This window comes from Acinonyx jubatus, chromosome B1 (genome assembly GCF_027475565.1).
Source record: "Acinonyx jubatus isolate Ajub_Pintada_27869175 chromosome B1, VMU_Ajub_asm_v1.0, whole genome shotgun sequence".
NCBI lineage: Eukaryota > Metazoa > Chordata > Mammalia > Carnivora > Felidae > Acinonyx > Acinonyx jubatus.
This window is the reverse complement of record NC_069382.1, coordinates 113,321,722-113,465,900: the sequence shown is the minus strand read 5'-3', so window position 1 is coordinate 113,465,900 and position 144,179 is coordinate 113,321,722. Positions and strand designations below refer to the sequence as shown.

General features: G+C 37.4%; 1 protein-coding gene and 1 non-coding gene across 2 annotated transcripts; one reads left to right on the top strand and one right to left on the bottom strand.

Annotated features, from left to right (window-relative positions):
• Positions 1–28,213: 28,213 nt before the first annotated feature.
• On the bottom strand, positions 28,214–129,967 carry DKK2 (dickkopf WNT signaling pathway inhibitor 2). The gene is made up of 4 exons (XM_015082530.3): positions 128,970–129,967; positions 34,521–34,671; positions 33,185–33,340; positions 28,214–30,592 (listed from the first exon to the last, which is right to left on the bottom strand). The coding sequence occupies exons 1-4, from the start codon at positions 129,189–129,191 to the stop codon at positions 30,342–30,344; spliced, it is 780 nt and encodes a 259-aa protein (XP_014938016.1). The 5' UTR covers positions 129,192–129,967; the 3' UTR covers positions 28,214–30,341.
• LOC113601018 (U5 spliceosomal RNA) lies at positions 80,560–80,674 on the top strand. Its single transcript, XR_003422149.1, has one exon. It is a non-coding gene; the product is annotated as a U5 spliceosomal RNA (small nuclear RNA).
• Positions 129,968–144,179: the final 14,212 nt, after the last annotated feature.

The following is a 144,179-nucleotide window of genomic DNA, read 5'->3' as shown; positions in this document are numbered from 1 at the left end:
AACCATTCACCATATGCAAAAGAATATGGTTCAATTCCTATTATAAACCATATATAAAAGTGGATTTCCTCTGGTTTGTAATCTAAATGGGAAAGGTAAAACCACAGGGTAAAAGGAGAAAATATTACATTATGTCTTTGTGACCCAAGGTGAGGGAAGTCTTCTTGAATAAGATCTCAAAAAAGAAACCTTAAGGTGAAAATTGGACTTTACCACATAGAATCCATTATTTTGGAATGGTACATGGAAAAGCCAAACAGCTAATAATTTTCTTTAGAGAAAGGACACAATTCATTAAAAGTGACCAAATGCAAATTGATAAACACTTAAAAGGTACATATTAAAATATTAATTAGTGAGAATACAGGAAGCCAAGAATTCCCTCTGTGACCAGATGTAGCCATTTTAGAAAACAAGTGGCCATTCTGATGAGATCCCTGTAGTTCATTTTTGCTTTTGTTTCCCTTGCCTCCAGAGACATTTTGAATAAGAAGTTGCTGTGGCCAAGATCAAAGAGGTTTTTGCCTGCTTTCTCCTCGAGGATTTTGATGGCCTCCTGTCTTACCTTTAGGTCATTCATCCATTTTGAGTTTATTTTTGTGTATGGTGTAAGAAAGTGGTCCAGGTTCATTCTTCTGCATGTGGCTGTCCAGTTCTCCCAGTACCACTTGCTGAAGAGACTGTCTTTATTCCATTGGGTATTCTTTCCTGCTTTGTCAAAGATTAGTTGGCCATACGTTTGTGGGTCCATTTCTGGGTTCTCTATTCTGTTCCATTGATCTGAGTGTCTGTTCTTGTGCCTGTATGATACTGTCTTGATGCTCACAGCTTTGTAGTATAGCTTGAAGTCTAGGATTGTGATGCCTCCTGCTTTGGTTTTCTTTTTCAAGATTGCTTTGGCTATTCAGGGTCTTTCCTGGTTCCGAAAAAATTTTAGGATTATTTGTCTAGCTCTGTGAAGAATGCTGGTGTTTTTCTGATAGGAATTGCATTGAATATGTAGATTGCTTTGGGTAGTATTGACATTTTAAAAATATTTCTTCTTCCTATCCAGGAGTATGGAATATTTTTCCATTTTTGTGTGTCTTTTTCAATTTCTTCCATAGGCTTTCTTTTTTTTAATATATGAAATTTATTGTCAAATTGGTTTCCATACAACACCCAGTCCTCATCCCAAAAGATGCCCTCTTCAATGCCCATCACCTACTCTCCCCTCCCTCCCACCCTCTTTCATAAGCTTTCTATAATTTTCAGTGTATAGATTTTTCACCTCTTTGGTTAGATTTATTCCTAGGTATTTTATGGTTTTTGGTGTAACTGTAAATGGGATTGATTCCTTGATTTCTTTTCTGTCACTTCATTATTGGTGTATAGGAATGCAACCGATTTCTGTGTGTTGATTTTATATCCTGCAACTTTGCTGAAATCATGAATCAATTCTAGCAGTTTTTTGGTGGAATCTTTTGGGTTTTCCATATAGAGTATCATTTTATGTGCGAAGAGTGAAAATCTGACCTCCTTCTGGACGATTTGAGTGCCTTTTATTTGTGTTGTCTGATTGCAGAGGCTAAGACTTCCAATACTATGTTGAATAACAGTGGCGAGAGTGGACATCCCTGTCTTGTTCCTGACCTTAGGGAGAAAGCTCTCAGTTTTTCCCCATTGAGGATTATATTAGCATTGGGTCATTCATATATGGCTTTTATGATCTCAAGGTATGCTCCTTCTATCCCTACTTTCTTGAGGGTTTTTATCAAGAAAAGACGCTATATTTTGTCAAATGCTTTCTCTGCATCTATTGAGAGGATCATATGGTTCTTGTCCTTTCTTTTATTGATGTGATGAATCACATTAATTGTTTTGCAGATATTGAACCAGTCCTGCATCCCAGTTATAAATCCCACTTGGTCGTGGTGAATAATTTTTTAATGTATTGTTGGGGCCGGTTGGCTAATATCTGGTTGAGGATTTTTGCATCCATGTTCATCAGGGAAATTATAGTTCTCCTTTTTAGTGGGGTCTCTGTCTGGTTTTGGAATCAAGGTAATGCTGGCTTCATAGAAAGAGTTTGGAAGTTTCCTTCCATTTCTATTTTTTGGAACACCTTCAAGAGAACAGGTGTTAACTCTTCCTTAAATGTTTGGTAGAATTCCCCTGGAAAGCCATCTGGCCCTGGACTCATTTTTTGGCAGATTTTGATTACTAATTCGATTTCCTTACTGGTTATGGGTCTGTTCAAATTTTCTATTTTTCCTGTTTCAGTTTCGGTAGTGTATATGTTTCTAGGAATTTGTCCATTTCTTCCAGACTACCCACTTCATTGGCATATAATTGATCATAATATTCTCATATTATTGTTTTTATTTCTGCTGTGTTGGTTGTGATCTCTCCTCTTTCATTCTTGATTTTATTTATTTGGGTCCTTTCCTTTTACTTTTTGATCAAACTGGCTAGTGGTTTGTCAATTTTGTTGATTCTTTCAAAGAACAGCTTCTGGTTTCATTGATCTCTACTGGTATTTTGGTTTCAATAGCATTAATTTCTGCTCTAATCTTTATTATTTCCTGTCTTCTACTAGTTTTGGGTTTTATTTGCTGTTCTTTTTCCAGCTCCTTAAGGCATAAGGTTAGGTTGTGTATCTGAGATCTTTCTTCCTTCTTTAGGAAGGCCTGGATTGCTATATAATTTCCTCTTATGACCGCCTTTGCTGTATCCCAGAGGTTTTGGGTGGTGGTGTTATCATTTTCATTGACTTCCATATACCTTTTAATTTCCTCTTTAACTTCTTGGTTAGCCCGTTCATTCTTTAGTAAGATGGTCTTTAGTCTCCAAGTATTTGTTACCTTTCCAAATTTTTTCTTGTGTTTGATTTCGAGTTTCATTGTGTTGTGGTCTGAAAATATGCACGGTATGATCTCGATCTTTTTGTACTTACTTAGGGCTGATTTGTGTCCCACTATATCGTCTATTCTGGAGAACATTCCATGTGCACTGGAGAAGAATGTACATTCTGCTGCTTTAGGATGAAATGTTCTGAATATATCTATTAAGCCCATCTGGTCCAGTGTGTCATTCAAAGCCATTGTTTCCTTGTTGATTTTTTGATTAGATGATCTATCCATTGTTGCGAGTGGGGTGTTGAAGTCTCCTACTATCAATGAGTTTCTTTGTGTTTGTGATTAATTGATTTATATATTTGGGTGCTCTCACATTTGGCACATAAATCTTTACAATTGTTAGGTCTTCTTGGTGGATATAATGCCCTTCTGCATCTCTTCATACAGTCTTTATTTTAAAGTCTAGATCGTCTGATATAAGTATGGCTACTCTGGCTTTCTTTTGTCGACCGTTAGAAAGATAGATGGTTCTCCATCCCCTTACTTTCAATCTGAAGGTGTCTTTAGGTCTAAAGTGGGTCTCTTGTAAACAGCATCTAGATGGATCTTGTTTTTTATCCATTCTGTTACCCTATGTCTTTTCATTAGAGCATTGAGTCCATTGACGTTTGGAGTGATTACTGAAAGGTATGAATTTATTGCCATTATGATGCTTGTCAAGTTCGAGTTTCTGGTTGTGTTCTCTGGTCCTTTTCTAATCTTTGTTGCTTTTGGTATTTATTTATTTATTTATTTATTTATCTTTTCTCCCCTCAGAGAGTGCCCATTAATATTTCTTGCAGGGCTGGTTTAGTGGTCACAAACTCCTTTAATTTTTGTTTGTCTGGGAAACTTTTTATCTCTCCTTGTATTTTGAATGACAGCCTTGCTGGATAAAGAATTCTTGGCTGCATATTTCCCCTATTCAGAACATTGAATATATCCTACCACTCCTTTCTGGCCTGCCAAGTTTCTGTGGATGGGTCTGCTGCAAACCTGATCTGTCTTCCCTTGTAGGTTAGGGACTTCTTTTCCCTTGCTGTTTTCATGATTCTCTCCTTGCCTGAGTATTTTGTGAATCTGACTATGATATGCCTTTTTCATGGTCGGTTTTTGTCGAATCTAATGGGGGTCCTCTGTGCTTCTAGATTTTGATGTCTGTGTCTTTCCGCTGTTAGGAAAGTTTTCCGCTATGATTTGCTCACATAACCCTTCTACCCCTATTTCTCTCTCTTCCTTTTCTGGGACCCCTATGATTCTGATGTTGTTTCTTTTTAATGAGTCACAGATTTATTGTTAAATCGTGCTCTTATGCCTTAATCTCCCTCTTTTTTTCTGCTTCATTATTCTCTACAAGTTTGTCCTCTATATCGCTGATTCTCTGTTCTGCCTCATCCATCCTTGCTGCAGCTGCATCCATCTGTGATTGCAGCTCAATTATAGAATTTTTTATTTCATTACGACTAGTTTTTACTTCTTTTATTTCTGCAGAAAGGGATTCTAATCTATTTTCAACTCCAGCTAGTATTCTTATTATTGTGGTTCTAAATTCTGGTTCAGACATATTGCTTGTATCTGTGTTGGTTAAATCCCTGGCTGTCGTTTCTTCGTGCTTTTTCTTTTGGGGTGAATTCCTTCGTTTTGTCATTTTGAAGGGAGAAAAGGAATTAATGAGGTAGAAAAATTAAAATCAAAAAAAGTCAAATTAAAAAAATATTAAAATTAAAAAATTAAAAACACACGTACACACACAAAAAAATCTAGTAAATGATGCTAGATCCTAGGTGTGTTTTGGTCTGGGTGTTGAAAGTGGTTTGACAGATTAGAGAAAAAAAAGGGGGGAAGGAAATCGTTTGAGAATTTGAAAAAATGAATACACTGAAGTCGACTGAAATGAGATGATGGGAGTAAAATAGATTTTGAAAAAAATTACACAAAATAAAGAATATAGTAGAAAAAAATTAAAGAAAAATATTTTTAATAAAAATTGAAAATAAAAATTATTGTTTTCTCTTTCTGTATTCAAGAAAAAGAAACAAAAAAGAGAAAAAGGAAAAAAAGGAAATTGTTTGAAAATTTGAAAAAGTGAATACACTATAGTAGACTAAAATAAAATGATGGCTGTAAAATAGAATTTGAAAAAAATTACACAAAAGTAAAAAATACATTAAAAAATTAAAAATATTTTTAACAAAAATCGAAAATAAAAATGAGTTTTTTCTCTTTCTGTATTCAAGAAAAAGAAGAGAAGTGAAGAAGAGAAAAAAAAAAGACAGAAAATTGAATAGATGGACCTGCTAACAGATTGAAATAGGACTGAAATTACTTCACTTTCCCCCAGAAGCCAGACCATGAAGTGCTTTATAGTCCATAAACTAAGCAGGCGGGAAGACTTGTGTTCTTGAAAAGTGAGGTTGGCCCACTTGGGCGGGGCTCTGTTTTCCACTAGATGGCGCCGCTAGCCTACTGGGATGGAATGCTGTGGTGCTCATATGTGCTATGCGCATACGCGGGAGTGCTGAAAATGGCGTCACCCAGCCACCCAGTCTCTAGTATCAGAACTCTGTTCTCTCCAATCAGTAATCGCGCACCCATTCTCTGTCTTCAGCTTTCATCTACTCCCTGCTTTTTCACTGTCCGTGACCAAGCCCCAGGCAGTACCTCTCTCCTGAGTTTTGTCTCAGATGCGGTTGTTATCCTTGGCCCCTTACTTCTGAAGGACTGCAGCTTCGACCTGTTCTGCCCCTCTGTGGGAGGGTCTCACTGAGCATGGGCCGAATGAGCAATGGCCAAATGTTGGCTGCACCCAGGAATGCTTGCTGGACCCTGCTGCTGCCAGTGCCCTGAGACTGCAGCCAGGTGCCAGCCCGCTCCAGAACAAGTTTGGGAGATTGTGTAGCAGCAGTTTTTCAGGGATTATGGAAAATCACAACACACATCTGGCACCAGGCTTCACCGCTAACAACCTTGTTCCAGCACCAGCAAATGTGGCCGTTCTCTGGGGTCTGCTGGGACCAGATGGCTTCAACAGTCTCTACCAAAAGTCCTTCCAGCAGTGGAACTGCTTTTCCCTTGTGGCCCAAGAACCTCCCAGACCCCACTCTATTCCAGGGGATTCACCCATCCCGCCAGAGCACCGCCAGGTATCAAGCTGCGGAGTTGCAGACTTTGCACTCCCCTTGTTTACAGTCTTAATGAAATTTAAAGCCTCTCCTTTCTCCTTTCTTCCTTTTTAGTTTAGTCCCTATGGCTGTTTCCAATTTTCCACTTTCTCTCCAGCTGCTTTTGGGAAGGGGTGCTTTTCCCGTATTCTCCCCCCACTGCCCCCATCTCCATCCTCTCTCTACCAGCAAAAGCACAGCCCTGCCCGCCGCGGCTTCTCGCTCCTCAAGTTCAACTCTCCACGCCACGTACCTGCTGAATTCTGTGGTTCAGGTTATGCAGATTGTTGTGTTAATCCCCCAATCAGTTTTTTAGGTGTACAGGATGGTTTACTGTTGGTATGGCTGTATTTCATGGACGCGAGACACACAAAAACTTCCATGCTGTTCTGCCATCTTGGCTCTTCCCAAAAGTTGCAATTCTTTTGTGAAGTTAAGTATTGATATATTGTAGACCAAGAAATCACACATGAGAATATATATTTCATAGTTCTGGACAGGAGGAAAATTTGAGTGGGTTCCCTGCAGTAGAGCTTGCCACAGTGGGGAGTTGGAGGCAATGTATAGCTCTGCAATGCAAAAATATATAAATAGAATGTGGTGGAGGAAACACTCTAAAATACAATCCACCAGTGGGGAGCAATAAACTAGATGTACAAAAACTACTTAACTTCAGTTCCTTCCCCTTTAAAAAGGAAATAAGAAAACATATAAAATAGAGTTACTGAGAAGATGAGTTAATCTAGTATTTTTTTCCATTTGGGCTGCTATAACATAGTACCATAGATTGGGTGGTTTATCAACAGCAGGGATGTATTTCTCAGTTTGGAGGCTGGGAGTCCAAGATCAGGTTGCCAGCAAGGTCAGGGTCTGGTGAAGACCTATTTTGGGGTTTCAGACTGCTAGTTCTCCTTGTCCCCTCTCACAGCAGAGAGCAGAGAGAGGAAACAAACTCTCTCATGACTCTTATAAGGGTTCATTGAGGGGGCTCCACCCTCATGACTTCATTTAATCCTGATCACCTCCTAAAAGCCTTACCTCCTAATTCCGTCACACCTCAACATATGAGTTTTACAGGAACACAAACATTCAGTCCATAGCATATAGTATATGTAAAGACTTTAAGACAGTACCTAACAAAATTACAAATACCCAATAAATATTAGTGATCCCTATTTTTAATGTTGCAGACAGCAATATGACAAGATGATTTTTTTAAAGTGTTAAGTGCAAAAAGTAAAAACAGAGTTCGAAAGGTCAGAAAAGAGAGAGCTGCATAATTCCCACTGCTGTTAATTCAGGCTGATTCTGTAATTTCAGAAGCTGATATGCCCCCCTTCTTGGCTCTTTCTAACAACATCTCAATAAACCTTGAAGATTTGAAATGCCTTATCTCCCATTAGTAACAAACCTTGAAGAATTTATAATGCAGTCTGACTGTACTGTGCTTTGCATGTTTACTGAGCCACTTTCCCTGTTATGCATTCTCCCCCTTTCCCTGTTGGGAGCTGAACTGTAAGCATGCACCATTGCCCTCTGCTGGATGAATGTTTAGTGTCCTATTAAAAGTAGGGTCTGAACTACTCTATGAACTCTATGAAGTTAAACTTCATGTGTAATGGTTAACTCATAAAATAGTATCAGTGTTACTTAGTATAGCCCCTAAATACAATTGGGCGCTGGATTAAAAATGACAATTTCCCCCTAATTTTAGTTCAGAAAGTGTTAAATTGTTTCAATGGAATATGTTCAAGGAGTTAGTCTAGTTTCTGTTTCAGTTGCCCATGCGCGCACGTGTGTGTGTGTGTGTGTGTGTGTGTGTGTGTGTAGTGAGTTTCACATTTTTGTTTGATGATTGCTTGTGATGTTGATTTTTTTCTTTGAGTAGAAAGGTTTGCGATTGTTCTTTCCCAAAATAACAAAGTCTGCATTAATTCTAACGTTGAAATCTGAATTTATGCCTCCCATCTCCTATACACTAATATGTTAAAGCATTATGCTCTTTATCCTCTTCTTAAATCAGTTTCTGATAGTAAGGCTCATCCAAAGGTGGCAATTGGTTTTCTGGGAAAAGATGAATCCTAGGGAATGATGTCTTCATTATTCTGCAGCTACTTCAATCTTAAATTTTCTTTTGGTTAGTGCCAATGACTCAGCTAAAGTAGCTAAATTGTCTCTTAAAATAATCACACTGATATAAAAAAAAACAACAAATAAACCATTTTAAAGATAAAGAATTATGATTCTTAAAAAGATGAAGTTATGAGTCTCATAAAGTTTAAATTTTCTTAGGTTTTTGACAATGGACATTCTTAATTTTTTTCCTGACTAACTCAAGAATTTGAAGGCCTGCAAATAGCTTTCAGAATTTAGCTTTCTAATGGTTTCCAAAATGCTTGAGTTAAGTATACAATTTTCCTTAAAAGTTGCTTGTTCACTTGCTAATTTATTTCGGAGTATCTTTAAGCCGAATTTTAGGAACTGTGTATCATGAGCTTTCTCAGTGTCTACGTTGTATTAAGGTCAAGCACCCCTCCTCCACACACTTGACTGAAATGTCATGTGCCAATGACATTTCTCAACACAGTTGTTTTAGTTCTATTAAAAACTAATTGTAATTAAAATAGTTCTAAGCCTCCAGCCTTGTGGATGAGTCAGAAGATGAGTAATGATCTGCAGTAGGGAAGGTTCTTTCTCCACGGAATCTTCTGCTCTGACTCCTATGCTCTTGTATGCCCACAAAGAAAATCTTAACTAAGACAAAGTTAGAAATGGCCAGGCAAGTCCTGAAAGGGAATTAAATGACAGTATTAAAGCACATTTATTTGAAAGAATAGAATATGGACAAGAGAAGGAGACTCTCCTGGGTTGAGATACCAGGAAACGGTTGTGGGAATGAACTGGATGAAACATTAAAAATATCCTGCACTGGGGCGCCTGGGTGGTGCAGTCGGTTAAGCGTCCGACTTCAGCCCGGTCACGATCTCGCGGTCCGTGAGTTCGAGCCCTGCGTCAGGCTCTGGGCTGATGGCTCGGAGCCTGGAGCCTGTTTCCGATTCTGTGTCTCTCTCTCTGCCCCTCCCCCGTTCATGCTCTGTCTCTCTCTGTCCCAAAAATAAATAAAAACGTTGAAAAAAAATTAAAAAAAAAATATCCTGCACTGACTTTGAAAACAAGTACAAAAGTGGATTTTGAATCTACTTGGTAGATATCTCTCTAAGGTAGTTTATATGAAGTTCTATCTAGCAAATGGGAAATGATTTTGGAAGATCTATATTTGATCCCATTATGGAATAACATTTAAAGTTTGCCATTTGCCTGTTAGAAGGTTCTGAGACTGTACCTCAATATATGTAAAGCTTTATTTACTGGCTGCCAGGGCATGATGGCTATGCTAAAATTGCTAGAAATTGACATTGTACAGCTTTAAAGAGGGGGAAGTAGAAGTTATATTTGATGTGATATTTTTGTTGTTGGTTTGGTGAGCCTCCTTGCCATCTTGTTTAATACTGCTTGTGTTTGGAAAGGCCAGGACACTGGAGACAGCATCTGGATACAAATGTTTAAGGCTGGCATGTTAGATATTGTGTTTAATAATTTGAAAGCCTGCATCACTGATGTAGGCATCATCTTTGCAGAGAGAACATTTTGAGGGCAAATATTTTCCCAGTATCCTCTGGCAAGAAACTCTGAGACTAAGGGAGGGAGTTTATGGGAGAAGAAATGGAGATCTTATTAGAAGTCAGACGTAGGGCTCAAAGATGAAGATGGCTACATAGAATTCAGTGTTACAGCACACATCCTCCCTCAACATTAGCAGCAGATATTTCATATTAAAATTTACTAACTCATGTGACACTCTCTATTGGATGTTTAATTTGCATCTCAAGTCCATAAGACAAATACAAGGTTTCTAACTCATTACATTTTCTAACTATAATTGAAACCCAGTCTAAACATTTTTGTACTTTATTTCTTGGCAGCAAGTTTTCTATTTTTAAAACCATTATAATTAAGACTAGATCTCATTCTTTTTCCATATGCCATGAATTTATTTGATCTTCAAGATTATTTGCCATTCTTGGTTAGGCTTTTTGGCATTTCTACCCATTCTTTTTCACTACAGCTGTTCAATGTGAAGTCTGAGTCAGGGTCACCCTGCTCTACAGGGCAGCTCAATGTCTAAATCTCTGCTCTTTGCCAGATTCAGATTGGGTGGGAAAGGAAATCTGCAAGTGTTGTTGGCATCTACACAAGGCCATTAGCATTCAGTAGTTGATGCTGGTCACATTTGTCAAGCTGGGGAATATAATTCCCAGAATGTCCTTCCCTGTATGGATCCAGATTAGAAATTTGAATAAAATCTAGAAATAAATCAGAGGTAAAGCAGATCTCTTTACACTCAGATGTTTTTAGGGGCAGATTTCGAGATGCTGCTCTACGTTCAGATCTTCCCCACTTCAGGTCCTGCTGAGCAACAGTGGCCTTGAGACCACCACCTGACACTTGGATGTGGTTCCACGAAGTGGTAGCTACACAGAAAGAAGAGGTTCCATAGGCCTCACCATAAATCCACACACACACTCCCGCCCATTTGACCCAGCTTTAGCAGCTGGGTATACTTGGCTTCTACAGTAACTGATCTATGTTCCAGACCTTCATTCTCCAACTCCTCTCACAACTGACTAAAGCATAATTACTGTAATGAATTTTCTATAACACCCATGGCTTCTCTGCTACCCCACTAACAGATAAAATGGGAACTTGCCCTTCTTAATTTTTTTTGAAAAATTGGCTCACACTGTCATAAGCCTTTTCTCATTCTCTCTTCTCTTTCTTCAGTGTTTCTGATTAGTCTTTGTGATGATTCCTATACAAAATTTTCTGACAGTGAATTCCAGAACACTAAAACAGCCAGCACAACTATAACCACTGATGCCACCACAACAAAGCTTTCGTGAGGTTTATTTCTATCATGTGATGATTAGATTTTTCTTTACACAAAGGTTTAATCAGAGTTCTTCTATTCATAGATGCATATGAAACCTTGTCCAATTAGTATGAGCCAGTTATTGAGGGAGCAAATAGTAACCAAGACAGATATCTCATTACTTACGAAATTTAAAATCTAATGATTGATTACTAACAAATAAATCATCAGTAAAATGCAGTGTACAAAGTGTTATGATAAGGAAGGTATAGAGGTAAAGTAGATAAGTGGAAGGAAGGTTTGAAAATATTTCCTAGACAAAATGAGATCTGTCTTGAAATATATATATTCCAGGGAAAAGAAACAGAATGTTCAATAGCTCAAGATAAGAGGGAAATGGTGAGTTCCTTAAGGAACTGAATGTGTTCAGTATGCTGAGAACATGGTCTGAGTGGCAAAAAGTAACAGAACAGGAAACAAGAGGTAAGCAGGAAACCTTCAAGTTGTATTATTCTAAGACTAATAGGGACTGATTATAGGATGTTAGTCAAGGAAGTCACGTAACTATTTTTTGTTATAGAAATATTGCTGTCTGTACATGAAAAAATGAATTAGAATAAAGGGTGGATTAACTAGGAATGAGAGGGGCACCTGGGCGGCTCAGTCACTTAAGTGTCCCACACTTGGTTTCAGCTCAGGTAATGACCTCATGGGTTCATGGGTTCAAGCCCCGCATCAGGTGCTGCACTGACAGGATTCTCTCTCTGCCCTTCCCCTGTTCATGCTGTCTCTTTCTCTCTCTCTCTCTCAAAATAAAAGAAATAAGCTAAAAAATTACTAGGAATGAGAATAAAGACAACACAGCGAGCAGCAGGAATAATCCTATGGATCATGGCCCCAATCTAACAGATTTTCTAACAGGTAACTAACAGGGAAATTATGGGATTTCATGACTCGTTTAATATACAGGGAAGAAGAAATGAATGATGACTCCCAAATTTCTTGCTTGGGCAAATAGAGGAATGATTGTGCCATTCGCTGTGGTAAGAAACATAGGGATCATCTGGTGTTTGCAAGGAAGGTAGAAAGATGAGTACAGTTTTCTATAAATCAGGCTGGAGGTCCCCATGGAATATCCAAGTGATATTATCTTCAAGATACAAGGCATAAGAAGAGATCTTGGTAGCAGATACAGGCTTTTGGTTTGTGATGGACACATTTGGCATCCATTTTCCCCAGTAATAGAATCCTCATTTCTTTGAGAAAGCACCACTATTCCACTCTCAATCCTTGTTATTCAAATAGACTGATAGCAGGCTCTGAGGGTGAACACGTGACTCGTGCCTGAGTAATTATAGTCCTAATGACTGGCTCTGGAATGGCCAAAGGACTTAACTAAGGCAATGAAAGTCAGTTCAGAACTTCTAATAAAACAATGGACAAAGTCTTTCATTTTCTAGTTAATTGCTAATCCAGAAAGAGACACATACCTGAAGCTGCTGCTGATGACTTTTTTCTCAGATATGGGGAAAGCCTACCTTATAGAGGAAATCAGAGCTTTAAAAAAGGATCTTGATGGAGGTACCTGGGTGGTTTAGTCGGTTGAGCTTCCATCTTTGGTTCAGGTCATGATCTCACACTTCGTGGGTTCGAGCCCTGCATCGGGCTCTGTGCTGACAGCTTAGAACCTGGAGCCTGCTTTGGATTCTGTGTCTCCCTCTCTCTCTGCCCCTCCACCCACTTGCACTCTGTCTCTCCCTCTGAAAAATAAACATTAAAAAAAATTTTTAATTAGGATCTTGATAGAAAGGACAAGTTACTTCTCCTCCTGCTACCTTCTCCTTCCAGGTTAGCATCAACTCCATCATTCTAATTGTTTGAGACAAAAAAGTTGTGTCAATCTCAGCTTTTTTGCTCATATGCTACCTTTAGTTCTCCAGAAAATTCTCCTGGATCTACCTTCAAAATATGGAGAATTCAATTACCTATTTTTAACAATACCTTCTTGTGGATCATTAGCCTCCCAGAATACCTTCTGTAACATGATTTACTGCTTTTTCCATAAATTGATAGAATTACTTTCCCACCCCTTGCATCTTAACTGGACTTTGACTTGCTTTTGCCAACAGAATGTAACAGAGGTGACTGACAGTTCTGTGGCCAGCTTACAGTGGCTTTGCATACTCCTCCTCTGTTTCTTGAAACCCTGCCAGCACCACATGAACAAGCCCAGGTCAGCCTGGTGGAAGATGAAACAACATGAAGAGAAGAGGTCAGACATCCCAGCTGAGACTGTCAGAGGCCAGCCTACAATCAGTCAATCTTCCAAAATGTGGGATGACCAAGATCAACTAAGCTACCCAGGAGCCAACCACAGATGTGTAGGTAGGCACTGCTGAGACCCCACAAAGAAAACGTCCAGACTACCTGAAGATGCACGAGTGATAGTTAATACATATGGTTTTGAGCCCTAAGTTTTGGAATGACACATTCATCAATTGGTCTTCCTGATTTCAACTTTGCTTCTTTTATTCTGTCCACTAGAATAATTTTGTCAAAACATAAGTTAGATCACAATTCTCTTCTCCTCAAAACATAGCAACAAGTCAGATTTCATTCAGAGTAAAGAGTTAAGGTCCTTACAAAGGCCCCAAAGGCCTTATGTATTCTGCCCACTGGGTACCTCTCTATTTCCGTCTATGACTGTCTTTTTCGTTCCATTTTTTTGCAGTTGTCCTGGACTCCCTGCAGGTCCCACACCCTCTAGACTTTCTCTGCCTTAAGGTGTTTGCACTTGTCATTCCCTCTGCCTAGAATGTTGTTTCTCCAGCTATCCCCATGGCTTACTCCTTCAGCGCCTTCATATCTTGACTCAGATATTACTTCCTCAGTGAGATTTTGCCCTTAATAACTATTTATCCCGGACCTCCCAATCTCCCTCCATGCCTTATTTTTCTATCACTTACCAGCATCTAACATACAATACATTTTGGGAGTGTTTCAAATTATTTTATTGTTAACTTCATGATGTTGGAGATTGTTTTCTATTTAGTTCACTTTTCTATCCCTAATCCTTAAATTGTGCTTGGCTTATAGTAGATCTTCAGTAAAGTTTGTTAAATGAGTAGATACATTGAACACCTTTATCATAACTATGTCTAGGTTTTTTGTTGTTGTTGTTTGGGCCAATAAGTACCCATGTTTGAAAAGTTTTTATTTATTTAATTTGAGAGAAACAGAGAGAGGGAGCAGGAGAGGGGCAGAGAGAGAGGGAGAGAATCCCAAGCAGGCTCCTCACTGTCAGTGCAGAGCCCATTGTGGGACTCAAACCCACAAACTGTGAGATCATGACCTGAACTGAAACGGATTCTTAACCAACTGAGCCACCCAGGTGCCCAATACCCATTTTTTAATAATTAATTTGGTTTCATTTGAATTTCTGTCACTAGCTTCTGAATGAGCCCTGACCAGTCAGGAGTTACTGTCAAGTGGATGGAATCTAAAGCCAAAGGATAGGACAGGATTCCCTGAGTCTGTAGACCACCAGGATGGGCATAGTGCCAAGACCACCAGACAGAAGGAAAGATCTTGATTCCCAAAAGACATCAGATTTTCCAGGCAGAAAGATAACAGAGTAGCAGCCTGTTTAGGAGATCAGTATAAAAAACAAAAAAGAGAAAATTTAAGACAAAGGGTATAAAAAAAAACCAGTGTCAGATTTTACCAGCAGGTTAAATAAAATGCAAGTTGGAGAAGATGACTGGATTTTCATCTCACACTTTCTTGCTTAGTGTGTGGTGTTTTCATGTGTGAATATTGTCTAGGGGCTCTATTTCCTTTCTGTTACAGAATTGCTTTTGCAATTTTTTTTCTGATTGCCCGCATTCTTCTCACATGGATTGAACCCCTCTGAGGAACTTCTGAGCTTTTCATCATTTTCTTGTAGATAATCCATTTGGATTGGAACACCAATGGAATGGTACAATTATAGAGACTAGAATCACTTCACCATAACTGACTTTGCATTTTTTCCATATATTTTTGGAGCTTGATCCAGGGACAAGAATCATTCACCCTAGCCACTTACAAGGACTTTGGGAAGAGTTTTTTCCTTTAGTAATTTTAGAAACCATAGGGACCACATAAGGACTCTATAAATGAATACCACAAATTAAAAGAAAGAGGAAAACCAGTGCAAAAGATTAAAAAAAAAAACACTTTATAATGGAAAGTGTTCGCTTTTAAAGATGAGCAGCTGGGATTTCCATATCAGGCAATCAGAGCTAAACCCCTGTGTATTAACGCACTAATGCATCCTAAAGATTTTTAAAAAGTGTTCTACAGTGGGATTGTGCATGTTCTCTCACTCTGTCTGGGAGCCTTCAGGTGCACAATTTCTAATAAAGATGACCGTGGCTCACTCTTTCCCATACCCAAGGGAATAGTTCTGCTGAATAAAATTTCTCAGCTTATTCATCACTTCTCCTTGAGGACTCTGATATGAAGGCTGCACATGAAATCATTCTATCTTTCCAAGTGATAAATTTTATGTTTCTTTGTGTTCCCCAAAGACAGCAATAGGTTTTGGGAAGTACTCCTTGGAAACCAGAGTCCAATACAATTACAGGTCAGACTGAGAATCAGGTCCTGGCCACTACTTCTCCAGGAGTGACCACCAGAGTTCCTTCTACTCAGTCAGAGATGAAGCCTGTCAGTAGGAAGGAAAAAATGTGTCCCAATGGCCCACTTCTACCCGGAGTCTTTTTTGACCTAACAAAGACTGCCAGTTAGACTGAAGTTGTCCTTCAGTTACGTACTGGGAACTCCAGTTCTCTGGGAATAGTTCCAAGACCTCCAGACTCATTGAACTCATAACTTTTTACCATCACATCATCAGAATGAATTCCTGTCCCTCTGGTCAATATTGGATTCTGACCAGTGTGAGTCAGGTGAAAGGTTACTCACTTAAAAATTACTTCAATTCTTTTTCTCTCCCTCTGACCCCTTCCCATCATTCTAGTAATTAACTTGTGTTTATCACTTATTAATACAAGTTTATATATCACTGTAGACTACAGGATTCCAGCAGGCTACTGGTTGACAAATGTCTGCTTATCTCTATATGGTTCTAATTATTTAAGTTGAAAATTTTTAAAACTTACTTAATAGGGGTTAGTTTATAGGAAAATATAATTTATAATTTTTTACAATTTTTTACAAATTTTTTACAAATTTTTTACAAATTTACAAATAATAATAAAAAGTAACTTTAAAATCTGACTCATGATGCATATACATAAGTAAAACTTTCTGACTCCTCCTTTGGGTGTTGCCTTACTGAAAAATTAAATCTTAAATGGAGACTGTGGCCTCATTGCATTGGTTAATTAAAGTAATGCCAAGTGAGGAATAATTTTGCAGGATAAGAAAGTAAAATCAAGTTCAAGGACACATTAAATTCAATACATGTCACTTATGCCTGTATGAGAATGATATACCTCAAAATATTTTGCAGCGCACATTATCAAATTATTCCTCAGTATCCCATAAACTACCCCCTTCTCCCTAAAAACATATCCCTCTTCCCCCATAAATCCAGCATGGGAAATGGGCATAGTCACAGGCAAGGGTTTTGATAGCAATTTTCATTATTATAGTCAATAAATGTTTATGGAGAACCTTTTTTGTGTTGGAAATACAGATAGAAAACAAATTATGTTTTCCTTTTAACTGAATATTTCCCCCCTAGTGATGCTGAGCTAAACCCTGCTGGTGGAAAGGTATAGAAAAGACAAAATGGGGGAGAGGGTGTACTGATGTTTTCAGATTTTAAGGTCTGAATAAATTCAGAATATTCCATTTTTAGCAGCACCACCTAAAGTAGCTGCCCCAAATGCCTAATTCAACCCACAGGAACAAAAAATTATGAATTCAAGGAAAGAAAACTGAATATATGTTTTTTGCCTGATGTTTATAGAGGTTCACAATGGGTTTTTTGTTTGCTTGTTTGCTTGTTTAGATTTGTCTTATAGGTCAAGGAGTGTGTTTAAGATTTTCCAGACAGAGTGACACTCCTCCTCCAGTTTTTTACTCTCTTTTTTCAAATAAGGAAATTGCCTCCATATTACTATCAAACATGGAGTGCAATTATCTCTGTGCTAATAGAAATTGTTGCTCAGCAAAGGTGACACCTGCCTAAGAAAAACTGTGATGGAATTTGGAAGGGTGTTCACTCGGGGCTGGGGAAGTCCTGACCCATCCTCCCCTTAACCAAATCTTTGGCCTGTTCTCAGAGTGTGTTTTCTTTCCTGAAGAAACAGGCCTAGTGTTTTCCAAGTGGGACGCTTCCCAGGGAACTGTGGCTTCTGGCTTCTATTCCTACCTACGCCATCAGATCATGGAGCAACCTCCTGTAAGTGAGCTTCTCTGTGATGATGTGTACGTGGTTACCCATGTTTGGGAAAGAGGTAGGATGCATGTTTAATGTTTGCTCCAAGCATCTGGCCTGAAAGGTGTTGCATGCTCTTTGAGAGGAAGGTTAGCACATGATGTCATTGCTCCCAACATATGCTCAGATGTTAAAAAATGAAGGGAGGATAACTAAAGCAATACTATTTTCTTGGAGGATGTTGTCAAGGACTGAAGGAGGGGTGCACAGATAAGTAGATGGCAGGTTGTTTTCCTACCATAAAACACAACTTTTGCATCATATCACTCTGACAAGTGGAATTTAAAGGATATTTCCAGCAAGGTATGATGCACACTGGAAATGTTTGATGAAAGAACACGGGGAAGTGATCGGGGCCCTAGAAATATGGACTTGATTTGAACCCTTGGATGAAAATCCTCTTTTCTGGGTTGTTTCCATGACTTGTAATATTACAGTGATGACATTTGCATTCTCCAGCCCAGGATTAGCTAGAGAGGAAGTAAGGGCTCAGTTCAATTGCTTTAGTGAGCACATAAACCATGACATCTCCTGAAGATAAATCTAATTAAGGGATAGTAAACCCTAAGTCCATTTGCCTCTCAACATGGCTAACAGAGTTATACACAATTGTGACATTTGCCTGAATATAGAGGAAATTTTTCTTCATCGTCATCTGCATCCCGGTTTTGAATTGAAAGAAGTCATAATTTTCAAATGGTGATGTCAGATCCATTCCCACAACAGAGATTAGACAATACCACAAACACAGATTTATGGTTTCATGGGAGAAATCTCCTGTTTTCAAACATTTATCTTTAACAACGGGCTACTGGCAGGAAGAGAGAGCCACCAGTCGCACGAGAAAGATACAGTATTTAGTCATCAATGACGAATGATACACAGACACAGATTCTAGTTGCTTCTGCTGTACCCACTCCCACTCAGGACCCCCATTTCTCTGCCATATTTAACATTAGCCATTATATGTTGAACACACCTGAGATATAGGGTATCACAGTTTGTGTAGGAGAATTACCAAATATTCATCACACTTAATAATAAAAATATGCTACTTTGTAATTCTGTCAAGGTAATTTCTATATTCAAGGATTAAAAACCTTTTTTTTTTAAATCAATATGTAAGTTACAGAAACTGAAGTGACAATATTACTTCATTTCCCTCCCTTGTTAAAGATGAGATTGGATTAAAACACCAAAACCCTTTCTAGCTTTAAAACTATTCCATTGCACACTTTTTTTAAATTGCTAAAAGTTATGAGTTTTCTGACAGTGTCATCACATGGAACTTAGTCATTTCAGAATAAATTCCTTAAAAAAACTATTGTCCCTACCTCAGTCTCTTATGGTGGTCTAGTGCTTTGTGTGTGTGTGTGTGTGTGTGTCTTTGTTTCTTTAAATACTATCTTTTTCCAAAAGAACTCGAGGGCGTTTGTGACTATGTACACGGTGTAGTAAGATGAAATAAATATAGGACAACAGTAAGACAAAGAGAAAATAGGGAGGATAGGGAGAGGATAGCATCAACACTCTCATGAAGCTCCCTTGTCTCCCGGAGATGAATCTCATACTTGGACCTCATCATTCCAGAATCCCAAAATGAAATGGGCAAGCAGTACCAATGACAAGATTTTAGCTTTTCTAAAGCAGTAGTTCTCCACATGTCACGTGAGTATAGATACTTCAGGATCCGTTAGTCCCTTCAGGGAGCTGCGAAGTGAAACTACTTTCGTAATAAGACAAACATCTTTTGTTTTTTCAATGTCCTCCTCTCCAGATCACGGGGTAGAGTTTTCCAGAGGCTGCACAACTGTGGCTCCGACGGTGCGATCACTCTGAGGGTTAATGGAATGTGTGCTTGCGTATGCTTAAAAAAATTTTTATTTTACTTCCTAACCTGGCAAGTATTAATAGATATAGTCTACATAAACAAAAGTGCTTTGAGGGTCCTTAATCATTTTTAAGAGTATGAAAGAACCCTAAGCACGCTGTCCTAAAATATGAACAGTTTTCTTTGTTTTCACTTGCCTTGTATTAAATCCTGAAAATTGTCTTTCATAGAGGTTTAATATTATTTATTCTTCCTGATTGTGGACGAATGAGCAACTTTCAGGTTATGTGTGATGTATTATAGTCATCGGGAGAGCAGTAGATCTTACCGTCCAAAGCTCCTGTGAGGAACTGATAAACATCACAAACCTTTTCAACCAGACATAACAACAGACACACAGCATTTTGCAAGACTTTTATAACATTTTTGAGCGCCCCAAAGTCTGTCTGTTGATACCATGGGGTTCCCAATTAAAGGTCAATTTAATAAAACCCAATTTTAAGATCAATTTGGGTAATATGATAAAGAGAAGTTTAATAAATAGTGGTTCCTTTTTCTCCTCTCTCTCTTGTCATCTCTGTTTCCCCCCACAGCATAAACTAAGATGAAGTGTTTCCAGTTATGCTCGAACTCAGTCTATAGCAGAAAGGAATATTGTTTCTGGTCATGTTGGTGTATGGCAGATTTTGCAGGCTCACCTTTTCTTCCTTGGATCCTAAAAATGATAACCTCAATTACATAGCATAAATCCATTTCCTTCAAATATTCTGATGATCTCAAAAATAGAAATGCTCAAATCTCCTAGATGTTAAACATTTGGCTATGTGCAGATAGGTGATCTGACGTAGGACTGTAGAAACTCTCACGAGGACTGCTTAGTTAACAAGTATATTTATTGCATACCTCCCATAATACAGGCCTGGGCGCTGCACAGGCTGTTTGAGTGCAGTATGACATTTGGCTGAGGTTCAACTAATTTATAGGACAGAATTCATAAATGAATAGACATTACATACATGAGAGATAGTTAACATGATCAAGCAGAATGGTTAAAAAGAATGTTCTAAATTCAGAAAACTTGGTGGGTATAGCATTTCCTGGCTGTATGGCTTGTTCAAATATCTTAATCTGGTCTATTGAATTGGCATAAAGATAGTACCTAATGACGCATAAGTTTATTATGAGAATTAAATTTAGCAATGCAAATAAAATACAGAGAAAGTGTGTGTCATATAACAAGTGCTCAGTAAATGTTATTACAGAAAGTGCTGGGGGATGTGATGCAATGAGAAATGCAATATGATTTTGGAGAAGGATAGCCTCACCAGGGGTCGGAAGGGTCTAAGGGAGAGTTCATGAAAGAGGTAAGACTTCAGCTGTGGGGCTACTAAGTGAAGTGGGGAGTTATAAAGTTCTTGGTGCACAATAAATTTAAAATCTAATGGAGGAGAGAGGATCAGCCCCAATACGTATAAGCACAAGTGTCAGAAACATGGAAAGAATGCTGGGGTCTCTGGAGATACACGTAGAAGTGCTAAAACACAGGCGAGTGAAAGGGATAAAGAGTGGGCGTGCGTTGCTAAAATGATTGGAATGGAGCTAAGTATATTGCACTACGTATGGGACCAGATTGTTCCATTCATCCCTCCCAAATTAAATTTCACTTTTCTCGTAGGAATCTTTTGTGGTTAATGGTTCCAGAGGGAGGATTTGTCTTTTATTTTATTTATTTTTCAGGAGAACACACCTTATGCACACAGAAACATACACACACATACACACCCACACCCCCAAATGAAGCATGTTTATACGCCCTTTAAGATATCTGTGGTTTTGTCTCTTCACTGATGGAGTAAAAAAATAAATAAAAGCTTGTGAAAGGAATTTTGGAAAAGGCTCACAAATACATGTTAATGGAAACAGAGATATTTGTACAGAAAAATTTCAGGGACATTCTAAAATAATGACTTTGCAATGCTTTGCCGATTTTTTTAAATGGACATGATGATATATCCTGGCTTTGTGTGTGCACTTTTCCTGATTAAGAACCCCCATTACTCTAATTAAAATAACACCATCTGGTTTTAATACTGTACAATAAGTCTTCTACCCCTTAATCCCAGGGACAAAGCAACATTCAGAGTCTGGACCATGGAGAGGTCATGTGGTATTAGTTCACTTGCAGCTACAATTTATGGATTTGCTGGTGGAGAAGCCTGAGAAGCAGTGGTGCTGGAGATAAAAAAAAATAGAGGATCTGGAAGAAAGAATAAGATACTAGAGTTGTGGGCATACATGGCAGATCCTCTCAAAATAGAGACCTTCACATTCTAGAGAGAAGACCTTTTTGAAGAGACAACATTTGATGGACCTCAATGAATTAAGGTCAGATAGAAACCATACTAGGCAAAAGGACTGAAGGAAAAGTGATTTTGATGGGGACAAACCTGGTGAGGACAGAAAGAAAATAAACTCATCTGAAGTGGAGAGGGAGAGAGGAGACGAGGTCAGGAAGGTATGCGGAGGCCACGTTGGATTTAGAGGCTATTCTGAGGTAATGGCAGACTGGATATTTGTAGCAGAGGAACATGTGACATTTTGCTTTTTTCTAAATGTACAAGAAAAAAAGCCCAACCGCAATTAAAAATATATATAAAAATAATAAAAGCAATGGATGCTCAAAATACCAGAAAGAGGTGGGAACCAAAAAGAATTAGAGAACTCCAGCTCCTCTTAGCTTTAGTCAATTACTGATGCCAGAAATGCAGGCCAGCATTTTCCTATAGTTCATGGTGTTTTGTTTTGTTTTGTTTTTCAGGAGACTAGAAATCCAGATTTTTAGGTAAGAACTTTCCATTTTCTAAATGTTAGCAAATAATACAAATTTTTCTAAAATTGGGATACAAGCCATCACATTAAACACTAGTCTTTAGTAGACAACACTAAACATGTATGGAAGCCAGATGAAGCCCTGGACTTGATAATTTACCATCTTGTAATGTTGCATCTTGACTTTCATAGACTGTGAAGGAGAACAGTGAAAAGAAAACACATATTAACATTTACACCTAGGTAAGGTGTCAGTCAGGGTCCTGGCAAGAAACAGGTGTCAGACAGAGACAGGTCATTAAGGAGAGATTGATGAAGGTGAATTTATAATGATGTAGGCAGTGTTCACAAAAAGCAACAAGGGATGTTGATGCACTCAGGGCTAGGATCAATAGGTGTTAATGTTGCTATGTCTGAAGTTGTCATTTCTGAAACCTGGAGAGGAGTCACAAAAAGGGCCTTCATCCCCATCTGTGGCCTTTGGTGGAAGAATACTGTCACTACCAGACTAGGCCATGTCAGAAGAAAAGCCAAGAACCCTCTGTTTTCACTGTCAGATCTTCTTCAAGTGCCTTTCTTCGTCAAATCCAGCAAAGAGCTAGAGATTTAGGGAATCTACTAATGCAATCGATGTCAGTCAGTCTCCTGGGACATAAGAGGGCAAAGAAAAGCCATCAATCGGGTACCTTTTAAAAAAATTGATTTCAAATATATTACAACTTAATATTTATACCAAACCAATAAGCAATAAAGATCTTTCCAACTTGGGACATTTTTATGGGAACGAATTACAAACTAAAAGTTGTGGCTTTTTTTGTAAACAGCAAATTACAGTCATTATACAAATGGTCTTTTCTTACCTCACTCTGTTATAAAATTTATTTGTAAACTTTATAAACTGGGATATACATATAAGATGTTCTTATTAACATTGTCCAAAATAGTAAATGGGCCAGTTTGTCCCCTGGAAAAAAAAAATCAATGGGGAGGAATATCTGCTGGGGAGAGAGTGATAAACTGTTAGCCCTAATTCCAGCACTAACTACTATGTTTTCAGGAAAAATAAGGTAACTGCTTTTGGAATTACTCTTAGAGCGAGAATCTTAGAGTGAATAAATGGTTATGGAAAGATAGACTTTAACCTCAGCTCTGACACTAATGAGTTCCGTGTCAGTAGGCAAGCCATAGAATCCCCCATAATCATAAAAGGGGTGGTTGTTTCCAATGGAGGCAGCATAAACTAATGGCTAAGAATGCAGACTCTTCTCAGAGAGTCAGGGTCTCAAATCCTGGCTCCAGCTCTCTTGGCTGTAGCATGGTTGCTTTGAAGAATGACAGGAGATGGTGTAGAAGCACTACTAAGCCAGCACCTTGTCCATAGTAAATATTCAAGCATATTGTAAGGGATAAAGTATCACACTTGATGGCATTCTGAGGCAAAGTAAACAGAGCTGATTATAATCATTACTATTGTCTATATCCTATGAGAGTTTCCCTAGGAACATTCTTTTTTGCCAGCTGATGAGGAGATAAGAGTTGGGTTGTTGGTAGATTACCTGAAGAATCTGAGAAGGATGTTGAACTAGCATAATATTCTGTTTGGATAGTCCCTAAGGCATTGTTTTTTCCGTGAAACTCCCACCCCTAATAGCCCATTTTCCCCCAGTTAATCCTTCTCTTTAAATGCTTCCTTTGATTTATTTCAAGGCTACCAAAACATAAGTTCCTTCAAAGAAAGTTCACATTCCCCTGCTCCCTGAACATTTTCTTGAACTTTCTCTGCCTGTTCTTCTTCCATATGGTCAATCTCTTCAACCTATCCTACTCTTAACACTGTTAGGTTTTTCTTGAGATTGTTTTTCCCTGTTAAGTAATATCTATTACTTCTCTTCCGAAGCCCTAAAACTGTTTTTGAGCAAACTTACACTCATTAAAGAAATAAATCCTAACTACTTTTGAGTTGTATTTACTGTTTTTAATTAACAAAAGTCTTGCATAGCATCCCTACATATCTGCACCACTAAGAATGATTTTTAATGCTCCCAAACTGAAGCTAATGGTGTATTGGAGAGTATACTCTTCATAGAGAATTAAAAGTCCCTTGAAACATGTAAAAACGAGTTTTGCTGTGTATTTCTCTCAGACATTATAAAAGGTAGCGTCACTATATTTGGATCTTGGAAAGTTATAAGACATGGGTATGCGTTGAATAGTTTGCATGTTACTGTGAAATTTCCATAGACATTGCTTGGTTTTCCTGTTCTGTAAACAAGCTTTAAGTGTGGCGTACAACTGGACAAAGAATGGGACATCTGAGTGGCTCAGTTGGTTAAGTGTCGGACTCTTGATTTCAGCTTAGGTTATGATCTCACAAGTTCGTGAGCTTGGGCCCTGGGTGGGGTTCTGTGCTGACAGTGCAGAGCCTGCTTGGGATTCTCTCTCTCTCCCTCTCTCTCTGCCCCTTCCTCCCTCCCCCGCAAAATAAATAAATAAACATTAAAAAAAATTAGACAAAGAATAAATGGGTATTGCAACAGACAAGAGCACAGTGGTAAGAAGTGATAGGCAAAGTAGGAAAAGAATGGAGGATAGAATGATCTCAAGCTCATAGTCTGCCTGAAAAGCTTAAGTGAGACTTAGAATATTTTATATGCATTAGCTGATCTGATGTTCTCCATCTGTTACTAGCCCCTGGAGACTGACTGGCCATTAAATATGGAATGATGACTGGTGTAGCAGGTGTAGTGAAGTGGGAAGGTGTGGAGCAAATAAAACAAATCCATGGCATCTATAAGAAATGTTGACCCCCAGGAAATTTTAAAAGGTTGTGCATTGTGGTATTCATGACGTATGTGTGAGCGGTATGATGGCAAGTGTATTTCTCCTGAAAGCACTTCAATTACTTGCATATTGTTATGTCTTTAGAATTCCCAGGTCCTACACTATATAATTACTTAAAACTCAAAGAGAACTATGACTCGCTTTGACAAATTGCCCTTTACTGCAACTCATTGGCCCGATGTCAATGGGAATGGTGCCTGGGCTACACCCTTTGCTTAAATAATTCTCTAAACCTACTGCTGTGAGTCAGCTATTCTCTTCCTGTAAGTTTTCCTTGACACCGTTTGACATCTGCATCAAATTGAAGTTTCTTATTAGCACTTTTTAAGATTTCTAGCATTCCACCTGATGCATCTCTTTCCTACATTAAAACTGTCTCTGCTCAGTCCCTGTTTATTCCCTCTTCTATACCCTCCATTTTTCTGCAACTGCTTTTCTTAGTGCATCCAACACGCTCTCTCTTTTTGTTGACTCCATCCCTCCTTTGCATAATTTTTTCTCAAGCTCTCAAGATGGCTGGCAAGAAATTTGCAAAGGGTAATTTTCTAAAGAATTGTCAGTATTCTATGAGGGCAATTCTTCCCTTAGATATTAAATACAAGGGCACTGTACAAGAAAGGGTTTTTTAACCCTTTTTTTTTTCTTATCAACAATTTCTCCATGACCTTGATCCTTGGGTTAGGCTAGAGAGATTCTTTCGCTCATGAAACCTGCATCCAGTCCAACAGCAAATCCAGTTGGCTCCACCCCCAACATACCCTAAATCCAGCTGTCTCTCATGACCTCCACCTTACCTCGAAAATCTAAGCCACCTGTGGTTCTTGCCTGGATGCCCTTGTCTCTTCTCTACACAACAGCCTGGGTGAAATTTTTAAAACATGTTAGCTCATGCTACTCCTCCGCTCAAAAGCTCTCACCAACTCCATCTCTCTTTGAAAATAAAAGTACTTATCAAGTCAGTAAGGTTCTACACGATATGACCCACCTTCTTCTCTGACCTCATGTTCCAGCTCTCTCCCGTTACCCATCCCATCTGAGTCTCCCCCTCAGCTTCTTCCCAATGTCAGAATTTTGCCCATGCTCTTCTTCCTGGGCTGCCATTTCTCCAGAAATTTCCATTCCCAGAGCCTCACTTCACTCAGGTTTCTATTCATAGTTGACTCCTCTAAGAGATCTCCCTGACCACAGAATCTAAAATAGCACTGTCTTCCTCCGTTTCTTTACCCTGCTTCAATTTTCCTCATGGGGCTCATCCTCTGTCTCCTATAGTATTTACATAATTTTTATTTAATTATTGTACTGCCATAAAAAATAACTGGAGTGTAAAAACAATGAAAGGAGGAACTTTACTGGTTTGGATTTCTGCTTCTACCGTTGTGCCTACTAACCTGCCTGCCATATAGAAGGCACTGTCAGTAAGTGTGTGTTGAGTGAAGGGGTATAATTTGGGAATATCTTCTGTGTCCCAGGGCATCCTTTGCTCAGGTAATTTTCAGAAGTATCAATAGCAATTTTATTTCAGGAATTTGTTGATGTGCTTCTACAGCTTGGATAAATGCAGGGATGAGGAAACAAGTAATGCATAAAGCAGTGGAGGCAGCACCATAGCACACCCCCAAAAAGGTCAAACTGCAAGATATATGGAGGCCACATCACCAAACCAAACCTATTCTCAAGCACTGGCAATGCTTTAAATATGCTAGGTGTGTAAAAAAGAAACCCCAGTTGAGGCTAAGACCAAATGGTGAATTTCTAAACTTTACCAGTTTTACATTAAGGCAGTAATGCTTCAAATACCACTCACCCTCTAAAAGTAGATGGAATACACAGGTGGATTCTTCTCATGGGGAATGATGTGGGGGAGGGCTTTCTTCTTTCCTAGTTTAATGTGGAGTGTATAATAATCTTTGTCCCACTCTATCCCTCACTCACTCCTTTCATGTGCTGTGAATTATCCAGTTTTGTAGAATTTCAAATGAGATTCTTGAGTTCTGTTCCTTCCCCACCCTTCTTCTTTGGCACAAATTGCCAGAAGAAAGTGTGTCATTTCATTCTGCCCATCCATGCTATAAGTCTTACAGGGGCAGCTCCCATAGATAGAAATGACGTTGTCTGGTGTTGTCTGAGAATGGGCAACTTTCTGGTATCTTGCTCTGGAATCTGTCTCTTTCTAGTATCCTCTTGCCCACAGTACACATCACACTCTCTGATAACTTTACCAGCTTTAGGGTAATCTGTCATCTGCCTTTCTCTCTCAACTTTTTTTCTCAAATGGCCTGAATTTGGGGGTGGAGAAAAGTGCAATTGATTGTTTCCTTCCTCAAATCCTAGTGCTATGATAGGGCATTGTGTTTCTTGGCTAAAAAGGAAGTCTAGACAATTTGTCAGTTCTCAGAGCATCTCCCTGAGCTCAGTGGAAAAGAAAAATATTACCCATATGACTGTTATAGTCTAAAAATACACTGTAACTAGGAAATACAAATGTTCTCAATTTGAGGAAATGGATAACTATTTAAGAATAACTATTTAAGTGACTAATTAGAATAATGTGGGAGTTATTTCAGCAATGCTTGAGGTATCTTCAACTCTGAACTCTAGCTATGGGACTGTTTTAGTTTCATTATGCTGCCATAGCTACACTTAATCCATTCCACTGTCACAGAATGTTTATTTTCCACATTTCCAGCCCATTAACATCTCTAATACAACATGGGTTTTTACAACCACTCCCAGTCTCAAAATTGGTGAGTACTGTTTATCAAACACTTTTGACATCTCTGTTTAGGAAGCAGAGGAAAGACCTTCCCAGGAAGTGGATTTGGGCCAGGTAATTCAGTCTGTATCCATAGAGGGACAAAGATATTTTGTAGCTTCTTTGCACCATGAGGGGGATGAACCAATATCCTAAGCATGTTGGCATCTCTATTTTGGGAAATTGTAATCTGGAGAGATGATTATAGAAAATATGCTAGGTGGCTTCAAGCATTTTGAAGAAGTCTGCAGAGAGCCCTTGTTCCAAAATATTCCGGAATGCTAAGTAAGAATAAATGGGTACAAAGCCCAAGCTGGCCTATTTTAGTTTGATGAAAAAATAACTTTCGAACAATTGCATCTGTCTTGCCATGAATAAGCTGCCTTTAGTAATAGTAAACTGCCTTGGATCATCTCATGGTGATGTCATCCAAAGGATTCCTAACCCAACTGTAAAATCAGATCAAGTAAGCCCATTTGAACTCTGAGAATCTGATTCTATGAAAGTTTTTATCATAAGCAAAGCACAAAGAAATTTGAATTCCATTTTTGAAGGAAAAAATTTAATATATTTTATCTTATTATACATTTTCCCTAAATTACAAAGTCAATAGCTGCAAATATATTCTGCTACAAAGCTTTCTGTAAGAAATATCTCTATAAGAAAATACATCTCATTAACATTTCCTGTAAATAAATTACTTCAAATAATAATTTTGGGATGTACATAAGGGAAATAATGCAAAAACCAGATTGTATATGTAATTGCTATATAGGAAATGCTTGACTGAAATGTTCCATTTTTCACATTGCCAAGCTTATAGAAACCTGTTTGTACAGACATTGGTTCTTGGATAGATCAACTTATAATTTTTGTTTTAGCAGACATGTGGGGAAAATGTAAATCTTAATCACCCTAGTAAGTGTGTATGGGAAGCTGAAATTTTTAATAGATATGCAGACTCAGATTCAATTTCTACTGAGAAAACTTGAATTTGAGACTGCAGAAGGGGTTGAAGTAAAAGAAAATTAAGGAGTGACTTTCAGTCTATAAAAGAAAAGGTCAAAAGTAACAACTATAAGATAACATTTTTGCTTTATGCTCTAGACATAATATTTAGAACTGAGTAAAGTAAAAAAGTGATAAAATGGTTTCAAAGAATTTCGAGACTGTGGTTCCTATAGGTTAGCAATATGTAGATTTTACAAGTTATTCCATTTATATTTTTAATTTCAACGGCTGCAGAAAACGGAAACACTATCTTTGGCAAAAAACAGCTATTGCAGACAGAAACTGGTACGGAAATTTCAGATGGTGCCATTGGCAAGTTAGAAGCTTATCAAGGGCAATGGAACCTCACTATACTAATCTGCATTGGGAATCCATTTCATGAAACCTCCTATTATTTTAGGACCTCAAAAATATAAAATAAATACTCTGAGGTCAATTAGCAACCTACACAGAATTCATCTGCATAGTAAATATTGTGATAGCAAACCCCATGGAAAACTTCCATTTAGGTTGTGTGGCTTTGGGCTTCAAATATGGATAGTCAGTTTTGTGCTTCAGATGTACGATCAACATGTTGCCAAAACCTCAGTATTTGCCATTTTTTTCCATTTCCTTTGTGTACTTCTGTCCAGGGCAAATATAGATCAAGTTTCTATTATCAGCTTTAGCCAACTATACTCCAGCATGTGTAAAGAATAAATGCATTTATCAATCTAATTCTATCAAACATAGGGAATGCCAAAGCTTCAAAAAATAACAATTAGCATTGATTCTGTATTTTGGACACCTTGAAAATTTTTGCAAACTATGAAATTCTGCTCGGTACTATTCACAATTTATCAGGATAGTTTGGAAAATGAAATATATTCAGGGTAGGAATTACATACAATCAAGAAAGATACAATGTCATTCTTTTAGAATGTGAATGCACTCTTTTTGTCTTCTACTGGTTCTTATTAATTACTGATGCAACTAAATATTTGAAAAACGTAAATAAACAGTTTGAAGAAAAACAAGTTTGGTTTTTCCTAAAGACTTTCATAAAGGGCTTGCAATTATTTTGAAATTATTTGGAAAATACTGACTTTTTTTTCTTATCTACCAAGGCCTTTCACTGAGCAGTAGAAGTAGTGTTCCAAACTAAAAGGTGATTCTGTGTTGCAAATTAACTATGTTCCAGGACTTCATTTCCTATTTAACAACTCTTTTTACAGAAGAGCCTATTGTATGCCAAGGTATACAGGGACTATTTTGTTAAACTATAACTTTGAACTAGAAATATGGCTTTTAGGTTATTTCTATAGGCAATCACCAATCTGAAGGAAACCAATCCTCCAGCACAACCTAAACTCTGGGAAAGTCACATGGTATCCGTAATTTTCACTGTGTGCTTTTTTCAGTAATAGCCTCTTCACAAATGTGTACATTATTTACATAAACAAGTTGCATAATGGAAACACATTGGTTGTACTACATTTGTCACCCTTTCTAATCTGCTTATCCTCTTTTCCTTCTCCTCTCTCTCTGTGAGCTCTATATTCTTAATCACATTCCTTATTTTTTAGCCATTCTTCTGAGATCCAAATCCTATTTTCCACCATGCCGTAATGCATTAAATACACAGATTCACAGTCTGCTAGCATTGATTCTCCTCAGAGGTGATCATATTTTCTGACACACGTGGAGTCTGGCTTTGGAGGAGTAAGTGGCATCTTTCCATACTTTACATGACAGGCCCTTTGCGCAGTCACACCGCTGGAAAATTTCCAGCCCGTGAGAACCCTTCTTGCGCTGTTTGGTACAGACTTCCCCCTGATGGAGCACTGGTTTGCATATTTTGGTCCAGAAGTGACGAGCACAGCAAAACCCTTCAATGCAGTCTGACGATCGTAGGCAGGGGTCTCCTTCATGCCCTACAGAGATGATGGCCAAAAGATATTATCATCACACTTGAGAAAAAAGTTCTACTTGTCACTCAGAAGCACATAAGATATTTGTGCTTGTACTTCCTTCCATGAAGTTATCATTACAATGGAAAGTCTTGGATTCATATCAATCGGGTGTCTCTCTAATCATGTCAATCCATTATCATTCATTTTGATTATTTGCTCTCTGCATATCAAGTTCTATGAATAGCTAGGACTTTACTTTGGCATGGTCTGCTTTTAGATATTTCCCTGATCATGTCTGTTGTTTTTTTTTTTTTTTTTTAACTAGGTAAGTGAAAAATAAGTAAATAAAAAAAAAGTGCTTTCAAAGTAATTAATTTGATACCTTCCTGGAAATATAAATAAACTGATTCAAGGAGAAAGCTGAAATTCTCAGGAACTCCTACAACCATGTATCAATGTCTAGCCAGCAAACAGAAACTTAAACTATAAGGTGTTTAACGCAGAGAACCAGACATACAGGTAGTGAGTGGCAAGGCTAAGAAGCACCAGAGGATGGTAAAGCAACAGAGCAGGAAACCACTTCCACATATAGGCTGGAGGGTCCGAAGGAGAAGGTCATGTCAGAATCTGGAATTTGCAATCACTAGCTATGACTAGCATCCCAAGAGGCCCACCTGGCAGGCGCTGAAGCCCCAGGGAAATACAGTTCTGCCAGAAACATCACCTGAAGCAGGCTTAGCATGTTGGCTTTTTTCTTTCCCTGCTTCTCTCCCACAGCCAAACCCGCATGGCCAGAAGCCACCTGACAGGGAGCCTAGAACATGCAGTCTATAAAGAGCTGTGATACAGAGTGGAGTAGTGAAAGGGCAGACAGCCCCAAGGTCAACCAAGAACGCTTCATTAAAAACATATGGAAGAACAAATCTGGATATTTAACTCAGAAAAATGACTAAGTCAGCAAAGAGCAAACACACATATCACAGTTGGGTTGCCAATAAACTTCTCTGTAATTTTGCCAGATTGTAAATATTTTAGGCTTTTTTAGGCTATGTGGTATGTTACTCCTCAATTCTGCTACATATCAGAAAAGCAAATATAAGTAATGCCTAAATGAATAGGCAAGGCTGTGTTCCAATAAAACATTATTTACAACAAAAGGCAGCAGGACAGATTTGGCTCACAGGCCATGATGTGCCAATCCTGGTCTAAAGGATTATCTGTCGGCCCAGATATAACCAATCCCCCTCTGTGATATGGACACAACTCACTAGCCATTGTCATAAGAGTTCTTCCTAGTTGCACCAGAAAATTACACATAAGGGGTGCTTGGGTTGCTCAGTCAGTTAAGTGTCTGACTCATGATTTCTGCTCAGGTCATGATCTCATGGTTTTTGGGGCTGAGCCCCGCATGAGGCTCTGCGCTGACAGTGCAGAGCCTGCTTGGGATTCTCTCTCTCTCTCTCTCTCTCTCTCTCTCTCTGCCCTTCCTCCATTTATGGGCACACATGCATGCATTCTTTCTCTCTCTCTCTCTCTCTCTCTCTCTCTCAAAATAAACTTTAAAAAAGAAAAAAATTACACATAAAACTATATAAAAATATTAGTAAATTTGAAACTGTACTGTGACATAGATATCTGTTGGAATAATGAAGAATATTCATGTAATAACAGATGTATGTTAATTTGATGGAATAGAAATAGGAGATTGGGTAAAGGACGTAGGTCTTCAGAGAATTGTAGATAGAGGATAATTGAAGAGGAGTTGTCCATCTCCTTATCACTATCCATGTCAACAATAATATTCCAGGTCTAATAGGTCAGATACTTTATAGAATACTAGCTCCTCTGGGCATGCAAATGTGGGGAAATCGTTTTGTAGTCAAGAAATATGGGGAAATAGGGGTGTTTAAAAATTTAATCAGTTTTCCTCATTGCTGGACTTCTGACAGCCTTCGATATACCAATATTTATTATATAAAATTCTCAAAATGGGAATATGCATTATTGCAAACCCCTTTATTCAAAGAAGGTCTTAACAGAGTAATGCTCCACACTTGTTAAATGCGTCCTTTAAAAATAGACATGTTTCATGCCTTTAAATTTTTACTATTAGTATTTAAGTTTAATAATTTCATGTTTTCAAATTTTACTGTTAGTGATTAGGCTTCCCAAATATTTTGATACAAGTAAGGGGAATTTTATGACCATACACAATTCCACTAGAAACCAATTATTTTTGATAAGTTGGTTTATGAATAGTATAATATGTGGTTGTGTATTGAAATAAAATTTCTGTAAAGGTGAGAAAAAGGTATAAAAGACTAGGGATTTAATCATATGTCAGCAAACATTTAAAGGCAGGACTGTTTAGAAAATGGCATGATTGATCAGGGTGCTGTAGTTATTTTACTATGCATTTTCTAACAATTTAAGATCTCTTAGAAACCTGCAGGATCCTCATAATTAAGAATAAATTAAGAATTCAGTTAAAATTTTGCCATTAAAGTATCTTCCTTGTATTTTTTCTAAAATCAAAGCAATGAATTACCTATATTTTAATTTTACTTCTTTTAAAAACAAGAAAAAGTAAATGTACAACTACAGATAGCCTACCTTTTATATGTGACATCTTAGTGTGTGGTCTTCCTAGATTCTGCCATCCCAAGTCGTGGTTTGAGTAATGACCATGGTTTCGATCTCTGTGTCGAGTGCCATCCAGAGCTGGGATGTGAGGGGTTAAGATGCTCTCAGTGACAGGGATGCAGATGCCTGGAGATGGTAGGTAAGCAGTTAGACTTCTACAATTCTATAAAGTATGGCTCCTATCTAAGTATGATGCTGATATGAGGTATGAAGCTATATTCTGTCTCTCTCTCTCTCCTCTATTGAACCATTCATTTATTTACATAAAGATTAAATTGTATTATTTAATATGAAATAATATTAAATCGTTTGGTTTGAGCTGGGCTCCCTTCATTTGAATCTTGTCTCTCTCAAGACCAAATGACTGTGGGCAAAAATAGGAATTAAAACATTGCATTAAGTTATTGTGAATATGTGTGATGTGCTTACAATAGTGACTTAGCAAATATTAAATTAATATTAGCTATTAGTACTTTAAAAATGTCTGACCAGACATACACCTTCAGTATCCAGTTTCCTTTGTTCAATCAACAATATAATCCTAGTTTACATTGTAAACACCCTGAATGGTATGAGGCCTTTCTTCCCTTCACCTGACCACAGTACTTCCAATAGGACTCTGTCCAGAGGTCAGGAGCAAGTATAGGAAAAGGAGTATGATCATATTGTTTCACATGATTAAGTTTATGTTTATGATGACTGGCTATAATTATTTAATGATTTTATCATGTATTGTCTGTGATTCTTTATTTCATCATTAATGCTGAATTGTCTGCCTATAAATTCATGGAGATTGGGGGAAGTCATGCTTATGGAAAGGCTAGGGAATAGACTCCTGTGTTTCCTTTTGGAGGAACAAATCACTCCCTCCCTATAAGTGTGGTGCAGGGTGGAGCCTTTAAAAGAAGACACCTTGAATAGAAGAATTAAGGTATGACATGAATATGCAACTGGAAGAGGGACTCACCACTGTGTTGCTAAATCACAGCAGGTTCTTTGGTCTTTTGCATGTATTCACTCGTGTTTAGTGGAATAGAATATCTAGCTATTTATATACAACACTTCAACATGGCAAATCCTAGATCACCATAAATTGTATGATATACAAAGTGATCAGAGTCCAGGAAAACTAGGATTTGGAAGGTAATCCAAGTAATTGTACACATATCTAAACCATGATCCAATCCCTGCCAGTTTTGAAAGACTCCTTACATTTCAGGGGCTGGCTAAGGAGAATTTGGTCTAATTTGCTAAGCAGCTCTCACATAAAAAGAAAGAGGCCTATCAACATTGAACTAGATCTTACCATTATTACAGCGGGTACCAGGACAACACATGCCATCTCTGTGGCAGCGCTTCTTTTTTCTTCGACACACCATGCAGGCCGATGATCCTTGGTGGGGACTATGGCAGTATCTCCCAATTTCACATTCCTTATCACTGCTACAAGGGTAGGCCTGTCATAAAGTAGAACAACAACACCAAATGCAAAGTAGATTAGATCTTGTAACACTTAAAAAAACTTACTGCAACAAATCATAATGGGAAATAAATCACAATACGTTTCTCATCAAAGGAAACATGCCGTTGTAGTAATGTTCTGAGCATATATCCTACATAGTGACACTTTTTTGAGAACCTTATAAATACTGATTGTTGATTGTAACAAAGATAATGTTGATGCTATTCATATACTTTTGTTGACACAACTTTGGAATTGGAATTTAGATTTTGTGTTGATCAATGGAGTTTTAAGGGTAACTTTGAGAGCTCAGAAATAGTTGCAATTGTTAAATTTTTAAAAACATTTATTTATGTTTTAGAAAGATAGACAGAGCGTGAGCAGGGAATGGGCAGAGAGAGGGAGACACAGAATCTGAAGCAGGATCCAGGCTCTGAGCTGTCAGCACAGAGACTGACTCTGGGTTGGAACTTAAAAAGGGTGAGATCACAACCTGAGCAGAAGTCGGATGCTCAACCGACTGAGCCACCCAGGCACCCCAGTTGTAATTGTTATACTGCCACTGATTTAAGGCATAAATAAAACAGTCAGCCTAGCTATGCTGTTTTTTTATCCACGAAATTGGATGAGGGGGAGGTTAAAAAAAAAACAAAGGGTTGTGCTAGAAGCTAAAACATATCTTCTGCCCAGTTATAGAACAAATATATTAAGAGGGACTCCCTACAATTCCTGCCTATGAGGACCATGGCAGAGAACCACTTCCAGAACTGTTTGAGGTTATGAGCTGCTTGGCACAAGGAAATCAAGGAGCAGGGTCCTCATTCCAAATGTGGTGATGAACAGCAAGGGAGTTCCAAATGGTCAGAGAAATAAATGCTCAACTCCAATTGCAGCATGTTCTCAGGAAACAAAAAGGCAGACTCTTTACATACAAAAATAACCCTATGGGCTACTGCACCTTCAGTGCAGAAAGGACTCTGTTCCTACATTTCTCACCAAGGGAGGTACTTAAGCAGTGCCCCATATTATCTCCCAAAGTAAAAATATAATCTCCAGTTATGTATTCCTGGCCTCTTGGAAGTTTTTGGAACACTTAAATGTCTCTGTTTGCAGAGACTGAGTTGAGAAACAGCATTGTCACACCACACATCAAACTCCCTCATATTTTGAAGCATATTGACAGGGAGACTTATTTGTAAGTTGTTTTTCTTTTCTTTTTTGTAGTTCTTTTCTGTTTTCAGGGTCAGGCATGGTTATTTTTTTATTGAAAAATATAAAAAGTAAAAAAGAAGCCATGTAGTTGTTTTTAAGCACACATAAATGGTACAAATGTAAAATTTTTATGACTCTCAAATAAGTAGTGTGATTTGAGTGCTTTGCTAATGAAATGAGGTTTGATGACCCATGTCCGTGTGAGTGGTCTATTTCTTTTCCCTTGTCTTTCTTTCTCCCTCTCTTATACTCTCTTTCTCCCCCTGCTCTTTTCCTGCTAAGTGTGGCTACAGTCAATCCCCACGTATTTTCTGTTTAGATCTGATTCTCTTCATTTTGGCAGAGAAAATAAATGTGAAGCTGACATGAGAGTCTGAAAACTAGATGTTCTATGGGAAAAATTATAACTTCAGCATTATTACAATTTACCGTTTACCCTCAAGAGAAAATAGAAAAATCATGAATTTCAAGTTGAAACTGCTTTTGAAGGATTGAACAGTGGCCATGCTTGATGCCTACATTATAATTGGAGCCAGATAAAGCTATAAAGTGAATTTGCATATTGTTGTCCCATTCTGGATCTCCCTCATCAGGCTTAAGAGAGAATATGAATTAGGGTAAATTCAGAGTATTAGGCCATTTTTCAAAAATCCAAGACTGATGAAAACAAAACAAATGTCACTTCCCGCCTTGCCACACTCTCTCCCCGAAGCACTTTACTTCCTTCATATTTAAACCCATTAATTTTGATTGAAATACAATTCACATGTTTCTGATTCATTTACATTTATTTCATCAAATTGTTTTGCAAGAAACATTTGATGTCTTCCAAGTTTTTTTTTCCCTTCCTCAAAAATAGGACATGTTCTTTCAATGGAAATAAACATGTGCCACCTAAAACATCACGTGAAATTTACAACACAAGCAACAAATCTTCAAGGGATTCTGAATATAGAATAATATTTGATTCAATTACTAAAAAAAAAGTCTATATGGTAAAAAACGAGTTGTTTGCTAAAAGTAGCAGTTCATTTATGCAGAAAATTGTGGAAGGCACATCATTAACTTCCCATTCTCAGATGGTGGGAAATGGAAAATATTTGAAATGGAAAATATTTGATGCAGATGATATTGCAAAAAGTTAAATGTACAGTAGTCCTTTATTTGAATGGGGTCACAATAAAATTCTCACAAGTTTTTCAGAGGGAAACTCAGTTGTTCTAAGAGGTAAAATATACTGGAGGATGTGTAGTTTTATTATGCATGTATATTACACCTATATATATTATATATAAGTTGGCTTTAAATAGAAATGACACAGGCAGAAAACCATGCGGAATTTTTTGTGATAAAAGATTATCATTAATGTGATGTTGCACTTGAAATGGAATCCCAGAACATAACATTAAGAGCAATTCTTTGACAATTAAAATAAAATTTTAGTAATTGAAATTCAAGGTTATACAGCTTCTAGTATGCTTATAAAACTGCTTGCTCCAATAAACAGCCTTCAAATATAAATGAAATTAAAAAAATGATAAGACACGTTGACTGAAGCAGGCTTTTGGGAAAGCAAATAATATGGGGGCATGCCTTACCTTCTGATATCAATGTCGCCCAGCCCAGATCTCCTCAGCCATATGGTTTCTTTTGGCATAACCATTAGCAATAAAACATAGAACATGAGAAAATATGGATCTGAACCATTAATAGCAATTCTTGTATTTTCAGCCTCATACATGATTTTTCAGTAAAGAGTTTGAAACAAGACTATTTTCATCTCAAGTATGAGGGCTCTGCAGCTTGCTATTGTTTTTTCTCCACATATCCCCCTTTAACATGTCTGGAAACGGTATCCTTGTAGGCAAGAGAGGAAGGGAGGTAGAATGAGGGAGGAAAAAAAGGGACGAAGGGAGAGAGGCGCACGGATAAAGTAGCTACAGAGGATCCTGAAGAAGTGAGGACTGTGGCAATTAATAGACCACTAAAGGGAATTACATACATTAGTGAAAGTGCCATTCAGATACTTTTCCATAGAAAAAAAATCTTTATTTTCCATTTACTTTGGACTCGGAAGGCTGCTCCTGTTTCCGTTTGTTGATGGTTTTATGACAAACAAAAAATGAATTTGAGTATCTTAGTCTAAGTTTCCATTTAACAAAAACAATAATATGCCTGCCTGTTACTTATTTTTATAAATTAACAAGAAGACTGATTTTTTTTACCTCTATGGAAATTATTAATAGTGAATTTGTATGGCTCTTCATTTACTTGTCAAGCGAACGGTCTGAGGAACAGTGAAATTTGGTTGCATGATCATCCAGGAATACTTGCCTTCATGAAAAATCATTCCTGACTTAGTGTCAGTCACAATGAGGAGATAGATTCGTTTGAAATTCCTAATAATAGCAGGTGATAGGCCATAAATTAAGAATGTTTGAGAGCTGTCCATGATCAGGTCGAAAAGCAAAGAAGTTTTGCCCAACCCCCTTTCCAGGCTAAAAATAGAGTGTTTTCTAGTTATTATTACAGCCAGGACCTGAACTAAAACAGAGTGAACATGTTGGGCACGGCTTGAAAATCAAGTCCATCAAAAATGAGCATTTCTTTTTAGTATGAAGGATTTTTTTTTTACATCCATTTACTCTGTGCGAATTTGGAATCATTATTTAAAATTTTAGCAATGAAGTAAAGAGAGCTTAAGTGATTTCTGCAAATAAGTCCTATGTGCTCAGTAGCAGAGAATTCGGGGATTCGGGGCCTACCCTGGCTTTCAGGCCTCCCTACAAGGTGTCATGACTGAGAGCATTTACCAGTGACGGTTTAATGCACACACAGAGAAGGGGTTTTCAGTGCTGACCTGTGTGCCGAATTTAGAGATTAGAAAAATAAACTTGGCCACTTCTCTCTCTAGAAGCCTCCAAATACCAACAGCATGTCCGGGTGCAGCTGTTGGAAAGACGGAATACTGGCGGACAACACAGACAATGCCGTAAACAACATTTTCTCATTTCATTCCTTGACAACGGTTTTATGTCCACTTAAATTCAACGTAATCAGAGTTACAAGTAAAAGCCCTTCATGTGATTAATGATAATTAAATAATATTCTAATGAACAAAATAAAACGAAATGTTAATGCATCTTATTTGAACTAATTGAGCCTGTTTTTTTTTTTTCTTTCAATTATTCTCAGAACTGCGAGGAAAAAATACCTGTTAATTTGAGAATAAGATTTAGGGTTGAATTTATTCTTAGTTTTCAACAGTTGTCCATCCCTTAAAACATGCAAATGCAACAAAGACATCATCAAATCCCTACGAATAATGAAATGAGAAAAATATCTAGGTATCTCAGCAGCACTGGTTATTGAACAGACCTTTGGCCACAACTGAAACCTTAGTTTAACTCCCAAGTTTTCAAAATAATGACATTGTTCCTGTTTAATGATGGGTAGGAAAAAAAAAGGAAGGGAGAAACATCACATAGTGTTCACGTGGGATGGCCACCCATCCGGATTCTTGCAAGACCGTCCCAGTTTTGTTGTTGTTTTAATCGGGACAATCCTTTGTCCCCGCAAGCACTGTTTGTAACAATCGGAAGTTTTCTGGAGCCAGAAAAACATCATCAGCTGGGCGGGAAGAAGAAAGCCTGCAGGGGGACGACCCAGCTGTGGGAATGAAAAACATTTGGGGCGAGTGCATAGAAGGAGGTAGCAGCAAAGGGCTGGGGACTAGAAGGTCTGGGGTCTCAAAGGGAACTTAGCAGAAGGTTGGCAATTAACATTTGGGAAACCAGATCGGACTGGCTCCCCACCCCCAACTCAGTTCTTAGAGAAAAGATAATTTCCCTTGCCTAACATTCCATATGATAGCTCTCTGTTTCAATGAATATACAAGCTTTGCTACCGTTTAAGGTGGTAATTTCAAAATCAAACCTTAAAATTGCAGCTTCGGGAGATGCAGGGACATAGAACTCAAGCTGGCTAATGTGCACTCGCATGGTGCATGCCAAAGGCAGTGCAATCGGATCTTTTCCTTTGTCCACAATTACCTCTAAGGGGATAAGGGTGCATCTTTGAGGATTCCTGAACATAAGGCCAGGAGGATTGAGCTATATTAAATTGGAGGGGAAAAGTTCAGAAATTTCATGATGTTCTGGATGTGTGCCATAGGTTCATTAAGGCAGCTGTTTGGGTATTCATTCAATATTCAATAGTTGTTTGTTTAGCATTTATTTATTGAACACCAGCTACAATCCAGACACAACTAGTTCTGTGATCTACAAATGTTCTGCCTGCACTATCCATAAAACAATTTTGAAAACTATGTATCCTCTCACGTGCGTAACGTAAAATTTTTCAGCACAAGTTTAGCTAGCTTTATTAATGTGACACATAATGCTAAATATTTTATAAGATGAAATTCACAGTAATGGTTAGTTTTAGAAAACATTCAGTTAAATTTTGAAATATACAAGTCATCACAACTATTTTGGATGTTCTGTATCCATAATTTTCCAACCACGGCGAAGCTTAACTTTTAAAGAATTAATGACAAGACAAGGAGAGATGTGTTTAGGATGCCTAATCAACCACTAAGAACATCGTTGTTAAGCCAATACTCCAAATTCTACTTTCATCTGTCATCCATAAAAGGTTTTATACTGCTGGTTAATGCAGTATATCAAGATTTGGAATGCATGACGATTTTGCCTTTCTTTCCACATAAAATGGCAAAAGGCTTATTGTAAACACAGGCACATTCCCAGACAATTGTAAGGAAAAAAAAAATCATGCAAGTTAAGGATATGGAAATCAATTCCCTTAAAACAATTCATTCTGTGCACACTGTGGAAAACCTTTGGGTACCTCTTCCACATATTCGTTTTAAGGCTGGGATTGTTAGATATTTGGTTTTGACATAGAAGTGCAGAGCTGAGAGACTTCTGCTAATGCCTCCTGGATTATAAATTAGGAATGATGGATTTCTGCCAGTGGTCCATTAACTTCCCCAATATGTTCAGAAAAATCTCACTTAAATCCTAAGAAACAATAATTCTATGAAATCAAGGCAAAGTCCTCTCTAAGTTGGGTTGCTCCACCCTGTTCTCTGTATATCATTAAGCAGAGGAGATAGCAGGGAGTTCTCTACTTGGAACACAGACCACATGTTCAACTGTAACATGTTCATTGCTACTATTGATCAGGAGACAGGTGGGGAAAGCTAACCCTTTCCATAAGGTCTCAGCACTTAGAGAAATCTAAACCTTGTAGTCTACCTGATTTTCCTTTTGCCTGTTTTTGACCCATTTTCCTCTCATTTGGAACAGAGAGGACGAAAACACTTGCATGCTCAGAAAGCAGCATCTCAGGAGTGCTTTTGCAGCAATGGTTGGAGCCCTTTATACTCCTTATATCATTATAAAGCCCTTTGTAGTTCTGTGATTGGTGGAGTATAATTGTTCTAGCCAAAACAGAGGAAGAAACTACACAATTTCAAGTTTTCTTCCAAATCCAGGATTGAAGGCCTACAATATAAAATTTTCCATGTAGCCTCACACATTTTTCTGACCTCATGACCTTCAGAAAGGTAACATGGTAGGAAGAATTTTGGGGCCCTACTACAGTTTGAATTATGCCCCCATGATTGATTGTTATAAGTTACTTAACTGAGAACAGTCTCAGTTCTATCCTTGATAAGGCAGATAGCATTTCTACCTTCAGCAACATTTCCCTACTTACCAAATCTTTAAAATCTCACAGGGTTTCTTTAAAAACAAATTGTTCACAGACTCCTCATAGAGATTCTAATTTTGTGAATTGGATACAGTCCAGGAGCCTGTATCATTAATAAATTCTGTCCTGGTAATCATAGATACAGTAAGATAGGGAAACATTTCTCTATAGACTTGTTACAAAGATTAAGGATGCTTCTTGCATATATATCATGGAGAAAATGCCTGGTCTCTATGAGATATGGACTGAATATTATCTCTGATAGACAGGGGTCTAAGCGGGGAATTGGTTCCCCGACATCACCATGAGTCTAAGTAAGAGATTCGCCGACAACAGCTACTTCCAGGCAGGTTCACCTTTACTCCTACTGCTGAGCCACTGTGCTTCGGGGTAGGCTTGAGAATTTCGGAGACTACATGAAAAAATAAAGTAACACATAACAAACATACCAGTGCACTTGGGGAGATACACAGTGTAGACTCAGAGCTATCAACACACCCGTTGTAGCTGGACTGTTTCATATCCTCATGTGGTGTGCACCTGTGTCTTGTTGGCAAGACACAGCTTTGCAGTTTTCTTTGGATCTCGTATCCCGTGGGTCTTTACAAAACAACTACTTTTTCTCCCCGTATCAAGTATGATAAATAGATGGATGTGTGTTCTCATTATTTCCTATTTCTGGTAGGGCATCAAATTTCCCTGTCCAGTGAAAAATCACATTCAAACTTCAAATATTGAAGTCCAGGTAGGTATGAAAACTTAACATACTTTCTTTAGGATTATAGAGTAAGTAAATGTTGGTAAATATTTCTGAGCCTGAATGTAAACGCTTGTGAATTTTAAATATTATATGGGGGCGCCTGGGTGGCTCAGTCGGTTGAGCGTCCGACTTCGGCTCAGGTCATGATCTCATGGCCGTGAGTTTGAGCCCTGCGTCCGGCTCTGTGCTGACAGCTCAGAGCCTGGAGCCTGCTTTGGATTCTGTGTCTCCCTCTCTCTCTGCCCCTAACCCACTTGCATTCTGTCTCTGTCTCTCTCAAAAATAAATAAATATTAAAAAATATTTAAATGTTACATTAGTTGGAGACATTTTTCATTTCTAAAATCATGGTTTATGAATGACGATAAAGAAATCCAGTGAAGATATATATTAATCTGTGTATACAGGTTTCTGTGTGTGCATAAGTTATTAATTGCATTTTTTCAGGAAGTACATCCAAGAAAAGTATAGCAGAATTTACCCATGGAAGGTTGGACAGAATTACTGAGAACTGAGAAGAGGAAAATTTTAGTTTCCATGTAAAGTCTTTTAAAAATTTTCTAATTTGCACGTGGTGTATTATCTATTAAAATTAATACAATTTTTAAAGGAACTAATTTTAAGAGCTTCAATGTGAAGTTTCTTTTTCCTTGCTAATTTATGCCTCCTAGCTCTTGTATTAGGAAGTCTTGGAAGAGCTTGGGTTTCCTAGAGTCAGGATTTCTTGCAAGAATATCAAGAATCCAAGCTGAAGTTTCTTGATTAAAATTTTTCTGTTTTTATTGATGTGACCTTGTTAGCAGAGTCAGATCATTAATACATTTAGATTATATACACATACAAATAATCCATCGTCCCAACAATTCCTTGAAGTTGTATTTATAGTATTGTTCATTTAGTATAGAACATGCAAACTTTACATTTCTCTGGTATCATTTCTCTTCCCCGCAGTCTATTCTGATTATGAGGAAACAGTTGATGAAAGCCAATAGAACTGAAAAGTTTGTTCTTTTACGGCTGGGAAGATGGGGAAAAAATCACAGCATATAATCCTCAAGATTTGTTTGCAGTGAAAAGACCCAATTTCTATGTAAGAGCCACTGTAGGCTCTGTATAAATATTGATTGAAAATACAAAATATTACCATTCAAATTTAGAGTCATGAGCAAGAAGGCAGGCCTGCGTTCTATCCCTCCAGGTGTGCTGGGAGGAGAAACAATGACTTGCGAAGAAACAGGGCCCCATGTGATTCCCCAAATGGTTGGAGCAAGGGGTTTACTTAATTGTTACAGACGCAAAGATTGAATTGACTAAAAACCTTTGGATTAAAAAAGTAGGATGCAGAGGTGGTTGACAATTCTAACAAGAATTCTGCCGAAATAACTCCTCTAGTTCTACCTCTGCCATTTGGAAGAAAATAAAAAGTAAGTGTATGAAGAATCCTGGACTAGAATCATTACGACATTACACACTACTGACATACGAAGGGACTAAAGTTCAAGTTACATGTGCAGCAGGGGGACGGACTTTAACTCCTGGGCTTTGGATAAGCCAACATGTCTGTTACTGAAGTGAAAGGAATAGAAGTCATTTAATCTATTATTTTGCCATCCTTATTCTTTCCTATTTCCCAGCTTGACTCCTTCCCTAGCCACCCAAGCCAATATTTATATAGCCTGTAAAACAGGTTAGGAATCTGTGCCCCACACCCCAGCTTCATTTTTATTTTTATGGAATGTTCAGTTGATGGGACAGTTCTCACACAGAAATTCATGCAAGGAGCACTCAAAATACACTCATACTGTCATTTCTGGGTTCCAAAGATCAGGACAAACTATATTGAAGACAGTTTGAACTCATTCTCAGAGTCTCTGATGTAACAAAAGGGTTAAAGCATCAGGGTAGAATAGTTGCCTGACTTCTTAATGGATGAAATTACAATAGCTAAGGCTACTCATTTATTTCAGACATTTGCAAGATGATTGGGTTCAAAAGCCCAGCTTGGAGAGTGTTTTTGTTTTTAGTGTCTGATAATAGCAATTATATGACCACATGTTGTTTATTAAAATAGAATAATTTTCCAAAAAACAATCGATATCTTGATACACACGTGGTCTTACTTACCAGCCTTTCTACTCCCCTGAACCAATTTAAATTCTTATTGTGTGGAAGAAAGAAGAGGACAGCAAGGACAGCTGGTCAACAAGGACAAAGCAAACTTATGTCGAGCAAACAGCATGGCATAAAGACATCACTCATTGACTTACAATCTATTTTTATCAAAAAATTCTATTTAAATGCTTTGTTAGAAGATTGGAAAAGGAGGAGATTATAAGCCAAAGGACAGATTCTTTGGTTTGTGTGACCCTCCTGTTCAAATCTCAGCCTCAGAAATTTGGTACATCTTGTGATGAAATACTCAATGTGTTAGTAATCCCAAAGAAAACACATTGAAGACGTTGGTCCCCCACGCCACCCACATCCCATTCATCTGCTTTGGTGTGGCAACCAGCACATTCTCAATAGTGCAAGGGAGGTCAGATGATTTGTTACTAGATGAAACAAATGAAATCATGTCTCTGGGCTTAAGTCACTTCCCCTCCATCCCTTGGTCCTTCCAGCCTGTGCAAAGAGTATGCTCCTCTGTATTTCTGCTGCTTCCTTTGTTGGCCTTTGTTCATTACTAGAATCACAGATGTACTGGCATTGGACTCTTTTTAACACCTCTGAGTCTGGCCTCACATTCCAGCAGACTTGTAGAAAATATGGGGCATTAAAGTGTGAGATGGGGAGGGAAGGTGGGAAAGAGAAGTGGAATGCAACTAGGAAAACAAGGACCCTCCACCCCACCTGCCCTGAGGTCTGGAGTAGAGCTGTCCTTCCTCAGACAACCCCACTGCTATGTTGGTTAATCAAAAGTCTAGGCAAACAAATCAAATGAAATTCATTAGCCAAATGGCTAATAGAGTTTTTGTATAACTTTGCTAGGAAATGCTATCTGAAATCTGTCCTGTTTGGTTTTGTTTGTTTTAACTTAAGACAGCTGTGTCATAGTAAAGATGACCAGAACACATTTTTGTTCTCAGCATTACACATGATCCCAATCTACCTCCCCAGCATTTGCATTACACATGCCAGTTCTTTGAGGCTACTTGCACATCCTTTAGCCACACTCCCTCATGACTATGCATTTGTACATATTCTTCTACCAAGAACACCATTCCTCCATTTACTTCCTCATCAGGATAAGTCCAATTCACCATTCAGAGATTATATCAAGTGACTTTATTTGGGGGAACCTTCTGGGTTGGCTCCTCACGTCCAGCTGATTCGGACGTCCCATGTCACCTGCACCCTGTTAATACTTCATGCTGATTTGTTCCATGATATAGAGTGTGCTGTCTTAAAGTCTTCCTCTGCCTTCTTTATACTTTTTGATTACAGAAACCATCTTTCATCTCTGTATCCCCAGTGGTCACATCATGCCTGGAATAACAGCATTCCACATTTTGTCCAGTAATGAATTAATGAACGAAGTTTTGTCATCACAGTGTCTGGAAATCTGTACAATGAATTGACAAAATTGCTCACATAAGTACCCATGAGAAGATGGTAAAACAAAAAAAAATGAAAGAAAGAAAAGAAAAGAAAAGAAAAAGAACTTAGAAATTAAACAGTGATTTTTTATATATTTTGAAATACATTTTTAAAACTTAGCTAAGTTCTACATAAATCAGTAAAACCTACAACTATATAGCTAAGGACATCTTATATGTTTAAGAAGAAAGGAGATTGGTTGGTGAGTAATTTTTCAACCAGCAACTTGGCTTCAAGAGTTTCATTTTGAGCCTCAGATTCACATTTTCAAGTACTCTCATCAATTCCTTTTGCATTACATTCCTATAGCTGATGATATTTTTCACATGTAAAATACCTAAAGTGAAAAGTAGCCTCTTTCATTTCTAAGTGGTATCAATGTCTCTACCAGAGCAATAATGCCATCCTAGAGGCCATTCACAGCAATGACTCTGGATTTCACCTCTTCCCTAACTGTCCTCAGGGAATTGTTTAAGCCTATTGGTGGATTAGAAACCATGACTCTAAGTACTTCTGAGGATCATACGAAGCTGGTGACACTCCACCCTACATACTTTATTCTAACTTTTCTTTGCCTTTATCTCTCAATATTTTTCTCATTGGTGGATCATACCTGATAGTGTTCCTAGTTAACCACCACCACTATGAGGTATTATTGCAAAGATGCAAGAAGGTGAGTGAGTAGTTCACGATGGCTCCCTTTAAACGTCTTGGAGGCACATAGATGGAATACTAAGGGGATTCAGTTTCCTGGTACACCTTAGTCACAGAAAAATAGCAACCAGTACCTAACAACTAAAGTGATTTTTTTCCAAATGTGTGTCTCATGGAATGCCACATCAATGCATTTAGGGGCTTCTGACTTGTTTATGATCCTAATGAAATTGAGCTAAACAAGGTTCTCACCAGCCATGTTAAATTAGTTAAATACCATTGGAATGTCCATTTTTATAAGAAAATGTGGACAGTGCTTCTAGATTTTGAACCAAATTTATTTCAAATCCTATCTATATTTCTGTATAAACCAATTCAACTCTTCTCATTATGCCCACACATCAGAATTTTGGAGACACCCATATGCTTTTCAGACCCAACTCCCAAGTTTAAAAACTTAAAGAAATTTACAAAGGACTTTATTCAGCCTAAGGTAGGTTCATATTTGTATTTGTAGAACAATGAGATGGGCCTATAGCCTGAGCAAAGAGGCAAGAAATAAGACCTCTACCTTCTAGGTCAAATTTTTTTAAGTTAGATGTTTGCTACATGTTTTGAGTCCAGGCAGTGATGTCACTGTGTGTTTGAAAAAGTTGGGTCTCTATAAGACTCCTGTACAGTTTAGCTTCACAGTCTAGAGACTAGAGTGATTGGATCCCCTTGTTCTGTATGAAGAGGACACAGCTACACCTGGGCACAGCAGGTATCAGACAGGATGGATTACGGTCTGACTCTAACATTTCCTGGGTTTAAATGAGATCACCAGAACTTCATTCACACATGCAAGTCAAGTTGTTTCCACATTAACATTGGATGAAGTGATTTTTATTACCAAACCCAGCACTAGCCTGGCTCTTTTTTGAGGATAGATCAAAAGCACAAGGATCTGGTCATGTGCTGCTTTTCATCTCCCTTCCTTGAGCACAGCACTGCCTAATACACACTGATCAAATTCTGCCTGGGATTTTAAACAGGATGGTCTGGAAAAGCCAAGAATAAGCTCTTGAAATAAGACTGCTCATCCCATAGTAATGAGAATTGGAGCTGTACTTGTGCAAATGGAACATTGAAAACTGTTTACAACTTGAAAATGATGATTCCAAGAAACATTAGAATACCTTTCTTATAGAGAGACATTAAATAACTAACAGCAAATCTGCTAAGAAGTCCAGTTCTGCTTTCTGGGAACGTTCCAAAAAGAAATCACAGAGCTTTAAAACACAGCTTCACAGAATGAATCAGTTAAAAGAGTAATCAGCCAGTTACTGATTATATAATAATAATTAATATTAATATTTAACACTAACTGTACTTATAGCTGTCTGTCTTCAAAGTAGGAAACTCCTTAAGTATTAACAAATTAACTCCCTCTGTCACAACTGCCAACATATGTTTACACAGCTCTAGGGAGACTTTTATTTAACATCCATGTGTTCTCATCTGGTAATATCTGCAGGGGGATCTTTCCACTGATAGATAAACATATATGGATGTACAGAGATGGGATAATAATACACACCCATGTCCTGCTGTCTGGCTGGTTTACTGCTGAGTCCTCAACCAATACCCAATCAAAAGCAAAAATGTGTTTCCAGTGATAGAGCAGTATGGTTTTCATTGAGGACAGACTTTGCCGAAAATAATACAAAAATTGTCTGGGAATTTGGGTGCATAACCTGGGTGTGGTGAGGATGAGCTTTTCACATTTCTCACTAGAGTTCAGTAACTCTCCACATAACCTCAGCCGAGCCGTGGATCCTTAAATTCACCATCTCACCAGCCAAAAGGACTCCTCCTGCTAACAGATGCCACAGTTGCTATAGCTTCTCTACAAAATGCACACATTTTCATGAGACCCTGAAAATAACAGGCTCATGGAAACTACAGATATTTTGCAGATGTGCCTTTTACAAAAATGATTTCACAATTTGCCTAGGTACTTTATCGATATGTCACTTTACAAACCAATGAAGACCAAAGGCTGGTCTTCATTACAGATTGCAAATTTTGATGGTAATCACTTCCGCTTGGTAATTTCCAAAATTGTAAGCATTCAAGAATTCTACATACTGGATAGTTAATGATTTTAAGGAAGTGTTGTTAACCCTTAGTTTTAATAACAGTATTGCACTTATTTTTAAAAAGTTCTTTTCTCTTAAAGAAAACTGAAATATTTGTGGATCAAATAATCTGGATGTATAGGATTTATTTTAAATTGCACTGCAGAAAGTGGGGGTGAGTAGGGCAGTGTGGATGAAGCAAGATTAGGTGTGAGTTAAAAACTATCAAAGCTACAGGATGGGCATGTGGGGGTTCACTCCTACTATTCTCTCTGCTTTTGTCTACGCTTGAAATTTCCAGCAGGAAGAAACTAAAGAACTCCGGAGACATAGGCAAACTCTAATATTTAAGGAGAGCCAACTCCAGATACGATCTGAAATTACTTGGTTCCATATGCAGAGCACAGGCAGCACACCGACAACGTGGAGTCAAAATTCTCTCCTTCTTCTGACTCCATCCTCACCTTGGAGAGGCTGCAAAAGCAACTTCTGATAAGGCTACATCAGGCTGACAAGACCTCTGGTAGTGTGATTAAACTGGACCTTCCCCAAGCTGGATTATTCACAGTTTACTAAGTGCAGGTGGTGGTGCATTCATTGTATTCATGAATTAGCGCTCCAGCCTCTGATGCTCCAATCTCTAGAATGAAAATTATCCCAGGAGTCCACAGGAAAACACCCACCCCAGGCCATTGCCATCCATTGACTGTTACTGATGGGCTGCTCGTGTAGACATCTTAAGGGTGGTAGAGATGCACAAGATATGGTCCCTGCCCTTAAGAGAATCACACAGGGCAGAAACGAGACATTCCTTGCATGGGTAGTCGCACGCACATGGTTAATGATATACTTACTCTCAGCCCATTTTTTTCAGGGGGCACATAGGCACCCCATTGTCTTCGAAAAGGCAAACAACAGGAAAGAACTGATATCAGACTGAGTGGAAATTTTCTAAGTACCTGGAGTTTCTTAGTTTTTTGTTTTTGGTTTTGATCTTGGAATAACTGGTGGTATATGTGTGACCCAGAGGTGAAGGATTTTATCTATTGATACCAACTACATCAGCTGCAGCTGGTGTTCCCCTCCGCCCATCCCCGTTTCATCCCAGGACAGCTGCTTGAGAGGGAAAGATAAAATGTTTTCTTTAAAATGCCACATTATTTGGCAACACTTGCGAAATGTCTGTCTAATTGAAATGACAGGCTCTCTGTTTTTCAGGAAAAATAAAAGTAGCTAAGAATAGTTACTCTCTGAATAGCCTTCCCACAAACTCACATCTGTAAAGCAACTTCTGACTGGCAAAGAGCCTTCAGACACATTCTCTCATCAGCAAGGGAGATGAGGTGGGTAGGCGGTTTTTAAAAATAAAATTGACCATCAAAAAATGAATAATTCAGTACCATTTACTACATTCATAGTGCTGAGCAAGCACTCCCCTCTTTCTAGTTCCAAAACATTTCCATCACTTCAGCCCTCCCATGCAATACCCCATTAAGCAGGTTGGGTAGGCATCACTACCTTTCAGTTCTACAAGGGAGGAAGCTTTCCTGGGGAGGAAGCTTGCTGCTCGGTGACCAGCAGATAGTAAGTGCCAGATCCAGAAATAGAACCGCTTAAAAATTACCACGTAGGTTAGACTCTTAATTCCTTGCTGAAAATCAGTCCTTTTTTAACTAGCTAAGCTTATTATCTCTCCCAGCAGGCCTGAGAAACTGAAAACTGTGTAAAGTTTGTACTTCCAGAATGCCAGAGGGAGAGGTATCTCCTATCATGAGTCTGACACGCAGAGTAGTCAATGTTGAATGAATTAGTGTACATATCAAAAGTAAGAGGGCTTCTTTTAGTATTACTTGAGACACTTCTAGATACAGGGCTGGGAAGCAAACCTCCATTATTGACATTATGGACAGAGCTTTACACATAGGTTAATTCTTACCCAAGTCAGGTTTCATGCCAATGTCATAGTCCAACTGCACGAAAAGGTCTTAAAAGCACTGATTAGGGCACCCCCTCCTCTCCTGGCTCTGCATGAGCTGATGCCAGTGTTTTAGCATCAACCCCAAACCACTTTCTTTGCCCTCCCCTCCCCCATGTGGGTACATGTGTACAGATGACAACTTGCAATATAGCCAACGTATATTCCAACATCTGCCTACCAGATCTGTTCACTCTCTCTCCTGGTCACTTAGCTTGAGGTTGGGTGAGGAGGGGCATTGCAGGAGAGTAAACGGTAGAGCTGACAAGGTCTTGTTTCTAAAGTGCTGGGATCCTTTAATCTTCTTTCTTCCTTTGATGTCTGAGATTTCCCTCTTTATGCAGTGACACTGGGACTAAATGAAACACCAGGAAACCATTTGCCAGTAAAGGGTGTGTGTTACAAACACCTGCAGAGCCTATGGTACCAGGTGACTTGAATTACCCACACATTTCTAGATCTCTGCTCTGTGGGTGGGTGGCTATTTTGACTCTTTTACTCTGGGGACAAAGATGACAGCTCTGGTCACACTGTTATGACTTCTATTTATTTTCTCCCATACATCAAATAATAGCACAAACAATTGGGAAACAGAGGGAGATAGCTGTGATGAATAAAAAAGCAGTTTCTTAAAAACACATAGAATCTTTGTAAAGATGGGGTTTTTTTTTATTCAAACAAGAGATAATAACATTTTGTGGTCAGGAGACTAAATTCTGGGTTCAAGTCCTGACTACCATCAGTTAGCAGGTAGACTTTGTACATATCATTGTGGTCTTCTGGTTTTTCATCTGTAGAATAAAGGAAATCACCTAAAAAAATGCTTGACTTTGTTTTTTGTTTTTAACAGGCTATCTGTTGCAACTATCAAAAAACTTCCCAATTTCCCAGGGGTGATTTGTCATTAATCTGCTTTTTTTGCATTACAGAAATAATACGACACTTCCTTTTATTGTTCATTTGCACCTAGTGAAACAAACTAGATATCTACACAGAACATTTGATAAATATGAAATGGCATCACTGTTAATACAGCCTGGCATTACAAAAAAATTCTAATAATGGCTAATACTTACTGAAAGTTTACTATGTACTACTCTCTGTGTTAAATGCTTTACAAGCAATAACGTGTGTGAGGCTCCTGCACAGTATACAACATGTCTTGAATTGCAAAACTTTAACAACGCAATTCCAAATTGGAATGTCAAAAAAAAAAAAAAAGTCCCAGCAGATACATATATTTTGTGAAAACTCACGTAGGTAGGTAGGAATGATTCTCCAGATCTTCAAAAAATGTTACAAATGGGACTCTGTTTCTTTTGCACAGCAATCTTTCCCATCTTGGTAAATGGCAAGTTTATGGTGGCAGTTGTCAGGCTGAAAACTTTGGAGCGCTCCTGGACTCCTGTCTCTCAGTCCTAACTTCAAATCCATCAACAAATCCAGTCAGCTCTATCTTCAAAGCGTTTTTAGAATCCAACCCCTTCTCACCATCTGCACTGCTGCTGCACTGTGCTCCAAGCCTCATCCTTGCCCTCCATCCCAGGATTCTCTTACACCATTGTATTCTCAATATGGCAGCCCAAGTGGGCCTATTGAAATGGAAGTCGGATCCCATCAGTTACTGGCTAAAACCGTCCATCTCATTGGGCACAAAAGTCAGAGCCCCTTCTGTTTGACGTGAGCTAGCCCTTCTTACTACTTTCTTACTACTTCTTTCTCCTTTCCTCCTTCATCTAACTACTCACTTACTTACTTCTTACTACTTTTTTTACTACTCACCCATTGGCTTACCCTGATACAGCTACACGGGTCTCCTTGAGATTATTCCTACACACCAGACATCCTCTAACTCCGGGCCCAGCACTGGCTCTTTTCTTTGCCTGGAAGGCTCTTCCCCAGAAGCCACATGGCTGACACCTTCTTGTCCTTCAATCTTTGCTCAATGTCACCTTATTATTGAGGCCTCCCTGACACCCCACGTCACCGGTCCCTTGCTGCCTTCACCACTTTATTTCTCCCTATTTATAGTATTTCTTACCATCTTACATGCTATATAGTTTTAATGTTTACTTATTTAGCATCTCTCTCCCCTCACTGAAATATAAGCATGATGAAGGCAGGGATATTTTTATTTTGTTTTGTTTATGACTGCATCTCCAACATCTAGAACTATGTCTGGCATAGGACAGATGCTTAATAAACGAATGAATGGATATATTTTATAAACATAGTGTTGCACACCTAGCATTAAAAAGGTCCTTTTCCTCCCTACCTGTCTTTATTTTAGGCTACAAAGACTCTCCCTCTTCCGGTTGTTTTTTCTTTCTCTTGTAAAACTTTGCCCCACTACCAGAAAAATTGTTTTCCTGAGTCTGACTGGTGAAAGTTTTGTTAAAAGGAGATAATGTTATTTGTATTTCTTCCCACCTACTAGTAACTTTTCTTTCCCTTGAGAAAAGTCTTTTATGAAAAACCAAATCTCTAACTGCTCTTTCTCCCTTTCATTGGTAGATTTCTTGAAAGAGTAGTTTGCACATACAGTCTCCTCTTTCTGGCCACTAATTCATTCTTTAATTCATCATTTAACCTGAAACCTGATGCTACCAATGTGCAGACACTCATCAGTCCTGGGTATACTCACCCTCTAAGAGCTTAATTCAAGGTATCACTTTCTACTCTTTCTGCAGGACAGGATTATCCATAAAGGACAATGGCTTCTATAACCCACATCATCCTGGTTCTTCACCTTGTCTTAAATGAGTCCTCTCCATTCTCTCATCCAACATGGTAATTCTAAACAGCTCTGGTCTCAGATTTTAAATTTTCTTATAGAATCTTTCACTCCAGAACCCTAGTCACATCTATGGCTTTGATTGTCTGGTGGAGATGGCATTCTAAACGATGATGACTAAAACTTGTCCTTGCAACTCCAGACATTTCCCTTCAGTGCCTAACATTTTCTAGATCTCTTTTGGCACCCTATGTGTGTCTTTACATATAAGCTCACTAAAATTCAATCAGTACAGTCTCTTAGTCATGACTTTCCTATTTCTCCTTAAACATCCTCCAAAAAGGTAAAAGGAGTGGCTCAAAAATTTAAAAGAAAACCAATGAAACCTGTGACTAAGGGAGTGTGAGATGAGACCATAGAGAGAAGGAAGGGAAGTAGTGTTCAGAGCATTCTTAATAATAAGGTTAAACATGTTAAACTCTAACATTTTATTTTTTAATCAAATTTGGAAAAACATTAAAAAGCTCTTAATTCTAGGTGGTGAAAGTCAGGTACTTAATTAGTATTTAAAATTTTTAGTGTTTTAAAATTTTCTCCACAAATATAGCTCTTAAAAATTATATGTTTACACTTTGGGAAAATATTTGCATTAAATGGAAAGCAACGTAATAAATTATTTGCTTATTTTTTTCTAAATACCACTAAAGACAAATGCAAGTTTGGAAATTACTACATTTGGTATGGCATCGAGTAAAGAAGAAAACTAAATATTGGATTTGGATGTGAGCTTAGCAATTATTTAACTCAACATGAAGCTTTTATTCAGCATCTTTGACAAGTGGCCATCCAGCCTTCACTTCAGTGAGGAAATTATGACCTAAAGGGGCTGTCCACTCCATTTAGGAAACAAATTCCTAAACTGTTTTCCCCTGTATCAAGTAAAACTCTAATTCCCTTTCTGTTTCTATTCAGTTTTTCTGGTTCTGCCTAGTAAATCTACTCACCGCAAGTTTTATACTCCTATTAGCTGTGTGGTTTTGGTCACCTTTCTGCGACTGTATCCTAAGCCACAAGAACACTTCCATTTGGCTTTGGTCAATTTCCTTATAGGCAAGGACCTGTTTTGATTTTGGATATTCTGATATCACCTAATATGAGAGTAGGTACAGCAGAAATTGTTTTTACCTATAGAAATTGGGAGTTTAATGAACTTTCCAATTCAAGAGGTGAAGGTGAAGAACAATCACTGACTTAACAACTTTTTGTAAGTAATCATATTCCGTGCCTTAAAAATGAAGAGTCCTTTTGATGTCAAAACTTTTATTTGTCTTGTTATGATTTAAAATGAGTACTCCTTCAATGTCAGTATGTATTCAGTGAGTCCCTCAAGTAAAAACAATCTTCTCAAAAATAAAAATAGCCTCAAATCCTTCAAATATAACAACACCATGTTTAATTCCATGAATAGAAATAAGTTAAAAGGTGTTGGTCAACCACTTCTAGGGTAACTCTCAAGAATTTTCTAATCTTTGGACACCTTACAATGAATTCTCAAGAGGTTTAACTGAACTGATAATCACAGGTACCACTTCTGCTAGGATTTGTAGAGACTCCGAACAAGTTGGCTACTATGAGTCCAAATTCTCCAAAATTTAATCAGGATTTGTCATCTTCCCAAGATGTTGGTTGATTTGCTTATCAAAACAATACAAAACTTAAACTTACAATCTTCATTGTATTTCATTTTGCAGGAGGGGCAACATTATCTTTTATTCATTTTTTAAATCTCTGATATATTTCTCTGTCTTTTGCAAGTTGCATCTAATTTCCTGCTTTAAGCTTACTTATTTCTTAGTATTCCTCCTAGGTAACTGCTTTTATTTTGTAGTATTCCCATTTGTGTTTCAACTCCTTATTCAAATTTTTCTGTAGACAACCAGCTGTTAAGCTTAAGAACACCAGATGTTAATGTAAGATTTGAGATGCTGTTACCAGGACAACCAGCAGAGTGCTGGCCATTGCCATCACTGTATTCACTACTCCAAAGGGGGGATTGAGCCTCACCTTTCTCTATGGAAATAAAACAGACAAAAACATATTTGTAGCACAAATTTAAAAGGGTGGCTAGAACACCATTCTGGGGTAAACTGTGTTTATACATTCCGGGTGATTCTGCTGTACATGAAAATAACAAAGTAACAAGAGTTTAATAAAGAAAAATGGAAGACAGAGAAGGCTTTAACCACAACCACTTGGAGGATCAATTACATTGTGATGCTTTTCAACATTATAGACGAGTTGCCTCACTCAGTAGATGAAAAGGGAAAGTTTTGAGGTTTCCCACCCCATCTTCCCTTCCCTTAGCTTAGATGCTCAGAGGCTGTTTCTTTTTCTCCCTGTGTCCATGTGAGACAATACCTCACATAAAAAGAGAAATCCCACATTTAAGTCACAATATAGCCCAACAAAGAGGTAAGTGAGAATTCAGTGTTCTCTGACATTCTAGAATCACAGAATCATAGGGCATTGAACTTACAATAATGCAGCACAACCCTATCACTTTCAGGTAACGAAAGCAAATATTTTAGACCTCAAATTTGTACTAATTTTATGATGCCAGTCCATTTATCCATAAGCTCTTGATATCTAGTTTTCTTATGGTATAAAAGTCCTGTTGTACAGTATGATGAGGAAAATCCAAGTCATGGATATCTTTTGCAAATTATCAGCCAAGCTGAGGTTTTAACAAATATGCAATGAGTATAATAGTAACTACTATTCCATTTACTACATCATTGAGTGGTCAAATGAGATAACTTGTTATTTAAAGTAACAAGTAAGCAAATTCGGGTGCTTAGGTGGTTCAGTTGGTTAAGTGTCTGACTTCGGCTCAGGTCAGGATCTCACGGTTTGTGGGTTCGAGCCCCACATCGGGCTCTGTACTGACAGCTCAGAGCCTGGGCCTGCTTCGGATTCTGTGTCTCCCTCTTTCTCTGCTCCTCCTCCACTCGTTCTCTGTCTCTCTGTCTCTGTCTCCCTCTCTCTCAAAAGTCAACATTAAAAAAATAAAGCACATTGCAAATGTTGTAAATGTGTTAGTAGTCTCAATAAGTTACATAAAAACCCTAAAATGGAAAAAAAAATCACCTCTGATGGAAAGCTGTCTCCTCTCCCATAGGAAGCCAGAGGCACCACTGTGCCAGCTAAAATTTCAACAGACAAAAGATTGAGGAAGGAAGCTATTATCTAAAAGTGCTGGAATGAGCAAATGAATTTTGAAATGTTGTATTATTGTTTTCTTGGTTGGTCCATTTTGCCTGACATAATATTATCATCACTTTCTTATATTTTTCCATTTGGACCACCTACAAGTTTATTTTTATCATAGGACATAAGAGAGAAAGAAGAGATGAATTGTGTAATTGCATTTAATTAAGACACAGTACATTCTCTAATATACCACTCCATTATTTCACATGACAGACTAAGTCAAATTTGAGAAATGCCCATTTTTATGTAACAGAGAAAAGCAGGTCTTTGGCAGTTCATGGTAGACAGAAACCACCATCAATGTTACATAGAAAGCCGGGTCTGTAGAGACTGGAATGGAGACGTTTCTGGACAATGTGGAGGGGTTTCTCCATTGTGGAATATGACCTCACAAGTTCATAATTAACAACACTGCTTTGCTTCAATTGGAGAGCCTTGGGAAATTGCACAGTGAGGCAACTTTGCATGTCTTCTCAATGGAAATTTTTTTATTCATCAATCAAGTAATAATGAACAAGACATAGTGTGCTAGATTTTAATGTTAATTATCTTTGAAAATAACAACTTACTGGAAATGTAACGGTTTTTATTTTTTCTTTTAATGTTATACTTATGCCCTCCCAAAGACTAGAGGCTGAGTGGCTGGCTTTTTTGCCTCTCTTCTTTACCCATATTTCTCTCCTATCCTTCCAAAGTCTGAAAGTAAAGTATTTGTGTGGCTAAAACTCTCTGAAGGTAAATGTAAGGTGCATATGTTTTTAAAAAATAGACTCATCTCCAAGTATTATTCCACTGTATATATAAACCACATCTTTATCCATTCATCAGTTGATGGACATTTGGGTTTTTTTCCATAATTTGGCTATTGTTGAAAGTGCTGCTATAAACATTGGGGCCCATGCATCAGCATTCCTGTATCCCTTGGCTAAATTCCTAGCAGTGCTATTGCTGGGTCATAGGGTAGGTCTATTTTTAATTTTTTGAGGAACCTCCACACTTTTTTCCAGAGTAGCTGCACCAGTTTGCATTCCCACCAACAGTGCAAGAGGGTTCCCATTTCTCCACATCCTCTTCAGCATCTATAGTCTCCTAATTTGTTCATTTTAGCCACTCTGACTGGAGTGAGGTGGTATCTCAGTGTGGCTTTGATTTGTCTTTCCCTGATGAGGAATAACAGAAGACCATGGGGGATGGGAAGGGGAAAAAAGAAAGTTACAGAGGGAGGGAGGCAATCCATAAGCGACTCTTACATACTGCGAACAAACTGAGGGTTGATGAGGGGTGTGGGAGAGGGGAAAGTGGTTGATGGGCATTGAGGAGGGCACCTGTTGGGATGAGCACTGGGTGTTGTATGGAAACCAATTTGACAATAAATTATATTTAATATAAAAAATAAATATTGAAAAAAAAAGACTCATCACTGGCTTCACTTATTAGGCTCGTGCATGAAATTTGGGGAGGTTTTACAGGGTAGGCAAAGGAACCACCACACCAGAGTGTGTCTATTGGACAATTGTTTTCCCTTGTGTAGAATCACACCCAGTACATAGAATACAGCACCCATGAATTCACCACAACTCATCTTTTCACACCTAACAATACCAAGGGAGACGTAAACTATTCCTTTTTTCCAGTAAAGATCAACAATTATCCGACATATCACGGAAACCTTGGTGAAATTGCAGCTAAATCTATATATGCCAAATGATCCTATTTTTGTCATAATCAGAAATACAAAGAGAGCAAATGAAAAAACATTTCTTGGTGGTAAACCACTGCTATTAACTACAGAATACTGATAAAGAGAGAAACCCTACATTTACGTTACCGCATAGCCCAGCGAAGAGGTAAGTGGGTATTACCCTTCTGTGCAGCCCTCCTGCACCCCAGTCCCAGAAATAGAGCTCCCTCCCTGTTCCCCGCAGCACTCAGTTCCCTTTATTGCCACGTTTATCACAATCTCTTGTGGTTGTCTAGAAGTTTCCCTAAGGGAAGGTAAGGTGTTTGGCTCATCTGTATATGCCAATTCATGATACAGTTTCTGGTGCATAGAAGAGAATCAGTGAATAATTATTGAATACAGGAATTCTGAAGATAATTTAATTTAGGGAGTAAGAGAATGTAGTCCAACTTTGTTAAGAGATACTCTACTAGCATTTTTAAAAGAAGCAAGAACTCTTCAAAAAAATGTAGCTGACCACTTCTGTCGAAATCAAAGAACTGAGAATTTATTCACAATTGTCTGCATTGCAAAACTTTTTTGTAATTTTTAGGATCTAGGATAGAAATTACTGACAACATGATAATGTACATTAAAAGGTTTATTAAATATATAAATTATATATAGATTATATCACAGGGTCTTTGGAATGGATTGGCTTACTTTTACCTTTGTTGGGAGCTTTATTAACAAAGTATAATTATCCCCAATTCAAGTATATATAGTAATCACAGTCCTTTTTTAAAGGATCAAAAAATAGATGCAAACTCAAGATCTATGAGAATATACCTGGATTACCCATTACCTATAATTTATAAGATTTGGAACTGTATTCAAGAAATAAGTGTGACATTGTGACTCTTAATCTCCCATTTATAACTCCCCCAAACCACACAAAAAAACTAAAAAAGCTAAACCCTACTATACTGAATATATATTATTGTGCCCTGTGAAGAAAGCCTGAATTCATGGATGCATGCCTAGCATCATTTTTAAAGGTTATAGTTTGGTAAAACTTTAATTAACCAAAGAGGGAAAAATTATGCACTTGAGCACAGCTGCTTCTAATTTTTGTCATCCAGTTTAACCAATTGCGCTCCTACCTAATAGATTCAGTTTTCCTCATGTTCCCGCCATTCCGCAAATAAAACAAAATGAACAGAAAGGTTATTATTAAGAATTTAAGAGATGAAAAAAATGGCATTAAATACAGACATATGTTTACATTTCCTTTCTTAATAGTTGATCATATCAGGCAGGCATTATTTTCGAAATCCAAAAATATATGCCCAATTACTGTATTTCACTTTCTACAATCACAAGACGTCTTAAAAAAAGATTTTATTTGCCTTTGTGGGAAAATATTCCAAACATATAAAAGGGCTTTCCTGGTGGATTAGGAATGAAATATCCCAAGTCTCCACATCACAAAAATTCATTACATTAAGCTGTTTTTATGAGTGTCTGATTGCCTCACATAAGTTTATGTTCTTGATTGATCTCATTCTTCTTTCTCTGGGACTCTAGAAAATTGGTCTTCATGCTATTAAGAAATGACTGGTTTGCAGTACTCAGTGCAAGGAAATTACTCCTCTCCTTTTCATGTAGATCTCTTCATTTATCTTGGAAGTCTACTTGATTCTTTATGCCTAATTTTTCAAATGTTTCTTAAGAGGATGCGGAGATTAAGTAGGACATAGACCACAATTTATAAAAAGTTCCCATAAGTAGCTTCATTACTAGAACAGAATGGTCACATTTTAATGGGAATATTTTAAAACTTAATATGGTATGTGCTTAACAAAAAATAAGGTAAAAATTAAAAATATGAGCAAATTTATGGCAGTAGCAGTTTGCAAAACTGAAGGATATTGTAAAAAGTTATGGTTGGCAGAAGTTCACTCTTCTTTGTCTTAAACTTATTCATTCATTCAACAATTTCTTTTGTCCCTTGTGAAATCAGTTTGCCCTTCTTACCCTTGAGTGTAGAGTAGGAAGGGCAAATGAAGCTCATACACAATGAGCTCAAGTAATTTTTAAAATGTGATTTCTGAGTTTGCTCAACATGTCATCAATTTATGAAACAATTGGCTCACTGGCATGAAAACTGAACTGAGGGCATACAAGCTGAGACAAAAGGATAAAACTAGTTCTGTTCAGGAAGAACTTGGATATCTAGATATCCATGATAAATTTATTTTATAAGTAAGGATTCAAGTCTCATTAAATAAATGGCCAACTGGCCTTAAAACACACTGCCTGAAATTTCCAAATGTTTTATATTGATGTTCATATTGTTATAAAATGTATAAACTTGCCTTCATATCAGTTATAATTAGGAAAAAATGCTTATAACTATTTAAATTATCTTTCCTGTGAGTTTTAATAATAATGACTAATTAAATTATAAAAAATGAAATGGCCAGGTTTATATTTTTCCTCTTTTCTTCTTCCCTACTGGTTTGTTCATTCTATTGTCATTGGTCTGCTCTATGTAAGGTAAATGATTTAATCTAAAGTCATTGTATGTTTATTTTTTATTAGAATTATGCATATTTATGGAATCCAAGTACTTCATTCTTTTTCTCTTTTTATATGAATTTTTCTCTTAAATTTTTTTTAAGTTTATTTATTTATTTTGAGAAAGAGAGAATGAGGGAAGGGCAGAGAGAGAGGGGGGGAGAGAGAGAACCAATTCTAAGCAGGTGCTGCAGTGTCAATGCCGAGTCTGATGCAGGGCTCGAGACCACGAACCACTAGATCATGACCTCAACTGAAATCAAAAGGTGGATGCTAAACTGACAGAGTTACCCGGGTGTCCCATGAATTTTTCTCTTTTGACCAATTACTATACGAAGAGATTAATTCCATTTAAATAATTCATGTATTTGTTAAAAGTGTAACTAATATTTTGATATTAATATAAACGTTTATATTAAGTGCTAATTTTAGCTCTGCACTACATGTGAGTCCTCATGCCATCTCACCTCCCCTTTCTCTGGAAAATTAAGAGTTGGCTAAATGTCTATGTGTTCTAAAGCAGTAAACCCAAACTCATTAAATCTTTCAGAAAAAAAAAAGGATTTTGAACTTGTTGAAAAGTTGGTACATGTTGTGGGTTGTCTCTTTCACTAAATTTTTAGGGTTGAAAAATATTTAATATTAAATTACAGTAGCTATGTTTTAACACCATGTTAGTTTTCCTTAATTTTTAACCTTATTAAAATTTGTAAGATCTTAACATTTTCATAACAAAGTGGTTCTAGAATTCTGAGTCAAACAACCATATAACAACAAATTTTAGCATGTTTTAACCTTGTAAGGAAATTTCAAACTCTTACATTTGCAACCACCAACAGCTTGTACTAAAAGAAAAGCAGAAAGTCTGTTAATAGTTAACAGTCACAGACTCTTTGTAAGCATTTCTTGTGCTTCTGACATGAACAATTTAATTATAACAATTTATAAAATAGATAAGAGTAAACCCCTTATGCAAATTTATAGATATTCAAAATAGTTTAAAACGTTTTCTATTGACAACAAGTTTCTCACATAATTCTGACATCCCATTATTTCCCATAAAATTCAGAGAAATACAAAGAAACAAGCTATGAATTATAGTAGTCCCCCTTTATCCACTGGGAATCTATTCCAAGACCCCCCGTGAATGTCTGAAACAATGGCTGTAGTACAGAACTCTATATATACTATGTTTTCCCTATACATACATATGTAAACATAAAGTTTAATACATAAATTAGGCACAGTAAGAGGTTAACAATAACTAACAGTAAAATAGAACAATTATAACCATACTGTAATCAAAGTTATGTGAATGTGCCTTCTCTCTCTGTCTCAAAATATCTTATTGTATTGTTCTCACACTTGTGATGATGTGATGAAGTGAGGTGAATGACATAAGCATTGTGATGTATTGGTAAGCTACTAATGACCTTCTGATGTATAGCCAGAAGGATCATCTATTGCTGGACTGGAGTTGAATGCTGGAAACTGAAAACAAAAAACAAACAAACAAAAAAAAAAACAATGGATAAAGGAAAACTACAATACATAGCACAATAGTTAAAAGACCATAATGGAGGGGCACCTGGGTGGCTCATTTGGTTAAGCGTCCAACTTCAGCTCAGGTCATGATCTCACGGTAGGTGAGTTTGAGCCCCGCGTCGGTCTCTGTGCTGACAGCTCAGAGCCTGGAGCCTGCTTCAGATCGTGTCTGTCTTCCTCTCTCTCTGCCTCTCCCCCACTCGTGCTCTATCTCTCTCTCTCTCTTAAAAATAAATAAACATTAAAAAAATATTTTAAAAGACCATAATGGAGCTGGCTCCACCACCTGTAACACTGTATGATTTTGGGCAAGTTACTTCACCTCTCTGTGCATCTGTAAAATCTTACCCATGAAATTTTTTCTAAGAATGATGTGATGTGACATATATAAAGCACCCAGGACAATGTCTGGCACTTGATAGGTGCTGTGTTAACTACAGCTATTATTATTCTTGTCATCTGGTGAAGCTTGAGAAATCAAATCTATAGATAATCTCCAAGTCTTAGTTACCAAACCATTATTTTTTTCCTCATCAAACAACTGGCTGGTTCTTAACCAGATGTCTCTGAATTGGTTGGGAAAATATGACATCTTTATTTTCCCTAAATTCTAACTACACGCCCTTCAGTTGTGAATGCATTGAATGGATCACAGTGGTATTAGTATCTGTGATTCTGTCGACAATAGAAATCACAGATATGTTCATATCACATTACAGTTATTTCTAGATCTCAGAATACTGTTTCTACTCATCACCATTTTAAAATCATGGTGGCTATTAAACCTAGATCTAGATCTTATTATTCAATATATAAACACATCACAATTTGGTTAATCATATTTCAATGCAATGATGTTTCTTTCAGTTCTACTATTTTATTTAAACACTATTCTGAGGGGCACCTGGGTGGCTCAGTTTGTTGAGCGACCGACTTCACCTCAGGTCATGATCTCGTGCCCGTGGGTTTGAGCCCGGCATTGGGCTCTGTGCTAACAGCTCAGAGCCTGGAGCCTGCTTTGAATTCTGTGTCTCTTTCTCTCTCTGTCCCTCCCCTGCTTGTGCTCTGTCTCTCAAAAAATATAAGTAAATAAGTAAATATTTAAAAAAACATTAATTATTCTGAGAAGGAGTCCTTAAGTTACAGCAACCTGCCAAGGGGGTCTTGTATACTCAACCTACTGATCACGTACTTGGATGGAGTGAGCTTTATTCTTTTTTCATTCTGATTCTTAGATGAATGTACAAATACACAACATAATGACTAAAAGGGTGAGCAAATAAAAGGAAAAAAAGATTATCACAAGTATCAGTTTTCAAAATTGCTTTATTTTGAAATTTAAATTAAGAATATAAATTGAGGGGCACCTGGGTGGCTCCATCTGTCGAGCCTCTGACTTTGGCTCAGGTTGTGATTTCACAGTTTGTGAGTTACAGCCCTAAGTTGAGCTCGCTGTCATCATTGCAGAGCCCACTTCGGATCTTCTGTCTCTCTCCCCTCCTCTGCCCCTTCCCCTCTTGTGCTCTCTCTCTCAAAAATAAGTAAATCTTTAAAAAACAAAAGAAGAGGAAGAAGAGGAAGAAGGAGAAGGTGAAGGAGAAGAATAAACATTGAATAGCCAGTGAGGAGCAAAAAGAAATTTGGAAACTAATAAGCAACCTGGTGTTGGTGAGTTGACTTTGGCAGACTAATGTAGTCAATTACTTAACCAAGCACTGATCTATCATGGTGTCCTGTGCAGGGGTTTTGTAGATGTGATTAACATCTATAATCAGCTGACTTTACAGAGATTATCCTGAGAAATGTGGGTGGGCCTCATCCAATCAGTTGAAAGGTCTTAAGAGCAAAACCCAAGGGTTTCCCAGAGAAGAAATTCTGCCCGAAGGCTGCAGTATCATTTCTGAGTTTCCAGCCTATGGATTTCAGACTTGTCAGGTCTACAAACATGTCAGCCAATTTCTTTCAAAATATACATAGATATAAATACATAGATCGATATGTTTCTGGTTAATATAGACTTATATGTTTATATCTAGATGGATAGATACAGAGATAGATACAGAAATATGGATATACCTCTATATCTATATTTTTCTGTATCCATAAACATATTGTATATCTCTCCTATTCTGTTTCTTTGGAAAATCCTAATTGATGTATGTTTATTACTACTCAACCAACTTGATTTAAAATAGAATAAAGGCAAAAAGAGAAAGCATTTTCTCTTCCATATTTTTCCTATATGCCTTTGTCCTTTTGACTTTATGTCATATAATTTTATTTCTAGACATTTAAATAACACCTAAAAAGCAGTTTTAAGGGCGCAAAATAGAAATATACCTTTATCATGTTCTGTTACTATCCAGATAATTAATATTTCTTGGGTGGCTTTTTTGGAATAGCTAATAACCATTGTGTTAAAACTATGGTAATATATCTTTTTGTGAGCCTAGTTATTTTTAAATTTGGCAGAAATAAGTTTCCTAAAAATGTCAAGGCCAAGAGTTATGCAGGTCTTCCTAATTAAAAAGCAATAAAAACTATTTGAAATGCCCCACCAAAAGTAAGATTTAATACATGTAACCTATTTCACTTGCTTTTGATCTTTTATATAATTCTTTCAATTTTCTTACAGAGAATATTAATACCACTGAGAAGTCCTTGATTGTATTTGAAGTCCAGTGATACATAAGTAATTTAAGATTTAAAAATAATTTGGGAAAGTCTAAAGGCTTTTAAGTACATAGTTTCAAATGAACTTACATTTAGATATTTGTAATAAGACATGGATAATTAACCTCAGGTTATGTAAGGTGATTGAAATTATGAAATAATGACCAAGTAGTAACTGAACACAATAATTTGCCAAAAAGCAGTAGCTAATATACTGACTCTAGTGTAAAGTTGCCTTTTATGACATAATATTCCTTCACTAAAGAAAAATAGCAAATGTTTCCAACCTTTGGAATCAGACTCTGAGTTTAAAGAAAAGCATGTAATTCATTCATTTTCTTCACACACAATGGAATTTACATGGGAATATGCATTACAAGCCAAAATGTATGCAGCCTTACTCTCAACTCCAGTCACAAGAGCAGCAACTGAATAGCGACCTCGTCAATTTCCTGGGGGTTTTCTCATTAGTAGCTAACTCTCCATCCCTTCTGAATTTTCAGCCATTCTAATTTTCCCAAGAATGTACGTGTGTTTTTTATTTAAATCTCATCTGGTAGGAAGTAAACTAAATGTCTTGACCATTGTTCACAAATAGTCATGTTTGAAAGCACATATTGTAAGCCTCTGGGTTCTTTCTTTCTTTAGACAATATGCATGTTAATGAACAGCCTGCAAGTCATAAGTCTCTGGAGGCTGTCTCAGAACTACCAGGCTTTTCAGTCATAGGTTTCTGGTTAATAATAGATTGCAAGTGGAAGAAAAGATCACAAAAAGGAACTGTCTTCAAAGAATTATCTTCATCGTTAGAGTCCATTTGTGTAGTACAGAAGTACACGAATTTTTTTCTTTTCATTTTAAAGGATTGTTGTTGTTGTTGTTGTTTTTAGCATTACCACCACTGACAGGGACAAAAATTGATGACAGGGAAGTATGTTGGTGGGCCCACTCATTCATTCATCCACTCACTCACACATTCAGCTAATAAAATTGAGCACGTAAGCTACACAGGCACCTTGGGAGGCACTGGCTTCACAAGGGTGGAAGAAGACAAGCAATGTTTTCCTTGTGGAGCTTGCTGTTTGGTGGAGTAGAGATTAATAAATATGATAAACAGAGTTAAGTGCTCTGAGTCAATGTGGAAGTGCTGTAGAAGCACATAGCAAAAGAACCTCATCCAGATGAAGGGTCAGAGAAAGTTTTTCCAAAGAAGTGATATTTGAGCTGGGATCTGAAGGATGCCTAGCAGTTAACTAGCTGAAGGGAGAGCCACGCTAAGGAAAAGTTCCAGAAAGTGGAAATGGTTTGTGTAAAGGCCCTGCAGCACAAGACAGCATGGCAGAAAAAGAACAGAGTGTCCCAAGGGATGAGAGCAAGGTGGTGACCGAAATGAGGCTTACTAAGACTTCATTGGTTTATGGTAGAAGAAACAGGAAGTCACGCACAGGATTTTGAAGAGGATGGTGATGCAATGCCTGGCACTTAATAGAGTTGACAAATACTTGTTAAAAGAAAGATAGAAGGGAAGGAGGGTGGGAGCAAGAGGGAAACATCAAAGAGGCAGAGTAAGCAGCATAAGATTTGGACTTATCTAGGTCAGCTAGAGCTCCCATCCACTGTGTGCCTCCTCAACTTTTCCCAGAGCTTGTCTCATTTTGGTTTCTACCATCATTTTTGTAGATAGGTATAAGACCTATCTACAGATAGTTAAATAGCTTGCTTAAGGTGATATAACCAGTTCTTATATCCATCCTGTCTCTAGCATATTAATATATGTGTTTGTATAAGTATCATTTTCTATCTCTACCCAGACGGGTCTTGATTGTGATTGCGATTTAAAGAGTCTAGGGGCGCCTGGGTGGCTCAGTCTGTTGAGCGTCCGACTTCAGTTCAGGTCATGATCTCGCAGTTTGTGAGTCTGAGCCCCGTGTCAGGCTCTGTGCTGACAGCTTGGAGCCTGGAGCCTGCTTTGGATTCTGTGTCTACCTCTGTCTCTCTGCTCCTCCCCTGCTCATGCTTTGTCTCTCTCTTTCAAAAATGAATAAACTTAAAAGAAACTAAAAAAAAAAAAAAAAAAAAAGAGTTAAGAGACTAAACACTGGGGCCATGCTTTATATTCTTAAGACTATTGTGAATATATTTACTTTTAATTCAAGTTGGTGTGAAACACAGTGTGCCCAACATGCATAAAATGGACTGCATAATGAGGTAATTGATTTTTCATTTTCCATATGGCTTTCTGGGCAGTTTGGCTTTGAATGTATTGGCAAGCTTCCTAAGCTGTTGTCACACATGGGATTTACAGAAAATTGAAAAGCTGGCTCTGGTTGTAGTTCCTTCAGGTTAAGAAAAAGGAGTTAATATTATTGACTCCCCCGTTGAAGAGAAGATAAAAAGACACTCCCTCAAGATATATGGTCATATTCTTCCTCCCTTTCCCACGTTGCCAATTTGGATTTCACAGAAGCGTAACTGGTCAACGTAGAGATACTCCTGGAGTAAAACAAAACTACTCAAGAAGAAATTCAAGCATTTGACCTAAAACAAATCCCAGTTCCTTTCTGGAATTAAGTTGAGTGCTAGGTTCCTGGAGAATAAGGCTATGCATTTTTTTTTTTTTTAGGAGTCAATTACCCCTAAAGAAGCAGTTTCATTATCTTTGCTTAGAGTTGAGTGCTGGCTTCCCTCACCCTGCCTCTGCTAAAAATTTTAGCCTCCAGTTTGGGACCCCTGTCTTCTCTCTTGTCCCACATAGCCCAGGTCATCCCAGGTACTCCCACTTCTTCAGGACTATTTTCCTGGGCTCCTCACTCTTAGGACCTATTCTGTCAGCAGTGCTGATGCCCTTTTTTCCTCACCTCTCCCTTCCCATGCTTTCCAACCCTCCCCGTCCCCCTGGAAATTCAGCCCCAAGCTGACTCCAGAATTTAAGAAGTTTTACTCTGAAAATCAATTATATAACTTGTATCAAGTATAGTAAGTGGGCCGCGGGGGAAGAAGGAATATGTTTCCCCTGTGATATATTTTCACCATCTCTGTTGCTTTCTGGTCTTTAGCTATACCACCTTTGAAAGCTTTTGACAGTTACTTTGAATGCTTGCTTCAGGTGAGAGAAATATTCCACCGCTTTCCAAACTAAAAAATCCTGGAGGAAAAAAACAACTTGGAATGACTCATAGAGGCAAAGGAAAGGAGCTGACAAAAGAAGGCACGGAATCCTTGAGAGCACAGAAACATCCCCAGGAGTTCAGCTTGGTTAGAAATATCCCCCACCCTCATAATTCCTACCTTCCTCTCAGCTCCACTGTGTGGGACTCGACCCCAGGGACAGAAGACCTGGAGAACTTCCTGTGTCTACTCTAGAGCTGGCTGCAGAACAGAGGAGGGAGATGCTTACCACACAGTTTCAGAGATATTATGAGTTGGATAGAATTTTATGAAAATCCAGCCACTGTGATTATTTTCCTCAGAACGTGTATTTTTGAGTTTGGGTCAAACTTTAATGTGCTCTAGCCAGCTGGCTTGAGTTTGGAAGCCCGGTTCTACCACTTTTCTGATGCATGACCTGTAACAGTTAATTTAGCCTCACTTTTCACATTTACAAAATAAGAACATTACTGCTATCTACTTTACATGGCTATTGTGAGGATTGAATGAATCAGTGGACGTAAAGAAATGAAAACATTTTCTGGCACTTTATAGGAGTGTTAAATTAAGAATGTAAATAAAAATTTTGGAAGCCCTCTATGTGTATATCTGCAAGTATCCAACCGCAGTCCATTTAGAAAAGAGTAATGGTTATCTATCTTTGCCATTATCTCTCTGAAGATTCAGGGAGATGATGTATATGAAAATCTCAGCGAAGTGCTTAGCAAAGAGCAGGTACTCAACAGTCACTATTATTATTACTATTCTCACCAACATCAATATGATCATCATGTATTTATTACATTATTACTAGTTTGTCAATTGCTATATCAGCACAGGGCCTGTCGGACCCATAGCATGTGTCAGGATTGTGGCAAAACTAGTACTGATTATCACTGGAAAAATCTTGAATCAAGACAGCGCAGTTCCAAAATTGCAAGTCAACGCCTCATACCCATATGGCTAGTTTGTACCTAAAGAGGGGGAAACATGGCCACAATTTACATCCAGGAGTGTTTCTTAGGAAATCTTACTGTTAACTGCAACTGACTACTTCTTTGAGAAGGACTGAAAAAATAAAGGTTTTCAAATAATGCAACTATTTAGAAACAGGAAGAGAAAGGAATCAAATAGCTGTTGTTATGTTTCAACCTTTTAAAATACCAAATTAAGTTTTGTTTTGCTTTACAGAAGTAAACATTTGTTTGGGTGGCCATCTTAGAACCTATTCTAGCACTGACTTTTGTCACAGTGCATAAACATTTTCTTGCTTTGTGTTTTCTCTGGGTAAACATATTGAGAATGTGATTTTCCGTATGCACCCTGTCATTTGCATGGCATTGAGGGATTGGATTTGTCTGAGATATGCAAGATCCCTGAGTCAGGATAAACTCAGCCACTAACTTTCTAAGCGATACTGAGCTATTCCCTCCAGATATCTTTTCTTTGTCTCACAGATTTCTTTCTCCTAAAAGAAAATCGTGTTATGTTAGTCCTCATGCTTTCTATATTATTAAAGCCATCATAACTGCAAGGTTCCATTTAATATATTTCAAAAATAATTATTAAAAAACTTACATCTATACTCTTTAATGCTAAAGGAGGAAAAGAACAAAAGATTAATGGCACACTGATGAGACAGAGCAGAGAAACTCTTGCTCCCAAGATCATCAAACCCAAGGACATGTTCACAACTACCTATAATGTAGGCCAGACCACATAAATGTTAAGTGATGCTTTAAAGTCTTCTGGAAAATAATGCCTTAACTATAGTCACTCTAAATGCAGAGTATGAATGATGCTGTTATTACTTATTTCTACCGTCTTCCATCTATTTTATAGTGTTCTTTGATCCATTCTTTGCATTATTCTTGTCTGAAAGTAATATTCTTGATATGCTTAATAAGGAGACCCCTCCTTTGTTCCTAGATGCTGTGGCCGCTGATCAACAAAAGCCATTGAAAGACTTAATCCTTGAAGCTTGGCACCACATCAGTCTGGAAGTAGTTTACATGCAGAGTCCCTTGGAGTAAATACTCATTAGAGGTTCTGTTGGCTCATTTGGTCACCCACATTTTGCAGTGGGTGGCTCGGTTGGTATCCTCATTATTTTATTTTCCACCCTTGAAAAAAATCCAGATGTAGCAACCTGAGACTACTTTCTTCAGTACTCTAAATCTATTGTGATGGAGTGTCCGTTCATTTGTGATGCTAGTTAATAGGTACAAAGAAGTAAGTGCCTCAGGCTGGTAATGCTATAATAATTTTTTTGCTAATATACCCTTTTCAGTGCAACCTCCTGAAATGCAATCTGATCACTTCAAGGATAACTCACTAGTAATTTCTCACACCTGAGAATTTAAAAAATTGTGTCACCTCCCTCCCTCCTTCCCTCCCTCCCTCTCTCTCTTTCTTCCCTCCCTCTCCTTTTCACCCCATCTTTACATCGATGAACAAACCAGTTCACAGAAGCAAAATTCATCAAAGTGATTCACAAATTCCAGAGGAAAACTCCTGCTTTTTCACTTACTACCTAGATAGATCTTTACTATGTAGCGCTTCTTGATTTGTACTTGGATCAGAGAAACAGTTTCTATAAAGCCATCCTTCTAGATTTAGCAATGAAGCTTTTCAAGAAGAAACAATCAATTCATGTTTCTTGACTGCCTATTAAGTGAAAAACAAAGTGCCTTAAAATATAAGTAGGGCAAACATGTCTTCTTCCAACAGAGCTTGCATTCTTGTTATAAAGCCAACATAAATAAGTTGGTACTTTTTCCTCATGATAATTTTGAGCATCTGCAAAATACTTATAATAATATCTACTGGATGAGGTATTTATTAATACATGTACTCAAATATAAACATACATAAAGTTCCTAGAACATTGCTGGCTTGTTTTATAGGTACTGATATAAGAGAAGCTATCGCATTCTTCTTGTATGAATTAGCATCAATTTTCCATAAGAAAACATGTAAAGGTTTTAATTTTAGAATCTATAAAACTCTAAGATTCTTTTCTTAATTTCCCCGTGGATGATAGGAAATGGAGAGGAGATAGGGTGTTGGACAATGAGGGAGTATGACCACGTAATAGACATTGGGCATTATATTGTATATTTGCATCCATTATCGCACTTAATACTCAAAGTGCCCATGAAAGGTACATACTGTTTTCTCTGTTGTGAAAAAAAAAAAAAAAAAAAAAAAACTAAAAAGTGGGCCAAGAAAAATTAAACAAAGGCCAGGATGTGAGGGCAAGTTCATCTGGCTCAAAAAGTCACATTTTTCTCATTCCTCAAGGTCTGGTCAGACTACTTAATATTGTTTTCTTCAAAGACAAGAAGACTGTAGGAAGCACGCTGTCATCTTGTGCAAAGTTGTACAGTATCATGGATTCTAACTGCTGGTAAGATTTAATGACTGTGGAAAAAAAAAAAAAAACAGCAAGGTATCCTCCTGTGCACCATAAATAGGCCACTCCATGGTAAATTACACACTCGTGACTTATCCTAGAAGGGGCCCCATGTCGTGGTTGGACAGTGTTGCTGACCGAAACCATAAGGGCTCGCACGTGTTCAGGATCTGTTCTGTTAAGTGTGTCACACACTCAGCTAATGCTGTGCTATCCCCAGCCTTACTACCAACTTACACTCACCGTACTTGTGCACAGATGCACTTCTGTCTTTCTCATCCGTCATAGTATCCAGATGTTTGTTTGTTTGTTAAACCTTGACATTTAACCATGTAAGACTTTGATAAATGATCAAATAGATTCATAAGGGGATAATTCATAAAAATAGTCACTTTAATTTATTATCATAAATCTTAAATCACTCATCCACAGACCTACACATAAAATTTCATTCTGCTGCATGTATTTTGGTTTCTGCTACACCAGTCTATATTAAAGAAAGCTTCTCTCATCTGGAATGCTATATGAACTCTGAAATAGTTCTAATTTTAACACGACAATTGCTGTACAGCTACACATGTTCATTTTGTTTCAATGTGATTTGAAACTCAGCACATTCTGAGGCACTAGGATTCATTTCAATTTAGACTATATGGTTGTGTATCTACAGTACCTATACATCTACACATTTACATATATAGATATATACCTCAAGATATAGTTATGTGCACATATATAAACATTATACCTGTCTATATGTTACCACAAAGTAAGTTTAAATGTTTAGGCTTGAACCTTCTAAGCTTAAACTTTTTAACTTTTCTGCATGTTATATCCTGACTATTAAATCATGCATGACATCTGCTTAAACACAAAGTGAAGCCAATGGAGGAAATGTAATTTGACTTTTACTCAGCATTACACGATATATCATATCAGAAGTATAACAAGTATAACAAGTCATAATTTTGGACACAAGGAATTTGACTTTTCTATTCTAGATGATTGACTGTGATTAAATAAGATAAATGTATGCTAAATTCTTCGTAAATAAGTTCATAGGACATTTATTTATCCTTCAACAAGCTTGTTAAAGAGATTCTATGCATAAAGGCAAATAAATGTGCTGTGGTACTGTTGCTATTTTCAATAATGCTACCAAAAATAACAAGGTGCTACATGCCAGGTAGTACACAGGGCACTTGGAAAATCCTAAGATATATGAGAGGTAGTCCAGACCATCATGAAGTTTATTACCTAATATTATTAAATTAACAGTCTACCAATTTTCTTTAAAAAAACACACACACATACATGGTTTCATTTTATCCTTATCACAACAATATGAGGAAAATGCTATTATTATCTCCCACTCAAAGATGACAAGTGACATGAACAAGAATTCAATCCAGGTCAGGACTCCAAGTCCTGTACATGTTGTTCAATTGAAATCACAATTGTGTGAAAAATATCTGCTCATAATTTTGCCAATGCAGCATATAATAATTTAAAAATTATTTAAATGAATAAAGAAATTGTGGTTTATATACACAATGGAATACTATGTGGCAATGAGAAATAATGAAATATGGCCTTTTGTAGCAACGTGGATGGAACTGGGGAGTGTTATGTTAAGTGAAATAAGTCATACAGAGAAAGACAGATACCATATGTTTTCACTCTTATGTGGATCCTGAGAAACTTAACAGAAGACCATGGGGGAGGGGAAGAAAAAAAAAGGTTAGAGAGGGAGAGAGCCAAAGCATAAGAGACTCTTAAATACTGAGAACATGGGGCGCCTGGGTGGCTTGGTCGGTTAAGCGTCCGACTTCGGCTCAGGTCATGATCTCACGGTCCGTGGGTTCGAGCCCCGCGTCGGGCTCTGTGCTGACAGCTCAGAGCCTGGAGCCTGTTTCCGATTCTGTGTCTCCCTCTCTCTCTGCCCCTCCCCCGTTCATGCTCTGTCTCTCTCTGTCTCAAAAATAAATAAACATTAAAAAAAAAATTAAAAAAAAAACTGAGAACAAACTGAGAGTTGATGGGGGGGGTGGGTGATGGGTATTGAGGAGGGCACCTTTTGGGATGAGCACTGGGTGTTGTATGGAAACCAATTTGACAATAAATTTCATATTAGAAAAATTATTTAAAGTGTTGATTGACTCTGCTGTTATCAGACAGTCAGCCTATATGGGGGAAATGGATAGAATCAGAGTATAGCAAAGGAGCTGTCAGCACAGAGCCTGGACTGGGGGTTCAAACTCACCAATCCAGAGATCGTGACCTGAGCCAAAGTTGGACACTTAGCCGATGGAGCCACCCAGGTGCCCCTGGCCTGAATTTTTTCAAAAGTGAACTGAATTAGCAACAAAATTATTGTGATTTCATGCTGACAAATTATGCAAACAAATATTTTTAGCTTTTATTGGGAAAATAAAGATTTTTCTTATCAACCACTACATTTTATCCATTATTCAGTCTAAAATCTTTAAAAGCAATTACACAAATGAAAACATTCTTCCATCCTATTTAAAGCCTAAATCTTTGAATGTTTTGGGGAGGTGTTGTGAGTATAGGGTCCAGGTACAAATAGGCATCTTTCCACTGCATTCAAATTGTGTTACCATGCATTTATTCCCTTTGTATTTGAAATTTTTTTTTCAACGTTTATTTATTTTTTATGGGACAGAGAGAGACACAGCATGAACGGGGGAGGGGCAGAGAGAGAGGGAGACACAGAATCGGAAACAGGCTCCAGGCTCTGAGCCATCAGCCCAGAGCCTGACGCGGGGCTCGAACTCACGGACCGCAAGATCGTGACCTGGCTGAAGTCGGACGCTTAACCGACTGCGCCACCCAGGCGCCCCATTCCCTTTGTATTTGAATCCCCTACTTTTTGAACCAAAATGTCAAAACTGGTCTATCATCCCCCAAACAGAGGAGCCCTGTTTTCTTGACACCAAATCTTTGTTAGGGTAATCATCTTCACTGTCCTTTGCATCCTTCGTGGTCTTTAACTATCTGAAATCCTGTCTCCACTTTGAAGTTTACTGCAAAACCCATCTTCATTGCTCAGTGATACTTTCCCACATCCATTCCCAACCAAAGAGACTTTTCCTCTTCACGGAACTATTTTTGTTTTTAACCATCACTTATCATTCATTCCCTTTATATGGCACATATTTAACATATTTATGTTTTAGGTATATTGTCATCTCTTCAGGTAAATTATAAATTCTTGGACACCAAAACTTACAATTTTTTTTTCTTTAGGGTTATAATAGCAATTAGGGCAATTTTGATATACTCAATAAATACGGGGCAAATCAATGAATTATTATCAACAATTTCAACACAAATATCACTCTAATGACACATTTTGTAATTCTTATATTACAACCTACACAATAAATATTCAAACCTTATTCAAAAGCGAAGATCTGTCTACTTTGTTCAGGGAGGGAGAGAGAGAAGGACAGTGGAAGGTACAGGATCTGTTTGTATACGTCACTGTTCTCATCACCACTTTTGTTGACTGGAAAGTCTCCTGTGCCTCATTCCCTAGTTTCTGGGCTTCCTAATATGGCAGAACAGGAATAAACCAAGACTAATTGGTGCTGTTGACACTGGGTACATTGTATAACAAAGGGAGGACTAAAATGTACTATTTGTTTCCTTCTCTCTTTTGCACATTAATAAACATGACAACTACGAAAGTACATAACTGGACCAGTAATATGCTGGTGTGGTTATTTTGTAAATATGGAAGAAAATGTAAATTTATGCCTTCCATGTACATGTTGAGCATCCAACTTCATAGCATAAAGGTGCCATAACCTTAGTCTACACAAAGAAAAGCCAGCCACAATGAGATTATGTAGAGTATGTTAAGCAGTAGCCAAAAAGAAAGGAGGATGGGAGGAAAGAGAATCATTTTTGGGCAATCAAAAAAATTCAGTGGAGAAAGGATAGTGTTTTCAATAAGTGGTACAAGAGCAATTGGATATCCATGGGGGGAAAAATAATAGCCTTGACCAAAATCTCACACCTTATACAAAATTAAAAAAAAATTAATATTTACTTACTTTTGAAAGAGAGAGTTTATAAGCAGGAAGGGGAAGAGAGAGAGAGACAGAGAATCCCAAGCAGGCTCCAGGCTCTGAGCTGTCAGCACAGCCCAACGTGGGGCTTGAACCCACAAGCCATGAGATCATGACCTGAGCTGAAATCGGACACTTAACAGACTGAGCCACCAGGAACCCCTCCACCTTATACAAAATTTAACTCAAAATGAATCACAGATTTCAATGTAATTATAAAACTATAAAACTTCTAAGAAAAACAAAAGCAGGAGAAATCTTTGAGATCTAGGACGAGGCAAAGAGTTCTTAAACTTGACCAAAACATAATTCCCAGAAAGAAAAAAAATGATAAATGGACATCATCAAAATTTTTAAAACTCTGTTCTATGAAATCCAAAGACAGGTGACAGAGTAGGAGAAAATGTGAAAATTACATCTGTGAAAAGGGTCTAGTACACAGAGTATATAAAAAACTCTCAAGGGGCACCTGAGTGGCTCAGTCGGTTAAGCATCCGACTTTGGCTCAGGTCATGATCTCAGGGTTCCTGGGTTCAAGTTCAGCGTCGGGCTCTGTGCTGACAGTTCAGAGTCTGGAACCCACTTAGAGTTCTGTGTTTCCCTCTTCTGCTCACTCTCTGTCTCTCTCTCTCAAAAATGAATAAACATTAAAAAAAAGATTTTTTTAAAAGAACTCTCAAAACTCAATAATAAACAGGCAAACAATTCGATTTGAGAGTAGGCAAAGACATGAAGAGGCATTTCACCTAGGAAAACATACAGATGACAGAATGCATCTGAAAAGATATTCAACATCTTTAGTTCTTAGGGAATTGTAAATTAAAACCACAATGAGCTGGGTGCCTGGGTGGCTCAGTCAGTTAAGTGTCCGACTTCGGCTTGGGTCATGATCTCACTGTTTGTGAGTCTGAGCCCCGCATCTGGCTCTGTGCTGACAGCTCAGAGCCTGGAGGCTGCTTTGGATTCTGTGTCTCCCTCTCGCTCTCTTCCCCTCCCCCACTCACGCTGTGTCTCTGTCTCTCAAAAACAAATAAACGTTAAAAAAATTAAAAAAAAATAACGAGATATCAGCACACACCTATCAGAATGGCTAAAATTTTTTTAAAAAATTAGTGACAGTACCAAATATTGGTGAAGATGCCGAGAAAATGGATCACTCACACATTGGTGATGGGAATTTAAATGGCACGGTACTCGGGACAATAGTTTAGCAATGTCTTTAAAAGATAAAAATGCAACTGTCATATGACCCAGCAATTATGCTCCCGGGCTTTTATTTCAGAGAAATGAAGACTTCTGCTTATACAAAAACCTGGGTACAAGTGCTTACACAGCAATTGTATAAAATTTTACCATTTGAATCATGTTTAAGTGTGCAGTTCAGTGACATAAAGTACATTCACAGTATTGTGCAACCATTGCCACTATCCATTTCCAGAATTTTTTCATCATCCCAAATAGTAACTCCATTCACATTAAACAAGAACTCCCCATTTTCCTCTCCCCTTCAATCCCTGGTAACCTCTACTCTCCTTTTTCTCTCTAGGAATTTGCCTATTTTAGGTAATCCTGTAAGTGGAATCATACACTACATGTCCTATTGTTTCTGGCTCATTTCATATAGCATAATGTTTTCAAGGTTCATCCATGATGTAGCATGTATCAGAATTTCACTCTTTTTTAAGGCTGAATAATATTTTATGCTATGCATGTACTACATTTTGTTTACCCATTTATATGTTGGTGCACATTTGAGTTGTTTGTAGCTCTTGGCTATTGGAAATAAAGTTGCTGTAAACATTGGTATGCAAGTATCTGTAGCAGCTTTATTCTTTTTTTCATATTTTAATTAAAATATTTTATTATAAAGATTATCTAATACAAAGAGATTATATAAAATTATAATGTTGTATATTATATAACACATAATAATTTTAAATAAAATTATGATATGTATATAAAAAGAATATAATTTAATGCCATATGCCTGTTAACCCAGACTCAATAATTATCAATTTAAGGACCATTTTGTTTCATCTATATCCATACTTATCTTTCTAGATTTCATTTTGAAGCAAATCCTGGTCCGCATATAATTTTATCCAGAAATAGTCACTACACATACCTAAAAGACAGAGTCTTAAAAACAATAATACCATTACCACACTAAAAAACTAAACTTCTTAATATTAGCAAACTCCACAGTTTATGTTCAAATATTGCCAGTTGTCTCAAGTTGTTCAAAAGACCAAAAGATTTCACATATTGTAATTGGTAGATATATTTTTTATGTCTCTCAATTTTAAATGATTATTTTTATTTCCTTTACAATTTATATGTTAAAGAAACAGTCATTTGTTTGAGTTCATGACATTTTGAATTTTGCTGTGGAATCATACAGCAAGAGTCTATCTGACTCTTGTATTTCCTGAAACCTGGAAGTTTAGATCTATGGACCTAATCATATTTAGATTATATTTCCTTGCAAAAATACTTCAGAGGTAGTTTTATGTATTTCCATGAGGAAGCATTGATGCCTCTCAAACATGTATTAATTATCTAAATCCATCAACTCATTAAGGACTGCAAAATGGTGGTATTCTAATTATATCTCTTTCACTTAACAAGTTAGAACATAATTATGAGGAGAAACTTCTCAAGACATATTTGGTTACCCTGGGATTCTGTTGGTACAAGAAAAGGTGGATAAATTCATTCTGTATTAACTAGCTTTCAAAATAATGAATCGGTGACCTTGCATCTTCCAAAGGTGAACAACGACTTTTCTTTCTTTTCCCCCTTTGTATTGTCTCTTGTTTTTTTTTTTAAAGAACCTTAATGACATACATATTTAATCATATTTTATGTATTTTAATTCATTAGTCAGTGGGAGATCTTTCTTTCTTTCTTTCATTTATTTATTTATTAACTTGTTTTATTTTTTGTTTTTTTTTAAATTTACATCCAAATTAGTTAGCATATAGTGCAACAATGATTTCAGGAGTAGATTCCTTAGTGCACCTTACCCATTTAGCCCATACCCCCTCCCACAACCCCTCCTGTAACCCTCAGTTTGTTCTACATATTTATGAGTCTCTTCTGTTTTGTCCCCCTCCCTGTTTTTATATTATTTTTGTTTCCCTTCCCTTATGTTCATCCGTTTTGTCTCTTAAAGCGCTCATATGAGTGAAGTCATATAATTTTTGTCTTTCTCTGACTAATTTCACTTAGCATAACACTCTCCAGTTCCATCCACATAGTTGCAAATGGCAAGATTTCATTCTTTTTGATTGCCAAGTAATTCTCCATTGTGTGTGTGTATATATATATATATATATATATACCACATCTTCTTTATCCATTCATCCATCGATGGACATTTGGGCTCTTTCCATACTTTGGCTATTGTCGATAGTGCTGCTATAAACATGGGGGTGCGTGTGCCCCTTCAAAACAGCACACCTGTATCCCTTGGATAAATGCCTAGTAGTGCAATTGCTGGATTGTAGGGTAGTTCTATTTTTAGTTTTTTGAGGAACCTCCATACTGTTTTCCAGAGTGGCTGCACCAGCTTGCATTCCCAAGCAGCTTTATTCTTAATTGACAAAAATGGGAAACAAACCCAGATGTCTTTCAACGGGTAAATTGTTAAACAAACTGGTATTCCATACCATGAACTATTATCCAGCAATGAAAATATAAACTATTAATACACACAACAGCCTCTTAATGAAGTTCCAGAGAATTATGTTGAGTCAGAAAAGCCAGTCCCCAAATATTATATAGTGCATGAATCCATTTAAGGAACATTCTTTTTTGTTTAAACGTTTTATTTATTTTTGAGAGAGAGAGAGAGAGAGAGAGAGAGAGAGAACTAGTGGGGGAGGAGCAGAGAGAGAGAAAGAGGGAGACATAGAATCCGAAGTAGGCTCCGTCAGCACAGAGCCCGATGCAGGGCCAAACTTGTGAACCCCGAGATCATGACCTGAGCTGAAGTTGGACACTTAACTGACTGAGCCACTCAGGTGCCCCTGTTTATGAAACATTCTTAAAGTGACAAAATTAGGGCAGGAGAGAAGTATCCGGGACTATAAAAGGCAACATGATAGATAATTGCAGAATGGAAATGTTTTGTATCTTGACTCACATCAATGTCAAACCCTGGTTGTATTGCACTATACTTCTGCAAGATGTTACCACTGTGGGATACTTGGCAAAAGGTCCACTGGATCTCTCTATGTCACTTGTTACAATTGCATGTGATTCTACAATATCACGTTTAACCAAAACAAAGAAAGAAAAGAGAGAGGGAGAGAGAGAGAGAAAGGGAGAGTGGGAAGGAGGATAGAAGGAAGGAAAGAAATCTCAGTCAGATATACAAATATACAAATTCAACCGGAGTCTCTGATAGGGACACAACCTGAGTCGTTAGCTAAGTGTCCTCCCCCTCACCGCCTGATGGAGGCACTGTGTGAATTTTAAGAACTTCCCATAATGGAAAGGGTGGTGACTCAGATTCAGTTTAATACCCACAGTGTATTGCACACAGTACAATTATAAAATGGTACTATTTTAAATTTCTTTCAACTCGTATTTATTTACAGAATTCCCTGAAAAGTTTTTGCAGGAGCTATATTGTGACACTAAATACCTACCGTCAGTGTAGAGGATTTTTTCTTAATGGGGATGTGTTATGGAAGCAGAAGGCATACTCTGTTCCTCTTCATATTGTATACATATTTTGCCTGTTACTGAAGATTTATGATGAGGGAAATAACTTTGAGTCTTATGTTAATTGTTTGAGGCCTTGCTTTGACAGCGCTAATTGTTTAGTTTTAATGGGAGACATTGTTGTGAAGTGAAAGCAGAAGTTTAAATTAAAAAAAATCAGAGTTTGTTCCTTTTAAGTTCCTGATGTCATGCAGTCCCAAGCAATTTGAGGCCAAATGTTACTAGATTCTCTCTTAAGGTTCTTTAAAAAGTTACAAATTTCAATGCACATTACCAATCTTAGTATGGCATAGCAATGTACCACAGAATATATTCCTCCATAAACTATTTCAGGAAAGCAAGTATTCTAGATTTTCTGTTTGCACATATCAGTGAGACTAATTCACACACACACACACACACACACACACAACAATGAACCCGTGTCAGAAGAGTCTACAGTCTCTCTAATTTGAAGCAGCTGGTATATTCTAAATATGGAGAGTTCAAGCTTCCAGAATCATCAGTACCATCATTAAGAATCAGAATCATTGATTCAAATGTTCTTTATTATTCTCCCTGTTGGGGAATTTATATCACATAGCTGTTAGCTCTTCCCCTATTGTTCTCAGACTGTCATGCATAAATGTCAACAAGAGTGTACTTCATTCATACTCTAAAATTAAATCCTTTATCCCACAATTAGCCATAATCATGACCACATACGACTATGATTTACCATAACTAAAATAGATGGCGTGGGATTTATTGTTGGCTTGTGTTTGAAATAGCAAAGGCAGATTTTTGAATTAAATAATTGCATGCTAACTATTTGGGATATAATTACTACTTATTTTGTTTTCCCTGTATCTCCATCTAGTTAGATAGCAAATTGCTACAATGTCCCATTAGTAAAATCTAAGGGACTGCTGTGTGTGTGTGTGCCTGTGTGTTTCTATATGTGTGTGTGTATAAAATACACTCTTTGAAAACATGATCATTCTTAGTAGAGTATACTGGATTATGAACTCTTTCTTAATAACAATTTTTAAATCATCTTAATTGACAACTTGTATGTACTGTCACTGTGTGTACCTAAGTCAATGATCTCATTTGAATGGCATAATGATTCTAGAAGTCAAGAGTCTGTAAGACACTTCATTTCTCTTGCTTGCTCAATACCACATTTCTTTCCATGGTAACAGCACCCTGATGTTTTATATAAGAACTCAGTCTCTCTTACTGCAGTTTGTTGGTCAGGACACCCTACTTTCTCCTGCCCTCCCTTGGCCAAAGGAAGGAACGCAGGACCCCAACCAGACCCTGCAGACTCTTTCAGGGAATTTGCATCTTGAGTAGAAAGGCCAAAGGATGAAATTAGGTAAGAGTTCTCCCATTCTGGTCGAGGTGCCCTAATAATGCCCACAAAGTGTTGCTTTCCAGCCCTCTGGCACTCCATCACTTCATATTCTTCTGAGGCCTAATTCATTCTTTCCTTGGATTATTTCAGCTACCTCGTATTATAACAATAAGTTCCCTTTTAAAAAATATTTTGTGTCAGTTACTTAAGAGTTGGTTTCTGTTGCTTGCACCTGAAGAACCCTGATATGACACTACCCTCTTTTTGCAGATAAGGAAGTTGGGGTGTCAAGAGGAGCTAGCCCACCATCCTGCAGCATTTAAGTAACATGGCTAAACTCACAACTGCCTCATTTTAGCTCAGCTTTTAATCCTAGGTAACATTGCCTCTATTTTCATCTTCAGAAGAGCTTAGATGAGAAGGTATCTAGGTGGTCACACAGTCATCCTAGATCAGGCTAAACAGTAAAATGGGTAGAAGAGGAAGCATCCCTTGCTTTGTTACATTTAATCAGATGGTCAGTATTTATTATGCACCCAAAGGATTTCTTGCACTAAACAAGAAGTCCAAAACCATAACCAATTTTGCAGTGATCCTGTAGGCTCCTATAATTTCCTTTTTAGAGTTTAATGTCACACAGCTGTGCACAATTCCGGAATTAACATGGGTTCAAGTACAGTCCCTACCTCCATTTAAAAAATATTTTTATTTCACACCCATTTAGCAAGGGAGGATACGTGAAGTCCAGGGCAACAAGTGCTAACATGTGTGTAAACATCACTTTAAAACTCCCAATAAGAATTACACTGTAAGTTGGAGTCAGTGCAGGAGGATCAAATTATGCATAGACTGAAAATATGAACAGGAGGCAGCACTGTGACATCTTCAACCCCAAATGGAAGACCTTTGTCTCTTTTGTGACTTGGGCACAGTTTCCATCTCTGAGCCTCTGTTACACCCTTTTCCATTGTCATTAAAGGGAAGCAAGACTAAGGGTCCACATAGAACTCTGATTAAGGATCAAGAGCAGGAGGGGATGAGATAGTGGCTGGGGATGGGGCTGGACTCAGCAGAATGCAAATTGGCCTGATTTATTTCACCAAACCTTTGGCTCTTCCTTCCTGCAAGTGACCTGACAAGCCACCCCTAGATGCAACTTTTCATGGAAGTATTGTGAGCTATGGTCTTTCCTAGGGCTGTTTGAAAATAGTTCCCCTTGGGGCAAAAGAAGTGCAATGTGGTCTGCGAGGTTGGGTAAGAGGGAAAAGGAGGCTAAAGACCATCTACATTGCAAGGAAAGCTTAAAGATCAAGACCTAGTATAATCAACAACTTGCCCTTCTAAATTTTAAGATGCCGTAGAGTAAGGAGTAACTCTTATTTGGTGTGCTAGAGTGATCCTGGGCTATAAAGATCAAGAAATCTGGGCTTGATTTTGGCCTCCATGTTTACGAACCGTGGGCAAGTAACTTCTCCATGCCTCAGTTTCCTGGTCTGTAAAATGAGGGTATCTCAAAACAGTCCTATCTCTCAGGATTGTTGAGAGAGTTGAATTAAAAATTTATCCAAAAATTGTCTAGCATATGATAGCTATTCAGCATTATTAATATTTCCTGACATTTGGGAAACATTTTTGAGGATTACTCCACTAGACCACACCATAAAAATTGTTTAGGAAACATCATGAGAAGCTAAGTGTCACCTAGCTAATAGTGCCCACTAAATATATCCCTCCAACAAACTTGTTTATTTTCTCTTTAAAAACAGAGTTCTGGGGCACCTGGGGGGCTCAGTTGGTTTAGCGACTCTTGATTTTGGCTCAGGTCATGATCCCAGGGTCATGGGATCGAGCCCTGCATCAGGCTCCACACTAAGCATGGAGCCTGTTTGAGAGGGAGCCTCTCTCTCCCTCTGGCCCCCTCTCCTACTTGTGTTTTCTCTCTCTCTCTCTCAAATAATTTAAAAAATAGAGTGATAATTTAGCTCATAAAGAATAAAATGAATCACAGATTTTTAAAATTTTCTTTCTTCTTTCCATCTTTCTTTTTTCTTTCTTTCTTTCTTTCTTTCTTTCTTTCTTTCTTATTTTTTTATTGTTTTGGTTGCAGGGTGGTATTAGTTGGGTCCAACAGTCAGAAACTGATGGTATATTTAAACTGTGTATTTGAAAAGAATAAAAAAGGGCTATATTCAGTAGAGTGGGCAAGGTTTAGAGAAGAAAAGGCCAATAGTAGGAGGCATTATTTGGAATTTTTTAGTAACCACATTAAAAAAGTGAACAGAAACAGGTAAAATTATTCTTAATAATAAATTTTGTTTAACCCAACATAGCCAAAATATTATTTTAATATGTAATAAATATAAAGAAGTTATTACATGTGTTTCTCTTTTTTCATGTGAAGTCTTTGAAATCTGGTGTGTATTATATATTTAAGCCTATCTCAGTTCAAATAATGTCTCAAGTAAAATGAAGTCCTACCAAAACAACAAGGTTGTATTTAATGAAAAAATGTTTTATACTGTTTGTTTCTAAAATTTTAATATTAGTTAATCGTAACCAAATAAAATAAAAACATAAATTCATCAGTTATCCTATTATGTTAGTCACACCATCAGGTGGCCAATAGCCCCATGTAGCTAGTGGCTACTATATTGGATGCTGCAGGTTTAGAGAAACAAAAAGTGGTATAGTAGTCTGAGGTGAGCAGAGCAGGAAACCATTATTTCTTGTAAGCCTGAAGAGGAAGCACTTGTTACAGAAGCTGGAATAGTGTTGCTATATGGAGAGAGTCCCCTCCACACACCTTTGGTTGAGGTACATAGTCAACTTAGATGGCTAGGAAACAGAAAGAATGAAAAGTATAAATACCTGGACCCACACTCTTCTAGTGGTGTGCTGGTAACCTGATTTTCCAACACTGACAACCCTGATTTGTAATATTTGCTCATTTCCATGGTATAAATTCTCCTATCACGGCTGATTGCACACTGACAACATGATGTCACTGAAAGCAGACTTGGCAACATTGGCTCTTTCCAACATACCACTGAAACTCCTCCCATCATTCAGTCTCCTGCTACTCCTTTCTGATGGTCAAACTCAACTGGGAACCACAGGCAAGGGTGCCCATGACACACTTCTTGCAGGTCTGCCTCCCAAGGCACTGAATAGGTTGATGAGGGATCAGAAAGAAGGGGAAAATATATCCAATGCTTAAATTAAAAAAGGTCTGTCTCCTTTTTTTTTTCCTTCTGCACATATAGGAAGAAAATGACCACAAGGAAGCTGAAATCTGTAGCACAGACTTTGAAGGTAGGATGCTAAATAGGAAAGGCATCAGATTCTTTTCTAGATTAAAAAATTTTGTCCTATGTGAGTATAGAATTTATACAGAGGAAAAATGCCCTTCCGATATAACCCATGGTGCATAAACAGTTGGGTAAAACAGTTAATGTGGCGTCACAAATTATCAGAGAACACATTTCTTTTTTTGCAATGGATTAGGAAACTTCCTTTGTGAAAAGAAATTCTACAATTATTGAGATGTTACTTTTTTGATATGAAACAATGACCTTATATATATAAATAGTATAATTATTCAGTATGTTGACAAAATTGATGTAACATATAAAGTGAGGTTCAGATTCAATTATTTCAGCCTCCATTTTAGGACTCATCCAGGTTTGTACACCTGCGATCTCTCATGGCTATCTTCACCCTTATACTCAGAAATCTTTCAAACCTTTTCTTTTAGTTCCATTCCTCTGCAATATGAATACATGTCTTCATCATGCTGCTCTGGTACCTGGGCCAGCTGCATGGCCCTCTGCCTTCTCTCTTTCTTTCCAGGTAACCCCACCTGGAACCACTAGGTGATTCTTCCTAAGACACTGTTTTTTATGTCATCACACTGCTCAAGAACATAAAGGGCTCTCTTTTGGCCTGGCCTTCAAAGAACCCCATAACTTGATTTTAACCTACTTGTCTGAAGCTTCATGCAAGCACTTCCATGAAGCCAGGTCAAGTGATTGCAATCCCTAGAACACAGGCTCAATTTGCTACAGTGCTTTTCTTCCATACTGATTTTTTTGTGGTTTTTTTGTTTTGTTTTGTTTTTTGGCCTGACCTGTCTCTCTCTCTTTCTCTCCCTCTCTCTCTGTCTCTCTCTCTGTCTCTCTCTCTCTCACACACACACACACACACATACACACATCAGAATACTACTTTTCCTAATCTGTACTTCTCCAAATTCCACCCATCATTGGGGCTTTAACTTTTCAAAGCCCTCATAACCATTTGACCAACATCCTCAGCTCCAAACCCTGAACTCCAGTGACAATTAATTCCCTCACTCCCTTTGCCACTTGGAGCCTCTCTCCTTTTGTTTCCATGAACCTTGCATCATTCCGTTTTGTTTCCATCCTAACACTAAACTCTAAACTGATCCCATGGAGCCAGCAAGGTGACCAGATTTTGAATCTAAGTCACTTGCCAAACTTTCCTCAGAGTTCCAAGATAAGCAGCAGGTTATGAAACACCAACAATTCTTACCGGTAAATGTAACAAGATTATTTCAGCTTGAACAAATTGATCCTGTTATCCGCAGTTACATGTACAATGCTGGTCTGCCCTAAATCCTGAAATCACCATATTATTAGATGAAAGATTTACATTAAGTAGTAGCAGAAATACTACTATTTCTGGGGTTAGTTAAGTGCCTTGGGTTAGTTAAGTGCCAAACTTTTCCTAATTTTTTTCAGCATCGACAAACAACTTTTTGATTGACATGTCAAATGCTACTTTGCTCATCTGAGCCCAGTGTCTCTACTGTGGACTCTAGAATTGCTGGAATAACATGTCTCCACACCTGCTGCCTCTTCCCCACCTCCTGGCCATTGAACATTTGCCCAAGGGTTTGCTTCTGCATTTGGGCTATTCCTGAAGATCTGGAACAGCAACCCTCAATCTGCACTCTATGAGATGTTAATAAGTGTTAGTGGAGATGGGAGTGTATATTAAAGTAAATTTGGGGGGGGGGGTGCCTGGGTGGTTCAGTCAGTTAAGCACCTGACTCTTGATTTCAGCTCAGGTCATGATGCCAGGGTCGTGGGATAGAGCCCCACATGGAGCCCCACATTGGGCTCTGAGCTGAGCATTCTGTCTGCTTCAGATTCTCCCTCTCCTTCCCTCTTCCCCTCTCCCAAACTTGTGTGCTCTCTCTCCTTCTAAAATAAAATAAAAATAAATAAATTTGAGATGCTGGCTAAAACAAAGATAAATTGCTTTATTGCAGAAATTCTCAGAGACTTTACTAGGCTGATGTGAAATGTGAATCATTAAAAAAAGAATATAGTAGGTAGCACTTCATGCATATATTTGAATAGGAAAGTCTCCCACTACTACATCCTGCCCCCAGAACATAAGAACTTACCTCATAGGGTTGTTGTGAAGACTGAATGAGTCATTGCATGGAGAGCACTTAGAACAGTGCCTGGCAGAAGACAAAAACCCTTTGGGTTTATTGCTATCATTGTTGTCACAAAGATGTCTGACTGAGACCTCACCAAGTGTTCCTGTCCCTCTGAGAAAGAAATGGAGTTGCCCATAAATTGAATGGGGAACTTTTCAGGAGCTTTGAAGATCGGAACCAGTGTGTACTCTTCTTGGGATCTTTTGAATCTGAAACCAGTTCAAGTACAAAGAAGTTTATCCTCCTCCATTCTTCCCAAAGGCTGGCTAACTGGGGTTCAATTAAATAGCATGGAGTAATGGTTCAGAGCACGGCCTTTGGCATCTTGTTTAAATCTTGGCTCTTTTATTGGTTACAATCTACCCATGGGTAGATTGTTTAAAGGAGATGTACCTATAAATCTGTAAAATTTGAAAAATAATATGCATGTCACTGGTTTGTTGTTGGTAACTCAAGAGATGATGTATGTGGAGTACTTGGCCTGTGCCTGATACCTGGTAAAATGCTCAATAAATGGAAGTTCCTAGGCATCGCAGTAATATATTCATTTCTGTACTTTATTTAAGCCACGAAATACTAGCTAACTTTACCCATGTAGTCACTGCCACAGTATCCACAAGGACCAATTTGCTTCACACCCAATAGAAATTTAGTGAATACATTGGCCACTTGGATTGTGGACGGATTGGATTGCTGGATTAGGCATATGGGGCCTACAGGGTAACTCCATGCTGTTAGGAGCTGAAGTGGGAAGCTATACAAGCTCTCAGTGACCACAGCTCTAGGCAACCAGAGCAGGCAAACGATTTCACAAGATCCAAAAGTAATCTCAGGAGCAACTCTGGTATTCTTTTATTTTTTAAAACCTATCAACAATTTCTAATATCAGGCACGGAGATTTAGTTCCTTGTTAAAATAAAAAGTATTCCCAAGTTCACTGCTTTCATTAGGAAGGTTGTGAATAATACCGAAGTTATTCACAATCCAGAGGTCGGAAGCTGTGGGAAAAATCATTTTAATTTTAGATGTTTCACGCAACACTGCTAATGTTATCTATCCTGTTTGGGCAGGGAGAAAACTGGCAAGCATCGTGAGATGGGGAATTTATGTGAGTTAATGGAAATGTTGTGGCTGACCAACAAAGGAACTTCCCCAGCCAAAATCAAAACAAAGATATTAACTTGGAAGGGGGAGAAAAGCCTGCGGCATAATAATATCATGCATTGAAACCTTATCTAGTGGTTGAGGTAATTTGGTTTGAAGAACTTAAAGAGCATTTTGTGGTTTATGGAAACTGCCAGCAGACACTGTATTTAGCAGCCTCTCCACTATTAAGTTCACATGCCTTCCTCTCTTCTCACCAAGTGGGACCACTTAGTTTTCTTTATCTCTGAGTTGTTACCAACCCATCTAAGATCTCTTAAGGACAAAAGTCAAGTTTTCAGAGCTTGCGGTGCGATGCCCATGCATTGCTGGCTACGTTCAAAGACCAGAGTGGCCATGACACATCCGAAATTTTGCTTACGTTCACTTAAGATAATTTTTCAAAGTCCACTTAGACAATTTCAGTCCAGGATTTAGACACATATACCCGTTTCTTTCAGAAAGAAGTCTTTCCAAACAATCACACACACGCGCACACACACACGCATACAAACAATCCTAATGGCAAGTTCACAATTAAAGTTTATAATAATTCTGAATTAAATAATTCAAAGAGTGGGTTATTCTGAGTGGGCCAGCTATTGCAGATACAAACTAATTTGAGGGTTAGAGACCAATCCTGTTTTTCTCTCTTTTATAATTCAGTGCCATAACTTTCTTTGTGGAAATGGGAGAATAACCAGGGAAAAATAAGAAGACCTTGCTAGGGAACCTACCAAATTAACTCTTTCCGGGCTACCGCTGGCCCCATCTGGCCCCCAGCTGCTCTCCTTTGAAGTCCTGGAACCCCTCTGAGGACTGTCTTGCACATCTGAACCTACAGCAAGTACTTACAAGGGCTCCTGTTTGACCAACACATGGGCACGTGCAGTCAACTCTGCCTAAAAGGTTTTAGGGCTTTAGGGAAAGGGTAGCTTAGTTTCCCATTCATTTTTGTACTAAAATATGCTGTTATTCTACTACAGAAAAATTTTCAAGACTGGCATATTATTTTATCAAAAGTATGTTTTGTTTTTTATAGATATTAATACCATTAATAGTATTAATTATATATAATACCAGAACTATTACTTAAATATTCATTTCCTATGATCCAATTTATTTCCTTTTTTATGTTTCCAGAATTTAACAATATTAAATGTTATAGTAAGATTAATTATAGTTCTAATTTCATTTTCTAAAATGATATCTTTCAGAATTATTGATTCAGGAATTAAAATATATAGTTTTTTGTTAATCCTTTTATTTTCGTCTCACTAAAGACATTATTGTAAATATATTGATTAGAGTCCTGAAAATATTTTTCCTACTTATAAGAATGTATAAGTTGAAATTAAACTTTATCTCAGAAATTTCACCAATGCCCTCTTTGTTGTCTCGGTTTTTTTTTTTTCATTTTCAGTTTAGATACAAATCTCAAGGGATGTTTGATCTACTGTTTTTCATGAAATAAAATACAGAGAAAGAATTTATTTTATTCTTACTCACTTTTTGCTGGAAGAGTCTTCAAGAAATAAATTCACCAACATGAATTTTCATAATCCTCCATAATGTTGGAGGGAAAACATATCATTCTCACATGTAGAATGAGGTCACTGAGGAACAGGACTCTCTGTACCTTTAAGCACCCTTTTGTCATGAGAAATTAAAAAAAAAAATTACTTCTACATTTTTACTTAGCCATGTGAATATCTGTTCCAAACCCTTAATTCTGTGATATTGAGAGATCTTAAAAGGGGTGTGGGGAGTAGTCCTGGAGAATTAAAAACCAAAAAAGGTCTACTTTGGAAATCTTTCACTTGAAAGTTAAATAGAATGTACAGAGACAAAGTATATTTGTCATTCTGGATCTTCAAAGTCACATGATCTCTTAAGTGGTGAGTGTTCCTATGCAAAGTTGGCCCCATCTACAATAATTTGTAGATCAGATTTTAAAAATAGCCTACGATTTGAGTTATGGAAGACACAATCTACAAATGTAGGGGGGGAAAAGTATAAATTTAGAGATTTCTTGTTTCAAATGTCCTGATAAGGATTCCATTCTATTTCTAGGAAAAGTAACTGAGCAATTCTCATAGAGAGCAGACTGTAAGTTTAGTATGTTCTAAAGAAAGTTTTTTGAATGAAGTTCTTTTGAGGCCAAAGTTCTAAGGTAAACTATGAAATCACGTGGGTGTTGAAGTTGACAGATCTTGGAGGCCACAACTACCTTCAAACTCCAAGACATCAAAGAAAGGGCAATGTCTGGTGATTAACCTCACACACAAAATTACTAGGTCATGGGCTGGAAACAGGTTTTCATAGTTCCCTTGGTGACTTGTTTTGCAAGTCTAAAAACTAGCAGACAGGGGGAAAAACAGCTGCACAATATGGGCTTTCTCCTTTCTTAGGCAGGTGTGACAGCAATACAATTGGTAGGTTTGTTTCCTGCTTCTCTGAAGAATGTCTGTCTGACACCTAGTTTAGCTTTCTCTTTAGGCCAAGATTAGCTCTGAAAAGCTCATTTTAATTTGACTAATAATAAGTTATATGTGACTTTAACAATAAATCACTGGGTTGAGAGGAAGCATAGAACGTGTCACCAACTATCATATGTTAAATATTCCCTACAGATTAGCACATTTTTACCTTTAGACCGTGCCTAGAAAGTTCTATAACACAAAATGGCCCGTTATTTTTATGAAATCTCTGATTTTTAGAAATATTCAATCTATGAAAAATGCAAGCTTGAATCTGTAATGCCTCTGCATTAGTCTCAGTTCTTCCTTTCAATTACAAAGAATACCTATACTCATCGCACTAGCTATTTCTACGTCTTAAACTCCAGCACAGGCCTGACACACGGTAGGCTCTCAAGAAATGTTTGTTAAATGAGTGGCTGAATGAATGGATGAATGAATGAATAAACAATCATCCCACGGCAACACTACAAATATTGCCAGATATTCTTTCCAGGTTAAAAAGTTTCAATTATTTGTTCATCCTGTAAAATGATTTTCAGATTTTTCTTTTTACCAGCTGAGTGCTGCACGTTTTAGTGGTGATTTATCAATCACACTTATGCATAGCATGTCAATATGCAAATCAATTCAATTCCTCCTGAAATATAGCAAATTACCGAGAGTATCAACAAGGTTATCTGGGACCAATTGGCTGTCTAGATAACCACGAGTTATATTTCTTAGTTTCCTTTAGAGTCCATTTTTTCCTTTACCATGCCAACTGAAAAGCTTCCTTATAAATTTCATTCAAAAAAAGTTATTGGAGGATGGGAATGTATTAAGTCCACAAACCAAAACATCCTTGATAAAGGTTCTGGTAGCTTAAATACTGATTTTTCTTCTGAAAACTCTCCAAGACTCAGGTGTATCCAGGTCTCCAATTATGCATGAATGCGTAATCGGTTACTCAGACACTTTTTAATAGGCATGATACTTGCCTTTCTCATTTCAAATAGGTTCTTCTTCTTCTTTTTTATGGTCTACCAAATTACATCTGACTAAATGTACCTATTTAGTGAAAATGGATTCCATTAGAGTGTAATCTTACCCAGCTATTGTTTTCTTCTGGAGGAAATAATGGAGAACATGTGCAGATGCTTAATACCAGGCTCCTGTTTCTAGAATTACAGTCTTAAAGCTGTCAGAACTGTTCAAGAACAAGAATGATATGGAGCTCCGTCAGCATATGAAACACCCTTTCCGTGAACATTTAAGTAGGTGAGGCAGGAGAATGCTTAAACAACTGGCATAGAGACAGCTTGAAATATACAAGCAAAGGGATGCTTTCTTTGGGACGCTTTCTTTTCTTCTCATTTGTCAAGACATCCTGTTTTTCCACCAAATAAAATGAATCACATTTTCTAATCTATTTTGAATGTACTGGGTTTTTCTAGTCCATTCTGTTTCAATCTCACAATGTGGTGGCCCTCCATCTGGCCACCAAACAAGTTATTTCACTTAAATTTCTTCTGGAAGAAGAGAACATAAAGTGCATCCATATTTTTCTGTCAATTTGGTGTAATTACTTTGGTTATGCAGGGGCATAAAGGTATATTTTCATCCCTTCCTTTACTTCAGTAAGGACGACCAATGTTCCTTCCAAAAGCCATCTCTGGAATGGATGCCAGCAAGCAGTTTACAACAAATCTCATTTAATCCAGTAGCTCTGGTCAAAAAAGAATAGTGTTTAAAAAAATAATAATTTTAAATGAAAATCTTCAGTGAACTCTCCTGTAAAAGGAACAGTTCCATAAAATATCAATACTTCCTAAAAATACATGTTCGATAAATTTGTTGTCAACTTTTCTGAAGATAAGCCATATCAAATAGCTTATAGCTAATGAGAAAAAATCCCCTATGTCGTGTTTAGAAAGGGAAATCAGTTTATTTGCGCAAATTACAAAAAGCATTAAATAGTAGTTCATGTTGAGGGCCGCATTAAAAAGTTTACGTAAACATCCCAAGTAATTTTGTTGTCACATAAATCGATCCTATTATAAGCATGTGACTTTGCAACAGATAAAAATAGCTTCCTGACTACTATGTGAAAAACTTTCAGAGGAAGAAGTGAAGCATTAAAAATGGGGATCATAGACTTAACCAATATGCAAGTAAAGTGATGCCTTAGAATTATACACTTCAAGTTTCTTTAGGGGGAAAAAAAGGCAAAATTGGGCACAGGGCAGCATACAAACTCTGGAATCAGAAAGACTTGGATTAATATCCTGACCTCAGTGCTTAGCTTTTGTGTTCTTAGGCAAATTACATTCTTGATGATAACCCTGTGCCTACCTTCTAGATTTGCTATAAGAATAACCACTGAGGGGCACCTAGGTGGTTCAGTCAGTAAAGCCTCTGACTTCGGCTCAGGTCATGATCTCCAACGATCTCGAAGTCTGTGAGTTCTCGCCCCATGTCGGTGAGTTCGAGACCCGTGTAGGGCTCTGTGCTGACAGCTCAGAGCCTGGAGCCTGCTTCGGATTCTGTGTCTCCCTCTCTCTCTCTCTCTGCCTCTCCCCCACTCATGCTCTGTCTCTCTCTCTCTCTAAAAAATAAATTTAAAAAAAAATTACAAAAAAAGAAAAAACGAATAACCACTGAAGTATGTGAATCACCTGGCCCAAGTTCTGGGGTCTTGCAGATTGTAGGGTTTTAAGAATACATTAGATGTGGGGCACCTAGGTGGCTCAGTCAGTTGACAACTCTTGATTTTGGCTCAGGTCATGATCTCACAATTTCATGAGATCCAGCCTTGTGTTGGGTTCTGCGCAGACAGCATGGAGGAGCCTGCTTGAGATTCTCCCCCTCTCTCTGCCCCTCCCCCTGCTCGCACTCTGTCTCACTCAAAATAGGAAAATATCAACTTTAAAAAGAAAAAAAATGCATTAGATGTGACTCTACTTTAGAAAGAAAATGTTTACAGGTGTGGGGATATGGGTGTGTGTGTGTGTGTGTGTGTGTGTATGAGCATACATACAGATACATGTATCTTTTTTTAAGAGAACTTCTTTTTCTAATTCAACTTCATTTCTTTAGTGAGGAAGGATGTGGCTACATGAAAGACAAATAGCTAGTTAAAAAATGTAAGCTTAAATTGTATTTTTCCATCTTTTTAACTTTACTATTCTATAGACATATGTATCATGTAATATAAATATAAACTGGAGTATTTTATTTTATTTATTAAAAAAAACTTTTTTTAATGTTTATTACTGAGAGACAGAGAGAGACAGAGCATGAGCATGGGAGAGGCAGAGAGAGAGGGAGACACAGAATCCGAAGCAGGCTCCAGGCTCTTAGCTGTTAGCACAAGCCCTGACGTGGGGCTGGAACTCACCAGGAGATCATGGCCTGAGCCGAAATCGGACGCTTAACCGACTGAGCCACCCAGGCGCCCCTAAACTGGAGTATTTTAAACTGGGTAAAGTTTCAACTCTTCAAATAATGATGGCTAGAAAGAATGGTACCTGTGAATGGAAGGGGAATGTTTAGAAACTTTATCACCATGAAAATGAATAAGTGTGATGATGAAATATGTAACGTAAAAAAAATACATAAAGAGGTGATAAGAGCATATGTAACTGAAGAAAAGGAAAGTGTGTAAAGGGGTGATAAAATAGGAATCTAAAGATCAACAGATTAAAGTATTTAAAACAATGCACAATTTTATAAATAATCAAATATATGTTGTTATATATCTAATACATTCTTTTAAGAAGAATAGCCTTCTATTTGAATGGGAAATTTGCTTTTATTATGGATTTTTCTTGGTGTTATAAACTGCAAAACCACAGTTCAATAGTTTTGAAATGATGTTAATGACTAGAGATTAAATTACAGTGTTTCTGTTTAACTCATCAACAGTATAGCACTTATTTCGTTTAGAATAAAGAATTTTGTTTACTAGATTGGATTTATGGGTTTTTCAATCTAAGCAAAATCTACACCATCCGTTTTTTAGTACTGGACACTTGACTACTTTTAGCGCCTGAAACATTGCTTCTAATTGAGGCTTCTACTCAAGGAGCAAAAGGGCAATTTAAACCCGCATACCTCCATTTGTTATTTGGTAACTATTCAGTATCTTCTACTGTGTTATATGCTAATCATGGTTCATTTTACTACTTTTCTTTTTCTAGATGCTAATAGAGGGGCCCTGTATCAGATTTCCTAAACTGTGACCCCTTTGAGCTATAGTGTACCCACTTAAGCCAAAGGACATAGAGAACAAAATTTTGTGGTCCATTATGCACCAGACATGATTCCAGACTCTTTAAATGTATTGTTTCATGAAATCCTATGCCATGTTTATTATCTTAATTTTACAGATGAAGAAATTGAAGTTGAATTGAGTCACTTGTCCATGGCTATACAACTAGGAAGTTTAGATCTCACCACCTGTGAGTTAAGTCGTTATTCTTAGTCCCACAACTATCTGAACTGTATAATAACTGCATCTGGTTCTAAGATCATAGATTTGAAGGTTCCTGGGAGGAGAACTCAGGTATGACTGGTCCGCTGATCGACCTCTTTTTACTTCTCCCATATCATATTTCCATGTCTCTTTTCTCTACTAAAAACAAAACAAACAAAAAAGTAAAAATAAAAACTTACAGTTAGCTTAGAAACATAAAGTCCTACTGAGAGCAGTCACTATAACCCTAGCATCCCCAACCTGAACAACATGCAAAGGAACATAGAAAACCAAGAAATTTCAAGGATTGCCAACAACTGTCAGAAACCAAGAAGAGGCAAGAAAGAACATTTCCTTGGTGCTTTCACAGATATCACGGTTCTGCCAACATCTTGATTTCAGACTTCACCCTTCCAGACCTGTGAGTGAATACGTTTCTTTTGTTCTGAGCCACCCAGTTTGGGGTACTTCCTTACGGCAGTCCTAGAAAAGTAATAGCTCTTGGTAATCCTGAAGGTCTTCGTCTTCTGAGAATCTTCTAAATAAACGGTTTAACTCTTATATGATATTTCTACTTTCAGGACTAAATTAAGGAAATTGCCTTTTGAGACAACTGAACTGGGGTTTAAATCAATTAGTAGTACTGATTGTTGTAGAGATTAGATAATATATTTAAAGCTCCTAGCCCAAGACGTGGGAGGTGTCTTGTGCTCAGTAAAGAATAGTGCATTCTCTTTCTTTTTCATCCCTCTTACCCCAGATTATTTAAACCCCAGGTTTTAAGGTTCTACAGGGCAGAGATCATGGCTTGCCACCTCTCACACCATTTGCTGCCTTGTCTTGCTTATGTGTACAAAAGAATGAACTATTTTTTTAACTTAAAGGAAGGAGAAGCTACTTGTCTTCCATAAGGTAAGGCATAAGATAATGCAAAAAGACAATTTCTAGAATAATTAGAGAAAATAAACATTTTGGGGTGCCTGGTTGGCTCAGTTGGCTAAGCATCCAACTCTTGGTTTCAGGTCAGGTCATGATCTCATGGTTTGTGAGATCCAGCTACATCAGGCTCCTCACTGTCAGCATAGAGCCTGCTTAGGATTCTCTCTCTCTTCCTCTCCTTGCCTCTCTCTCTCTCTCTCTCTCTCTCAAAATAAATAAATAAATAAATATTCTTAAAATAAAAAGAAATATTTTGAATTCACAACAGACAAAAATCATTGTCCTTTAGAATGTGAAAGCCTTATCACTATGTTACCATCACTGGACTACCACTGACCTCAGCTCTGGAAAACCTACTGGTCTTTGCTGACAAGAAATATACCCATCCAATCAAAGATAAGCAGGAAGTGAAATGTTACGTGCCATGAAAATCTTACTCTGAGCTTAATTTTTTGCACTTGGTCCATAATGACTTTTCCATCTTCCTTCAAAGAAAAGAAATCTTCGATTTCAAAACCATGTGTTGGAGAAAAAAAAATCTGTCCTGAATTATATCATTCTGAGCTAGCTACAAGACACTGTTTCTTTGCAATGCCTGATTTCACAGGGAACAGATATGCAAACAAATTGTTCGAATCTTTCAAGTCTACATTTTTGCATTCTGGAACTCTAAGTATCACCGTGTGGCTATATAGTTAGCAGACCTACTGGTTCTCCCTGCCTTTTACTTGCTTTTTCCATAAGCAGAAGCTGGATCTAATTTCCAAATGAAAGACCTCTTCACCAAAAATTTATTTTTATGAAGGAATGGCTTTACAGTGTTTGCCATTTGGGTTCTTTTATTTGGCTTTTTTATTCTCTTCAAAATGTGAATGGAAAATGTTTATCTGCTGGAGGGCTTCACATGCTTCTGCTTTGCTGGCTCAATGATTTCTACTGCCAAAAAGAAAAAGAAGAAAAGAAAGAAAAAGGAAGAGAAAACCACCAGTCATTGAACAAATATTGAGCCAACAACAAAGTTGGTATGCCCTAAAAATGGTATAAAAAGTTAAAACACAATCTCATATTCTAATATTCTAATGTCTGGAGTTGGGGTTCTGGGTATACTCCCTGTTGAAATGTTTACTATAGCACTGTGATTGAAATTCCGGATCCTAGAAAAGCAGAGATGTATTTGAATTCAGCTGTGCCACTTACAAATTATGTGGTCTTGAACAAATAAATCATTGACTTTTTTCACCTTCTGCTTCCTTTTATTTAAAATTGTGATAATGCCCATCTCTTGGCACCATTGTAGGGATTAAATCAGAAAATATGTATTAAATGCTTAGTATAGGTCAGAGAAGTTATCACATTCCATAGATGAGTAATAGTATATAATTCAGCACCTTCTAGAAGAGTATGGAGAGATCGAAATTAAGTAAGATCCTTCATAGCTCAAGTCCACTAAAACTTTGTTACTTAAAAGATGATGACAGAACTGGCTCCTCCTGAGCATGCTGATGGGGAATTTGCTCCTTGCTTCTCCCATAGCTTCTGATGGTTCTTGGCAATCTTTAGCAGTCCTTGGCTTGTAGATCTCTGCCTTCTTTTTCACATGGCATTCTCTATGGTGCCTGCTATGCTGAGGGAAACTTTGAAGGGAACCGGCTAGCAGACAACTCAGTCTTTCTCCCTTTTACCCAGATCAGATGAGGGATCTGCATAGGACTTGCTATAGTCCTTCACCAGATTTTCCTCTGGTTTCACACTGTTCAGGCATAGTTTATCATCACTCCCAGTCCTAACATAAGCACTCATGCTTCAGTCCCTCACCCTGCCATTGCCTGGCACCCCCACCCACCCACCCATGTGCTCTCGGCCAACTGGAGAGGCTTTGGGATCCCATCTCAGCAAGCAATCCCACCAGCCTTCACTATCATTGAGCCAAGAGTTATACAAGGCTTGGTGGCAATGCCCTAAAGTTTTGCCCTAGTGGGGTTCTGACTTGGAGGCATTCAGTCATAATCCCACAGATGGTAGCTTTGCCCCTGTGGGGCAACCACATACACCAAATGCCTGTATCTGCAGCTTCCTTTCCTAGAGAGTAAGGTTACGATAGCAACAGCACGTCATCAGAAGGTACTAAACTATCTCAAACTGGGTCCATCATCATCACATCACCTGGGACATTGTTTAAATAAGAAATATTAGGCTTTACCCCAGATCTGCTAAATCAGAATCTGTATTCTAATAAGGTCACCGGGTAATTTGTATGCATATCATAATTTGAGAAGCACAGTTCTAGAAGTTGTGTAAGTCTTGCATTCCAAAATGAACTATTAGATGGTGGTGGAGGGGGAGGTGAGGGAACTCACAGGGATGGAATTCATATTCCCTGTTTGTTTAACTTATTTCTTTTCTTATGAGCGATGGCCAAAATTGAAATTGATGAAGCAACATGGTTCAGTATAACTTGTATTTATAACATGTGGATTGGGAGAGCAAGCGAGCAAGAATCTACAAAATAGAATGCAACAGAGAACAATTTAAATTAATCCCACCATTCCAGGCCATATAATCAGAGTGAGTGAGGGATTGGGTGTGTAAACGTGCTATTGAATTACTCACCCAGTTACAAAGTGCCTCTCATATTGTGATATTGGGGTGTGTCATTTCACTGTGATTAAAATGTTTAAAGATACACAGTTTTCATCTACTAACTACTGTATCTGGTACTTAGATCACAATGCTAGTGATCTATTCCAGTAGTGAAGAAAAATCAGATTATATCGGTTGTTACTGATAGGCCTATGCTTAGGATTCACAATTACGTCTTCCTAAGAAATTTTCAAGGGCGATTTAGACCAAAGCCCCAATTAAGAATCTATTAACATCAGTTCTACCATTAGCCATAAGTCATCTGCAGTTGACAAAACTTACCTAATGTAGTTTTTAAATTTACCTTACTGAGTAATTCATGTAATTCAATAAAATTATAGAAGATGTGGCATCCAAATTATTGCCTAAAGATCACACATGCTGTAGTAGGCAGAATTAAAATCCCTAACTATGTCTATATCCTAATCCCTGGAATTTGTCAATATATTAATCTACATGCCAAAAAGACTTTGCAGGTATTAAAGGCCTTGGGATACGAAGATTATTCTAGAATATCTGGGCAGCCCCAGTGTAATCACATAGGTCTTTAAAACTGGAAACGGTTTCTAGGCTATAGTCAGAAGGACTATAAAACTTAGAGATGTTACTAAGGAAGAAGGATCAGAGAGATGCAATGTGAAAGGAAGACTTTCTGTTACTGGCTTTGAAGATGGAGGAAAAAGGTGCCAGGAGCCAAGGAATGTAGGCAGTCTATAGAAACTGGAAAAGTCCAGGAAATGAATGCTCCTCCAGAGCCCCAGGAAGAAACTCAGCCCTCTGACACCTTGATTTTGTGTCAGAAATGCCACATCTGTAAGATAATTAACATGTTGGTTTAAGCCACTAAGTTTGTAGTAATTTATTATGGCAGTAAAAGAAAACAAAAAATAGTAAATAGAAAATTTTAAACTGTGAAACAGCAGAAAGACCTAGAAGATCTGTGTCTTCCATCTCAATGCTTTTAACACATTTCTCCCAAAATATATGGAGATATTTTGACGATGCTTTATCATTTCATTCTTTCTTCCTTATGTGGTATCTGATGTGCACCATTCTCTTAATTTGCCTATATATTTCACGCATCCCATTTGCATTATTATTTTGAACTTGCAATTAAAGATGTAGAGGGTATTTTCAAAGATTTTTGTAAGTGGGGAGATATTTTGTATTTATTTGATTTTGGTCTTAGTTTCTAACAAATGCAAAGCTCCTTATTAAACAAATTATATTCATAATCGTATAATTATCAATAGAGTTCCATGAAATATCTTCTTCCACTAATTAAGCTATACTAGTTACAAGAAGAAGTTGTTCAATCTCATTTCAGAAACACTTTTGTTTCTAGAGCAGTGGTTCCCAAATCTGGAAGCATACCAGAATCACTGGAGAAGCTCCTTAGGGAAGACCATGGTCTGTATAGCACAGCTATACAGAAACTAGAATCATAATGCCAGTAGGAGTTTAAAATAAATAGCACCTTCTGCATGAAAAAATAATAGTTGTGGCTTCAAAGAGCAATTCCAACATTCAAGAAAATGTCAGAAATAAAATCTAAAGAGCTAAGAAGGCAATCAAAGAGCTAGAATGTAGCTAATGATCAAGAAGGTAAATGTCAGAAATAAAAATTAAAGGACTAGAAGGTAATGGCTTGAGGTCTCGTATTAAAATGATTTAAAAACAAAACAAGCAGTGTTTTTATTATTAATGATAAGTATGTTTGAATACACAATTTTGGTGATGTGAGTAGGGTGTTGCGGCATGATTCAGAAGGAGAAATTTAAACATCTCAAAAATTTCAAAGCAGTCAAATTTTCTGTGTACCTAACTAAACCCCAGGCAGAAGGTGCTTGCTGGTTCAGAACCTCTTTCCATGCTTAGCAACACCTGGTCGTGGGTAAAGCAATACCTTCAGCAATCTCTTGGTAACCAAGGTTTGTTTGGGTCAAATTTTGAGGATCTTGTTGAAATCTTTAGTGACTTCAAGATCACGTTAAGTTCACAGTATTTGTGAAGTATTAAATTCTGTGTGATTGACTTGATGGCTGAATTGAGTACAAGATGTATCCACTTTTCTTTTTACTCTGCTATCCTCTCCCCCATATCCATACTATGTACCTGCCAATTTGACCTCAGTGAAAGCAGTGAAAGGGCAGGTGACAGTCTCTGGCTTGTGTCTTGCTTTTGTACAAAGCAAAGTCAAATGAAAATTAAGGAAACATATAACTGTTAGATAAGAACCTTTTGGCAAAAATATTGTTCTAAAATTTGGTTGAGAAGTACAGCACTTTGAGAGTGAATTGAAATGAAATCTTAACCTTCTTTGTTGTAACTATTTTGAAGGGGAAAGTGGAGGGAAATAAGAAGTGTTAATATGATAAATACATCAAACGTTGATAGTGAAAACTTTTCGAAGGGACAGTGTTTTAAATATTATTGTAAAGAGAAAAAAATTCTTAAAAATAAAACCACTTCAAATTTTCAGTGTTAATAGGGTAAAACAAACAGGTGTATTTTCTTATAAGAATGATTATCATGGTAGCTTTGCTTTTTTGAGGTTAAGGATTTTTCCCCAGTAAAATAATCCTGATTTCATTTTTAAAACTAGGAGATTTGCTTTGATATTTAAGTTTGTGTTTAAATTGAAGCTCCTGCATGCAACTTCAATATCCCTTCTGTGTCAGTGGACTCAAAAGTAACAGAGGTTCTGTTTCCTCTTTATAGAGTCACAAAAAATTTAAGCTCTTTTTCAGCATGGGCTTCAGGAAGGTGGCAGTAAGGAAGCAGATTAGTTTTTCATACGCAATGCTTTTCCTTGCCAAAGTAGCCATTTATTTCAGCACTCCTGAAAGTAATTAGAGTGCCTTCATTTGAGGCTCCATTAGTACTTTAAAATAAACATAATTTTAAATTACACCACTACAAAGAAGAAATGTTTTGAGAAGAAATCAAATACCTTCCTATGGTGGTGTTATAGCTCACTGCTAGAGGTGGTTTGCTAATCCAACGATGCCTTCCTGGAGCATGCTCATGGAGTTTAATGTGATTCCAAATCAACACTTCTGTTGTCATCGTCAAGTACAGTGGATCTCAAATTGGCTGCACATTGAAATTGATTGACAAGGTTTAAAAACTAACAATGTCTGGATTTTACACCAGGAGATTTGATTTAATTGGTCTGAAGAGGAGCCTGGGTATCTGCTGATTCTCATGTGTAGTTAAGTTTAGGAGCTGGTGTATCAGTGGGTAGAGTCATGCCATATGGCAAGTGTAGATATGTAATGGCAAACTTGATATTGTTAAAACTCAAGGTAAACAGCAGGAGGCAATTGCATGTCAGTATACAGGTTTGTTAATTCCTTGGGAAACAGCAACTCTTAGAATGAGAAACTTCCCAAACTGGTCCCCCATATCATCTCCTGCTCCTTACTCCTTTTCTGGCTGCACTGTTTTGATTCAACTCCAAAGCACTCTACAGTTATGTCCTTACTTATATTTCAGCCTCTGATAAAACAGGGTCAAAAGAAAATAAATGTTCTCTAATCACCACCATTAAAAGCTCAATGAACTCCATAAAAAGCAATATAGAATCATACTGCCTAAGATTCAGAAGGACTTTGAAGGATTTATAATTCAACATTCATTCATTCACTCAAGTAACATTTACTACACATCCACCTTGTAGTCTGTTATTGTGCTAGACACTGGGTATACAACGATGAAAAAGATAAGATATTTCAGTTTGGGTGGGAATGGGCAGTGAAGGATAATGGGCAGTGACCCAAAATATTCAGAATAACAGCAGTTAAAATGAGAATAAATACAGGGTGCTATTGGAACCCAGCAATGTTGTTTTGTCTTGAGAAGTTCAATAAGGCCTGCAGGGTGATTAAGTTATCCAAGTAAAACATGTAAAGGGAAAAAGAAAAAGCACCATGTACTAGGTAAAGATAAGCACTCTTGTAAATCATAGACTTGTGGGTTCTGTCAACTTTATCTTAAAAGGGAGAGGCACCACCGAATTTGTAATTTGGAAAGCTCACTCCAAGCCACAAAATGGAAGAGCAAAGGGAGAAGGTCAAAGCCCCTTGAATCTTCATACACACAATACCTTAAACACACACACACACACACACACACACACACAGAGTTGTTGAAACTTCTCTAGACTTTGAATGATTGATTTAATGTCGAATTAGGCTTAACTTATTTCCAAATGTTTAGGGGTTAATAGTCTAATGAAATTATAAGTCAAATAAAATGAATAGTACAGTTGGCCTTGAACATCATGGGGGGTGGGCACACAGTCAGAAATCCACATACAACTTTTGAGTCCTCCAAAACTTAACTACTAATATAACCTACTGTTGACTGGAAGCCTTACTGAAAATATAAATGGTCAATTAACACATATTTTATATATTATGTGAGTTATATACTGTACTCTTACAATAAAGTAAAGCTAATGTTATTAAGAAAATCACAAGAAAGAGAAAATACATTTGCAATACTGTACTGTATTTATTTTAAAAATCCACATAACTAAATGGAGCCATGTAGTTCAAATCTGTGTTGTTCAAAGGTCAACTATAATCATAATATTGAAGGATTCCCTAGCCTTGATATTTTACTTAGCCAAAATGTTCAAGATATTTAGAAAGATGACAAATGAATATAATCAAAACTGGATTGTATAAGAGAAATATCAATCCATTATTCTATGATCAAGAACATTTGATTATTCGTAATGCCTTTTCACAAACTGACAAATAATAGAGAATTTGTTTGCAAATCTGACAAATAAGTGAAAACAAACATAAACACCAATCATTCTCGAAGACACCAAGAGTGTCTTCTCAACAACTGAAATGCTTTTATATACTGACATTTTTAATATGAAGGAATTATAGATTGCCTACTCAGTGATTAGTTCAAAAGGTAGTTCAGAAGGATGTCCGTTGTCTTCAAGATCAGAAAAAAATTCCCCTTAATTTCAACACTAGGATATTATAACATGCCCGCCCTTGGCTAATGCTCATTTAGTAATGTTTTGAGGATTGAAAATTGCAAAAGTAAAATTAAAAATAGTGGAATTCAAAAATAATGTAACTGAGGAAGAGCCCCGGCTATTTTCCACTGACAAGAATCAGAACCACTGAGACTCAGGGCAACATGTGGGCTTGGAAAGAGGTACTGGAGAATCTGAACTTGTTCTGTATTTATGAAATATTACTACAAATAAAAAGTTGAAAAGGGGCTGGAAATATGCAGCTGGGAGCATAGAGGGGAGAAGATGAGTTCTTATTTTAAACATATGTATTAATTATTTCACAAAGCCAGGTAGGAGTTTGCAGCTGGAAGGGATAGAGCAAAGGAAAAATAAAATTTTGTTTCAGAATAAATTTATGAAATCATGCTTCATCTAGGGAACTTGCAGCTGGGGGAGGGCAAAGGGACAGCAATATTTTTCAAGTAAGTCACTTTAATAAAATATGCAAGCCCTCACTTTGACATAGTATTGGAAGGGACATTCTTGAATCACCATCAAAGTGGAATAAGGCATTTTGTTATGCAAAAAGCAATTTTAGGCTCCTTGGCTAACAGATATTTTTCTTTAAATGAGTACTTGCTAACCAGTTTCTAAATCTCTGTAATTCTGTGGGAATTCTTCTCGAATTACAGGGAATAAGAATTTGGCCCCAGGTGAAGTTTCCTCAATTCTTCAAATTTGTACATCAAAAGGATTTATTTTCCCCTAAGGATCCCAATGCATTTTGCCATCTGTGAAGCTTACCATCATTTTATGGACTTAAATGAGCTGGTTTTTACACTAAAACAAAACAAAACAAACCTGTAGGTTTTTTTCCTTCCATTTCAATGATTTACCTACAAGTAGGCTGTCTTCCTACAAAGATAGGAAAGGGGTAACTGGATGATGTCTACAGGCACAGCGTAGGTTCTCTGAGTTAGATTCTTTGTTATGATTCTTTGTTAAAGACCAATCAACCTAAAACTATAAAATGTCTAATGAATTCCTTTAATTATAGGTTAACTCTTTATTAACACAGCTAAACATAAGAGTGGGTGGGCAATAAAAAAAGATAATACTTTTATTCCTAGTTTCTAAATTTAAATAATCTATTAAATACACATCAATGTTTTCACAGTCTTTCACTCTTATCAGTTTAAGCTAAATCAAATATTTAATTTAATCTTTCACTTTTATCAACTCAAGCCAAATCCAATATTGAATTTAAACATCTTTTCTGAGGGACCACAAGGATGTTTGTCTTTTTCTATATTTCCAGTTCTAGGACAATATTTATCCCATAAAAGGTTCTCAGTAAATTTTGGGTAAGAGAATAAATGTGGGGTTCAACTTTAGTAAGGCATTAAGTCTCAGAAACTAAAACATTAAACTAAAGACAATGAATCAAGTCACCTTCCTGGTTCTCCTACTAAGTTCTGATACTCCTGAAAGTTTTCTTTTTACTTTGCTGCTTAACCACTGGAAGAGAAAGACTGATAATTTGTATAAGAAAGTTGTTCAAGTTTTGAGTTTAAGGAACCTACTGGAGTCTTAAAAACTATTGAGGGCTTCAAAAAGCTTTTTGTTTATGTTTGTTGTATCTATCCATAATGACCATATCAGAAGTTTTTTTAAAAAATAATATTTATTAATTCACTTACAGGTAATAATAACCTTTTCTAGTTTATGAAAAATAGCTAGATTTTTAGAAACAGAAGAAAAATGTAGTGAGAAGCAGGGCATTATTTTACATTTTTGAAAATCTAATGTCTGAGTCGGAGACAGCTGGATTCTCTTATCTGCTTCTGCATTTAATTTCTTGTGATATGCTGTTTTGGTTGAAATAGATTTTTAAATATCTGGTTTCTCATAGATACACAGTTTGAAAGAAGATGAGTATTTTAAAAGCTTTTTCATATAATTCTGAATATTCTTCTTTGATTACTACACCAGAACTTGGCAGATGGTAGTTTCTTAAAGGTTACTTGCAGTATGGAATCTGAAACCATGTCAATGAATCTTTCATACACTATCACATTAAAACGCTTTGGTCTACTTTGCGTTATGATTTTTGCAACATTATCCAATGATCATTTAGAAAATGTTGGTTTGTGCAGTTATGCAGACCTTGAAAGCTCTAATGTTATCATGGAAACAAATATCATGAATTGTTTTTCTTGAAGTAACAGGTTCACTTTGCTCATTTCTGAGAAAATATTTCCCAAATACTTGCTGAATCTGAATAACCACAACTTATTTTTCAGTCATTCTTTCAGGTAAAAAAAATGATGTTCCTTAAGACGAAAAAAGCAGCTAGTTCAACTTGCAACTCAAATATTGCAGTCATATCATGTGTGCAGCTAAAGTGCTTCATGCATACTTCCTATTTCATCACACAGAATGTTTAAAGGATGACTTCTCAAGGGTCTAGATGTAATCAAATTGATTAACTTTTACTATTTCATCAAGGGCATTCTTAAGGGAAAGTGGCATACGTATGTATATATGTATGTATGTATGTGTGTATGTATGTATAATTTTACTGAGTGTTTTGATGAAGAATATTATGGCTATTAGTACAGATTGGTGTTACTGTCATGATTCATGCTAAAGTACCAGAAATTTTATTCAACATTGTTTTTGCACCATCAATAACAAATGTCAACATAGCGAAAAAAGGTAAATACCATCTTACACTTACTACAAAAAAAGGTTTTGATCTTTTAGACTTCTTGAAAGGGTCCTGGGTATAGCCAAGAGTCCATGGACCTAACTTGGAGAACCATTGGCATAAGGCTATTTTTTATATCAATAAACTAGAAAAAATGATTTTCTGTTTTGCTCTTATGAGAAGAGTTATAGCACCCCCTCATCATCTTTAGCATAGGGAGTTGCTAACTATATATAACTCACCATGGAAATAACAAAAATCATTTAAACCACTCTGTCCAAGATGCAAAATGCATGGAAGGCTAAACTGCTGAAAGATCTCATATCCCATGCATGCAGTATTGCTGAAAGGAAAGTTTATACACAGATTTTAAAGAGATTTTAACCTGTTTTACCGCAGCTTATGAATTATAACCTACTTTACAAGCAAGGTACCCAAGGAGCTAATAAGTTGAATAACATTCCCAGTAGAACCATTCAGCAATAGTTTTTTGTAAATGTGATTAAAATAAACATCATCCAGTATTTATGTTAGTTTCAGTGCTGAGATCTTAAAATTAATTATTCTCCTCATTCATTGTAAGTAATTTCATCTCTATTCACTATCATAGTAAATTACAGCAATAAGGTAGAGATACATTTTGCAGAAGGGGGTGTTTATTGAAGCCATAAATTATTTTCTTTAAAAAAAAAGTCTCTACTTTTTGGTTTAGGTAGAAAATATCCAAAACCACGATGTTGTCAAAGATGGTGAGTAAGCAGAGAGATACAGGTTTATATATCAGGGGAATATTCTAGAAGGAAGGGGTGTGTACAAGGAGGAAAGTGGTTCACCATTGGTTGAGAAAGAAGTTCACAAAAGTTTTAAATACATTCTCTAAGGTCTGAGTCCTACTCTTACACAACATTCCCTAGTTCTGTTTATCATAGTGTTGCCAACATATGACCTCTAAAAATTGCTTTTAAAGTGGTAACACTTTTCAGAGGGCATGCTCCCAAATGTTTACCCCTCTCCTGAATTTTTTTATCTGCAGATATCCCACTTTAATGGAAAATCCTTAAGTTATACTAAGATTCTCATCCCTCTTTTGAATTACCTTTTAATTGTTTTATTTTTAAATATCTTAAAATATATTTGACACATGCAAATTAAGTATTTATAAATTATCAAACTCAACTGCGACCTCATCATCCAACCCAAGAACTAGAACAATATCAATAACTTGCCTCTACATACCTTACCTATAACTTACCTTCCATATACCAATTCTCTGACTTCCTCCAATATGAACACTATCCTCAATGTTATTTATATTGTTTTTTTCTGTCACTATTATATATCAAAGTTTCATTCATGTTCACTTCTAGCTTTTTCATTTATGTATTGTCACTGTTCCATAACAGTCCACAATATTAATCAACCATCATTTATATATGCATTCTCTTATTGACAAAATAGGTTGTTTCCTGTTTTTTGATATAAGCAGTACTGCTGTTGCCCTTTTTACACATATCTTCTGGTGCACATGAAGGAAACATTTCTCTGGGTTATATTCTTAGGAGTGAAATATCTAAGTTATAGTATATATGAGTGTTCAGAATTACAAGATATTGCCAAGTAGTTATAGTAATTACACTCCCATGGACAATATATTCAAGTTTTTCTAATTTGGCATTATCAAGGTCTTAATTTTTTATTGTCCAATGTGTATAAAATGGAAAGTCAACATCTTAATTTGCATTACCTTTACTACTAATAAGACTGAGGACCTATTCAAATGTTTCTTGGCCATTTCATTATTCTTCTGTCAATTGCCTATTCATGTGTTTTTCCTATTTTTATTGGATTGCTTACTTGCCTTTTATTTTTTTTAATTTTATTTAATTTTATTTTACTTCCAGGATAGTTTATCTCCCTTTTAATTCTTTGTTGACTTATAGGATTTGTTGAATATTCCAGACACCAATCTTTAGTCACACAAGATTTGTGCTGGCTGTAAATGCTCATACATCCTCCAGATAGTGGTCTCTTTCCTACTTTCTTTATGGTGTCACTGTGTAGGCTAGGGTTCCACTTTTAATATAGTCAAATTTACCTTTTTTTTCCCTTTTGGTTAGTGCCTTGCTAAAAAAATCTCTTGTTATCAGGGTTTGAAAGATATTTACTGTATTTTATTCTAAAATTTTAATATTTTTTTTATCTTTAGTTATGAGCACTAACACATTGGAATGGATTTTTATAGGTAGTAAGGTAGTATTACAATATCAGTTTTTTCCAATGTAAATACTCGATTTTTCCAACATTCGTTTTTAAATAGTTCCTTCTTTTCTTAATGATTGATGTTCTAATCTACATCTAGGCTCTATCATCTGTCTCATTCGTTAATTTGTCAGTATCACAATGTTAATTTTGTATTTTTCATCTCTCTTGAGACACAGATACTAAGTCCTATAAATGGGATTACAGAATAACTGAAATTTAGGCAAAAGAAGATACTTTTAGTTGCTGAAATGAAATACAATTTTCCTCAAATGTCTATGTACCAGTATGACAGATAAATCATATTGGTAATATGATTGAACACTAAAGGAGAGAAATTTAATATTATGATAAAAATTGGGACTATGATAAATAGTGTGATAACAATATCATAACACCTCCTGTGTGCTACCATTTCCCTTTTCCTAAATAATAAATAAGCCTTCCCCTCCCAAAGAGTCAAATTAAAGCAAAGTGATTTGAAAGTCTGAGTTTGGGAAGCTAAGTCACATCTCTATATAAGACTATTAGAGAACATCATGGCCAATCTAAGAAATCATTCTCCTTGTCTGTTTAGCACCCACTGCTAGTTATATGTATCCTAATATAGAGAAAAAGTAAACAAACAAAAACATTTGTAAGGTATCAAGAAAACATAGCTGATATATGACTTTCGATGTTGTCTAGTCACTAAAAAAAAATGATTAAAGAACCCAGTCTTACTAACAAAGAACAGAACTGACAAAGTGTTTTGTTTTTATAGGATATGGCAAATGAATGCCACTTGAGTAATTTTTCCTGCCCTGGCAACACCTCTGGGCAGAACTGATGATTGAATTGGTTTCTAATTTTTTTTTAGTTATGAATTTATAAGGATAAAACACCACCTAGACTATAAACTAAATATGTTTCTCACATATGTATGATGTTATTTTCTTAGGAAGGTCTGCTCTGCTACATGTGCATCTTATTCAGCCAAATTTAAATTCCTAAGTCATTTTTCTGTGAGCCACTATTAATTCATACCTTTATAGAGATGCCTGTTTTGATCTATAGAGCTAAAAATCTTTCCTAATGGGCTAAATGTGAGTGTGAGGGAAAGAAAAAAGTTGCAGATGAATCCTAGTCCTTTGAGAAATTCGAAAAATGGATTTAATGTCAAATGAGGTAAGGAATCCATAGGTGCAACAGGTTAGGAAAAAGGACAAGATGGGATTTTAACATGGTCAGTTTGAAATATCTGTTAGTGGAACTGTTAGCTTGGAATTTGGGTATCTTACTCTGAAGCTCAAGAGAGGTTTTGCCTAGAGATACAAACATGGGAGTCATTGGCATATGGTGGTATTTAAAGCCCTGAAATCATTAAATCATGAAGGGAGTGACTATAGATGGCACGTATTACTGAGACCAGACAAATTCCTTGTCCAAGAAATAATAAAATTAGTTTTTCATGATTTATTCTAAGTAATCTGTGTTATTTCTTAAGTATATCTATTTTCCTAAGTACTGAATTTCATAATCTGCTTTGTGATGCAGTCCAGAATCAATATCAAACCAGTCATTCTCTGGAATAAACCTTTACTTCTTGGTAATCAGAATATCTCTTCCATATTTTATTGTCCCTTTTAGATCAATGGGAATGGTTGAATTATCTTAACACAGTGGTATAAAATCTCCTCTGGGTAATAAACTTTAATTCCCCCTTGAGCTGAGTAATTATGTCTGCTTACCTAAAGGCAGGGCCAATCCATTTTGTAGGGCATACTTGAGTGAAGATGAGTAGCTTTTCATAAATGATACGTAATTCTTGAAATTATGTTTTGTGAAAGAGAGAAAATCAGAGGCAGCTCAAAACTGTGATACCATCTACTTCCCTCATTACTTCCATGAATGTTTTTCCTACCTAGCTATTTTCATTATAATCAGTTGTTACAGGCAGCTGTTACTAAGATGGAAAGAAATGGGCAAGTCCTTAAATATTGCTTTTTTTAAAAAAACAAACAAACTTCAAAACATCTGGGCTCTGCACTGACAAATATTTTTGGTGAGCCCAAATGATTATGTAAGAGATTGTGCAGAAGGAACATCAACTGAATTTCTTCTTTGTTGCCTACAAAGGCGTTTTGAAATAGCCTTTTACTTTCACAGTAGTTTTTGTCAAATGCTATGAAAAGTTTAATGAATTTGTCTGGTTTTGCTCATTTTTAAACTCTGAAGATTACTTAATATTGGAATGTGGTTGCCCGATATTGGCCCATGAATAGAAACGCCACCCATTTGATGTACGATGCTTAACTTTGTTTGTTTATTACGACAGCATTTTCCCCCTCCAAGGGACTTTTCCACCCTTCTGAGAATTACCCAAAATTCGAAGAGGTGAAGGGAGGAGACATGAAAGACAAAACACAAAAGAGGAAATCAAAACCAAAAAGTTGGCCCAAACTCTTAGAACAAACCCTATGCCCTGGGTCCCAGCTAAATATGAGTTAGAGGGTTATGTTATCCCCTTAGTCAGAGCTGTCATTGTGAGGCCAGTATATCTGTTGTCACTGGAAAACAGCATAGCCAAGTCATACTTCCCCATGGAGGAAAGTGTGGTGTCAGAATTTCAGGAAGGTCCAAATCAGGACACCTGTGTACCAGATAGGCCCAGCTGCACATGTGGGCTGGCCAGTGCCGTAGGACACCATCTGCTCAGCACATGGAATGCCAGTTCCTTTGCCTAAGATGGGTTTGAAGGATGGGATTCTTTAAAGAGAAAGCTCACAGTTCGGCTGTGACATCCTTAGCCTTTCTCACATTTTAAAATAAACAATTGTAGGAAGAGAGGATTAAAGGCTTATGTCTGAGAGATGACAAGTAGGGTATATTGCTAGCTCCAGAAGAATTGCCTCAGAAGTTCTCCTTCAGATCGGCATTTGGCTTTTCATTCTGGTGACTGATGAAGTATGACTATAACTCTCAGAAAATTCCAGGTGTTAAGCATGTGCACATTCCAAAAATGCTCTGTTCTTGTCCCTGGGTTCGCAACAATCAGACCAACAAGGGAATATCTCTCTTCCCTAGTCTTTCTGAAACATAAGGAGACATTTGGCCCACACCTTGACTTCCTGATCATTAATGAAAATCTGGACAGAGAAAATATGGCGGACAATCCAGAATCTATTGAACAACTAGTAGCAATTGCCTTCCCACCCCCCGATAAAACTGACATTTTGAAGAGTATAAATTAACACTCACTTCTTTGCAATTTTGGGGATTGAATTTCCCACAAACTATCTTTCTTAAGTCCTTGTTTAGCCATCTATTACCTTTCACCAACTATTAGTAGTGAACAGATATTTTAAATGTTTATTTTTTCCTTTGATAGATATTTATCATCTATTCCTTTTAAAGATTATGGCAATTTGGTTTATTCCTCAGAGATAAGAAGATAAGGACTTTGATTATGTTTCTAGAATTTACAGGTTCATTCTATAAAGTTGTTAAACCCCTAAAACAAAACAAAACAAAATCTCAATATGGGGAAGACAAATTCATTCACTGTTTAAAAAATTGATAGGAATAGGGAAAAAAAACAGATTTTATAATATAATTATAAATATATAATATAATTACAAATATAGTTGCAGTATCATCCTGAAAATATAGTAACTATAACAAAGATCTCACAAAAGTCATTCAATAGATTCCAATTTGACCAAGATCAGAATATTCACCTTAATTTTCAGGCACAGGAACCAAGAACTCATAATCTTAATTAAGCCAATAATGTAGACTGACTTCAGAAATTACTTGCAATTCAGATTTAATGCCACTATCATTTTCTTTCTCAGTTCATGTTTCAGTAAAGCATGCTAATCTGTTTCTGTATAATTAACAAATATGTTGTACAAGAAATGAAGCGCATAAAAGAATAATCAGACACACTTGCTAAATTAATTGCATATGGAGTTGTGCCAGTTTCCAGTCTCAGTGATTGGTTGTGTCTCTCCACTTTCTTTTTTTATTCTCCTACCCCATGTCCCCAGTAACCACCAATCTGTTCTCTGTATCTACAAGCTTGGTTTTTTATTGTATGTTTGGTGGTCTCTTTCTTTTTTAGATTCCATATATAAGAGATATCATACAGTATTAGTCTATCTCCACCTGACTTACTTCACTCAGCATAATGCCATCAAGGTCTATCCATGTTGTCACAAATGGCAAGATTTCACTCTTTTTATGGCTGGATAATATTCCATTATGCATATATATATATATATATGTATATATATATCACAATTTCTTTATCCACTCATCCATTAACAGACAGGTTGTTTCCATATCTTGCAAATAATGCTGCAACAAACATAGAGTGCATATATCTTTTTGATTTAGTGTTTTTGTTTTCATTGGATAAATACCCAGAAGTGGAATTTCTGGATCATATCATGGTTCAATTTTTAATTTTTTGAGGAACCTCCACATTGTTTTCCATAGCAGCTGCACCAACTTATATTCCCGCTAACAGTGTGCGAGTGTTTCCTTTCCTCCACATCCTCATGTACACTTGTTATTTCTTGCCTTTTTTATAATGACTGTTCTAAAAAGAAGTGTAAGGTGGCTTCCCTACTAACTCAGCAAGGCAAAGCTATTCTACATTAAAACTACAATCAAATAATTCTGAATTTGAAGCTAGGCCATCACAGGACCTTAGATACCATATGTTGAGGTTGCTCATAATGTAAATGCTCACTTTTGTAGCAACTTCTTCCTTGCTTGACTGCCTCTCACAAACATTTACTGAGTGCTCTGCACATGACAGAAGCTCATAGGGCATTGGGAAGACTGAGATAATATAAAGTTCTTGGCGTGAAGTAGGTTCTCAACAAATATTAGTTGCCCTGTCTTCTAGAAGCAAGGTATTGTGTACTACTCACATTGTGAACTGCCTAACCATAGATAAGCAAAGACTATGATTGGAGACTCAGCCTATTTTTCCTGCTTGATTTTGTGATTGAGTCACAAGTAACTTTCAGTCATGTTCTTCCTTTTCATGCATTTTAGCTGCAGATCATCACTCTTTCAAATCCTTATGTTAAATCTCATTATGATCATTGCAATGGGCTTGTCATTGGGCACGCGATTCTTAAATCTGATAGCATGTATTCAAAATCAATAATTTGTCCATTGCTCTGGACATTGCCCTGCCTTGATTCCCTAAGATATCTTATTTTTTTAAACATTTTTTTTAAAATTTAATTTTGAGAGAGTGTGAGCAGGGGAGGCACAGAAAAAGAGGAGGACAGAGGATCCGAAGCAGGATCCTCACTGATACCAGCCTGATGCAGGACTCAAACTCACGAACGATGAGATCATGACCTGAGCTGAAGTCAGATGTTCAACAGACTGAGCCACTCAGGTGCCCCACTTCCCTAAGATATTTTAAATGGTCCTTGAAAATTCAGAACATCTTTGTCTCAACTATCAGAACATTCTCTCCATTCAGTCTCTGACTCTCTCCATAAGTGGAATTAAAAAAAAAAGAAATGAAAAAACAATTACTGGTGAGGTTGGGCTACATTCTTCTTTATTGACATTTACTAAGAACCAGAATTATATTTTTTGGTCTAACTTAATTTTTTAAGTTTCAGACCATCAAATATAGCTGCTATTTTGTGTTGAAAGCTTGTATTTTTCTAACAGGAAAATTCACAGCACACACTTGAATCCAATTTGTAATCAATCAGTGGGATGTCAGTGGCATAAGACCTGAGTGCTGGACACTTGTGCTGTTAACAATAAGAAAAACAGAGACTAAAATTCAGTTACAATGTGTTGCAGCTGGTGTGGCCAGGACCCCTCCGGAAATGTAATTTCAAGAAGATTTTTCTGGTTAAAAAAGAAAATTTTCCCTCTGAAAAGTGTTGAGAAGATAGCAGTGGGGCAAATGGGCAAGCAAGGAAATTTACAAGGATTTCCAAAGACCATTTTGGAAGCACTGTATTAATTTGAACAATTGCAAAAATATTTTTACCGAGTTAAAGCAGTTTAGTTTTTTCTGTAAAATTTTAATAGACTATATTTGCATTAAAAAATAACTTTTTACGGACCTTATTGTTTTTCTGACTTCAGTGTACACATTTTAACTAAATGGCACATAAAGTTATGTGTGTCACCAGACAGACTCTAGGGAATTGCACTGGGTTTGATTTGTTCCTGCCTCTTCTTTCAGGAAAAGAGTGGGTTTGGGTGGGGAACATACTGCTGGCTTGTACTCATTAAATGCTTCCTGAACACCATGATCCTCTGAGAAATAATAACCATATTATATAAATTCTGACCAGGTTCTTCTAATGGAGAAGACCTAATTATGAGATATTACATATATATATATATATATATTTTAATTTTAAGACTATAAACCCAGTTGATGGTTTTCCACCTTAAAACAATCAACATTGAAGGATTTACATTTGAAACCACAATACTGATTCCATGACTCAGAATATCTTTTGGAACTTTTTGGAATTGCTTTCAGAAATGACACCACATTTCTTTGATATCCTTACCTTCTGTTGGTTATTTGGTTAATGGAAACAACATAAAATCACTCAGGGCCAAGCATTTTAAATTAAAAAAAATTTTTTTAATGTTTATTTATTTTTGAGAGAGAGAGAGAGACAAAGTGCAAACAGGGGAGGGGTAGAGAGAGGGGGAGACATAAAATATGAAGCAGGCTCCAGGCTCTGAGCTGTCAGCACAGAGCCTGACACAGGGCTCAGACCTCCAACCGTGAGATCATGACCTGAGCCTAAGTTGGATGCTTAACCAACTGAGCCACCCAGGCATCCCTGAAAACAATTTTTTAGTGTTTATTTTTGAGAGAGAGAGAGAGAGAAAATAGGTGAGGGGCAGAGAGAGAGGGAGACACAGAATCCCAAGCAGACTCCAGGCTCTGAGCTGTCAGCACAGAGCCTGACGCTGAGCTCTAACTCACGAATCGCAAGATCATGACCTGAGCCAAAGTCGGAAGCTCAACTGACTGAGCCACCCAGGCGCCCCAGGGCCTAGCATTTTAAATGTGGTATGTTAATCAATATATATAACATTGTTTGTGGTCATAAAGTTGTAGACTAAAATAAACATGTAAACTACTTATGAAGTTAGTTCCAAAACAAAATTTAAGTGACAATATCAAAAGGATGAGTTTTCTGCAGTGACTAATTTCAAAAAATAATGAGTGTGGTTGTTTAAAGAAAAAAAAAAAACCTAGGAGATTATTTTAAACTGGTATCTTTATCAAATTTCATTCTGTGATGTATTTTAGCACACATTCCATCCCTCTTCCCTACCTGCGGTAAAATCTTGTCTACTTTACTGAACACACCCCCTCCACCTTTCCATTTTTAGGTCACCAGACTCCTACCCTCCTACTAGTACAACTTTGTTATTCCTTATTATTCTTCTAATTCCTCATGAGCATGCCTCTTCCCATTAATGTTTCTTTAGTCCTTTATAAATGATAAAATTAGGATCAGACCTCCACAGGGAATAGTGAGGCATTTACAAAGGGGAAAAAAATCAAAATTTAATTCCTTCTAAAATATTTAGAAAGGAAAAAGCAGACACCACTGCTCTACATTGTCACCATAATGTCCAACATGAACAGACCTTCTTCTTGAGTGTTTATAGCGATGGTCTTACCCTTCCAGGTCAGCCTGACTGTTCATCAAGGGAATCAGAGTGTAATTTGTGAAAAATGATTAAAATAATGTACTTACACTTTGTGTTAATAAGGGAGGGATTTTACATACAGATTGACATCCAGGTTTGTTTTATTCATGCTCCACTAAAACAGAAAGGAGAATGTTCTAGTTTTTGACATAATTAAAGTTAAAATAATGAGATAACTAAGTGATTCTATTCAAGTGTTCATTCTTGGAACTCTTTAGAAAAAGGAAAACACATCAGGTTGTCCAGATTTAATATTGTATTAGAAAGAGAAGCATGGACTGGACCATTTCTGGCTATCTCTTTTAATCTTAAAATGCCAACTGGATTCCACAAGAAGACTACATTTGCTTTTATGGGTACCTACTCCAAATACCCAGCATGGCGTATGTGTCAGACAAATATTTGTTTACTATGACTATAGCATCTAATACACCAAAGAAGTAAGTAAGCAATTAGCAAGTTGACTGACCTGAAGATTGGAACCACATCTGAATTCTGAAGTGTACCAGTAAAAGTTCTCTAGCTGGTTTCTCTGGCCTCCAGTTTATACGAGGAGGCAGGACAGCACGGTGATTGAGCAGGCCGACTCCAGTAAGACTGCTTAGTTATAAATCCCACATCTTCCACTCAACAATTGTATGGCCCCAGGGATAGAGAGAAACGAAATAATTGATGATATGGTGCGCCGTCTCAGGAAATTCAGACATCACGCTCTAGAAATGGCCATGAGATGGAGAATAGCTTGATAAGAGTTTTACTTTAAAAAGCTCACTTTAGAAGTAGTACGGAGGATGGTTTGGAGAAGTACAAAACGATTACAATACTGAAATAGTCCATCCGGAAATGATTATGGTCTGAGCCAAAGCAATGACAATTGGATTGACAATAAAGCAGCAGAAGACCTCAATATTAAGGAAGACGTAGGATCCTATACGTTGGAGAATAATTGCTTAGGAACAGGAATAGAAAGCAGGAAGCCTAGACTATTTTTAGCACGGACAAATGGTTGGGTGAGATTCTAGCACTTGTAACGTGAATGATAAGACTTATTACATTGTTCGCTAGGAAATGCCTCCTTAGCAATACAATATGCTTTCAACAGCTCTGAAAATACCCACTTTCCTGTTTGAAGAATTCTAACAAAATATATTTCCTCTGTCACCGTACATGTGATTTCACATCCACGCAACTGGACTACAATTGGCTCTTCCCCTAAACTTATCCATTCTGACCCCAATAGCCTATAATGTGTCCAAAATGTGACCCTCATGTTTAGTTTCACAGTTTTAAAAATACACTTACTTCTATTATTAAGACACTTATCATGTCTTTCCAAGATATATTGAAAATACATAAATAGTAACACATCTCTGACATGATAGAAAAAAAAAGCTCTCCTTGAATATCATAGACAGGATATTCTAAACAGGCGAGAGAGCAGTTTGTAGCCTGCAGAAATGAAACAAAAACAAAAACTATGTTTTAATCCGCAAGGTGAAAGTATAACCACTAGCACTGCAATTTTTGGGTAAATCCAAGAAAATCAAAATGAATAAGAAGAAAAAAAACCCACAAAACCAAAAAACACCTTCAACTTTCAATCTTCCTGCTTATATAAAAAAGGCAATCTATTAAAACAGAAACTGAATTTATGATTCCAGAATCATAAAATCCAACTAGATTAACTCATTCTAGCTAACTCTAACTCATTAGAGTTGACTCTAATTCACATTGGTCCTTCATAAATTCAGGGTGGAAAGGTCTTAATTTTATTTTTCATAAAATAACTTCTAATGATGTTAATCAAATAAGCAATATTTTATATTTTGCAAACAGATAAGAAAATATAATATTATTATGAACTAACATTTTACTGATGAGAGAACTAAGGCTCAAAGGTGTCGGATGATTTCTTCAAGGGCCAGGATATTTCTTCAATAGGCTACCCAGGGCTTCTGAATCTATATCCCATGCTCTCTGAGGTTCACCTGCTATCCTGTGTAGAGACTGTAACCATTTACGACTGCATTTTCTCAGAAATAAAATATGACAGTGCACACAGCATACACTCAGGAAGAACAATACTAACGTAGGTAACAGATTCCGAGTAAACATGTCTGAACCATCCAAGTACCACGTGCAGCATAGTTATCGGTCACCTACTCCTAAAAGTGGAAAGAGAGGCAAAGGTGAAGCACATCGTAGGTGAAGAGGTCCACCACATTTAGGCCAGAGGCCGACATGCTGTTGCAGAAGGGAAAGTGGGAGAGGTCTGAGACAATGCATGCTTCTGTCCATGAAGACCTTCCTGCCTCTGCTGTCTACCTCCCCTCACTGGTGCTGATCCTAAAGGATGGCTGATGTCCCAGCATGGTACCCTGAGTTCTGTGCAGGGTGAGGGCAGGATCAAATGGGGCAGAGGTTTTCAAACCTCAGATTTTGATCAATGAATTCAATGAGTCATTACCAGCATTTATTTATTTTATTTTTTTAAGTTTATTTAATTTTGAGAGAGAGAGAAAGAGCCAGCACACCGGAGGGAGGGGGGGAGGAACAGAGAAGGAGAGAGAGAATCCCAAGCCCTGATGCAGGGCTCGGTGAGATCATGACCTGAGCCCAAATCAAGAGTTGGATGCTTAACTGAGTCACCCAGGTGCCCCGTCATGACCAGCATTTTAAAGAGAGAGAGCAAGAGGGAGAAAGAGAGGGAGAAAGAGGGAGAAAGAGGGAGAGAATAGAATAGGAGACTAACATAGAATAGAACATGAAGGAAAGGACTAAAATTTCTTAAAATGTCTCACTGCATTACCCATTGTAAGATTTATTTTCAAAACTTTGTTTTGAGGGGTGTGTGTGCATTCTGGATCACAACATAAAATACAATTTTTTCCGTGCATCGCTGTCAGAAGAGTTTTAAAGCCATTGGCCTCTATCCTAGATGATGCTTGGACAAAGGTCAAGCAATCTGTGTTCCCGCCAGCCCACCATTATTTCCTTCCCTTCTTTTGTGTGTTCCTGCTGTTCCTGTGCAGATTCTCTCCAGCCAGACTTCTTGCTAATCATGTCACTAAGTATCATGACTGAAAAAGTGAGCAAAGACAATACAGTCAAAGCCCCTCCCCTTCATTAATTTTGTATAAATCCTACTGACATAGTTGTCATCATGACATTGTACTCTTTGATAATACATTTTGACAGACAAAATTCAGAGCTGAAAGAGAGCTCTCCATGTAATTTATCTCCCACCAGCTTTTAAATCAACTGAATTTAATTCTTCTATAGCGCTTTGTTACCATGGATTTGACAGAAAGTGTTGCTTTTGATTATTTGGAAGACTTGTGTTAGAAGTCAGATAATCCAAGTTCCAACAGAAATTCTTTTGTCACAGGCACTGACATCGGGGACAGGTCAGGAAATATCTCCTAGTGCGGTTCCCTCACACATAAAAGGAGTGAGTTAAACTAGGTGATTTCTAATGTATCTGCCAGCTCCAACTATGCCTACATTTGTCTGTTTTGTACAAGGTCTCGAAACCTTTGGGTGATAAAAGGTTCTCTTGGTTCTTTCTGTAAAGTTCTCCATCTTAAATAATATTAAATAAGCACATTTGAAGAATCCTCTTACACAGTTATGAAAGCATGTTTAAGAGTCTGTCAGGTTGAAAGGAAATGTTAAAAACTAACAATTATTTCTAAAATAGCAAATAGCAAAAAATTACTCTGTGGTAAGTTGTTCAAGCTATAAAAATAAACATTATATATTGTTCAAAATGTGTATGCACATATTATAATATGTAATGTTTTATAAGCATACATTACAGATTTATTTGCACATTCTAATCAGACATGAGTTGTTTTAACAACAGGTCTACCATAGAGAAAAAAAATTGGAGGCCATTTAAATCCCAAGCATTTAAATATGGAGCATTCATGGGAATCTACAGAGCTTTCTTTCATCACCAGTGAGTAATGAGCAAAGCATGAGAAGAATTTGGGCAATCAGACTTGATTCTTGTGGCCTGCATTAGATTAACCTAGGGCACTTTTCACCTGTTTTGTTTTGTTTTGTTTTGATAGCTATGAGAAATCATAAAGACTTGGTTGCCTAACTCCTGACAATTCAAAGTTAGACATAAAATGTGTGATTTTTGATATGGGGACTTGTTTGTTTGTTTGTTTGTTTCTGGAAAGATGTCCCAAACAGTTGAGCAGGTAAGGGGGCTCAGGAGTTTAACCAAACTAAGGGTAGATTTCTGCCTGTGTGGCAAATGATTGCAAAGAAGGAAATCCTCTCAGCAAAGGGGAGAGAGTGGAACAGAGAAAGAAGTGTAAGGAAGGGACTTGAGCAAATGCCCACATTTATGGGCAGAAGGTTGTAGAGGGATCAGTGAAAGAAAGAGGGAGGAATGATCCAGACAGGAGCATGGAAACATGTAACACCAGAAGCAAGGGGGTAAATTAAGTATAAAGGATAGGCTACCGAGCATAGAGGATGATTGTTGAAAAGATTTCAAGAGACAAATTAACCCAATGCTTCTTGAGCCAAGTTTCAAAGGGTTAAGATGAAGTGAAGCTAGAATGAGCAAGTGAAGACCATTATTTGAATGTGAGCTGTCATTTCAGTTGGTTTTAAATGACAATCCCCACGCCCATCATCCCATCTGAACCCAGTCTTTTAGCTCATTACCAGATAGAAACACTTATTGGCAAACAGCTGGTTTCCAATATGCTAAAAGACTTTCACTCTTAATGTAACATTGTTAAAATACTTCCAAATCACCTGAATCCTGGAACAGTCCAAATAAAACAAAGAAAGTGAAGGGAGTGGAATGGGAATTATGAACCCCGAATTTCTAAGTCCTCCTCGCAGGACAGCTGACACTCAAAAAAGGTTTGTAAACCTTCCAAATTCTCAGCAAGCTCTCTGGGCCCCAGGCTGTGCAGAAAGTGTCAAGAAACTTGCCTTTGCAGAGGCTATCTTACTTTGGAGAATATCAAATTAATGCTGTCGGCAGCAGACTCTAACATGTTGTTCAATTATTTTGGTTCCTGTGGTTAAATAACTAATATTGCCATGGCTGTTAGGACCCTCACTTACTGTGATTGTATTTTAATGTCTGGTGTACCCTTGCTTCTGTGCATTTCACCAATTACTCAAGTATATGCTATTTTGCTTACTTTATACAAGACAGCACTGACTCACCAACCCTCTTAATGTTAACATTCGATACAAGAAATGTAATAGCATGTTTGTGTGTGTATTCATTTTGTCTTATTTTGTTGTGCAATCTTGCCCTTGGTGCCACTGAGTTCATTTGTTTCCTTCATGCACATCACATGCATTTATTTAGTTACCCCTGCCCGGTTTGGTGGGGAAGATGAAGCAGCACTTTCTGTTTTTTGCGTGAGCACTTGACTTGGTCTTATTTCTGTAATGGTAGCAGTAATAATGACATCAGCACAGTAAATAAGTGCACTTCCCTTTCCCTCTGGCTCAGTAACATAAATATGATTACTCTTGGTTGCTATTGTTACTTATCTTCTTTTACATATTAAAAGAAAAAGAACCAGAGATTAAGTAACTTTCCCAAAGACATTAAGCTGGTCAGTGGCAAGTCAGAAGTTGGAACCTCTTTGGAAAGTATAGTGCTGTGGGGCTGCTACAGATCATCTGGTTCTCCAAAAGGAAGCTAGAGAAGTCCAAAGCAAGGGAAAAGCAAAAGCAATCAGAGGCACTAGCCCTCAATGATTTTTCCCTTATCTGATCAGATGTGAGTGATGCCAGTCAAACCAACTCACAATCCTTGCAGGGAGGTCACTGAGAAGGCCTCTGCCTTGCTGGTGTCAGTGGGCACCTTGTGTCCCTCAGATGCAGGCAGATAAACACAGGAGAGTGTGTTTTTTGCCTCTCTGCACTTAATGCTGTGTGACTTGTACAAACTGCATAACCTCTCTGTGTCTCAGAAAAATTATTGCTTTATAATTTATAAAATATTTTATCATTTATAAAAATAAGGATGACAATAGGATTTGCCCTTTGAAGGGCTGCTGAGACGTTCGAAAGAGTTCATTATAATGAAGAATTTGGAGCAATGTATGGCACAGAGTAAATAATAAATGGAACTTTGTACTAGAATTTAATGTGTGATATAAGTACTTATAAGCCAGTGAAGGAAATAATATGTCTGAGGACCACTTACTTCCTCCAGTCCCCAGAAAAAAAGAACACTCTTATTTGGAAAGATATAGTACAGAGAACTAACATCTTTCAGGAAATGTTTGCATAGATCCACTATTTTAAGAAATCAGTACTCCTAATTTTTCCACCTAATGTACTTATTCCCTCATTAATTTTATTTCTTTGTTTTAGACAGGGTGCAGCAGTTAGAATTCGTATGATTATAAAATATGTAACTATCTATATACCAAATTATAATACATAAGTGGAATCAACCAATTAAATTAGGCACTGTAATATATTTCAAAGGATAACTAATGCACATTTGCCCCTTCTATCTATGAAGGAGAGAGAAGAAATGAGGTTTTAAAAAATATACTACTTTTGTGCTTTTTTCTGATTTTATTGCTACATTTGTTATTTGTTATTGTTTATTGCACATAGATAAATCTCAACTACTATTAAGACTCCACAAATAGAGTCTGTTATGGTTAAATGGTTATGGAATCAGTGTTGAAATAATAATTGTTTTTTAATGCTACATAAACGAATTACTTGAGTTAAAATACAGCATTTTAGACCTGATATTGAAATCCCTCTGCCTTAAAGTTTCATCTGGCTCAATTTATCGTTCCAAGGACAAGGATTTATGGGATGAGCTCTCCCTGAGGACATCTGATTAGATGTTGGTATCATTCATGGCCTCCATCATCATTGGTTTGAACCCAGAGACATGGGCAGTAACCCAGAGCTGCTAGCACGAGAGACTTGTTGGGAAGCCACTACTTAAAATATTTGGGTGGTGACTTTTCTTCCTGTGGACAGATGTTCCTATCAAAAAAAATCTCCCATATTTTATATCAGTTGACCTCTTCATTTGGGAGAATAGTTTATATTTGTCCTGAAAAACAAAACAAAACAAAACAAAACAAAACAATTAGAGAAAAATATGTTGCTGTCCTCTAGCTCCTGGCAAGAGGGGACAAAGGAGGAAAAGAAAATTAACCTCTGCTTACCTTCCATGATAATACTAAATTTTCATTATGCATTCCATATTTAATCTTTCTGTTATCTTAAAGCAATCCTACACAATGCAAAAATTTATCCATTAACTATTATTAATTTTTTCTCCTTTTGGGTTCTGTTTCAAAATTATTTTTAAAAAAATGACTCAGTGAGAGTCATGGGCAGACACACATAGTAAATAAATCTTTTCAATTGTGAGATAAGTAACTAGGAGCAGCTTTACCTTCTTTTTATAGATGAGCACAAGTAACCAGGGGTCTAATGAAGTAGAATGACTTTAAAGGGCTGTGAGGGAATCACAGACAGAAAAAAGATTGTAATTCATTTTGATGTTACATCAATATCAAAGAATGAACAGCTAGAAAATTGTGGGTCGAAAATGGTAAATATGTTGAGTATTATAAAAGACTTCTACAATTTAACAAGTTATTTTAATATCCATTTAAAATGTGCAAGGAAAAGAAGAGGAAGCGGCAACATTCTTCTAGGACAGAATACATCAGTTACCCTTCTATTACATTGCTTTCTCTACTTTAAAAACTATAAGATTTGAAACATCCTGGGAGGAGTTTGTATTGGAGGGGAGTACTAAAAAAGACTCTGGTAGGGTCAAAGTCACAGCTGGAGTGAGTTTAAGTACCCTTGTCCCTTGCTCTCTCTACTCTAGCACAAAAATAAAATGATGGATGCTCCTACTTAGATTATCGTTAAAATACTTTTCTTGCTATTCATGAGGTCACCTTCCACTTGCATCGACTATCAATTCTCTATTATTCACAGTGAAAGAAAATGAACCTTACTGCAGATTGTTTCAAAACCTTTCTATTTTGGAAAGTTTAAATTTTAAAAATGACTTGCTTTCCTGATTGCACTTAGCATCAGGTGATGTTCAGAAAAAATTGCAGATGTTTACTCTCTAGCAGGAGAAAGTTGGGCTGGGGTTAAAAAAAAAGTCATGGGTAATTTCAAAAAGTGAAGTGATCACCTACAGCAAATTGTATCTATTTTATATACAGTTTACTTCTATGAGCACTTCCCTGAGTATTCATACATACAAATAGACGTGGCACTTTTTATTAAAGAAAATGCAATACACAAATATTAGGGCTCTCTAACCGACTCCCTCAAGCTTCTGTTTCAACGTATTTCAAGCATTCTTTTTTCACAGCACAACGTTATCCAAACCTGCCCAAATGTCCAAGTTATATGAGAAAATCATGGAATCGAATTTATGTTAAACCGGTTTTCAGCTTCTTTTTAGAGACACATGCCAGGAAGCTTATTTACATTTAAAATGTACTTATTTTCCACTCTTCTACTCATAACCTCTAAAAATATTTCAAAATCCAATAGCATTGCATTCAAATTAATCTGTCTCAAAGAGACAAAGCAAGGAGTAAAGAAGACTAAAAGAAGCAATTACAAGCACAAATCCAAAGGTTTTCCATTTGGAAAAAAAAAAAGTGAATTACAAAAGTAAATTGATTTTTTAAATTGCTTGTTGTTTTATTTGTTCTTAAAGTGGCCTGTAAAACTTGATTACTTCAAACTCCAGAGGTGATGTCAAGCAACGGTGTACTTATTCAGAATATATGTATCCACATGATATAAAAGATTTTGTTTAAAATTATTTTTAACTTAGAACATTTGCAATAATCTCTTTGGAAAGGGAAATATCTTGACATGTATATGCGTTAGTAACAGTCTACAAGTTAATTTATCCCACATACATATACACTATCTTTTAAAACTCATAAGCAATAGACGAAAATGGAAAGCCAAGTTAAAACATAAATGTGAAAAATTCAACGAAATCATTTTTGCTACTTCTGTATCAATCACTTGAATACTGCCATATTCAATTTTGTAGGTCATTTTCCATCATAGCTCATAACTGTCTTTGAAAGCAAACCTAAAAATGAGAATCGTAACACCTCTGGAGAACAGTATGTTCTCTTTTTGACCTCTCCTAATCTTTCCTGATCTTCAAAGGCATCTTTTCCAGGAATGATTTACAAATAATCCATCTCACCTATAGAATAAATAGAATTCCTATAAATAAGAATGTTTTCTTCATACGAAAACAGTCTACATCGAATCAAGAAAAGCTTCGGGCCTATTTTCTCATTTTCACTTTTGTAGATTAATGAATTATTAAATTCCTTCATTAATTTATTCTGCAAGGGCAATAAAATCTTTATTTTAATTCTATATTCTGAAAGTAAATCAGAAAAAAAAATTATTCAATTTTCACTTAAAGAAAAGAAGACCAAAAACTAAATTTCTGATATACCTGCTTGAATTTGCATCCTACAGTTTCCTGTTCCTGTACCTCTGAAACACATACATTTCAGCATCATTCATCAAGATTGGGGGAGGGGGAGAAAATCAAATTATCAGGCCTCAGAATGACACTACATAATTAGCTAGTTTGATCAGTTGGCACTTAACACCCAATCTTATCAATCAATCATATTTTTCTATTCTGATGGATAAAAATTCAGCTCGGCTACACTTCAATTCGACATTTTTTTCTCCAAAAAAGGATGTGGCATCTTCCTGTTTGAATAGTCTTTCTAACTTCCATTCTATTATTGAAAGTGAGAGTACAAAGAATTTCAGAAACCACCTAACTAGTAGATTAAAGAAGGTAAAGAGACCTGTAAATATTCAAAGAATTCTTCTACTTCAAAGAAGATAGATTTTTCCATTTGTTTCTTCATAATAGAATACATTTTAGATCATCCGCTAAACAAGTAAGAAGCCAGAAAATAACAAAAGATAATCCTCTCAGTTTCCACCTATCTTACTTCAATTCAACTGTGTTTTATCTTACGTTACCACTATCTCTTATAAATTACAATTTTCTCACAAACCCATCATCAAATTTTAAGGATATGGTATTACAGTTAAGTAAATATAATGAAATCTATTCCCCAGAACCACTAAGTTATGGAGAGTATTAAAAAGAAAGAAAGAAAGAAAGAAAGAAGAAAATTAAACTCATTTATAAAAATAAATCAATTTCCCATTTGAAGACATCCACATAGAATTGCAACCTCTTTAAGGAGCAGATATTTGGACACAGAGAAAAATAGGCATATCAAAACATAAGGCATAAGCTAGATTCTGGGCCGCACTCCTCAGTTTAGTCCATGTAAACCCATGGCTAATGACAGTTCTGACATAACTGATAATTTGATTCAGGAACATCAAGTGTTGGGGCCCAGTGGTGACAGAAACAGAAAGTCTTTTACGGAAACTCACAGGATGTACATTGATTAAAATCGATAGGAACCTCAAAAGATCATTGGGTCCACCCCTCTGTCCTTGGCTGAACTAAAAGTCTAGCTCTCTTCAACAACTGACAAGGCAGAATTCGAAGTTAGGAGCATTAGAGAAAAGTCTTATGATTTGGATTGACAGCTTTGTTTCCTTCTAAACTTTGCCTCCTTTCATGATGGATATCTAAGGGAATGTTAAGTGTTCAGTGTTTCAGAGGGAAGAGTAAAAGGGAATGACAATGGTCACATAAGTGTGGAGGTATGTGCACAAGACATGTGAGAATGTGCAAAGGACATGTATGCATGTAGTATTTATGCATGTAGTATGCATGCATATGTATAGTTCATTTCCCTGGAGACCCTTAAAAAAAAAAAAAAGTCCTGTGGTTGTAGACTTTGTATTCCTTTGAGAAGATAGCTGAAATGTTTGTCATTTCAAAGCCTAGGAAGCATTCTGGAACTGTAAACCTAGCAAAACTGTCCCCGTGAGAGGGCAGTAGGGGGCCAAACCCGGGCCAACTTTTTCCTCATTGTCCATCCAGGACTGGCCCTTGCTCTCAACTTCACCCTGCCGCCTGCGCTAGGAGCAGGGGCAGTGGAGGACACGAAGAGCTCGCACAGCGGGTGCAACAAGGTCCTCCGATGAAACAAGGAAACCCAGGATCTGTGGGGCAATGAGCCGCTTTCACGGGTTGACAGTTGTGCTGAGAGGTGCGTGTGCTGTTTGGCATACTGGCTTTCGGTTTTGGCTTGCTACAAAAGGAGCAGAAAGGGGGAGCTGTCGTGGTTCCCAGTGCCCACAAGGCCCCCTCTCCTGGCTGCTGTGCGCTGGCCACAGCGGGCCCTGAGTGTGCACGCTAGTTTTATTGTTTGTGAATATTTGCGTAACTCTTTGCAAGCGACTGTCAATGTGTCTGTATGACAACGTGACAAACGCCCTCGGAAAGTTTCCGCTTGCGAAAATGCCTCCGGCGTGTACCTTGCTATGTCGCAGGCACCCTGGTCGCCTGCGTTACGCGATGCTGTCAATGTCGCTTCATCATTTTGCTGCCTCCTGGATGATTTATTTACAATGCTAGAGAATTGAGAAATGGATTGTCCTGAAGTTTTCTGTCTGTGACCTCACTTCTTTGAAGGAAGAAAGTGGTTGGGAGGGAAGCAGAACCTGAAAGAGGGTAAATCCCCCCCTCCACATTGTAAAATGTAATGGTTAAGAGACCAGGACCTGGCCCCAGACTGTTTAGACTGGAATCCCACTCTGCCACTTAACACTAGCTTGTGTGCCTTGGGCAAATCGCTTAATCACTCCTTAACTCAATTTCTTCATTTGCAGAATGGGGGGAGTAACAGCGCCTAGCTCATAGGGTTGTGAAGATTAAATATATGTAAACGCTTAGAGCGGTGCCTGACACGTAATAGTTGCTATGTGTTAGCTGCTATTAACATTATCATCAGCATTGCCATGTTAAATTTGGAGAAGGACCATTCCCCACCGATACGCTCTGGATTTTGACCATGCCCATGTCCCAAAGGAAAAATGAGAGAACTCTAATCCGCCCGGTCCACACCCTCCAGCACCAGCAGCCACCAGCCACCCCTGCCCACGAAGATCTGTTCTGGGAACCCTTCCCTAGCTGTGGTGCGCGCCACACCTGGGGACGCACTTGAAAGGTTGAGGCGTGCAAAGGCAAACGAGGCGCTGAAGAGCGCTGGTCCCTATCGCTCTTGCTGTAGAGTGTATTTGGAGTGTTTTCCTACCTGCCCCAGGTTTTTGCCCTTCTTACTGCCGCCGAAAGCCAGTCCTTGGTATGTGCCCGCTGATCGATTGGCGGCCTGGGCAGGCGTCTCCCCGCCCAGAGAGGACTTGATGGAGTTGAGTTTGGCCCGCGAGCTGCCGAGCTGTGAGCTCTCCACCATCAGCACCGCGGCCAGTAGGAGCAGACATCGGGACGACTCCTTGCCCCGCATCAGCGCGGCCATTTCCTGGCGAGGGGTCCCCGGGGAGGCGCAAAGCCGGGAGGGGTGCGGATGAGAGAGGAGGGAGGACCCCTACACCTGGCCCCTCACTCGGGGAGAGGCGGATCGCAGGCTCTGTTCCCCCAACCCCACTTGGCTTGGGGGGGCCCAGCACCGTGTGAACTCAGTCTCACGCTTCAGACCAGGAGCGAGAGCGACCAGAGCGAGACCCGCTTCTCCAGCGGGGCAGGAAGTTCTGCAGTAACTGGAAGCAATCAAAGGCGAGGAGCACTCTCGCCAAGGAGGCGTGACCCGAGGTGCAAGAAGACCCAGCCCCACAGACCGCACCGCTCCAGTTGCTCCTTGCCCCGCACCTCCGTGGTCCCGCCGGTCCAATCGTCCTCTTAATCCCTCTGGACCCGGATCTCCGCGGTCCAATCGTCCTCTTAATCCCTCTGGAGGTCCACACCAGCTCCTTCTCCCGCGGCCTCGGTTGCTTTTTTCTCCTCTTTGCCTTCCTTACCACGCTTTAAGCTTTAAGCCTCCACCTTTGCAGGACACAGTGTTAGCGGGCGCTCTAATGGGGGATCAAGAACGCCCCAGACGTGACCCTGGAGGTCTGAGGCGAGCGGAGGTCTCCCACGCGCGCAGGCACAGTCGCCGCGAAGCGTCGCTTCCCGATTCACACCCGGCAGCCTACCGCTGCCAGGAACGCAGCAATGCCCTGGGAGCGGTCTCGCGCGCGGATCGGTCTCCCTCTCTCCGTTTGCTCTCTCACCGCCGCCCCCTTTGCTTTTTATAGCTTCCCACAGTGGGGTTTTTTTTCCCTCCGCCCCCAATTCAAGAGTGACAAAGAGTGAAATCGTTTCTCTCACCCCCCACGTTCCCGCCCCACTCTTCTCCTTCCCCCATGCGGCTGCTGCTTCTGCGGCCCCCCCTCCTGCCTCTCCTCCTTGCCCCCCTCCCACACCCCTCTTCACGCTACAACAATTGAGAAAATGGGATTCAGTCCCAGAGGAACGTGAGGTCTCCTAATTCCTGACCACAGCTCCAGACGGTGGAAAGACCTTTGGGGACGGACGGAGGACAAAAGTGGAAGTGGAGAGGGGCAGGTTTCCACCGCCCTTGGGGACCACCAGCACCCACCTACAATGCCTGACTCCTACTGGGGCACTAGAAAGCCCTACAGAAGATTTAGAGAAGTGAGCACCTGGGCGTTAATGCTGTGGTCTGTGTACGCTCGAATGCTCAAGTTGGGTTTTAGTCTTTGCCTCCCAGTCGGTGTGTGAGGCTGCGCTATGCTGTGTGCCAAGGGGTGCCCAACTGAGATGGATGGGGGCTTTGGAATTGGGGAGAAAACGACCTGAGAAAGGGGAAAGATGTTCCTATTCTTTAAGCCCAGGAGAAATTTGGGATTTTCTAGTGTCTGCCTTCTGCACCCCTAACCCTGGGACCCCACCACACACGCAGCGTACGTTTATGTCTCTGGGGCTGGGAGGAATGGGGTGCCCTGAGTACGCTGCGAGGGTTTCAATCTCCCAGCTCTACCGGGCACCTTTACCGTGCCAGGCAACTGCCCCCTTTGCAGAGAGGAAATCCCAAACTGGAATGAACGGAGGCAGGGGAGCCTTTTGAGGCTCTGCTTTCCTCAGCTTCCTGCCTCCTAGCTTCTGGGAATTCCATGGGAAGCCTTTCCTTCCAGCTCACAAGGCTCCCTAGGTCCGGTTTGCTTCTGAGAAGGTCTAGGAGGATTTAAGAGGGACTGGGGCGCCCAGCGCGCGGCGCTTGGGGGCGCCAGTGGCAGCAGCCGGACGAGGCGCGGAAGTATCGCAGGAGACAAGGCGTCCCGGGCAAGCTCAGGGCTCGGGTTTGGAGCGGTTTGGCCGTTAATCGCCAATGCTTCTACTGCAATGAGAAGGCTTGTTTGGGAGTTGTATTTGTCCTTCTCAGGCTCTAACGCCTGCGCGCAGAGAAATTGAGGCCGTGAGCGCAGCTTGGCAGCTAACAGCTAGAGAAGGAGGCTTATCTCCCGAACTGCACTCTAGATCTGATCTGTGGACCCGATCCTAACAGGATTCCTGATCCTAAAGCACACCAGCGCCTACAGGAGTATGCGTTCAACACGTCGCTAAGTGAGAACGTTAGTGACTCTTCTTTTCCCCACAAAAGGGCCGAGTTCTAAAGTAGGAATTTATGTCTGGGGTCTCCCAGACAGCACCAGCCTTGCATGTTTCTCTGCCCTGATCTGTGAGTCTGTCTGGCGTGGAATTCTTCGTTTTCAGATTTTTTTTTTTTAACACAAGCAAAGAGTCATTAAAACTGAGGAAACCTCTGGAATCTTTTATCTCTGGATTGCCTTTGTGCTTCCTTAGAGTAGAGATTTTCACATTCAATTTTTTCCCCACTTTTTAAAAATATGCCTGGGAATGTATTTGCAAGGACAAAGGACGCATTACAGGACTAGTGAAAGGCAAGGAAACTGATTGATATGCTATTAATGAGTACTTGGGATTCAGTGTTTACACCTTAAGGAAGGTGTATCTTTTGCCTTGTTTGTGATATGCCAATTAGAAAATATTAGAGAAATGGAGAAATTTAAGTTAGGAAAGGAAAAGACAAAAGAGAGCTAAATGATATGGGTAAGAAATCATTCTACATCCATTTGAAGGTTGCAAATATCCATCATCTGCTAAAGAGGGAACACATGTATCAAGAGAAAATCTGAAGATACTTTGCCTGTCAGTTCCCTCTTTCCTTACTTCCAACCAAAGTAAGATCCCACATGGTCATTCCTAACTCTTGTCAATATATCTGCTGAAAAGCAAAATGATGTGAAGCTCAACTTATGTACTCTCAAGAAACCCCTCTTCTCTGGGTATCATGATAGAGGTTATCTCAGGGGTTTACATGACACCCTACACACTCCAAAAGGAAATTTTTGCAAATCAAAATTAAAAATCAAAGTTTACATTTAGGTGCACTAACACTTCCCCATATACATGAAACTAAATCACACTATGGAATCAAATGCTTAAATATACACAATTACACCTTAGGCTAAACAGGAGGAGGAGGAGTTTTTACAGGAGGTAAAAACTAATTGTATTCATGATCCAAGTGCTCTCTTTAAATTGTAGAACAGACACACATAACCCACACATAGACAAGTAGATATACATACACAAAATCAACTAACTGCAAATAAACATAATCCTTTGGACTAATGTCATAACCACACATGTGTTTTCTCATGTGTGTTTTCATAAGCATGAAGATACAAGCTTCATAATCTACTTGGAAAAATGGATTTTTTAATGCATTTTGCAATAACCTCATTAGGGAGTAAATATATAAAGGCAATACTGTACAGAAGTAAGGATAGGGTTTTCTTAGAAGAAAGTGCCTGAGCACTTTCTCCTTTGGCCGTATTTTCCCTTCTCTCTCTGCTCCTCAAGTCATTTTGGTTCCGTTGAAAAATAACCATCTGACTAGTTGTTTCTGGATCCTGGTTTCCTTCTGACTACTTAGCCCCACGGTGAGCTAAGTGCATACACATAATTGCCTTTTTCGTGTTTTCTATCCCATTATCTCTCTCCCCGCAATGGCAACCACTTCCTACATAAGTCTGTTTAGCAGTTGTTCATGCATTCACTGCGTATTTATTGAGCTTAAGGTCTTGAGAAGACAAAGGTGCCTAAGACAGTGCCTTGGCTATGGAGAGGCTTATGGTCCACTGTCAAGGCCTTGCCTCACTGAAATCTGCCTCTCGCCCCTCTCAGGAGTTGCTGCTATGAGCCTTCCTCTGTTCTCATCTGCTGCTGAATTCTGCCAATTTCAGTCTCTCATAGGGTATCTGGAACTTCTGAACTGGATTGAATTCATGTGGCTGTGGAAAGAAAAAAAAATAGATATGAGAAAACAGTCCTACAATGACACTAGTCGTGGTCATTTTAGTTACTAAGAACCAAAATATGGTATTATGGCAAATTGGGAAGGGAGATTACCTTTTAGTAGGCCCCACAGGACCCTAAATCCTCTCGTCCACACAGGATGGACATGACAGACCTTCCTCCTGTTGGATGTTAAAAGACTTGGAAAATATGGCTATATGGGTTTCCTCTCTCCATAGTAAACAAGGCTATTTGGCTGTCTATTCTAGTAGTACGCTCACATTTTGGATCTTATCACATGAGCATTTCATGCTTCTCACTCTGCCTAAGAAATAAGAGTATCATGTGTTGCTGTTAATTGCATTTTAAATAATCTTCAGTAAACGTAAGTTAGCACTGGTATTGTGAACATTTTTGTGTGTGTTTCTTGATAGGGCTCATTTCCAACCAGATATGAAAAATTTGTATCTCCTATTTGATCCCTGCTGTAATTTTCAGCTATTAACTCTTTTCTACCTTGATCTGATGAACAACAGGACCTACTAATGAGAAAAAGCCTCATCAGTCACTTTTGAGGCACTTAGCTATACTTGACACAAACATGCACAAATGAAATGATTTCAGGGATTTCACAGTGGATCAATCAAAAACACAATTGCTTAGCTAATGACTTTTTTTTTTTGATCTTTGACCTACTAATCATCTTCTCAATACTTTATCTGCTACTCAGATGAAAGAGAATTATTGAACAGATCCCTCTCCTAGCACCTGAACCCAACTAATAAAAAGTGTGCAAATATTATAGTCAGAAACTCAAGTGGACAAAATTCTACTGATTCTTGTGCATGTAAGTGACCTTAGGTGAAGCTGAAATTGGAAACATTCTCCAAATGTTTAACACCAAGCCTTTCCCTTTGTGATGCACAATTTCTGCTGGTTCCATACACTGCAGATCCTTCTTGGTGGTCCACATACTCCCACTGCTGAATTCTGGCAGGCTGTTTTCAAGATTCTTCTTGGGAAACTACTACACTTGGCTGTGAAAGAGAAACATGTTTAATTCTTAAGAGAGGTTCATTGCAAGGAATCTCATCTTGATGAGCAAGAAAACAAACAACTTCTCAGTAATCTGGACCAGTGGGTTCCAAACTATATTCCTTAGGTCTTCAGGGTTCTAGAGAAGTCCCACAAGGAAGTTAAAGCTGCTGTATTTTTGATAGGACAGGGATCCAGAAAGATGACTTTTTAAATGCCTGCTTTTGTTATTGTTTTTATTTAGGGGAGAGATGTGTTAGTTGATTGGTTGGTTTTAATCAACTGTTAACTGCTAAGATTTGGAATCCACAGTGAGTTAGGCAAAATATTCTATGAGCCCTCAACCTGCCAAGAACAAGATAGATTGATTTCTACCCTGTTATTATTACAGATTATTTCCAAAACAAACATTACTCAAATGGGGAAACTATTGAAAATCTGGCAATTTATCCAGTCAGAAATGATTTGGTCACTTGAAATAGAGAGTATTAAAAAATGGAAGGGCAGGGTAGCTAATCCAGTCATGGGACAATATGTTTCTTCCTGGTAGTTATCTGAACCTATGACTAATGACCATGGAAAAACATTAACTATAAAATAAATTGTGGCACAGATTGAAAAATAATGTGAAAACTGTTTGCAAAAAATAAGGAAATAGGTTCCCAAGTGGCAATTTAAAATCTGTGTTTCAAGCATCACTAGGCTCGGTAATAGGAAATGTAAATTGTGTTTGGTCTATTTTTGAATGATCATTTTATGATAGATCCTACCTTTTGATAGAGTAGGAATAGGCTGCAATGCTCAAAAACAATTTGAGGTATGAAAAGTCAAGATATTAAACTACAATCAACTGAAGGAATTTTATAGGTAAATGGCTTGAAATATACAGTAGTAATAAAAAAGAATAACAAGCAAAATATATTAAAATTCTTACTATATGTCGGCTTGTTAAGTACTTTACATGCATTATGTGTATTACCTCTTATTCGGATTCCTTAGTTCATGCCTTTAAAACAATATACAATATTAAAATCACTGAGCAAAGAGTAACTTGCAGCACATCGGGCTCTCATTTTAGACATAAAGCCCAGTTACGGCAGCGATGTAGAGAACACCTAAAAAAGGAGAAAATTTCCTCATTGCAGCAGAACTCAATGCTGACTCCGCTGACGGAGGTGAGCTTGGTAAATGGCTACAAATATGTAAGTAGACGAGTATATATACTGCAGCTTCATCCAATGTAGTAGAGCCTCTTGGAAACTCAGTGATCATTTAGCAGAGAAACAAAAAAGGCTCTCTGCTATCAATTTAGATGGTGTCTTATGTCTATGGCTAGTCTGTGGCTATAACAAAATGGCACAGACTGAATGGCTTAAACAACAGATTTTATTTTCTCACAGTTCTGGAGGCAAGAATTCCAAGATCAACGTGGGGGTAGGTTTGGTTTCTTCTGAGGCCACTCTTTTTGGCTTGCAGGTGGCTAACGCCTCTCTGTGTCCTCACTTGGCTGTCCCTTTATGTCTTTGTCCAAATTTCCTCTTCTTATAAAGACATAAGTCAGACTGGATGAGGATCTACCCTAAAGATCTCATTTTAACTTAAAGTCCTTTATAAAGGCCTTATCTCCAAATGCAGTTACATTCTGAGGTACTGGGGGCTAAGGTTTCAACATGTAAATTGGGGGGGGGGGGGGAAACAGAATTCAGCCCCTAACAGATGGATATAGACATAGTGCATATTAAAATATTTGGGGAAGGAGTAACATTTCTGGAAGTCCACCAGAGTTCCTAAACTTAAGGTGGGAGATGTGTAATACATCCACTTAAAAATGTTACTCAAATTTTTCCTATTACATTTTACCTCTGGCCTGTGTTAATGATATTAACTTTCTCACCTTTCTTCTGTGTGTGACTTATGGCTAACTATGGACCCAGCTGACTGAGTTTGAATATGATTGTTGAGATTCCACTGGGGCCCTGAAAATGAATACAAGCTATTTGCCAAGAAGATAAGGTCATTTTTACATTTCAAAACAGCACCTCGTTAATGAAAGATGGAAATAATAAAATACAGGAGTATATGATACAAAAATGAAATCATTGTAGATCAAAGAAAAAGGAAGCGGGAATCAAAAATAGATCGATCTAGCAATCAGCAAGTTGTTCTGTTACTAACTTAATTTGTCCATTTATTTAATTTGATTTGTTCCATTTATTCAGTAAATTAATAGTCAGTTGGAATCGCAGTACCTTTAATTAATTCAAGGCAGTGCTAAATATGTGGAAGCAGGGGGAATATCTAATTTCATTGAAACTGCTCATGAAATCATTTTTTTAATATATGTGCACTTTGACCATTTAGTTTTTAAGTTATAAAGAAATCTGAGTTAGAATAAACTCAGATTTAGTTCAGTTTTTGTTGTTGTTCTTTCCAAAATCCATAAGATGCTATTTTTGTTGTTAGTTTCAAGAATATATGTGCAGATTTTATGTACCTAAGATCAAATAAGATCTAGAACATAACAACCGTTTCCATGTTCTAAAAGTGGGTTAGCCTTGTTCCCCAATACCAATATTATATTTTAACTAATAAGAAAATGAAATCCTCAAGTATTTTATCCATTGGCCTTTTAGGTATCAAAATGTATTGTATAAATATACTCTTAGCATGTAATAGAATTAATCAAATTTTGAAAACTGTCGTTTTGTTCTACAATATTGAATGCATGTCTTTCTGCCACTTAACACTGGAGCTAGCACTGGGCCAGAGATATGCAAACTGGGACCTTTTCTAATGTGAAAAGGCAAGATACAATTATAACTTCCTAAGTATTACTTTCAAGTTCATGTAATTATGTGATTTTCCTTTCTATATGTTTGCATAATTGTAGGAGGTGATTCATTTAAAAAGCCCACAATTGTAAGTTCTGATCAAAAGTTATGCTTGTTAAAATCCACCAATTTTCATTCTCTTTAACCAAGTGTAGATTCAGTCTAAGACTGTTAATTATAAGTTAATTTGTACACTATCTGCCATTCATTTGTAAAGCACTTTCTGAATATAGCAGACATGATCATCTGCTTTTCTTTTTCAGTGTCCATTTAATATTAAAATGCCTCTAAGGAAACCGCTCTAAGTAATGCCTCTAAGTAAATCCATACAAATGGGGGATAAAACTTGCAACCCATCATGATATTATTCTCTGACAAAATAAGAATTCCTGCCAACTTTTAGAAATGGGCTTTAAAACAAATCCATGATCTTGCAAAATTATCATTAGTCTGCAAGACTAGGAGAGGTCCAAGTTCATGCAGCAGAGGGCAGTAATGCACATTTATCAATAGTAAGAAAGATGAAGAACTAGAGATTATTACAAAATAATTTTTCTGGAAAGAAGTATTTAAAGACCTTTCCTATACCAGTGTTTTTGAATTGGAGAGACCTGACAACAGGTCTACTCTCCCCATGAAGATGCTGTAATACTTCTGAATCCTAGATTGTAAGGATTTTAAAAACAATTTAAAAGTTAGTAAGATTTCCCTTACCCAAGTACACACAAGGAACCATCTTTCTTTATCAAGATCAGTGCAGTTTGCCCATATGGCACCAAATCTACTGTAAAAACTCTTCCCGACCACTCAGAAACAAAGGCAGATAAACCAGGTTGCAAACGGCCTAACGAATGTGCAGAATGCATTGGAAATGAACCATACCATTTAATCTTACTACCACTTTATTTTCAAACTGTCTCTGGTTACTTGAAAACAAAAAACGAAAAACCAACAAAACAGCAACAGGGCACCTGGGTGGCTCAGTCAGTTAAGTCTCGGACTCTTGGTTTCGGCTCAGGTCATGATCTCACGGTTTGTGAGTTTGAGTCTGCGTAGGGCTCTGTGCAGACAGCACAAAACCTTCTTGGAATTCTCTCTCACCTCTCCCTCTGCCCCTCCCCTGCTGTCTCTCTCAAGATAAATAAATAAACATTTTTTTAAGGCAACAAAATCCAAAGACCTCAGTTCTTACCTTCCTTTAGCTTCTGTGACTGCCCACTCCCATAACAATGTTTGCATCTTCCCCCTCCCTCGCCCCCCCAGCTCTTTAAAAAACTACTTCAACAAGCTGCTTCCCTCCTTATTCACTCTGTCCTGACTTTGTCCCATGTTTTACTGCTTGCAATAAACATCAAATAAAGCAGCCCCAACACAAAGGGATTAGTGTTATTCAAAAAGTCTATTGGTAAAAGTTTGAAGGTAGAGTCTGGGAACACATGATGGCATCGTTTTTAAATGCCTGCTATACAAAACCAGAAAAAAGACACTGGGAAAACAAAACCAAAAAAACAAACAAACAAACAAACAAACATAACCACAACCACAATAACAACAAACCCCACAGATAACATCTAGAGTAAAACAAGGCAATAAGGTGAGTGATGAAAATCACCAGTGATTATAAGGCCCATATATTAGTTTCTATGAAAAATGATGTTGACGGAAAAACCTGAGGCTCTCAAGAAGAGAACGCTCAAGTCTTTCTCAAGTCCTCATTTGATAGAACACAGCCAATCTGAAAGCAGTAGATATAACTAGGAGAGAATGGGTTCTGCAGGCTCTAAGTCAAAAAACAAAGTTCCTCAATGAAGAAAACCTAGGGAAATAGAATCCAAATTGAGTAGGTCAGGAACAATTGGGACAAGAAGAAAAAGTGTAGATAAAAATGAGCAAAAGGAGGAAGTAGATATCAACAATATAAGGGCATTTAAAAAATCACTTTATAAACACAGTACAAGGGGAGTGCTAGGTAACGTAGCTAGAAAAATTATTCTGGCCCAACCCTCTCTCTAACAACAAGAAAACCTTATTAAACTTAAAAATGGGCAATAAAAAAAGATTTTGGCCCAATCCTGTGTAAACTTAATATGTGAAAGAAAGAGAATAAGGACTAGAATAACATCACTACAAGCAAGCCAAAAAACAATTTCCAATAAACACATAAAATAGTAACCTAATCTTCTAAAACATGTTAAAGGAAATTTTAAAAATTTGATTCTATGAAAGAACATCATAAATCAGAATTAGAAAAACTCTAATATATGCTTCAAGAAAAGAAAGATCTGGAAAAAAAAAGATGTAACAAGAAAAATTGTTTCAGAAATGAAGATTGAACTGGAAAGAACAAAAGATCAACATACAATGTTTTAGGGAAATACTAGATGACAAAGAGGGACATTTGATAAATCAAAAGAAATAAGGAAAGAGATAAAAAGAGTTCAAGAAAAATGGTAGATATATAAGACAGGAAAAGAAGATCCAACAGGCTTATAACAGTTTTCCCCAAATAAGAAACCCAAGCAACGGAACAAAAACAACAACAAACCCATTAAATAAAATAATTTAAGAAAATGTTCTAAAATAAAATGAACAAAATGAAGAAGATTTGAAAATACATATCATAAAGTTACACAGGAGAAAGTCCGCCCAGAATGGACAATACGATAACACATTTTAAACTACTGAACTTGAAAACATATCCTCTGGCAATAGGAAAAAGATCATGTCGATTTTAACAACCATGTTTTATGTGAGGATACAATTAGGTACAATATTTAAAATAGTTAAAGAAAGAAAATGTGAACCAAGGGTGTTGCATCCAGCTAAACCAACCTTCAGGTACCAATATTCCAGACAAAATAGTTTGTGAATCCAAACAGTCATATAATATTATTACATAAACCTATCCTTAGAAATGTACCAGAAAATAAGATTTAGACAACCTCAATGATTGGGGAGACATTGAAATAAGGACTGGTACTAAATATGCAATTACATATAGAATTAAGACTACATGATGGTCTTCAGAGAGAGACAGTATTATATAATGGCTATATGCAGTAACAAATTACACAAGGATGAGGTGGGGGGAAAGAAAAAGAGAGATAACAGACCAATGCCCTTGTGAAAACTGATGTGAAGAAATCTTAAAGTAGTAATAAACAAAATCCAATTGTCCTTTTAAACAATACACTTTGACTAAATGGGGTTTATTCAGAAATGAAAGCTTAGGAAATCCATTAATATGTTCTATCAATATAATATAAAAAGAAAAATGATATGATCATCTCCATGAATGTAGAAAAAGCATTTGGCAACACTCAACTGACACCATTCATGTTAAAAATTATTTTACATTATATTATATTATTTATATTATATATATCTCTCTCCATAAATATCACAAAAGTTAGCATCTTTACTTAATAGAGAATCACTTGATGCTTAAATAAGGAAGTCAGAAACAAGACAGGGATGACCAAAATCCCCACTGCTATTGAGCAATGTTATTGGTAATTGCCATTCAATTGAGCAAGAGAAATCAATTATAGCCCTAAAAATTTTTAAAGCTAAACCATTTCTATTTGCAGATAATGCAAGCATATATCTGGAAAATCCCCAAAACAAAATTTACTACAGAAGCAGTTTTTAATCTTAGTATCCAATAATAAATATAATAATAATCAATAATTGTCCTTATATATAACAAAAAATCATTTAGAAGGTATTATAGAAGAGAAGACCCCTTGTCAACTGCCGAAAACAAATAATACAATTCTTAGGTATGAACATAACCTGAAATATACAAAACCGAAATGAAAACAACTAAAACTACTCCCAAAAATTAAAAAAAAAAGTAGATTGAAGCAAATGAAAAGTTTTACGATATCTTCAGAACAGAAGACACAACACTATAAGATGCCAGTTGTACCTGAATTAATTAATAAATTTAATATAATCTCAATAGAAATATATCATGTTTCTTTTCCCCTGAAATTGGGAAAGTTTATTTAAAAATGCATTGGATTGAGGGGTACCTGGGTGGTTCATTTGGTTAAGTATCTGACTCTTGATCTCCACTCAGGTCTTGATCTCAGAGTGGTGAGTTGAAGCCCAGCATTAGGCTCTGTTCTCACCATGAAGCCTACTTAGAAAGAACAACAACAACAACAACAACAACATGGATGGAATCAAAATATCTTTTGGGAGAATAAACAAGAATGGTCAGGAAAACTCCGAAAAAGAAGAGTACTAATTAGAGACATGGAGATAAATCTACCAAAAATTAAAGCCTCTAAAAAAAGCACTGATTTGTTATTGGTACATAAACAGACATATAGACATTTAGTATATGATAAAAGCAGCATCCCAAATCTGTGGTCTAAAAGTTGGACTTTTTAATCATTGGTTTAACCAGATAGTCATCTGGAAAAAGCTAAAACTGGATCTATTCTTCACACTCTAGTAGATAAATTCCAAATACAACAAAAATTTAATTGTAAAAATAAATAAATGCATAAAACAATGCAGAAGGTTAAAAAAATGAATAGATGAACTCCTCCATAAACTGATTTTTCCATAACCAGGGAAATATGCTTCTGATTTAAAATCAAGGAGTAACAAAGAGAAATCTTGGAGACTTTGTTCTCATAAAGATGATTTTTTTTTCATGGCAAAAATCACTCTGAACAAAGCCCAAAGATTAATGACAAACAGGAAAAAATATTTACATTTCATATCAGAAGCAAATGGTGAATATCCTTAATGTATAAAGAAGTTCTAAAAATGGAAAAAAAAAGTGCAATAATTCTATAAAGAATATAGCCTGGAAATAAGAGAGAGTTTAGAGAAAAAATGAAATGGCTCTTAAAAATGTGAAAAAGAAATGCTTATACATAATAAAAGAAATTCAAATTAAAACTATGCCAATATATTATTTCTTATCTCTAAGACAGCAAAAATCAAAATGTTTGACAATATCTCTACAGCAGACCTGTCAGAAAACAAGCGCCATCATATATTGTTGACAGGAATTCAAAATGGCATTTTCCCACATGGATGGGAATTTGACAATCTAGCACAATTACACATGCATGTTACTTTTGATTCAGTGAGTAATCCCACTTTGGGGAATTTATTCCAAAGATATACTGGTAAAAATAAGCAAAGACATAGACACAAAGGTATTTATTATGGCACTATTTGTAATATCAAGGGTTTTTTTTTTTTTAATGTTTACTTATTTTTGACATAGAGAGAGACAGAGCATGAGCAGGGGAGGGGAAGAGATACAAGGAGACACAGAATCTGAAGCAGGCCCCAGGCTCTGAGCTGTCAGCACAGAGCCCGACATGGGGCTTGAACCCACAGACCGTGAGATCACGACCTGAGCCAAAGTCGGACGCTCAACCAACTGAGCCACCCAGGTGCCCCTCAAGGGTTTTAAAATGAATCTAACTGTCCAGAAGCAGGGCCTTGGTTGAACACACTCAGGACATATCCACAATGTAATTCTATATCTATAAAAAGAAATTAAAATATATTTCATTGGTGTGGTCTCCAAGATATATCACTAGGTGAATAAAAGCAAGATGGAAAACTGTGTACGATCATATAACTAAGTAAGGGCAGAGTACAAATATATATCTGTAACTGTATCTCCATGTCTTTGCTTAAGATTTTTTAAAAATAAAGACAAACTACCACAAAAACAAAATGGAGAATAGAAATAGGTTGGAGGGGACCATGGATATAAATTAGTCTTATTTCATAGAGTTGGCCATGTAGCCATACAAATAGTTTACACAACTGTGAAATAATTATTCATTATTGAATTATCTCCAATAATCATATTCTCAGCGGTAGGGTTGGTATCATTATCCTGAGACTGCTGTGGCTTCTACAGGACTGAAATTACTTTTGTATTACTTTTGTACCAGGCTTTTTGGTATTTAAGGAAGGAGAAACAGATGTAAGATCCATGAGGTTAAATACAAATAAACTCTATATACTTGAATTTGAATTTGCGGTATCATTATTAACTTCCAACTAAAAGGATCTGGGCTCTTTGCAGAAAAGACTAATTGCAATTCTGAAGTAGGAAATATATAAAATAAGCTTTATCAACTTGAAAAATCAGATAGCAAGGACATTATAAAAGATTGGGATGTCCAAATGATTTAGGAGCCCGAAAGAGTCTCCACTGGACAAATATGCATCAATAAGGAAATTAACTGCAATATGTTGAAACTCATAAAATAGATTTAGACCCATCAATTCATAATAATTTTTTAAAAAATGATTGGTCACCTTTGGATTATGGAAAGCAACCAGGTTATTATTGTGAAAAATGATAAAAGAGAAAAAAATAAGCATTTATTCTGCCTTTCCTGGTCCTACTATACCTCAGGATAATCAAATAAATTGTCAGAACTTGACTTCCATAGGGGTTAGTAGATGAAAGATAAATGAGAGAATTAGAATATCGCCATTTTATAATCACTAAGGAGTTATGGAATCTAGGCAATCATCATCAATGTTTGATAACATCATAGAAATCAACATGACACAACACATGTGCTGCTTGATGGAAGTACACAGTACCACTTCTTAAGTTGTCTTGCCAAAAAACTGAATCTGATTCTAATCAAGCCTCTAGATCAAAGTTTGGATTTTCAGATATACAGGAAATGGAGGAACATGTTCAAAAGCACCAAGGTGATGAAATTAGTAAAATCCTTATCATGTGTAAAATTCTACATAATAAATGACTCAGTTTTTACAAACAGCAGCAGGCACAACATCAAAATGCAAGGAAAGAAAGGTGATAGAGGAAGAAACCCGTATGTTAAAAGACAATGGAGAGACACATTAAACAATTATAATTCATGGATCATATTATGACTCTCATTCAAGCAGGCAAGTTGGAAAACTTACATTTAAACAATTATAATTCATGGATCATATTATGACTCTCATTCAAGCAGGCAAGTTGGAAAACTTACATGACAAATATAAATTTTGAAGCTATTGTTAATTTTTAAGGTGTGATCATGGTTCCTGTGAATGAGTTTTCTTGGAGAATTCTTATCTTTTAAGGGTACATACTGGAATACTTCAAAGATGAAATGGCTTTAGGTCTGGGATCTGCTACAAAATAATCTGGGGGATGGGTAAGTGTGTTGAGGAGTAAGTTAAATCTGATTGGTCACAAGTTGGTAATTGTTGAAGGTGGGTGATGTGTGTATGTAGTTTTA

Coding starts and splice junctions, on each gene's coding strand:
- DKK2 (XM_015082530.3), bottom strand. CDS start 129,191: ATGGCCGCGCTGATGCGGGGCAAGGAGTCGTCCCGATGTCTGCTCCTA. Junction 34,672..128,969: donor AGGGCAAAAACCTGGGGCAG/GTAGGAAAACAC, acceptor ACTTTATGACAG/GCCTACCCTTGTAGCAGTGA. Junction 30,593..33,184: donor TAAGATGTCACATATAAAAG/GTAGGCTATCTG, acceptor TCATCTCTGTAG/GGCATGAAGGAGACCCCTGC.